This window comes from Equus quagga, chromosome 8 (genome assembly GCF_021613505.1).
Source record: "Equus quagga isolate Etosha38 chromosome 8, UCLA_HA_Equagga_1.0, whole genome shotgun sequence".
Classification (NCBI taxonomy): Eukaryota; Metazoa; Chordata; class Mammalia; order Perissodactyla; family Equidae; genus Equus; species Equus quagga.
The window spans coordinates 94974086-95118264 of record NC_060274.1 but is presented as its reverse complement, the minus strand read 5'-3'; the positions used below and the strand labels follow the sequence as shown (position 1 = coordinate 95118264).

General features: G+C 40.8%; 2 protein-coding genes across 4 annotated transcripts; both read right to left on the bottom strand.

The window, feature by feature from the left end:
• Positions 1-38611: 38611 nt before the first annotated feature.
• Positions 38612-50326, bottom strand: LSMEM1 (leucine rich single-pass membrane protein 1). 2 transcript variants are annotated; one of them, XM_046668901.1, is made up of 4 exons: positions 46357-46792; positions 44699-44830; positions 42877-43005; positions 38612-39253 (listed from the first exon to the last, which is right to left on the bottom strand). In XM_046668901.1, the coding sequence occupies exons 2-4, from the start codon at positions 44823-44825 to the stop codon at positions 39123-39125; spliced, it is 387 nt and encodes a 128-aa protein (XP_046524857.1). In that variant the 5' UTR covers positions 44826-44830; positions 46357-46792; the 3' UTR covers positions 38612-39122. The 2 variants fall into 2 exon arrangements, with proteins under 2 accessions (XP_046524857.1, XP_046524856.1); XM_046668900.1 differs by lacking the exon at positions 46357-46792 and adding an exon at positions 48545-50326 and having other exon boundaries at positions 38614-39253.
• Positions 50327-52943: 2617 nt separating this feature from the next.
• IFRD1 (interferon related developmental regulator 1) lies at positions 52944-98966 on the bottom strand. 2 transcript variants are annotated; one of them, XM_046669589.1, is made up of 12 exons: positions 98902-98966; positions 70597-70701; positions 70368-70452; positions 69438-69562; positions 67194-67351; positions 64235-64285; positions 63970-64148; positions 63779-63887; positions 58307-58441; positions 56068-56196; positions 55565-55660; positions 52944-53721 (listed from the first exon to the last, which is right to left on the bottom strand). In XM_046669589.1, the coding sequence occupies exons 2-12, from the start codon at positions 70643-70645 to the stop codon at positions 53632-53634; spliced, it is 1206 nt and encodes a 401-aa protein (XP_046525545.1). In that variant the 5' UTR covers positions 70646-70701; positions 98902-98966; the 3' UTR covers positions 52944-53631. The 2 variants fall into 2 exon arrangements, with proteins under 2 accessions (XP_046525545.1, XP_046525544.1); XM_046669588.1 differs by lacking the exon at positions 98902-98966 and adding an exon at positions 74840-75139.
• Between the last annotated feature and the right edge of the window lie 45213 nt (positions 98967-144179).

Sequence of the window (144179 nt, the reverse complement as noted above, 5' to 3'; positions counted from 1 at the left end):
TCAGATATATTATTTGCAAATATTTTTTCCCAGTTGGTGGGTTGTGTTTTTGTTTCAATCCTGTTTTCCCTCGCCTTGTAAAAGCTCTTCAGTCTGATGAAGTCCCATTTGTTTATTCTTTCTATTGTTTCCCTTGTCTGAGAAGACATGGTGTCCAAAAAGATCCTTTTAAGACTGATGTCAAAGAGTGTACTACCTATATTTTCTACTAGGAGTCTTATGGTTTCAGGTCTTAGCTTTAAGTCAGACACTGTTTTTGAAAGTAACCAAGAACAATTCAGGACACTCCAAAAGGAAGGGGGCAAAAAGAGGAGCCCACAGAGTAGCCACTTCTGGGTTTTATGGTGTGATGCAAATAAAATGGAGAGAAGTAGGGATCTCATTTATATGTAACACACAGATACTTGCATATACACACAGACATGAGCATTTACGTCAATGTGGGGGCAGGATGCACAGTAAGCAAGAGGTTGGGTACACCCCAGGAAGAAAACAAGCAAGTCCAGTGGGCTTAGACTTCCCACAGTCCTGACTGTTTGAGGAACGAGAAGCCACTTTTAAAAAGTCTTCCTTAAAAGAAAGGAGGGTAAAGTTGTACAAACTTAGTCCAAGAACACTAAATCAGTATGGAAAGGGAAAAGAGATTTAGGGGCAGTTGTTTGCCTGAGTCCCAGAAAAAGAGGCTGAAATACAAGAAATGAAAAATAAAAGATCTATTAGGTAGATGCAGAACATAAAAACCAGCAGTCCTATAGCCTGTATAACAGAATACAGAGGAGTTCATTGTCCCTTCATATCCCATTTCAGAAGGATGTGGAGCTCATCAGAGAAGTGGGATACAGCAGCCTGGGCATGAAGCTGGACTCAACTCTTTCTGGAGTAGAGGAGAAGTAGGAAACAATAATATCATCTGAGCTCCTCTCTGAGTGACAGGCGACATCACCACAGCAGAGGGAGGAAGAGCGGGCAACCTGGCACAGAGGACTAACTCCTGAGCACGTGCCAAACATCTCAGGAGCTTCCTGAACCAGCTGGAAAGATCTGAAAGCCGTCTGAGTTTCCACAATGATAGATGGGAGCAGAGGTGGAGAAATACCTTTTTTCTCTCTTACATTATGACCCCATTGAAACCTCTAAGATAGCACGGCCCAAGGAAATAGGAGTTATCTTATTCAAAAAAAAAAAAGTGGCAATATGATCAAAGAAGGTGCATGTCTTGAATAGCATGAGGCATTATAGATGGATAAAAGTAGACGTATTATTTATATTTATGAGTATGCACATACGTACACACATATGTATTATGGTGACATTCACGTGTATGTAAGTGTGTACTCTTACATTCTTACACACATCTTTTTTGGCAGAAGTCACAGATTTTGCTGATGGGTTTCATGACAATCCAGGTAGTGGACGGTGATGACATTTATTGAGAAGGAGAAACTAGGAGAGAAGTCAGATTGGGTCAAAGGGAGGTATAAACAAGAGTTCAGTTCAGGGCACATTCTATTTGAGATGAAAATGCCAGGTAGGCAGTGGATACCCTATGCAGAGTTCAGAGGAGGGTTTGGCTGGAGATGTCAAATTGGGTGTCATCAGCATTTAAAGTCGTGGCCCTAGATGAGCTCTCCTACGAGGAGAGGTTAGATGGAAAAGAAAAGTCATCTCAGAATTAAGCCTGGAGACTCCAATTTTGTGGCTGGATAGAGGAAGTGGAAGAATGAGAGACTAAGATTTGTGTTTAACTCAGTGGAATTTCATAAAGTAGTGACTCTCCAATTCTAGATCTTAGGAGATTCTGTGGGCAAAGGGTTTTATGATCAAACCAGTGTGGGATGTGACACACACATAGTTCCCCCTGGGAGCTCCAGAGTACCAGTGTGATATTGCAGATGAAAGATTCGGAGAGGTCTTACAAGGAAAAGCTTGGTTTAATTTTTTTTAAGAGAGCATTTCCTAAGTCAGGGGTTCTCAGAATGTGGTCCCCAGACTGGCAGCATGAGCATCACCTGAGAACTTGTTAGAAATCTAAATTCTCAGCCCCACCCAGACCTATAGAATCAGAAGCGCTGGAGGTGGGACCCTGCAGTCTGTTATCACAAGCCTGCCGAGGTGACTCTGATGTGTGGTTTCAGGACCACAGTCCAAAACGTTGACCCTTTTTCTTTTTTTTGGCAAATAACAGCGTTTTCCAAAGTGGTTTACTCAGGAAATAGTTATTGCAAACTCTAGCTTTTAGATTCTTGGTTTAACAGACCCTAATATGAGGAATCACTATTGAGAATTAAATCCAATATCTCACCATTCACTTGTTTGTTGCTAAATCAACATGCCATGAATATTTTTATCAATAAAAAAGGCTTTATTTGCCAAGAAGCAACACTCGAGTGTATGCTAGGCTATGATACATTTAAAAATATGTTTTCACATTTAAAAAAAGTGATCCCTTTTGCCTTCCTAAACAGGTCAAATTACCTAGGCCTGCGCTATCCTGTAAATTAGCCATTAGCCACATGTGGCTATTTACATTTAAATTGATTAACACTAAATAAGTTAAAAATTCGGTTCCTCAGTCACATTAGCCACATTTCAAGTGTGTGATAGCCATATGTAGCTAGTGGACAGGCAGATAGAGAACTTTTGTTGAACCACACTGATTTAGACAATGAATAATTCCTCCCTTTTCTTTGTTATCAATGAACACCTCACAGTCAACAGTTTAGAGAGGAGAGCAATTGTGATGCATAAGCATGATCCTCATCTGTCCAGACAACATCAGTCTTGCCAGGGAAGACTAGAGAGGGGACAGTGAAGAGCACAGGTAAGAAAGTCAGTGGTCTAGAACTTTAAGCTTAAACGTCTCCCCCATTTTTCTGCACGGTCTTCGGAGTCTCTCACTCCAAATCTATGAAAGTTCACTTCCTGCTGCCTGGGAAAAACCTCACCACGCCAGCCCTTCACGACCTTGTTCATCCACCACACCTTCACCACCTCCACTGCTGCTGGTGTAAATTCTGGCCGCCATTGCAAGATGCTCTGGCCCTTCAACACCTTGGAAATCCCTTTCTGTGCTTGGGTACCCCCACTTTGTGAACCCATGCTTTCTCAAAGGAGGTGCCTTCCCCTTGCCAGCCTCCCTGGGCATGTGACCTAGGCTCTACCAATCAGGTGCCTCCATGGGAGATTTCGATTTGGAAGAGAGGAACACACATAGAAGGCAACACCCAGGCACTACCTGACAACATCCTGGCGAGGATGGAGGAGAGTGGCAAGAGAGACACTCAGCTTTCAGTGGCAGCAGTGGCAATAGTCTGGAGGCAGTGCCCTGTGCTCAGCATCAGCAAGGTATATCCCTGTCTTGGCCCAGCTGGGCAGAAGGGCCTCCTCCAGAACAACCCACTGGCCTCTTGTTCCTAGCTATAAAACATCCAAGTCCCATTCTCTGGCTTCTTGGGAGTCCTGTGAGCTACCTCATATCCTTTAATAAATTCCTTTTCAGCTCAAATTAGCAAGAGTGGACTCTGTTACTTGTAAATAGCATCCACAGCAGAAATTCCTACCCAAGTTGGGAAGAATTCTCTCTATGGCATTTACCCACACACGTTGATGGTGTGGCTTGTGTCAGGCTCAATGCCAGAGCCTGGAGATGAAAACATTTACAAGACTCATTCCCAAAGGCCTTAAAATTCAAGGAAATAGAGTGATCAGCAGACCAATATGAACTTTAAAATACAGTAGGTGGCCATAACAGATAAACAAATGTGGCATCAGAGCGAACCAAGGACAGGGAGGAGACAAGAAAGTTGAGAAAGTCTTCAAGGGAAAAATGACCCTTGAGCTGAGTTGTAAAAGATGAGCAGGCAAGAGGACACTTTGCAAAGACAAAGGCATGAGCAAGGGCAAGGAGGCTGCGAGAGTCTTTCCAGTTCTGGGAGGACAGCCGAAGCTGGGTTTGGGTGGGGAGAGATAGGAATGTTGGCAGCAAGAAAAAAGGCTAGAGAAACCTAACAATCCCAGCTTACATTACCGAGTGCTTACTGCGTGCCCTGTTCTAAATAGCTTACCCTGCATTAACTCATTCACTCCTCACCACAACCCCAGGAGGTAGATGACTCTAGCACCTTTATTTTACAGACAAAAGTCCTGAGGCAGAGAGGTGAGTGACAAGGCCGAGGTTACACCCACCTAGAGAGCAGCAGGGAGGGAGTTTACCCTCTGATGGAGCTCCAGAGTCCACTCTTCACCACGCCACAGTCAGGTGGGTGCCAGCTCAGAGGGGACTTTACATCCCGCTTGAAGGAGCTTGGACTTGACTCTCTAGCAGTGCTGAGAGATTTTCAGCAGATGAGTGGAGTGATCAGACTCGTGGTTTAGGACAAACGCAAAGGGTTTACAGAGTGGAGGGCAGAATGAGGTAGGTAACTAAGAGGGAAGACCTGACTCCATTCCCCACACCCAGACCCACACACTCATACACGCACGCACCTCCTCCTGGGCCTGCCACGTGAGCCAGGATAACCAAAAGGGAAGCTTTTGGGGACATGAATCAAAACCAGGGAAGAAACAGCAACTTTTAGCAGAATAGCTAGAAACAGACCTGTGTTGGATCCACAGCTCCCAGCTTAACAGCTTTTTCACCCTGGGCAAATTAACCTCTTGAAGCTTCAGTTTTTCTATAGAAGTAGAGAAACAGAATGAAAATCCCTATTCCAAAACTCGGAGTGGAGTCGGATGTGTTTTCAGAATTCAGATTTTCTGGATTGTAGGACAGTAGCATGTTGCCTGTGCCATATGTTATCTACCACGCCCAGCGAGGTCTGACGCAGTCCCCTGAATCAAATCGACTAATATTTCTGCAGCAAAACATACGAATATTCACACTAAGTGGGAGAAATCAAAACTACAAATAGGCTCACAGAAGTTCAAGTTATGTTTTCCTGTCAAAAGATTTCAGGCCAGTCAGTTTTACATTCGAATGAGTTATGAAAAACCTCAGGTTTCAAAGCTTTGGAGGTTTCAGAATTGCAGATAAAGGATTGCGCCCCTCTTATAACATTATTTGCTTCAGAGTTGTTGTGAGACTTAAATGAGGTGACGCATATAAAGCACTTCGAATCTGATATTCCTCCCAAGTGACAACATATGCGACCCAATAGCCCAGTTATAGAGCCCAAGTGCCTCTACTCTGCTGTGTCATAGGTTCCCCAAAGCTGGAGATGGCTTCAGTTCCACTTTTGATCGTGAATTCTAATCCTTACGGTCTATGAGTCCTACCACCAATCATAATGCCCACTTCACCATTTTTCTGGGGAATCCCAGCAAGTCTTCACGCAAAAAATCCCCAAGTTCCTAAGTTGGATGCCATAGAGCAGACCAGTCATCCCCATCTCCATGCAGAGACCCATCTGCAGGGCCACTGTGGGAGGCGTGAAGCTGGGGTGAGTCACACCGTGGGGGACCTTCCCCTGCATCCACAATATTTTTGAAGACAAAATACTGTTAAAATCAGCAAAAGTGATCGCAAAGTGTTAACGATAGGAAAGAAATACCAGGAGAACCACATAAAACCTCAGTGAGGCAACGGTCAGCAAGGAAACATTTATTGACTCTGTCCCATGGGCCAGGCAGGGTGCTGCTGGGCCACCTGCCCCACTCTGAAGACAGCACAGTGTCTGCCTCCTCTGCTCCAACCCTCCATTCTGCCCCCTTGCCTTCATCAGAGTTTTGCTAAGTCATCATCGCCATCAACCTCATCATCCTTCCATGATATGGTGCTTTAAAATTTACTTAGGACTCTTACATACGTCACCTTGTTTCGGCCTCACAGCCACATGGGGTTGTTATTATTAAATCTATTTTACAGGTGAGGAAATTGAAGCCCTGGGAAGTCTGGTAGTCGGTACCGATGTCTTTATCCTTCTCTTCTGCCAGGTTCTACCTCCTCAGCTAGCCAGCCTTCTCACAGCAGATAATTTCCATAAAATGCTGGTTGTTCTGGGCAGTGGAGGCCCTGGAGGCAACAACATCAAGCAATGCAGATCAAGACCCATCACACCTACAGACCCAGCCACTAGTGCCGTTTTGTGTGTTTGCCTGGGCCAACTCGGGAGGCCTCCCTGGACTGGTGATCAGGCCTGACAAGCAGAATGATGGCAGGCTGCCTGTCAGCAAAGAAAAGGACGGATGCTGCGTATTGGCATTTCCATCATCCTTACCAAGAAAAGCAGTTCCCAAACCTTGACTGAGCATCAGACTCACCTTAGGAGATTTTTAAAATACAGATTTCCAGGCCCCAACCCCAGAGATTCTGAGACCATAGATGTGAGGGGAAGGCTAGGAATCTATACTTTATTACGCTCTTCAGATGATTCTGATACAAAGGCAGTCTTGGGAACCATTGGCCTAGAAAATCAGGAACCACAAATTACAGAAAAATCACTTCAAACGCATCAAATTCTAATTTCTGACCATACTAGAGATAGAAAGGAAATGACCTTGGAATAGCAAAACAAGTAGCTATAATAACAATTCACTTTGGATAACTTTATATAAATGACATGGAGACTTTGCAAGGGAAGCACAAAATTGTAAAACGTGAAGCCTAAAATGAGGTGGAGTGACAAATGAATATCGGGTATCTAGAAGACGCTTTCAGGCAGCTCTGTACGAAGGCTTGTTGCTGGTTCTTCACCTCGCTCTCTCCTCTAGCTCCCCACTGCCCGCCCCCCCCCACCACCACACTCCCCAGGTGGGAACTGCCTTCAGTTGCAGGATGACACTTCAGAAATCAAATGGAAACCGAAAAATTACTTCTCTGGTTAGCATCTGTGTGGCAATATGTTTACTGCCTCTATTCGGCCCTGAGCAACTGCCAGGAAAGCCAAAAAGAGGGCAAGAGCTCTATTCATCTAATTACTTCAGCAGAAGAAAAATGTGTTAATTAACTGACCTTAATAATTCATATATATCTGAACCAAGGGATCATTAGACTTGCGCGCAAGGCCTGCCGTCTGAATAAAGGATCATTGCAATGATCTCAGGGACAGCCTCATTTTGGAGAGGTGATCTATTTTTGTTTTCTCAAGAACAAATTTACCACCTCCAAAATGATTGAAGAACCTTTCTGCAAATTACAGGTTGGCTATAATACCTTGATTCCTCCAATTTCCTCAGCCCCTCTGGGGGATGTGAAATATTTTTAGAATCACAACAGCCTAACACATTAATTGGATTTCATTATGCTGGCTGCTGATTGGAACATTATACAGTAAAGGGGAATGTGGCTGTGTGTGTCCTCTACAGACTTCCAAATCAGAGAGAGGAGGGGCAGCAAGGCTTGCTTTTCTGGGGAGTTAAGAGAATCATTCAAATCACAGTTCCCTATCAAATATGCTGCTGCAGAAACCACCCAAGAAACTAGTTCAACAGGCCTAAGCTTTTGAAGTCAGTCTAAGAAAGAGAAAGGATGCTGGTAATTTCAATCTCAAAGACAGGGGACCCCCAAGCAGGCATACTGTTTACATTTGCCTTGCTGGGGTCTTAGCAGGGGGAGGTAGAGATCCATTTTAAGTCCACAGAGAGGAAGGGGAAATGAATCATGGTGTATTTGTGATTGGGACAAAGTCATTTTTCAAAAGCATTTATTAAACAACGATACAGGCATCATCAACAGAGAGGCATACAGATGGAGGCCGGGAGTCTCTGTCACGGAGGACAAAAAGGAATGGTGAACAAAGGATGGCAGGAGTTTATCCAGCAGGTCAGCAAGACATGGTGGTGATGACAAAGATGCAGCTGGCTGTGGTGGCAGGGGAAGAACACCTGCCCCTGGCAGTGACTCCAGTCCATCAGGCCAAGGCCATCACTGCAGTGTGCATGCCACAGCTGAGCCCCAAAGCCAGCAGAAGAGCCAAAGGGACATTTGCCTCACCAGCAAAAGGGACCTTGGCAGAAGCCCAGTTGGAGGTGGGAATAAGCTGAGAGGACTGCGCACACTCAGGACCCTGTCTATAGGTTCCTGGCTGTGATGGTTCAGTTGTGTCCCCCAAAAACTCTTATGTTGATGTCCTAACTCCCAATGCCTCAAAATGTGACCTTATTTGGAAATACAGTTGTTGCAGACATAATTAGTTAAGATGAGGTCATACTGGAGTCAGGAGGGCCCCTAATCCAATATGACTGGTGTCTTTATAAAAAGAACACCATGTGAAGAGACAGACACACACCAGAAGAAAACCATGTGAAGATTGGAGTTACACTGCTATAAGCCAAGGAACTACCAGAAGCTAAGACAAAGATCTGAAAGAGATGTTTCCCCAGCACCTTCAGAGGGAGCATGGCCCTGCTGACACCTTGATGTCAGACTTCTGGCTCCAGAACTGTGAAATAATCAATTTCTGTTGTTTTAAGCACCCCAGTTTGTGGCACTTTGTTACGGCTGCCCTAGGAAACTAGAACCCTGGGCCAAGGAAGCAGGTTTAAGTAGGTGGGAGGGGACTCAATTCCCCACACTGGAATCCAGCTGCCGTGCTCCAAAGCCCAGTTCTGTGACTTTAGACAACTAGCTAGATCTTCAAGCCTACTCCTCCATCCATAAAATGGTGTTGCTTAGGTAGTGCCTGTCTGTAGGGTTGTTATGAGGATTAAATGAGATGACGCTGGTCACGCAGTAAGCATTCAAAAAATGCGAGTTCACTCCTGTTCAGGGCATGTGGAATCAAAGTAGCAAAGTGTGGGTAACAGTGGACATCCATCTGTAATCTTTTCCCTCCTAGATTTCATTTTGTATACCCCATGAATTGTGATACACATTTTCTACCATGACAGCTAAAATTATTTATCTGAATGGCTGATTCACAAACATCACAACTCTTCTCAAATCCTTCTTACCATATCGCTGCTTCACTAAATCACTCCCAGCTTGCATATCCTCCTTCGGCCCCTCTCTCTGCACCTTTAGCCCTCCGTGCATCTCCATCCATCTCCACCCACAACCTTTCTTCCCGGGAAGATGGCTTTTGCTCCTTGCCCTTTACATTGGCTTCGCCCACCTCCAGTTATGAATCTTCCTTGCTCTCTAGCTGCTTTGCCTGGAACAATCTCCCACTGTGGGCCCTTAAAGAAATAAGCCCCCTCTCATCCTACCATCTCCTCAAAAACCCATCTACATCCAATTATAGTGAATTGAAAGAGGAGGCTGGTTCCCACTCACACCTAAACATCATCAACTACCTTCTAACCTCAACCCACCCACAGCAGATAAAAATCAGCCTTTAAAAAACAGAATGAGTCAGATTAATCCAACCTCTCCTCATTGCACCAGGAGGAGCTTTGTCTTCATGCCTTGCACAGAAACACAGCATGTGCAAGACAGGGAGTTCTGTGTGGGTGAGAGTTCATGAGAGAAAGCTGCTGGGAGGTGGCCAGGGGCCCCCTTACCTTCCCTGCCCTGCACCAGAGTCTACTAGACACTCCTAGGGATAAGGCAGAGGCAGGGCACTCACTAATTCATCTGTAAACCCACAGAAGGAAAGCCACGTCACAGAGGCAGTCTCTTCCTCCCTCCACCACTCTAATCACCAGGAGTCAACCTTTTGGGATGTGCCCCCACCTATTTTAGAAGCAGCATCCAAGATATGGTTTGAATCAAGTGCAGCACTGCACAAGTTTGTGGTGAGAGAAGCTCTTCTGCTCTTTACCCACTACCTTGCTCTCAATCAACAAGTAGATAGTAAATGGTTCTTGTTTTTGCCTGGTAGCACCTCTCTATTTCTTTGGGAGAACTATTCCTTTCCTGTTCCTTATAAGTCTCATGATGCCATCAAGCAAAACCACATATGCACACAGAGTAACAAAGTTGATCCCACACCCTTGGCAATAGCGATTGGTCTAGGAATAGGCACATGACCTAATGTGGACCAATCAGAGTCCTGCCCTATATTGACATACGCATGAGTGAGAGAAGTGCCTTTTCCCCTGGGATTGCTAAACAGGATGAATGTTTCCATGGGAATCTCATTAGCTATGTTTCTCCACCTTGAGAGCCTGTCTGCAGGAGGAGGCCAACAACAGAGGGAAGGTAGAGGTAAACGATTGACAGAAGCACACGCAAAACCCTAGCAGCATCATTTGAGCCCTTGGGTCCAGCCAAGCTTAAGCCATATCCACTCTCACCCCACTCCTTGGCTTCCCAGTTGCAGGAGCCTATTTTTATTTAACCCAGTTGGAGTTGGAGTCCTAGCACTTGCAACCAGAACTGATATTTTGCTAATTTGCACCTGTATGGCAGTGTCTATGGTCTATGGTCAACATCTGTCCTGATCATGTTACTAGTTATTCAATATTTTGATTATCCCCACTGCTTTCAGCAAAAAAAGTCCCGACCCAGTGGAGTGGGTGGTTAGCAGTGCTCTCAGGCTGCCCCAACTTCAGTTGACAAACAGTGTCCTATTAATACTTAAAGTCTAATTTTTGTTGACTCTATGGCATCATCCCGATCAAGCAGGAATCCCATCCCATGAAGAGCCTCTACAACTCCTCAGGAGGAGTCTGCAAAAGCTATCTCACAATTTCTCACACATCAGTCGGAGCTGTCCCTAGACACCCAGAGCTGTCCCTAGACACCAGCCTCTGCCACTCCACCTTCCCTGTGGCCTCTGCATAGTCTTGCCACCATCCTGCTGACCTCACTCCTCCAGCTGCTTCAGCAGTGCAGAGGCTATCTCCATCAAGAATACGGGACAAGAATGGCCTCTCTCTGGGTAACATTCGGTTGCTGAGCTTCACAAGCCCCCAAGTGTTAAAGGCCTTGGGATTTGGGCCACTTAGAACTCACTCAAAACCCTGAATTTTTCCTAACACAACATCCTGAATCTTAGGAAGAAGAGATAGGTGTCTACCCTATGGCATTTTATGCAAATCAGCCTATCCTCTCCCCAGATTTTATACTCCAAAGGAGAGGCTGCCTCTTCCAAGTTAGACCAAAGTTTCCCTCACCGCTTTACCCAGAGCAGGGGCCAGCTTGTGCTAAATTAACAAACTAGGAGGACCCACTCCACTGACTCTTCAATTAAACATCCTGCCCCATGTATTTCCACTAAGAATACAGCTGTCAGTTTCTCTCAAAACAAACAAAGAAATGGTTCAGGGAAAGCACCCACTGGGGCACCTTTTATTATACAAGTGGAGGCAAATAGATGCCTGAGGGGGAGGATTGTCGCTCCATCTGCCAGATAGAGCTGCACCTCTGTTCTAGCACAGGCTTTGTGACACAGACACACAGTTACAACCTGGTCTGGGCTATGTTGAGTCCTAGTGATTAAATTTCCATTCCAATAACTCTGGGAGCAGAGGGGAGGGGAGGTGGGGAGGTGGTGGCACTTGGCAGATCACAGTGAGGATGTTAACAGTGATCAGTCACCTGGGGAGTGCGTGAAAGAGACTGGCTTTCGGGGACCCCTCCTCAATAGGCTTTTCCCCCAACTTGAGACTCTGCAAGGGTCTGGGAAGTTCTGAGAAAGACATCTAGGGGCTGCATCTCCTTTCCACACTCTGAGAGGTACTTAGCCAGCCCATCTCTGCAAGGAAGCAAGACAGTCAACAACAGTGGGGATTTGCAATCTTTCAGGAGAAAGAAAGATCCAATGCATTGTTTCTTCTGGGCCCAGCAAGGAAACAGGAGAAGCTCCTCTATCTCGTGCCTCAGCCCATCCTGTTGCCTCCCTGAGAGCTTGTGTGTGTTTGTTTTCCAGGGCTCCAGGAACATCTGCTTGGGGCTTTGCAGAGTCCCATTTATATCCCTGGCTTTGGTTCTTCCTTAATTTACGGTTTTGCTGCCATCATCAGGAAGGCTCTGGGCAAAAGCAATGACAATTCAGTGACAATGTAAATGAGAGGAGTCTTGGGATATTTTGCTTTGTAGGAGGAAACACAGAAAGCAGAAGCATATCCAGGGGAGATATTTTAGCTCTGTTAATCCCCAAAGCATCTTTACAAAGAAAAACTAAAGGCAATTTAGACTAGCGTTAAGTAAGGGATATTACAAATGGAAAGTGTTATAGGTCTGCTAGAAAAATGAACACTGGAACTTAGCAAGAGAAAACAGTCTGAGATCTGTATACTGTGTGCTCTGGATAAAGACAGAATTATCTGGCAGATATCTCTGGGATTGAAGAAATTATAAATTGAAATAGGGGCAAAAATACCCTAAGAGAAATAAACCTCAAAGTTGTTTTTTTTTTAAGGTATGCTTTTTTTTCTTTTGGTGAGGAAGATTGGCCCTGAGTTAACATCTGTTGCCAATCTTCCTCTTTTTATTTTTCTCCCCAAAGCCCTAGTACATAGTTGTATATTCTAATTGTAAGTCCTTCTAGTTCTTCTGTGTGGAACACCGCTACAGCATGGCCTGATGAGCAGTGCTGGGTCCATGCCTGGGATCCAAACTGGTGAAGCCTGGGCCGGGGAAGCAGAGCGTGCAAACTTAACCACTCAGCCACAGGGTTGGCCCCTCAAAGATGTTTTTGATTTTATTATCAGAAAATAATTCACATCCATGTGGTAGACAAAACTTTCTCACAGTGTGACGGAATGGCCCAGAGTGAAGGTTTGTTTTTGGACGCATTTATAAAGAGTGAGTCCCCAAACATGCCTGGTAGTGGGAGGAGTGCTGTGCAGAGGTCACTTCCTAGTCTGACACTTGCCTGGCAGGGTACATGGTGGTTCCTGGGGCCATGGAAACTCCAATCATTCTGTCTCTCTCCTTCCACCTTTGCCACTGCCCCCACCTCCCTTGCTGCTGATGCAGGGTTGCCACCTCTGCCACCACTGCCATTCTGAAGTCAGTAAACATTCTTGGATATTGGGCCATCTCAAATGCAAAAACTGAATTAATAGACATGCCCCATTCTTCCTGTCCTCCTGAACTCCCAACCAGGTCTACTTCTTGGCTTTGTTTCTGATAATAGCACCTCTGTTCTCTCAGTCACCAGACTGAAACCATCAAGTTACTTGCTACTTTCCCTCCGCTCACCCTACCCCTGATCCTGCTGTGTAGTAAAGAATTAACCTTACCCGAAGAGAGGTCTGGCCTTTGCTGTGGGCTCATGGGAAGTGATCTCTAGGCCCTTGAAATATTTGCAATAATAAGAGTGTCTTTGTTGCGCTGGGGGCCTTGTGCCACACCAGATAATCTAACAGTGTGATTTATGGGACACTAGGTAGGAACTCGGTTAGGAAGTCTTTTCCAAAGATGGTCACAATAATCTTTTATCCCACATGCTCTTTGGGGACCTGAGCTGACCATATAAGAGCTCCAACTATTCTGAGAAAGCCCAGGTCACATGGAGAGGCCACATGGAGGTGCTCCAGCTGATAGCCTGTGCCCAGGTGACAGACACATGAGTAAAGACACTGCCGATGACTTCAGCCCCCAGCCATCGAGTGACCTCCAGCCACTTGAGTCTTCTTGGCTGAGGTCCCAGACATTGTGGACCAGAAAAGAACTACCGTGCCCTTCCCAAATTACTGACCCACAAATTCTGTGAGCATAATAAAATGGTGATATTATGCCACTAAGTTTTTGGCCAATTTTTTACCCAGCACTGCTAACTGATATACCTTCCTGGTCACCCAGGTCTGGATTCAGCTCCCAGTTCTCTGGACTTTCATGGCATCTTGTACCTTTCCCATCCTAACTTTCCATGCTGAATTATCATTGTCAGCTCACTCGTCTCTACCCCACACTAGATATCGAGTTTGTGAAGTCATAGACCACATTTACCTTATGTATCTATATCTCCTCAGCACTCTGCACAGTGCCTGGCAAAAAATAGGCAATCAATAATAATTGTCCAGCAAATCTCCAATAAAGGAGCACCACAAAAGCACCTGAAGATTTGCCAAAAGCATCACGCAACAGGAAAAAACACACACCCGGTGAATGGGATGTATCATTTTCTGGTATGAAGGGAAGTACCTCAGGTCAGTGTGAAAGCTAACAAGAGCCTAAGCCCAATTCTACTACAAAGCCAGCTTTTAATTTGTGAATTTTTTTTCTTAGATTGACACCTGAGCTAACATCTGTTGCCAATCTCCTTTATTTTTTTTTCTTCTTCTCCCCAAAGACCTCCAGTACATAGTTGTATATTCTAGTTGTATGTCCCTCTGGCTGTGCTCTGTGGGATGCTGCCTCAGCGCGTCCTGACGAGTGATGCCATGTCCACGCGCGGGATCTGAACCAGCAAAACCCTGGGCTCCCGCAGCACAACACACAAACTTAATCTCTCGGCCACGGGGCCGGCCCCCAATTTGTGAACTTTTCATGAAAGGAAAGCAAGCTCGGCCCTGGAAAAAAGACCCAGATAACAGAAAGGCTAAAATGTTAGGGCTATGGCTCTGGATGGCAAATTATACTGTGAGTTTTGACCACAAAGGGACTCAGAGAGAGAAACAAGGTCTAGCCGACCTTTTTCTAAGCCCTGAAATTAATTATTGACCATAGAGCCTAACCCAAATCTATGGAGGTGAGAGCTAACTCCTGTTTTCAACAGAGGCCTTTGTGGTGCTCAAAAGCTCAAGGGACAAGGGCTAGGGTGTCACACCTGGGAATGATGAAAAGATCAGGAAGATTCACTTACTGGATAAGGAAAAATTAAAAGAGTTTAGCAAAGGAGACAAGGTTTCATTCAGAGAAACTAGTAAATACTTTAAAAAGCAGGGAATCTTATCTTATTTCCTAATTCAGAACAAGGAATAATGGATTACAAGTGTGTTTTTTGATATATAAAATAATTATTACTGTCAACAACATTCATAAAATCAGATAAAGGAAGTTGAGTATTAGAATGATTTCCTTAGAAACTAGAAATTCAGTAAAAAACTATTTTGACAGTAAAGAATTACATCTTTTGAGATTTTCCTCTCTTCAGTTCTCTGGGTTTTCTTTCTCAAAAGCACCAGTATTAAAAAGAAGTTGTTAATAAAATAACCAATTCTGACAAATGCTGGAGTGACATACTTGCTAAAACACATTATAATCAGAGGACTGGGGTCTCACAGAGGTTCAGGATGGTTCTTTAAAGAGTGAAGAAAGTCAAGACTGTACTGATTTTTGGAATATGTAAAACTCACACATGATATCAAATTCAACAAGCATAAAAGGGTAAAAACTACAAAACTAAGTCTCCTTTTAAGAATGGTATTTAAATGCTCAATTTTATTCTAAAACCGAAAATGTTTGAATTGCTTTATTTTGGGCCTACTTCAAGGATAGCATTAGGAGGAATTTTCTGTGTTTGTACCAAGAAAAACAATCTATTTGATCCATGTGTAGTGTTATTACACTTTTTATCTTAATTCAACTCCTCTGAATTAACTTACTTTCCCTCCTCCCAACATTTTGAGACTTACGACCATGGCAAAATCCTACCACCTAGTGGGAAAGCTCTCCATTCTTTGCTCTAAATCCTCTTTAGCAGTTAGAATATATTAGCTCTTAGCCATTAGATGCATGTGTTGGCCACTTTTAAAACTTTGCTTTAAGGAATGAGCTGTTAAAACACCTTTAATCAAAGAAAGATTGTGCAAAGTTTGGCCTCAGAGACTTCAGCAATGTTACCACTTCTTAGAGAGACAGTAGCTACTGGGACCTGCAGAGATCTACTTCCATTGTGAGCACTTTTTTCCATTTTTGTGTCCATTTAGTGTTAATAACATCAAGATATAGGCACAAATGGGTGACTTCAAGTATAGTTTTACTCTCTTGCACATGTTAAGCATGATAAATTCACATCCACATCTATCTAGGGGAGTCATTCCAACTGAGAATCGAGGGCCATGTCTTTTCTCTTCCCTCAAGTCTGTGAAGTAGGGTCCCATTCTTACAGATTTTGAGGTTGCGTTTTACAATGAATAGACAACAATCCTATGTTCATGCATAGACATGGATTTTCCAATGCTTTATTTAGTTGGACTACCCCATCACAGGAAATAGTTTTGAAAGCACAGAACTTGCTGCAGAAATTATGGACTAAGGATCCACCTAAGGCAATAGGGAGGAGAAGAGGAGAAGAGTGGCGGGAATGACTAATTTTCCTAGGAGACCTCAGTCTATTCCAGCACTAAATCAACATGAGTTGATGTTAAAAGAAAAATAAGATCTTCGCACTTGTCCACATTTCCCTCCTTCTTCTAGATGGAATCTTGGTTTTTCAGGTTATTCCTGAAAATCCATCACTGGCCCCAGCCCACATTGACCCCAGACAGGATAGGAAAAAAAATCTGCCATTAGGGACACAGGAATAATATTTCCAGAAGTCCCAGGTCTTGCTTTGCTTATGTTATACTTTGTCTGCTTATCTGTTTAAATATCTAGGTGCTTGCACATCTCTCTTAGCATTCACCTTAGGATTCCTGCACCATGAAATAGAATGTCGTATTTCCCCAGATCATCTTCTATCTTCACATTTCACACTCTACCTCAATCATCTACCTCAACTTTCTACCCAATATACGAATGCCCTGTGTCTTAAACATATGTCTTCCCTTTTCTGCCTATGTCCTCAGTCAAGGAAAACATTGGCTGTCTCCTCTCAAAGACTCCCTCTCTGCCTTTTTACATGGAACCTTAATCTTTTCTGGATTGTTTTGTCTTAATGAGGAGACGAGTTCACAAATATCCTCTTCTCTCTTCAATTTGCATCTTCTGAAGTCCATGTCGTACTACGCTGACTCACCAACATCAATATTCACCCACATTCAGAATTTATGTCCTTGCTTCTCTGGCAAGTCTGAGTCCAAACTAATGTTCTCTCTCCCTTCTCACTTTCTCCCATAAAATTTCCATTGAAAACCCATGTTGATGACTCCTTGGTATTCCCATTTCTCAATAGATTTTTAGGATTAATCCAGATTGAGATGTTACCAGAATGAGTTCAATGGATTGATGGGGCCAGTGATGGATTAGTTTAAGTTTAAGGCTTGATTCGTTACCTTTTAGGGTGTATGCCCAGCTCATAATAAAACCCTTTCTCTGAGAACTACCCCTCAAAAGCCATGTTTGTACAATATGGCTCCACACCCCAATTCAGGCACATGTGAATGGGCCAGAAATAATCAGTAACTTGGTATGAACTGAGCCTCAGATTCTCCTAGAAATTTGGAATGGGGTTCAAAGAGAGCCACACTATGTTTAGAAATGAGGGTATATAAATTCAGAAGCTGTCAAGAAGTTATTCCACAGTAAAGCATAGGTTGGTCTGTAGAGAAAGAAGAACAAAGTAGAGACAGAAAACCGCATAGTCCCAGGGAAACAGTGAGGAAATGCCTGAGTGCCATCAGGCTTCCTTGTCCCTAGTCTTCTCACTTCCTTCTGGTAAAGTACTTCCTTTAACATTTTTTGTAGTGTGGATCTGTTAGGGATGAATTCTTTCCGTTTTTGTAAGTCTGAAAATGTCTTTATTTCTATTTTGTTTTTAAAAGTTATTTTTGCTGGGTACAGAATCCTGGGTTGATAGACTTAAAAAAAAATTCTAGTACATTAAAGATGCTGTTTCACAGTCTTTTCACTTATATTCTTTCCAATGAGAAATCTACTGTCACCCTATCTTTGTTTCTCTGTATGTAACGTGTCTTTTTCTTTGGCTACCCTTAAGATTTTCTGTTTGTTACTGGTTTTGAAGATTTTGATTATGATGTGTTTTATTCATGTTTCTTGTGTTTAGGTTTCATTGAGCTTCTTGGACCTGTGGATTTTTAGTTTCCATCAAGTTTGGAAAAATTTTGGCCTTTATTTCTTCAAAAAATTCATTCTCCTCTCCTTTGAGGACTACAATTACACTAAATTAGACTGCTGGAGTTGTCCTACAACTCACTAATGTTCTGTTTATTTTTGTTGGTTCCGTTTTCTCTGTGTTTCATTTTAAGTAGTTTCTTTTGCTATGTCTTCAAATACACCAATAATTTCTTCTGCAATGTCTAATCTGTTGTTTACACCATCTAGTGCATTTTTCATTTTACATATTGTAACTTTCATCTCTAGATGCTTTAATTTGGGTCTTTTTTTCTTAAAGATTTTATTTTTCCTTTTTCTCCCCAAAGCCCCCCAGTACATAGTTGTATACATATTTTAGTTGTGGGTCCTTCTAGTTGTGGAACATGGGATGCCACCTCAGCATGGCCTGATGAGCGGTGCCACATCCACACCTGGGATTTGAACTGGTGAAACCCTGGGCCGCCAAAGCGGAGTGCTTGAACTTAGCCACTTGGCTGCAGGCCTGCCCCAATTTGGGTCTTTTTATATCTTTCTTCTCTCTAGCTCTTTAAACATATGGAATAGAGTTCAAGGAAGTAAACTGAGGTAATTGTAAGGTTTACCATGTTTGTTTCCAATCTCCAGAGATAACAGTCCTTCTACGCCTGACACCCATTGTCTTGAAACCACAGCGGCATATATTTTGTCTGTGTTTTGATTGTTGAGGAGGATGGTAAATCCAGTCCCAGTGATTCTGTGCCAAGCAGAAGCAGAAGTCCCTTCTCCCATTTCCTAAAGCCTTGTTGTTCAACTTTTCCTTGGATTTTATCATATTAACCAATGTCCTTCAAAGAAATTCTCTTTTTTGCCTAAGCAAATGTATCTGATACATTGAACAAGTAGAACTGATGGGGTTTATAATTCAATAGATAGTTTATCTATCAATAGATAGATAGATAGATAGATAGATAAAATAGATAGACAGATAGATAGATATAGTCTCCTCTACCTGTAAATCTCTTCGCTGGGAAGTAAACCTTCTTCTCCTGATCTTAGAAGAAAACTCAGGCTGGATAGTCTGCATAGAGCTACTCATTATTAGCACCTTTCCGCATATACCTCCCTTCCTGAAAAGGGACAAAGAGAACTGATTGCAGGGGATATTTTATATCTCTGATATAGGTCATAGTTTGTCAGGGGAAGTCAGTGAGTCAAAAATCAAAATAAAATAGGATATATAAATAAGTAGCTACAAAGAAGAACTTAAGTAACATCATAGGCTATAGATCCATAATGTGTTTTTAATTTCTAATGAGTCAGGTGGGCTATGGAGAGTCACCATATTTGCCCACAAAATATCCTTGAGTGTCAGAGGCAGGATCAGCTAACTAAATCTCTGATCTGACTCAATATGGGTGGCCTTTCTTATCTCAGGACAATAATTAAGACCAAAGGATAAATTCATATGGAGCCAAAGAACATCAAGAAATAGACACAAAATCAATCAAGATTCAACTAAAGGTGAGTGCTAAATAAAATAATTGGAAGTAAAACTCTACCTAGGAAACTGATACTGAATGGATGTGGGGAAAGCTTGAAAAAGAGGAAATGCCAAGTATATTGTGTGAGAGGAACCAATTATGAAAAAAGAATGTGACTATAATTTGAACCATAAGAACGGTTGGGGGTTGGCGAGCCATCTGCTGATAAGCTGGGTCTCCTACGATAAGGCAACCTAGTGCTGCCTACACATCCACGGCTCCTAGAACACCACACTCCTTTTTAAGCACCTTATTTGCTAAGAAACAAATGAAAATTGGAAGGAATTGAAAGAAAACTAAAAGTGACTACAGAAGTGCAGATTTTTTAGGACAAGCTAAATGAATCAAGATGAAAAATCTGGCCAAAAGACAGCAAAGGCGAATATGGAAGGAGGCATGGATGAAATTTAGTCATAAAAACAGTTCACAGGGGCCAGCCTGGTGGTGTGGTGGTTGGGTTTGTGTGCTCCACTTCGGCAGCCCAGGTTTTGTGGGTTTGGATCCCAGCGTGGACCTACACACTGCTTGTTGGGCCGTGCTGTGGGGTGGAGGCCCACGTGCAAAATAGAGGAAGATTGGCACAGATGTTAGCTCAGGGACAATCTTCCTCAAGCAAAAAGAGGAAGATTGGTGATTGATGTTAGATCAGGACCGATCATCCCCACCAAAAAAAAAAAAAAAAAGTGCACAAATTCCTATTAGAAATGATTAGAGCAGGACAAGAGCAGGAGGACAAAACAGTTAAACCTGGAGAAACCATAATGCAAGAACTTTCAGGGTTTGGGGCAAACAAACAAATGGGTTTGAATTAGGGAACCCAGCCCAGCTTTACGAAGGAGAGAGGACTTGCTGGCTGGGTATTTCTTTTTCTAAACTTCACGTGTCAGGAAGTGAGCTGAACACAACAGAAAGCACCAGGAACATACAGACTTTCTTGTCTGCCAACATGGTTACAGTCTCTACACCAGGGCAGTTTCATGAGCAGTCAACCTGTGCAATTGCACAGGACCCTGTGCTTGGTTTGCACAGGACCTTCTGCTGTTGTCATCTTGAAATTCTTAACTTATAAACAAAGGGCCTGCAATTTCACTTTGCACTGGATCCCACAAATTATATAGCTGATGCTGCAATAAACTCAGACTGCAAAGAATTTCACCAGTACTGGCAAAACGTCTTTTTCCCCCCACATCTAAAATAACGGACAAATCTGGAGAGACAGTAAAGTAAGAACAAGGACAATCCACTCGCCTCTTTTCTCTGCAGCACCCCCTTTATGTCTTACCCACCCACTGAGCTTCCCCCAGCCATCCTGCCAAGGACAGCAGCCACACCGTTAAGGAGGGTGCGCTTTGACAGCACAAGCTGTGTCCTCAGAGTCCACTAAGCAATGGATTCCTCCACAGAGGTCACTGCATGTTAATAAAGTCTTTCTTTGGTCAACTGACATCTCTAATCTTTCCAGATTAAATCACCTTTTTCTTGCAGAATCCATTATCCACCTTTGATGAGTAAAGAGCTACATAATCAAATAGGAAAGCAGGCCTTCAAGGCCTAGGAGAATAATAGATTTCTTGTCCCAAAACAATATGAATAAACAGGAAATTGTAGGAAATATATATGTACACAAACACATTCCTAAGAGCTACAATTTCTTTATTTCTTTATTCAAAAAGTCCCTCTCTGCTCCACACACTGTCAGGCACTGAGAATACAGGGATGAATAAGATAGACATGGTTTCTACTCTCACGGCAGTTATAGTCCTGGGGAAAGCTGACTATGAGCCAGGAGCTCATATGCTAAGTCCTTCACAAACATATTATCTTCTTTCAAACATGCCATGAAGTCGATGATTATTATCCTCATTTTCAGAGAGAAGAGAACTAAGATGGAGAGAGGTTAAGTTTCCTTCCTAAGGTCAGACAACTATCAAGAAGTAGAGCTAAGATTCTAATCCAGTTCATCTGACTCCAAAGTCTTTCTGGTGCCTGAAAGTATTAAGGTCTCCTTGAGGTAATGAACCCAAAAACGTGTTAGATGCTATGTCTGAGAAGCTGGATATCTGAAGAAGAGGTGTTGAGAGGGAGGGATGAGAAAAGGTCTCCCAAACAGAAAGGACACTATGAACAAAGGCATGGCAGTGGAAACAGCATACTGTGAGTAAGGACCTATAAAGCAGGATTTAGGAACTATTAAACGTTTTTCACCTGGGAAGATATGGGTTTACGTTTTTAGAAAGATTATTCTAATGACCTTGTGGAATGAGAACTTGAAAGAGACAAACCTGGAATCTGAGAGACCAGTTAAAAGGCTGTTCTGATCATTCAGACAAAAGGCAAAGATGATGTTAAGTAGGGCACAGGAGGTAGGACTAGGGAGGAAGGGATGGATTAGAGAAATGATTTAGAAGGTAAAAGCAAAAGCCCTTGATGAATAATTGGATATGGTAAGTAAGGGAAAGGGGTAAGTCAAAGGTGATGCCCAGTTTTCTGGGTTGGGTAGTTAGGGAGATGGTGCTGCCAGGAGATACAAGAGGAGTAAGTTTAGGGAGGAAAGATGGTTCATTTTATATTGGATATGTTGAGTTTAAGTCCAGATATTGAGCAACAATTAGTTCTATACTGAAGTACAGTAGGAAGATCTGGATTGAAGAAACAGATGTGAAAGTCATCTATATATAAATGACATTTGAAACCATAAAATGAACTTAACCCAGAAACAGTGTGTAGAGACAGAGGGGCAGGAACAGCAACAGTGAAGTGGCAGGCAGAGGAAGAGGGGCCCTGGAAGAAAACAGAATAGAAACCCTAGGAATACAGAAGGAACTCAAAAGAGTGTTAACCCAGAGGTCAAAGGAGTGATGAGTTTCATGAAGGAATGATCAACAATGTCAAATGCAACAAAAAGATGCAATAAGAAAAAGTTTGAGAGATAGTCATTGGATCTAGCAATGAATCATTGGTTAAAACCTTAACAGTTTCAATGGACAGATGGGGTAGATGTCAGATTGCAGCAGGCTTTGAGGAATGATGGGAGGTTAAACAATAAGAGACAGTGAGTGTAGCCTACAATTTGAGAAGTCTAGGCAGGAAAGAGAGTAAGAAAAAAGGTCGTGGCTAAAGGGGGTAACTGGAGAAGGATCTGTAAGGATAGGAGAGACTTACATGTATCAACAGGAAAAGAGGGAGCTAGTAGAGAGGAACAGATTGACTAGACAGAACTTGGTCCGAGGAAGACAGATTGGGATCAACGATAAAAGGCATTTCACCTTGATCTGAATCTTGAGAAAAAGTCACAGCTGGGGTGAGGTTGTACATGGGTCTGAGAGAGAGAAGGTGGGCATCCAGAGAAAGCCCCCCAGCAGTTTCACTATTCTCTCTGAAGCTAGAGTGACCAACCTTCTCAGTTTGTCAGGGACTGAGAGATTTCCCAGGACAGTTGGTCAGCCTATTGTGTGCTCAGGGAGATGCCTTCCCTCCCTTAAACCTTTCCAGCTCTTATTCTCTGAGCCACAAAATTGGACACCCAACTATGCCTTATTTCTTGTTTTGCCATTGTGTAGTAACCTTGTCTCTCCCCTTAAGGGTAAGCTCCATGGGGGAAGCATGTCCGGATGGTGAAAAGACACTGGAGCTTCATAAATTCCTACTACTTCATGGGAAGACACTTCCCAACAGAAGCCTGACTAAAGGTTACCTTGTGCAGACCTTCCTAAAGTGGGATCAGAGAGGCCCCTTCCAGGGAATTTCCCAAAATCTGAAAGAACTGTCAGCCCCTCACTTAGAGCCAACAGAAAACTTGTCCTTGGCTTCAAACCCTGCTCTCACTTTCTTACTGTGAATAATAAAAATAATAGCCACTCTCATTAATCAAGTGCTTACCAAGGGCTAGGCATCATTTTGTTCAGTATTCACAGCAACCCTGTGAGGTACGTATTATTCCCATGCTATGGATGTGATAACCAAGACTCAGGAAAGATAAGTAACTTAGCCAAGGTCACACAGCTTGTGAGCAGCAGAACCAGATTCAAAGGTTGTTCCTTCAACTCTAAAGCCTACAGTCTTCACCACCATCTAGGTGGCCTGCTAGCCTGGCAGGCACTTCCTCCAAATGTAACCTCCAGCTGTCCTGTGGCTGATGCAACGTTGTTCACTCTCCCTCAGTATCACACACAATATTTTAACTCTTGCCTTCTTTCTTCCTTTCAAATTGACATCCTTCCCTTGAAATAACCAACTGCCACCAGGTGTCCCTCCTCTCCTATTAATGAGCACCACTTTGCTCTAATTGCAAATCGGAGGCAATGCAGGCAGCCTGGAAACTCTTCCTAGTTTAATTCGATTACACAAATTCATATTATTGAGCAATGTGCTATACCCCAAGGATGCCCAACTGAGAAAGTCATACAAAGGGTACAACTCAAGTACACAATTAAAAGGCAAAATCTGAGAGATTCCAATGAAATTCTAGGCTCAGAGGAGGAAATGGATTACATCCAGTCAATGGGGGAAACAATTATGAAAGATCTCTTTGTGACAGCTACAATTAATATGGAAAGAACCTGGGTTTTCTATCATCTGTACCGAATAAAGCTTTAAAATAAGTCCTAGGTTGTAGCTCAAAGGCTACCTAAAGTGTTTTCCATTGTCGGTTTTTTCTGAGTCTATAAGAAACTATTTTTGAGCTCCTAAACGGATTTACAGTGATTCAGAAGTTGACCCCAACTCATCAATATTAAAGAAGTTGGCTAGGTTCAGGGAGGGGAAGGATGCAGAGTCGAATTCTAGTTTAGTCTATTTGTGGCAATATTTAAAATCATTTTAGGGAATGGGAAATTAGACATCCTTAGCATTTGTGGAGCCATAATTAAATTATTAACTGGTTTTTCCATTGTTTGTCCTGCTCCATTTATTCATCAGACAATAATTGCTCTGTGGCAGCAGCACTCCACATTGAGGAAGAATATTCCTGATGGAACAAACTTGTTACAATCCACTTCTTTGAGGATTCGTGTGTGAATAATAAATCATGTTTCAAAACTTAAAAAGAGACACAAGAGTCAGAGGAGGCCAGGAAACAACAAAAAATTAGGATTGTGACTTCCTTTCCCATAACCCTTTCGTTCTTCACCTACTGGGGAGGACATGGAATGTCTCACGTCTTCCTCCCTCCAGGAAGACTTCAAATGCTGCAGCCTCATGGGTGGGCTCTATGTTTTAACCTTGGCAGCTTTCTCTGCCCTTATTCGCCTTCACATCCTACTCCCCACCTTCCTGGCCTAAAAGCAAATGTCTACAGAAAAATCTCTAAGTATTTTATTGGCAAAACCAACTTTGAAGGAAAAAAAAGAAGAAATGAAACAAAAGTAAGAGCTTCCTCTGACCAATTGTGTGACTTCCTATGGGTCCAGTTTGATTTTTCTTAGGTGGCGAGGGAAACTCAGGGGGAAAAGATTTTGTCCAAGTTAACCCTTGCAAAGACAGAAAACTCAACTAAATTTAAGACAGGTTTTAATCTCTTTGTGGTTTTAAGAGTTGCACCACACTGTTGAGAACCAAGTCACTGCCCATTTCAACTGTTTTGTTCCTTGGGTGCTGAAGATTGAATTAATCATTTGCCTCGCTTCATGGTCCATGACTATGATTGGTTTCAGTTGATCATTGAATACTTTGGTATTGATTGATTTCATTTTTTTATTCCACCAATTCTGAAGAGTAGAGTTGTTTCTAAATCGCTTTATTTAGAAACCATTATTTCAAAAAGGAGAGATATCTGACCATTCCTAGACATTATTCTCAATCCCCAGGGACTATCAACATTCTCCCAAAGGACCTAAAATTGTCTTCCAATGAAAATATTCAAGACAGGAGATTCCCACTCAAAACAAAAAGGAGGTGGATTCTGATGTAACTGGTATGGGTAGAGCTAGAGCAGAGGTGACTCTAACTTGCAGCCAGGCCGTTTGCTCAGGCAAGGCCCCGAGCAGCACTACTTTTCTCAAAAAAAAAAGTTTGCAGTCTGAATCATTTGTGTCTTGAGATCAAGATCAAGGACTCAACTTTTTCAACGCATGTGAAAAGACAAACTGCTGGTCAGTCTACCAGCCTGGCCAGGTCTGCATGTCTCGCATTTCCAGGAAGCCCCCATACTGTGATGTCACAAAGCTTCTGTTAAAGAATAATTCTTCTCTGCTCTCCAGAAGGCTCTCCTGGGGCAGAAAGTGGAACAGAGCCCTTGTCTGTCTTCTCAGGTTCCTCATCATTCAGGGTTCCCAAGTTCTCACTCACACCTTCTGTTATCAGGATAGCCCTCAACCACCTTTCAGAAAAGCTGAATAGCCTCTTAAACTGGAGCCTAAGCAAAGCACAGTTAAGAAGGTCCTACTTGGTGGGGGGTGTGGAGGGAATGAAGAGAAAAGTAAGGGGTGAGAGAGGAAGTGGAGTGTTCTTCCGAACACATTTATGGGTCCTTTGCCAAGAGATTATTAGTGTTCCCTGGGGATCAAATACCCACAAACGATCAAGTGATCCCCCTAATTAATATACATTAGTGACTTATAAACTACCCAAAGCCTGAAACAGTTTCTATCAACCTCCCTGTTCTCACCAGCAGCAACACCCTACCATTTTATGGAGGAAAATCCTGAAAGGGAGGCAAAGGAAGTTGTCAACAGAGGTCAAGGCCACACTGTTACTCAGGATAGAACAAAAATCCAAAGCCAAGTTTACTCCAAATCCATTATCTGTTCAGCCTCTCAACCAAACTGAGCATCAGACTCTTCACAGCAGCTTTTTAAAAACAGGAATTCCTGGGGACAGCCTGGTGGTGCACAGTTAAGTTCACACGTTCTGCTTAGGCAGCCTGGGTTTTGCCAGTTCCAGTTCCAGGTGCAGACCTACACACCACTTATGAAGCCACACTGTGGCAGGCATCCCACATACAAAATAGAGGAAGATGGGCATGGATGTTAGCTCAGGGCCAATCTTCCTCAGCAAAAAGAGGAGGATTGGTGGCAGATGTTACCTCAGGGCTAATCTTTCTCAAAAAAATAGAAATAAAAATAGCAATTCCCAACCTCACCCGTTGCCCGACAAATCAGAATCTTGGAGGGTAGGGTCTAAGAATCTTGGTATTTTTAAGCCTCTCAGATGATCCTGCCCTGGGCACACTGGGGAAGCACTGTCTCCTTTTCATGGTTACTGGTCCTTACTGGTTTCTTACACATGTCTTATTTGCATAATCATTCCTTTTTTTTTTTTTTTCCTGTTTCCAGTGATTACAATTTATTTCTTCTGTAGAAGCAAATAGAAAACAACAAGAAAACATTTAAAGATATTTTTTTCGGGCTGAAGACATAATCTAATCTGTTTTTAAGAAATTCAACATGTTCTCTACTTGTGATTAAAAAAATTACATAAAGAAACTAGCAGAGAGCCAGGCATTTAGCAATTCAACATATTAGATCCTTCTGTCTGTTTTCTCTGGCTACTCGAAATTTAAAAGCAAGGAATATGGGGCTTTTAACCAAATCTTTTGGTTCAAGGAAAAAATTTCTTAACAATTTTCAAATGTCAAGGCCTGCCAGAGTAAGACATTAGGACAGCATATTATCATCAGGTGCTAGAAGTATTACTGTTATAAGCAATTGATTTGTATTTACTTGGACAGTTGTTCTCATAAATCTACACATTAATGAAAATCCCCTCCATTCCCAGCAAAGGTAATGTCCCATATAGCTGCTCCAGGCTGGAAAATAATCCGTTGCTAACATAAATATGACATAGACCAGAAGCCCGTTTGGAGAAGGGACCACATAACAGCTCCTCTTAGATCCTCTGTAGTGTCAGCACAGAGCAGCCCCTCACAGCCCATGCTGCTGGGCACAGCACAGCATATATGCTCCATGCCCACTTGTTACATGGAAACAAGTTTGTTCTGAATTGCTCTTCCATCACTTTTTTAAAAATGCTTTTCATCATAAAAAGTAGAATTATATTTCAGTGATATTTTCACTATAAAAAAATCTGCTGGGAGAGACAGTGTCAAGATGGCAGCATAGGCAGACTCTGAACTCACCTTCTCCCATGGACACAACAAATTTACAACTACTCTTACAATTACCCCTGAGAGAGAACTGAAAACTAGATAAAAAGAACTCCAACAACAAGGGACAATACTGACTGAGGTGGAAGCAACAGAAATTCCCTTCTGGAGAGAAAAAAGCCACCTTTGAGCCACAATGCTTCACGGCCAGCTGGGAGCAACCTTAAAGTACAAAGCCTTCCCAGGAGGAGTAGGGGATCTGAGCAGGGGAGCATCACCACAATAAGCAGCATTTGGACTCAGCAAAACTGAGACAAGTGCCATATCTGACTCTGCTGGCTATTAACTACAACAAGGAGCACCCCCAGAAAAGCTATCAGACATAAAGGAAAAAAACCCTTGCTCTTAAAGGGCCCACACAAATTCACCAGTTTTGGAAAGCAACCTAAAATCACCAGAAAGAAATGTACACAATCCTTTGGTGAAAAAACACTCACCTCATAGGCTCTGGGTGCATCTCAGTGAGAGGTAACACCACTCCAGGGACTGAGACACTGGCAGCAGCCATTATTGTGACCTAGTGCAGGTGTGCTGACACAGATGTTGGCAGCTGCCATTGGAGTTCTTCCCCTGGCCTGTTAGCACAGGGGTCTGCCCTACCCACTAGAGCACTGATTTAATCCAGCTTAGCCAGGGCAGGCAGCCCACACTAGGCACTGGCCTCACCCAACCGCAAGCCCTTGGGCAACTTATGGGCCTGCATAGCCAGGGTGCCTGGAACCTGTGAAACCAGGTGAGTGGGTCCACTGAGGCAGGGCAGGGTGTGCACGAAGGGCAGCCATTGGTGGCATGAGTTGGGCTTCTGCAGTGGAGGGACTGGGTCCACTTCAGGGGATTGGGGTACATGCACAGGCAGGACTGTGTTGATGGTGTGTGTGGCCCTGTAGGTGGTGGGGCTTGTCAGATGCATCAGACTTGTATTTCTCAAACAGCCACATAAGGGATCAGCCACACCTTCCAAAGCCTAAAACAACTGGGTGTTCCCATGCCTGGGGATGGCCCCACTCAGCTGCAACCATGAGAGAGCTGACAACAGCCTCGCAGGCCAGAGGCCTAAAGCAATAGTAAGCCCCTGAGCCTAGCAACCAGCCACACTCGGGGCCTACTCACCTAACAGAAAAATTGTAACAGGAAAGTGCTATTAGACAATGCAGCCAACTGTGTTGGGGTCCTCCACACCCAATAAAGTCACTGAAAGGACCATAACGCCACACACAGCTGAACACTACAACCAGCCAGCGAGGGGGACAGCCTAAACTCCCAGGGCACCTGCAGCAAGAGCAACCCTGCCATAAAAGAAGGACACATGTAGCCCACAGAGAGGACACTCCTGGAACATCTGGAACTGGTGACGAGAAGGAAGCACACTGCTGGACTTCATAATGCATCTCTTACATAAGGCCACCTCTCCAAGATCAGGAGACATAGCTGACCTACCTAATACACAGATATAAGCACAGAGAAAGAGGCAAAATGAGGAGACAAAGGAATACGTTCCAAGTGAGGGAACAGGACAAAACCCCAGAAAAAGAACTAAATGAGGGGCTAGGCTGGTGGCACAGCAGTTGGGTTCACACATTCCGCTTTGGCGGCCCAGGGTTTGCTGGTTCAGATCCTGGGTGTGAGCATAGTACCACTTGGCAAAACCCATGCTATGGTAGGCATTCCGTATATAAAAGTAGAGGAAGATGGGCATGGATATTAGCTCAGGGCCAGTCTTCCTCAGCAAAAAGAGGAGGATTGGCAGCAGTTAGCTCAAGGCTAATCTTCCTTAAAAAAAAAAAAAAAGAACTAAATGAAACAGAAATAAACCATCTACCTGACAAAGAGTTCAAACAAATAGTCATAAATAGCTCCTTGATCTTGGGAGAAGAATGGATGAATTCAGTGAGAACTTGAACAAAAAATTGGAAAATATAAAAAAGAACCAATCATAAATGAAGAATGCAATACTGGAAATCAAAAACTCACTAGAGGGACTCAATAGCAGAGTAGGTGATTCAGAAGAACAGATCAGTGAGCTGGATGAAAGACTAAAGGAAATCACCCAAGCTGAACAGATAAAAGAAAAAAGAATTAAAAAGAATGAGGACAGTCTAAGGAACCTCTGGGACAACATCAAGCACACTAACATCTGTATTATAGGTGCCCCAGAAGGAGAAGAGAGAGACACGGGGCAGAGAATCTATTTGAAGAAATAATAGATGAAAACTTTCCTAACCTAATGAAGGAAACAGACATCCAGGTACAGGAAACACAGAGAGCACCAAACAAGATAAAACCAAAGAGGCCTACACTGAGACATAGTATAATTAAAATGTCAAGAATTAAACATAAAGAGAGAATCCTAAAAGCTGCAAGAGAAAGGCAACAAGTTACATACAAAGGAAACCCCATGTAGCTATCAGCCAACTTCTCAGCAGAAACCTTACAGGCTAGAAGGGAGTGGCACAATATATTTAAAGTGCTGAAAGGGGACCAGCCTGGTGGTGTAGTGGTTAAGTTCGCGTGCTCTGCTTCAGTGGCCTAGGGTTTGAAGTTTCGGATCCTGGGTACAGACTCAGCACCATTCGTTAAGCCATGCTGTGGCAGCATCCCACATAAAAAAGAGGAAGATTGGCACAGATGTTAGTTCAGTGACAATCTTTCTCGAGCAAAAAGAGGAAGACTGGCAACAGATGTTAGTCCAGGGCCAATCTTCCTCACAATAATTAAATAAATAAACAAACAAATAAAGTACTGAAAGGAAAAAACCTACAGTCAAGAATACTCTACCTGGCAATGTTATCATTCAGAATGGAAGGAGAGATAAAGAGTTTCCCAGACAAGCAAAAATTAAAGGAGTTTATCACCAAGAAACCAGCTTTACAAGAAATGCTAAAGGGACTTATTTAAGTGGAAAAGAGAAGACTACAAATAGGAATAAGAAATCATCAAGTGAAAAATGCAATAAAATCACTGGTAAAGGCAAAAATACAATAAAGATAGCAGATCAACCACCTATGAAGCTAATATGAAGGTCAAAAGACAGAAATAGCAAAATTATCTATTCCCATGATAAGAGGGTAATGGATAACATGCACAAAAAAAGAGGTTAGGTATGATATTAAAAGCATAAAATGTAAGAGGTGAGGAGTAAAAGAGTAGAGCTTTCAGCAAGAGGTCAAACTAAAGAGACCATCAACTTAATATAGATTGCTATAAATGTAGGTTATTATATATGAACCTCATGCTAATCACAAACCATAAATATAAATATAATAAATATAGAAATCTGTAATAAATATAGAAAATATTAAAAGAACCCCAAAAAAATACTAAAGAAAGCCATCTAACCACAAGGGCAGGGAGCAAGAGAAGAAGAAAGGAACAGAGAAGAACTACTAAAACACCCAGAAAAAAGTAACAAAATGGCAATAAACCAATAACCATCAAAAAAACCACAGAATGCACATTCTTTTCAAATGCACATGGAAAATTCTCCAGGATAGATCACATATTAGGCCACAAAACAAGTCTCAATAAATTTAAGAAGATTGAGATAATATCAAGCATCTTTTCTGACAACAACAGTATGAAACTGGAAATGACCTACGGGAAGAAAAGCGGAAAAGCCACAAAATGCTACTGAACAATTATTGGGCCAACGAAGAAATCAAAGGAGAAATTTAGAAAATACCTGGAGATCGCTAAAAATGAAAATTTTGGGGATACAGCAAAAGTCGTTCTAAGAGGGAAGTTTATAGCAATACAGGCCTACCTCAACAAACCAGAAAAATCTAACAATGAACCTAAAGGAACTGGAAAAAAGGAGAAGAAACAAAGCCCAAAATCAGTAGAAGGAAGGAGGTAATAAAAATCAGAGCAGAAATAAATGAAATAGAGACTAAAAATCAATGAAACAAAGACTGGTTCTTTGAAAAGATAAACAAAATTGAGGAGCCATGTATGACAAACACATAACTAATATCATTCTCAATGGAGGAAAACTGAAAGCCACTCTTCTAAGAACAGGAAGAAGACAAGCATGCCCACTTTCGCCACTCTTATTTAACATAGTATTAGACATCTTAGTGAGAGCAATCAGGTAAGAAAAAGAAATAAAAGACATCCAATTTGGAAAGGAAGAAGCAAAACTGTCATTATTTGCAGATGATGTGACTTTATACTTTATATATAGAAAATCCTAAAGAATCTGCCAAAAAACTTTTAGAAATAATAAATGAATACTGTAAAGTTGTAGGACACAAAATCAACATATGAAAATCAGTTGCATTTCTATACACTAACAACGAAGTAGCAGAAAGTGAAATTAAGAATACAATCCCACTTACAATTGCAACAAAAAGAATAAAATATCTAGGAATAAACTTAAAAAAAGAGGTGAAAGATCTGTACACTGAAAATTATAAAACATTTTCAAAAGACATAGAAGAAGATACAAAGAAATGGAAAGATATTCTGTCCTCTTAGATTGGAAGAATTAGTATAGTTAAAATGTCCATACTCCCTAAAGCAATCTACAGAGTCATGCAATCTCTATCAAAGTTCCAACAACATTTTTCACAGAAATAGAACAAAGAATCCCAAAATTTATATGGAACAACAAAAGACCCCAAATAGCAAAAGCAATTCTGAGAAACAAGAACAAAGCTGGAGGCATCACACTCTCTGGTTTCAAAATGTACTACAAAGCCATAGTAACCAAAACAGCGTGGTACCGGTACAAAAACAGACACGCAAGTCAATGGAACGGAATCAATCCCAGAAATAAACCTACACATCCATGGACAGCTAATTTTCGACAAGGGAGCCAAGAACATGCAATGGAGAAAGGAAAGTCTCTTCAACAAATTGTGTTGGGAAAACTGGACAGCCACATGCAAAAGAATGACAGTATAGCATTATCTTACACCATACACAAAAATTAACTCAAGATGGATTAAAAACTTGAATGGAAGACCTGAAACCATGAAACTTCTAGAAGAAAACACAGGCAGTGTGCTCTTCGACATCAGTTTTAGCAGCATATTTTCAAGTCCCATGTCTGACCGGGCAAGGGAAACAATAGAAAAAATGAACAAATGGGACTACATCAAACTAAAATTCTTCTGCACAGCAAAGGAAACCATTGACAAAACGAAAAGACAGTCTAACAATTGGGAGAATATATTTGCAAACCATATATCTGATAAAGGGTTAATACCCAAAATATGTAAAGAACTCATACATCTCAACAACGAAAAAACTAACAACCCAATAAAAAAATGGGCAAAAGATCTGAATAGATATTTCTCCAAAGAAGATATACAGATGGTCAACAGACACATGAAAAGATGTTCAGCATCACTAATTATCAGGGAAATGCAAATCAAAACTACAGTGAGATATCATCTCACACCCATCAGAATGGCTATGATTAACCAGACAGGACATAATAAGTGTTGGAGAGGATGTGGAGAGAAGGGAACCGTCATACATAGCTGGTGGGAGTGCAAACTGGTGCAGCCACTATGGAAAACAGTATGGAGATTCCTCAAAAAATTAAGAGTAGATCTACCCTTTGATCCAGCTATTCCACTGCTGGGTATTTATCCAAATAAGTCGAAGACACAAGTGCATAAAGATACCTGCATCCCTATGTTCACTGCAGCATTATTCACAATAGCCAAGACTTGGAAGCTACCTAGGTGCCCATCAAGGGATGAGTGGATAAAGAAGATGTGGTATTTACACAATGGAATACTACTCAGCCATAAGAAAGGATGAAATCTGGCCATTTGTGAAAACGTGGATAGAACTTGAGGGTATTTTGCTAAGTGAAATAAGTCAGAGGGAGAAAATCAAATACTGTATGATCTCACTCATAAGTAGAAGATAAAAACAACAAACGAACACATAAGAGACAGAGATTGGTTTGGTGGTTACCAGAGAGGAAGGGGGAGGGAGGAGGGTGAAAGGGGTCACTAAGCACACGTGTGGTTAATGGATCGTAATTAGTCTTTGGGTGGTGAACATGATGTAGTCTACACAGCAATGGAAATATAATGATGTATACCTTAAATTTACATAATGTTATAAACCAATGTTACCACAATAAAAAAACAAAATAAAACAAACAAACAAAATTTGTTGGGAAGCTTTTATCGTCACTAAATAAGAATAAGTGGACATATGGGTTTCAATAAATATTTTCATTTTTCCTTTTTTTAAAAAAATACACTTCCTGATTCCTGACTCGGTGGAAAGATAGCTCATGGTCTTAACACTCTGTCTCCTTTTCTTAGCTTCTCTTGGGCAAACATTCAGAGGAGATAGATTACCAGCTTTTTCTGATGATCTATTTCTTTTGTTCATCTTCTACTGAATTTAAATAATGAATTAAAATAATGGGATCATTATTTTAAGCTGGAATAAAATAATTTTATACACCCTGCCTCAGAGAAATCTTGTTTCCATTAAAATTATCTTTCTAAGCAATAAAAATGGGTTATAACACAATGGTTTGAGCAGTATTTCCCAAGACACCTTAGTTAGTCCAAATGACATGCACACCAAAATTCTTCTATTTTCCACAGACTGTTAGCAAAACAATCAAACAAAAAAGCAATTTTTCTGTGTTATTTTTAACTCTGCTGGTTTGCTTTGTTCTTATCCAAGAGGCTGCTTTCAAGACTGGTGTCCACTGGCAGAGTCCTAGCCGGATGACCCTGGTGTTTTCCTGAGGAGTAAGTATGCTATCTTCCCTAAATGGCAGCTCAGCGGCCACACTGGGAAGCTGGGGCCTCCTGGTTTTAGGTTGCTCCACAGCCTAAAAGCCTCCAGATGTCAACAGCAGAGTGTGGCGGGCAGGGCTGGTCCAGGCTCACCTGCAGGTGGTTGCCAAGGCAGAACAATTTGAGGGGTTGTAGGAAGACTCTTCCAGGGTCCACAAAACGGAATGGAAAGTACATGGCATTGGACCTGGGGTCAGAGATGTGTGTGATCCTTCCAGCTTGACTGGCAACATCAGCAGGGGCATGCAGTTAGAGCTCATGTCAGAAAAAAGAAAACAAACGAACAAAAACATCTCTTAGCCTCTTGTGAACACATACAAATTCCAAAGTATGGTGCAAAACACTCCTTTCTTTTCCTATAGGGACGCATCTCAGTTCAGCCGTCCTTTCTACTTCTTTTCCTACTTCTCCGCCTCACATTAGTGTCCTGGCTCCCTCCTTTCACTGCACCTTGTGGTCATTAGTCCAAGACAGACAGGGTCCTGGCTCCAACTCAGGTAGGCAAATGCGGACCATTACATTCTTCAGACTAGATCATTTGGATAACAAACCCTCCCGCATATATTCATCACGTCTTGTAACATAGCATAAGTTATTTTGCTAAAAGGCTCACACCCCACCATCCTTGGCCAGATGAAATCAGGATGCTGTGGTCTTAACCAGTGCAGCAGAAAATTATTTTGGCCCTAAGTACCCACATGTAAGAAGTTTAAATATCGTGGGTTATTTCCAACATAGCACACTTACTACTTTTAACTTTAATAGTAATTACAACAACTAATATTTATTGTGTTTCTGACAGTTTTAATCCTTTATCACTTTTCTAAGCCTCTGAACATTACTTAGAAATAGATTTTAGGGGCCAGCCAGTGGCATAGTGCTTAAGTTCATGCACTCTGCTTCAGGGGCCCGGGGTTCCGGGCTTCGGATACTGGATGTGGAGCTACACACCACTCATCAAGTCATGCTCTGGCAGTGTCCCACATACAAAAAAGAGGAAGATGGGCACAGATGTTAGCTCAGGGTCAATTTTCCTTAAGCAGAAAGAGGAAGATTAGCACAGATGCTAGCTCAGGGCCAACTTCCTCACCAAAAAAAAGAGAAATAGATTTTATAAATAACCAATTGTACTGATAAAGAACCAAAGAGATTCATTTCTCCAAACTCACAGTAAATAGTGGCAACAGGATTTGAACCAGGAAGTTGGGTTCCTGAGCCTGTCTCAAGCGCCATATTTGACTGTCGTGAGACCTCATGTAGCCAAAGCGTACAAAGTTTCAGCTATGCAAGGTGAATGGGCTCTCAAGACCTAATGCACAGCATGGTGAGGACAGTTAACAATATTGTAAGTGTATACTTGAAATTTGTTAAGATGATAGATCTCAAATCTTCTACCCCCATTCCCCACACACATGAATGGTCACTATGTAGAGGTGATGGATATGTTGTTTAGCTTAATTGTGGTGCTCATCTAACAACGTATGCGTACATCAAAACATCAAGTTGTACATGTTAAATATATACAATTTTTTTATGTCAATGATATCTCAGTAAAGCTGTTTTTAAAAAAGGACAAAAATGGGTGGTTCTATTAAAAAAAATTCTCCAAATGTTAACATTTACCATAGTTGCTTTATACAGACACACACATTTTTTTTCCGAATCACTTTGAAATTGAAGACATGATGTCCCTTTACCCTTAAATGCTTCCTTGTGTGTTTCCTAAAAATAAGGACAGTCTTTTATATAACCATGATACAATTATTAAAATCGGGAAATGAACATTGATATAATATTACCGTCTAGTCTACAGACCTTATTCAGGTTGTTCTATTTGTTCCAATAATAGCCTTTACAGTGAATTAAAATCCCTGTGTTGCAAAAAAAAAAAAAAAAAACTACGATATGTAGACATGCAGCCAGCCAATATTTAAAATAGGGTCAATGGAAGTTGTTAACCTGTGAATCCAAATACCAGGAGCCATGGTGATGGGAGTTCTCCAGGCTATGAGTGACCACGGCTCCATTTAGACCACACAGGCAGGACAGTGCAGATCCAAAAAAGATGGATGAAATGACTTATCCACTTATCTGACACTTCTTCATGTTGTGAAAATTGATGAGGATTTTTAAGCTGGTTAATTTTAAAACTACAGATGAGAAGGAAACATTTACATTTGTAAGGGAAACCTCTATCTGTAAAGATGCCTCCCTCTCTGTGCCAGGAAGAAGGGGGATGGCCTTATCTCTAGAAACTCTTAATCAATGCCAGAGGCAAGGACTTAAGTTGTTTACTGTCTGGCAACTTCATGTAACTGACTCCCCCCTCAAATCCTCCTTTGTCTTTAGCTGAGGATAATATTCAAGCGGTGACTTCTGCTATTTACTGAATCCTGTTTGATTCTTGTCTAAAAGTTGTGGGACCGCCAAATGGCCTGACCCTACAGGCACTGATACCATTTTAACTTTTTTACATATTCTTTCCTTTGTCTTGTAAAGAGATAACTCACATACCTATGCCTTAAATTTAGCCTTACTCTCCACCCAACTTTGTAGCAGAAGCAGCAGCAGCAACATGCCGGCAGCAGCAACATGCCGGCAGCAGCTCTGCCTGCCCATGGGTCCTGTCCCCATGCTATTCTATTCTCTAAATAAAAGAGCACTACTGCCAGATCTTAAGAGTCTAAGAAATCTTTCTTTCGACTCCTTGGCTCACCGACCCCACATCATAAATCACAAATTTCTTGGAATAAAGATCATTTATTATTGAGCGTGAAATACATCCACTGCGTAAGCAGAAAGAAAAAAGACATGAGCAAACCAATTCACAGAAAGAAATGAGTATTTTTTTTAAAGATTTTATTTTTTTTCCTTTTTCTCCCCAAAACCCCCCAGTACATAGTTGTATATTCTTCGTTGTGGGTCCTTCTAGTTGTGGCATGTGGGATGCTGCCTCAGTGTGGTTTGATGAGCAGCGCCATGTCCACGCCCAGGATTCGAACCAACGAAACAATGGGCCTCCTGCAGCAGAGCGCGCAGACTTAACCACTCGGCCACGGGGCCAGCCCTAAAATGAGTATTTTTAAGAAGAGTTGTTGCCTCAGCTTCTCTGTGGCTTCTGAAATGATGTTACAACACATCCTGATAAATTATTTTGCCACACCCCATCAACAGGTTAATAAGAATTTTTCAGTAAACAAAAACTTCAGCTTCATTAAATATTCTGCACAATACCTATCAATTTTAAGAAAATAAGTATGCAGAACAAACGTTTTTGAGTGCAAAATGAATAAAACATCTTGCATTTATTTCATTAACTATTTAGTGTTATGAAATGTGTGGTGTGTTTAATTTTAGTGAAAACCCAAATGTTTTTGACCAACCCAAAATGACAGAATTGCAATACATTCTTCAATAGACTTGCACGATATATTTATATTAAATAAAAGATTTTCTAAGACTCATACGCTTTTTAAGCTCATTTTTACCACACCATATCTTATAAACTGTGTGCCTTACCTCTTTTGCTAAAACAAGGCAGGTTCTAAATATCGCAAATATACAATTTTATGCTATAGTTTAGTAAAGGCCACAAACCAATCAGATTTCTTCAAAGTTAATCAGCGAGATACTGAAGGATTTTATTTTTTTCATGAGAAACAGAGCCAACAAAGCTTGTATAATTATATATAACACTGCATCTCATTTGCTCCCCCACTTGAATGTAAGCTCCTCTAGGGTAGGATGGTTTGCACAAAGAGCTCAAAAAACATTAGTTGAATAAATTGGGCTCTCTCTTTTGACCCCCACCCCACCATACACCTGTAGGGGAGGAAGACATTTCCTCTTCCCAAATGGGGGTTCATCTGGCCGGAGAATGAATTAAATTCACATGAGACAGAATAGCAAGAGAAAATTAAACAAAGCTTTATGAGGAACCATGGCCCGGGGCCTTTCTTCCCGAAGGAAGAAAGGGCACCGAAGAAGTGGGGTGCACAGAGTGGTTATATACCCCCAAACAGGGTGTTTCACATGTGATTGAACTGTCCCTCCCACAATAGTCACAAGATTGCCCTGTCGGCACAGTGGGGGAGGGAAGTCAGTTACAGGAGGTTACCAGAGAAGCACAATAAAATGCAGATTTAAGTCCTTGCCTTTGGTATTGACTAAGAGTTTCTAGAGAGAAGGTCATCGCCTTTCTTCTTCCTGGTACAGAGAGGGAGGCACCTTTACAGATAGAGATTTACCTTACAAATGTAAATGTGTCCTAACAAAGGGCACGTTTGATTCCTCAGAGCCTCCTTCCCTGTCCCAGTTTATCAGAAGCAATCAGCCTCAAATAATCCTGATGCCAAAGAGACATATCTTGGGATGGCCAATTCCAGGTCCCCAAACACCCATGACTACCACTAACAAATACCAGAAGGCAACTATCCTGAAGGCCCCCATTTCTTGTCCCTGGGGAAATAAGAGTCAAAGGACAATCACCTGGACAGAATCTTTTTTATTGAAGAGTTATCACCTGGTTCCCTTGAACACAAATAATTCAATGCATTCCTTAGGCTTTCGTGGAAGTTTGTAAAGGTGCCTGAGGCGCCATGAACCTCACTGGCACAGTGAACTTATTCCAAGGACAAAGCTCCTTTTGTAAGGGAAGTTGTATGTACAGAACCGAATTCTCTTGCTTATTGTTGGTTCTCCTCCATGTTGGCCACCCTTAACCTCCATTGAAGCTGAAGGACCTTACCATAAAATGAGCCCCTTTCTGCTGCTATCCCCACTCCGCCTTCTCTTGGAGTTACTCCCATCCCTGTAGCAGAAAGTTGGCCCCAGGGCTGGGTTCACTATCTAGATAATCTGTTGCCTGCAGAAATGCACTTGTTCAGTTCTTAACTCTGTACACGCCCAGTCAGGTGAGAAGCTCAGGTGTTAGCCGTTGCTCTTGCAAGATCATTTGTTTAGTTCTGTTCAGAGTCCAGTTGGTTGAGTCGCTTTACAATCATGCTGTTGATTTTCTTAAGATCATCTATGTCCTTTCCTTCAGCTATCAGTCTTCTTGACACATCGTCCATCTTGTTTCCAGTTTGAACTTCAAAATAGAAAACAGACTGTGTTACATAGGTTTCCAGCATATTCCATCAAGACTCGTCAGAGCCCTGTGTTAGTGTTCAGATGGGCTCAGATTTGCCTCTTGGCAAATCCCTTGCTCCAGTATCCCACGCAGCCCAGAAGCCCTGGGGAGAAATTGCTGAAGACTGAAGTTACCTACCAAGTGAATTATTTTTACAACCTCTTGGTGCCAGACTAGACTACCTTTGGCAGCTCTGCACAGATTTTGGCTGAGAAAGACATCACTGTGAGCAACCAAAGGAAACCACTGGTGTGTCTGATTATTCCCCCCGAGAAATGATTGTTAACATTGTCAGTTTTGAAATCCATTCTCAGAAAAGCTTTTCCCTCCTCATTTGGGAAATGAGAATTTTTGGGTTCTAGCCTATTTTGACACAGCTCTCTGGTTTTGAATTTCCAGCGCATAATGAATGTGTGATAATTCCCCTCAGACCACCCTGAAGGCAGAGAGACAATATTTTCAAAATAAACAGAACTCCTGGTAATAGAGTAAGCTAGGGAATGGAACATCCTGAGGTCTGTTTATCAGAGTCAAAATTTCCAAGAAATGCAGCACAAAATCAGTACTTAATAGTTGAGCTTCTTATCATTTCCATTTCCGACAAGTTTTTTCCAAGGTATCTTTCAGGAACTAATAATGTTGGTAATGTGCTATTGGGTTTAGCCAACAAACAAGCGTGAGAAGGTAAGCTAGATCTTAGAGCTTCACCTCCCAGCCTTGGGACAAATTATTGCCCAGAGCTGCTTCTCCCCCATATCTGAAAAATTATGTTGGATGAATTATGGTTCAAGACATGAGAGAAGAGTCTTAATTGAGCCTTGCTGCAGAGCGAGGCAGAGACACCACTTCCTTCTGAGGAAAAGTGTGAAAATGAAGTAAATCCATAACATGTGATGTCCTTTCCCTTCTTGGGAACCTCCTACATTAATCAAACACCGAAGGAAGTAGCAGCCATGTTGGCCTGAGTCCGTTCCACAATACACTGGTTGCAAATTAAATTCCAAAAACACAAAAAGGGTTCCATATGCAAAAAGGTTAGAGAAAAATTATATACTAATACGCCTCTTGGAAATTCACAAGAAGAAAAATAACACCTTGAGCATTACCTAACCCAGCAATTCTCCAACTCATTTGAGCAGAGAACCCTTTTTTTCCTTAAGGCAATACTTAATAACATCCCACACACCTAGTATTGTCTGGAATACACTGCTGAGCCGCTGGAAACTGCTACCCGGGCCAGACAGGCATCCACAGTTCTTGCTGTGCATTATTCCTCTTTAGGACTGAGATTGTGACAAAAACATAAGACCCAATGGTTTAATAAGAATGTAATCAGTCTAAAATAGTCTTATTTCTCTTGCATAAAAATGCCAGAGTTATAAAGAATACACAAGTTTTTGCACTTCAGTTAAAAGAATGCAAATTTGCACTGAATCCCACTGAGAGCAAAAAGGTTTCCTCGTTAAAGATGAGCACAGGTCAAGTTCATTTGCAGATGCTTGTGCCAGGTTGTCTGAAAACCACAGGAAGCCTTTATTATTACTTCAACATAGGCAGTGGGGTGCAGGGGCGCTCTGGAGGCAGACAGGCCAGGGTGTGAATCCCCATTCTGCCTCTGATTAGCTGGGTAAACATGGAGAGGGAACCTCTCTGGGCCTGAGTCTTTCATCAGTACAATAGAAATATTAGATGCTACCTTGAGGGGTAGAGTAAGGATTTCAGATAATGAATGTAATGTGTCTGGTGCAGAGTAATTGTCCAATAAAAAGACATTCTTCTTTATTCATGTCCTCTTTCTGTTTCTTACTTCATATAACTTTGCCCTCAATATAAAACACTAGAAGCTAATATAAAATAAATTCTATTTATACCAGAGAGTTATAAAAATGGTGATAAAGTGCATGGTCTTTGATGTCAGACAGGAGTGTCTTTGAGCCCTGATTCCGCACTCATTAGCTGTGTGACCTTGATCATGTTATTTATCTCTCTAAGCTTCAGTTTCAGCATCGGGAAAACCCGAATCATAATAGATCCTACACTATAGAGTTGTTACGAGGTTGTGCACAAGCAGACCTCAAGTGCCTAGCACAGTGCCTGGGACAGAGTGAGCACCCAATATATAGCATCTTTTTAGCATCATTACCTTTAATCTTTCTACTTATCATTCCATAGAAGAGAGAAGTTCCTTGGGTTGCTCCTAGGACAGTAGGCAATTCCTAAAATTTCCCAATAACTCAGTCATGACCCCAGATGGGTGTGGCATGACGATATTTGGAACATCAATTTATGTTGGGATAACATTTCAGAAGGGCAATCTATGTGCTCTTTCCGGCCCTGCAGGTTGAGGGCCAACTCTCCTGCCATTCATAGTCAGATACAAGGGCACCATTATTGTAAAGATAGTTCCCACTGTAGCTTCTAAGTGCAAAAGGGCATCTGCTGGGTGAGAGAGAAGCAATTAAACTCGGCACTGGAAGTTCCTCGCTGGCCCCAACCCCAGGCCAGATAAAGACCTTTAAGATGGAAGGAGGAAGGAGTTGGGGGGAAAAAAAAGATTAGGAACTGGAAAAGAGTCATGCCCTCTGCCCACCTCTCTCCTCCCATCACCACCACTGCTACCTCCTCTAATCCTGAATAAACTTAAATTAGTGGCATTCCAAAGATGTGGGCTCTACTTCTCCTTGAGGATTTTTGAAGGCTACAAAGCCTGCAAAGCATGAAAAGGCAGAAGAAACGATAGTGTGGTAGATCCAGGAAAAAGAGTGTCAGAGACGACTCCCTCCTCCCAGGCTCCTTCCACTTTTGAGGCGGGCGTGGGAGGGAATTGAAATAATTCCTGATGATGGTACATGGGGTTAGCGGAGAGAGAATACAGGTGGGAGGAGGCAATGTGCAGAAGGAGCGGACAGCATCACAAGTGGACAGCATCACAAGTGGACAGCACCCCACCCCCATCCAAGGCAGAGAAGAGAGTGGCACTGGGACCTCGGGGATCTCTTGGCTGAGGAGCTGTGTAGGAAAGCCTGGGTCACCACTCAAGGACCCGACATGCAGGCGCAGGCAGGGCAGTTTGTATCAGAAGCAGGATGCCAGCCCAGGTGAGGCCAAACAGGAAAGAAGCCAGCCTCCTCACATCCCCAGGACTGCCTCTGGTGCTTCTAATTGATTTCTGGCAAAAGAGAAAACCTGGAAAGGACTTTGAAACCTGAATGCGACCATATGTTATAGACTTGAATTAATGGAAAGATCAATGCATTGGATTAAAAAACTTAGAATTAACTGGAATAAGCTGCCTACCATTTGACAGCTAGGGTCCCCAAGTGAGAAATTGAAGTGTTCTAGAAATATTTAATGTATGCGTTTGTGAATTTCCAGCTCTGTGGGCTTAGGCAGTGGGCGTATGCCCCAGTGACCCCGCCGCCAGTGAACAGCAGTGTTTGCTCTAGGCGCTCCTTCACCCTCTGTCTCTCAGTATAAACACTGATTGCCAGAAAGCATGGACTTGCTACAGGAGCAAAGTGAAACAACCAGCTACGAAGTCAGTGCATATAAGTAACAAAAAACCTGTCGGTGGTACTTACCTATTAGAAATATCACAAAGGAAACCAGTGCCAAGCTAACAATCAGCACGATTATCAACCCCACAAAAAACAGACTGTGGCTTTCATTTCCTGAGTTAGTGCCAACGTCCGGCATTTTCTCCTCTAGAGCTAAGAGGAAACAAAGAACAACAAAAACTCCTGAGCATACAGCATGCCAGCAGAACAGAACAGTCCCCGGCTAGTGGAGATGTGAGTAGGGGATATGCCCATCTTCCCTCTGATCACTCTAGAAAGTGACTTACGTTTTGGGAGTGTCTAGGTGGGATGCTCTTTGTGAATTTTTTACCTTCTTCTGTATGGTATTCAAAAAAAAAGCAGAGTCAAGCTACCTCCTTACCCCTGTTTGGGGCAGGGGAGGAGGGTTGGATAAAGAAAGTAAGGGTTAAGAGTGATGGAGGCTCTATTTCCCTTTACCCAAAGTGACCGAGGAGTAAAACACAGCTGGCTGTGGGACACCTCCTCTGGGTGGAAGGCTGAACACTATGGGATATCTCCCAGGAAACTCCTTTTACCATAGGAATAGTCAGTTTATGCCTACACCCATTTAAACAAAAAATGGCCCTGATGTATTTCGGTTTCTTGAAGTTGTTTTCAGGATGGACATGTTCTGGAAGCAAGGTTCTTTTAAACGTTTTGCTGTTGAACTGAGAAAGCAGCCATGCTTATAAAACAGCCTGGTTAACCCAGTTCACCATGAATTGTCTGCACTGGATTATCACTTGATAAGGCCTATTTGCCTAGTAACACTCTAATTAAATTGAATAAGAATTATAGGAACTTGGGGAAATGGAGACCCTTGAATTGCTTTCTATATTCTCTCCTACTTTGCCTCAGTTCCACACACTGTGCTACTTGATTACAGATAGATGGGTGGCTCATGTCCTATGCTTTATAAGTACATCCTATGTCAACCCCACAATAGCTTTTGCTTCCTAATCAAAGCAACAGCATCAGCTGGAACCCAAACACCTACTTTTATTGAGACTGATTGCAATGAAAACAGGTGAAAATCTGAACACATTAAGATGAAGAAAAAAGCAAGAACTCAGAAAGAATTTAGAAGGGGAATAACAGATATAAAATTGGGACAATAAGAGTTTAGAATGCACATGAAACAAATGGCAAGTGGACAATTAACACCTGTGTTTGAATGTCAGCGTTTAAGCTAGAAAAATGGGGCTCAGAATGACCTAATAGAACTCGTTTACAATATTTAGGGGGCAAGACACACATTTAGTACTTAGCGGATTTTTTTGCTCCTCCCTCCCCCTTTTTCTAGGCCTTTAATTAGGACAATTCGTAATTTGTAAATAGAAAATGAAGTTGACTTTTTGTCCAACAAAATTTTAATGAGAATTTAAAAATAGGATGAGTGTGTGGAGAATTTTCTCAGCAATCACTATGAAGTAAGATCCCTCTAGGAAAGCAGGCACCATCCATGACGTGGCTGTGGTCACTAGAAGGCACAGCAGCAGCCAAAAGAGATGAGCAAGCCTCTAGGAGACAGGCTCTGCAGCCTCCACCCCTTTCCAGGGAGAGAAACTCCACAGGGACTTCTCAGAACTTTCAAAGACAAGCATTCAGTTCTCGCTGTGGAGCCAAGAAAGCCCGGAAGTCTAAGTATTCAGAGAACAAAAGCAAAAATTGCCTAATAATAAATAGCATTTTCATTACCAGGCTGTTCTTAATGGCCACCCTGCACCCACCCACCCCCAACACCCACACATTGAGATTAGCATTTGCTATTTTTAGGTGGCCTAGAAGCCAGGAAAGGCCGCCAAGCCTTGGAGGGCACACATACGGAACAGATGCTGTGATCCGGTGGAACAGAGGTTTAGTTTGTTTAGGTCATTTATGGAATCCACAACATAAAGCTTTCTATCTTCATGAATGCCGCGAGAGCCAGTGTCCTGGGAAGAACGATTCATTGTACCTGGAAGAAAACACTGACATTAAACAAGAGGCTGGTCTGGGGAGCTCAGCTTCACAGGAATCACAGCCCACAGGAAGCCGGACAGGCACGTAAAGAACCACCCACAAATATTATTTCCAGCTGAAGGTCTAGAAAAGTTTTGCTTGTCCAGAAGAAAATATTTCCTTTTGGGGACAACTTTGTAACTATGCTTTTTGCTTTGCTCGCCAGCAAGTTCGGAGTCCAGCGTGAGGCCCAATTTTAGGAATTGTATAGTGCTTTATACCCTGCTTTTCTGCTTATGCTCTTTCCTTCTCCTCAGATTTCTCAATTCTGCCTACATTTTTTCTGGGCCTGCTTTTTATTTTGTAACTGATTGTTAAATTTTTCTTTTTTACTACATTGTTCATATTCTGGGGAAATGCCTCAAATCCTTTATGCAAGAAAACTATATATAAATATATAGAAAGATAAAATTAAGCTAGTCAACCCGTGGCAGTAAAGATTTGGAGAGAATGTTACTTTGACCCATCCTAATTGCATGAGGCTTTAATACAAAGCTGTAATTTTAATTTTCTCCCTCAATATGGTATGTGAGTCTCTACCTTAAAATGCATCCTTTAGCCATGAGATGCTGGCTATGAATCCTCAAGACAAAATCTTAGCAAGCTTAGACGCCACAAAGAGGAATCCTGCAGTGGTTGAAGGCTACACTCCAGGACCTCTCAGATCTGTTCCCCTGAGTTTCCTCAGATTGAGGTCACTTAAGTAATAAATAATTTTAAAATTGAGGTTTACATTTAAGGTAATAGTCTAACGACAGCACAACTTCAAGCAACACTGAAAAGCCTGAATGGATTAAAAAGCTCTGTTTTAAGGTATCTCTCTATCACAACAGAGAACTTGTAGCCTTTTAATTACATGAGAAGAAGGTTCTAGGAGAACACATTCCAATGAGTATAAACACTTTCTCTTTCAGAGTTACGTCTCTTCATAAAATGAGTCTAATAGTGATATAGGATATTTTGATCTGGAAAGGATTTTAGACATGCTCTCATCTGGCCCCCATCCTTTCCACAAATGAGGAAATCAAAGCTCAGAGGGTAAATACATTTCCCTAGTTGTGGAGCTGGAAGCGGCCTCTTGCTTCAGAGTTCACGACATCTTCCCTTGTGCTTCTCTCCTGCTCCGCACTCCGCCCTAACCCTTTTTCAGGACTCAGCTCAAACCTCGCCTCCTCTAAGAATCAACCTGTCTTTCCTTTGTGCCTTTGCTGGCTGCAGTACATTCTTCTATCAGAACATCTATGATAGTTTATCCCACTTATTTGTTTATTGCTTTGACTGCCTCAATTAACTGAAAACTCCTTAGGGTCAACACCAATCATATTCTTCAAATGCCCAGTGATAAGTTTAGAAGACAGTGACTGAAGTTGGAACACCTAAAATATTTTATTTGGGATTTAAATCTCACTGTTTTCAAAAGAATTTGAGACAGCTAATAATAAGGACATTAACAGAAATAAAACCGAGGGTAAAAATACTCACGTGACACCTTTCCAGACTTTTAGTAAAGTCAAGGCAATAAACTTCATGCCTGCCTAGATGTGGCAACACACTGTTTACTTCCTGTTAACATTTTTAAAATTTCCTTTAATCCCCAGCCACAGAATGAAGGGAAATATAATTAGAGTTAGGAAAAAATAAATTCAGAGGAAAAAAGATAACAGCTAATAAAGATCTGAAAAAAAAGTATCAGCCTTTTACCAAATAGCTTAAACTGCACTCTAAAATATTAAAAACTAGCAATTTCCAAGTAATACCTAAAACCTACTAATACTTGTGAAAAATGTGCTCCCAGAACCTTAGCTAAGAAAAACAGTGAACCGGAAAAGTCATGGAATAATTACATTTGTTTCAATCAAAGTTAAAAACTAGGGGCAAGCCCAGTAGCATAGTGGTTAAGTTTGCCTGCTCCACTTCACTTTGCAGGTTCAGATCCTGGCACGGACCTACACACTGCTCATCAAGCCATGCTGTGGCGGCATCCCACATACAAAATAGAGGAAGATTGGCACAGATGTTAGCTCAGGGACAATCTTCCTCAAGCAAAAAGAGGAAGATTGGCAACAGATGTTAGCTCAGGGACAATCTTCCTCACCAAAAAAAAAAAGGTGGGGGGAGTTGTTTCAGTTATCCTGAAATTTTAATGAACAAGAACACATAATTCCCTGAGTATTTTAGATAAGGTACTACTGAAGCACTTTATATATTGATGTTATTGAACTCCAAATTTACTTCATGGATCATTCCTAAGGGAATGACTTTAAGTGGCAAAAAAAAAAGCAGCAGCAACAGCCTATGGAGTAGAGGGGCCTTAGACATCAACCAAATCTTATCCTTTCATAGATAAAACCAAACATGTTGACAAATGTGTGGTCACGGATTCCTAAACTATTCTTCTAGAAATGTTTTATATTTTATCATCTTTTATAGTTTATCCTAAATACTAATATTTGATGAGAAATAAAAGTTGTACGTGTCACATCACAGGATCATCATTCCAAACACAACTTCTATTTTAGCCTTGGTGACTGACGCATGGTTCATTTTTGGATCTCTGACTTACTATCCTTGAGCCTTAGCTTCCCCTTTAGGAATGTAATTACTATTGCTTAACTCTCATACTGACGCTTAAGCAACGTTTACAAAGTGGAGGACCAGCTAGAAAATCATAGCCACAAAAACTGACTGAGGAGCAGTGCAGCTAATAAAATCTCCAAATGATTGGCCTTGCTACCCACTCAAAAGGTGACTCAATGCAACATCAAATCCAAAAGCACTAAGACAACTTAAAGTGAAGTATGAAGCGCTCGGAAAAAAATTTCTTCTTTAGGGTAAAGTCACAAAGTTAATAGAAGCTATTTCAATGTGTTTTTAAATTAAGTGCAACATGCAAATGAGAAAAAAGAACTAGTAGAGAAAACTGAGTTAGGTGTGGTTATGGCCACCAAGAGCCTGCAAAGGACTCTGTGAGTAAACGGATACAAGATCACGTGGCCCTAAAACCAGGACCCACAGCTGTTTGACACCCAGTTGTTGCTATCTTCGGCATCTCCATATGAGGGCACCTGGGAACAACCAGCAGGGCTGGAAAAGCCAGAGGGTTACTAAATTCTGCATTGCACTAACTCAACCCTCCTTCCTGGACCCTGGTGTGCAAATTTGCTCATTAAGTAAGATTGACCAAAGCAATGGAACCCTTTCTAATACCTTGAGCTGAAACATGTAAGTAATTTCATTTTCCTCTGGTTTAGATCAATGCTAACAGCTGACTCTTTTTGTCATTTAAGAATTCTTTGACTACCTACAAATAAATATTCTAACAAATATAGTCGTCTATGAAAAATTGCTTCACTCTTTATTTTTTCTCATAGGTGCTCGGTATCAAACCACAGAAATAACTCAGACCAGTATTGCTTGCCACAAAATCAGAATTGTTATAATAGGGCTTAATTCAAAGTTAATAGGAAGCTTTATTGAGTGAGTCATAGTAATTGGTTCTTTAATCTCATTTCAGAGTCAGTGCCTCTTCACATTCAGGAAGTAATTTTTAAAATCAAGTCTAAATCATTTCTATCAAAAGTTAAAAGTACAGAGCACATGCAACAACAAACATCCCAGCCTCAGAATCATAATTCAGTCTCAGTAGAGAAATAGCATGCAAATTACTTACAAAAATTTGAGCTTTGACTGCTAGGTTACTAGAAAAAAAGAAAACTAATTATTCAGAAGCAACTACAACAAAATGTTCTACAAATTCTGTATTTCCTTCTTTGCCTTCCTTCAGTGCACGGGTGCTCCCATAAGGCCCATAAACCCCAGCATGAAACTGTTGGTCTATATTTAGTGTTAATTTAGCCAAGCAGTGTAAGATTCCAAATACTGACTTTTTTCACGATGTCTGAGATTTTTAGTAAATGTATTACTGAAACTATGCTTTAAAAAGAAAAAGCCACCATGCCTTGATGCAATTGGTAACTGATGAGGTTCTTATGGGATTGCAGTTAATGTCCTTATTTGGCCAACGCAACTGTGTAAGCTGACTCATTTCCAGCACTTCTGCCACGGTGTGCTCCTGTATATAAATATCCGGTAGCAGGATGGAGCTGCCACTCTGACAACTAACTTGCACAGGACTACCAGACCAACCAGATGACAACAATAAAGAGGGACAGAATAAGGTTGTGACATCGTAACTAGGATAATAGCCGGTCAGAGGACTCCTAGGGCTTCCAGTAGCAATGAAAAAAGATTGTGAGTGAGAGAGTGTACGGCTATAGACCCACTGTAGGTAATGGGAGCACTTTGTCTCCTCAATGTCCTGTCCTTTTCGGAGGCTTTGTTCGGTGAGTTTTATGCATCCTCCTTTCTCAGGAACGTCAGCCTTTCTCTTGTGTGGTTCTCTCACACACATGCCAAGGAGCTTCTGCCCCCTAGTGTACAGAAAGGAAGCTACAGTGAGGAGGACACCTACAATCCCATAAACCCAGACCCCAGACCACAGGGACTAACTATCCTGGCAGGATACTAAGGGTTAGGTGGTAAACTGATAACGTAATCCCTCATAATCCCACCTTCCATTGCCATGACTAGATGGACCTTACTCATCCTCGAAACATACTGCATGTCAATTGGAAAATGTTTGCTCCACAAAATTTCCTTCACATCTATAGTATTCAGCATAGATCTCACTCTACTTTTGGGGAAAAGGAACCATATTTTCTTAAGCTTCATCTATACCTGAGGACCGATTCATGAAGTAAGACAATATAATCAGCAACTGTTTTCAGAAGCACATTATCCATTAAAAAGCTATGCCAAATTTCTTGAAAAACTAAAATGTTTATGTTAGCTAATATTTTAATTATCATGCTTGGTTTTAAAAATAATCTCCCAACTGCCTGATCTTAAACTATCTATCCTTTGAAGAAATACTAGAATAGCCACATTTTGAGCATTTACCGTGTGTTTTTCTCTCTCCTGTAACTTTACAATCCTGTGAAGTATTAATCCCCCCTCAGGGATGAGGAAGATGGAGACTAAGCAATTCCACACACTGCAGTCTGAATTCTATGTTTCACCATGTTTCACACAAGTGAGGGAAATGAGATTTTTAATGGCTTGTGACCAGTTAGACTTCTGGAGAACCACTTAAGAGCACAGCAAGATAACCAACCTCATTTATCTATTACGGACCTGAACCGCCACATCAATAAGAGTTTTGGGTCACAAGAAGAAAATAGGTATTCTCCCCTGAACTCTTTAATCTAGGGACATTGTCAAGTATTTCTTGCTTTTCCTTTCAAATAGTATATCTCACTGTATCTAGATTCAACTCCCAGGAAATTCAGTAATGCCCTCAAAGACTTGAGTCACAGGGGCCCGCTCCCTGGCCGAGTGGTTAAAGCTCTGTGCACTCTGCTTCGGCGGCCTGGGTTCGCGGGTTCGGATCCTGGATGCAGACCTACTCCACTCATCAGCCATGCTGTAGAGGCGTCCCACATACAAAGTAGAGGAAGACTGGCACATCTTAGCTCAGGGCTAATTTTCCTCAAGCAAAAAAAAGAAGGATTGGCAATGGATGTTAGTTCAGGATGAATCTTCCGCACATACACACAAAAAAGGTGAGTCACAGATGCTGATTGCTTCAAATTTTATGCTTGAGCCTCAAAATAAAGAACTTATTAGGCAGGGACCATTTTAAATTCCTTTAAACCAGCAAGATTAACCAAGAATCAAGGAATAAACTGGTCTATCGTACACCATTTTACTAGTTTCAAGAAAACTCAAGCATTCTTACACATTGAATCCCTAGTAAATCTGTCCAGCAACTACCCATAAATTTCATGAGTAAAAAAGCACCTATCTGTAAACAATACACAGATTAACATTTATCCTTCTTCCTCCTAAAATCCCAGTAAAAAGGCAGAATAGGTAAAACTTACAAAACCACAAGAACAAAAGTACAAGAGAGCAATACTGAACAAGATTTCAGCAAATGTATTGAAAGGAGAGTGGTTGGGTAATTCAGAGAGAGCCTCCTTAATTCAGGCAGGCTCAGGAGCTGGAGGCACCAGTGAAGTATGGAGCTAAATACAGGCAGGTGATTTCATATTAGCCAAAAATAAAATGCAATAGAGGGTCAGCCCTGTGGCATAGTGGTTAAGCTCAGCACCTCGGCTTAGGCGGCCTGGGTTCATGGGTTCGGATCCCAGGTGCAGACCTACATCACTCATCAGCCATGCTGTGGCAGCAACCCAAGTATAAAGTAGAGGAAGACTGGCACTGGCTCAGGGCTAATCTTCCTCAGCAAAAAAAAATAAATTGAATAAAATGCAATCGAAGGTTGGAAAACCGTGTTACGTAAACCTCTCAAGAAAGAAAAAGAAATGAGTAAGAAAGAAAGAAGGCCAGCAGCTCAATCCAGCAACTCTAGTACTTTACGGAGTTTCAGAAGAAAGAAAATGTGTATGGGGAAAAGGGAGCGAGAGCATGGCCAAGAACTTAAAAACACTTTCCAGATTACCAGAGTCCTTAAAACGCTAGAGACAAAGTGATTCTAAAAGCAAAAGAAATCAGAAATAAAAATTGTATCAGATATTGCAACACATGACAACTAGAAGACAATAGAGCAATGCCTTCAAAATTTCACATTTGATTTTCTACCTGGAATTTCATATACCAAGCCAAACTATGTTTCAAAGTTTCAAAATAACCAACCTCCCATGTAGCCAGTCCCAGAAGTTACTGAAGGAAGTGTTCCACTTTAACAAGAAAATAATCTAATATTGAAGACATGGGGTCCTGGAAATGTGACATCCAACCCTAAAGAGAAGACAACAAATCCCAGGATGCCAAAGTTTCGGGAAACAGATGTATACTAGGATGACAGAGAAATTAGTCCAGACGGAAACAAGAAACAAGCGTTCTGCTGGACTTTGAGCATGTGGAAAACAGATTCAAGAAGAGTTTTATACATTAATTTGGGACTGATCTGGAAGATTTAGTGATGTGTATGTAAAACTAAGATAAAATCTTCTGAGAATAGAAATGTACGCACAGTAACTATCTAGCTCAGTAATGAACATGGAAATATGCTATGATGCAAACAATGATGCACTGGGAGAATGAGGAAAAGTAAAAAGGCAGAAATTTTCACCTATCAAATAGGAAATTGTCAGATGTCTAAAAGTAACTACGTGTAGAAGCATATTAGAAACCAGAAACCAAAGTACTAGGAAAAAACCTAAAGGCTGAAATGCTTCCTGGGATGGGCCTGAGAAATGGGAAAGAATGGAGCAGGGAGCTCTTTTCCTTATAAGCCTTGAAGTACTATTAAAGTATGTATACATATCACTTCAATAAAAACTCATTTTTATTTAAAAATATGTAGGCATATATGAAATTTAAAATCTAGAAAAAAAACACCATGCAATCTCTTTCCTGTGAGTTCTAACCTACTTGGATATGACTAAGTGACAACTGGGGAACCCAAGTTCTAGATTCCCAATGAATTTTCCACTGCACTGCATCTGAGGATAGAACTCACACTCCCAGCAGGGACTCTATAGCCAGCCAATGATTTTCAACTAGAGGGCACATCAGACCTTCCAGCTGCTGTTGGGGAAGTGGGAGAGGAAGAACGCTAGTTTGGAAAAAAACACCTCTGGTGATTTTGGTACTTCTCTACAGTGTACAAGCTTCTCCAACCCTCATGCCTCTTTATCACTGTTTTCTGCACTAACGTCAAAGAAATAAGTCTATGAATTCTAAACTGCAGATGTTGCCTGTGCAATGTCATTTTCATATAGTTTAACAATAAAATCCGAATACATTTTCAAAATGCATTTCATAAAGTGAAAAATCACCTCACATGGGTATCCAAGCAGCAGTAGTCTTAAAAGTCATTAGCTGGAATCCCAATGATACATTGCTTCATTTTTTTCATCTATTTTCATGTTTCCAAATATACAAAGTACGTTTTGTCTCACTCTCTCCCTACCTGGCTTGGTCATTTTGAGCTCTGTACCTCAAACCTATAAATACTGTTTATTCTATTAGAAAAGAAGCACTTTTAGTGTGAAAAGATTTTTATTTCAAAATAAAGAGTACAAGGTCTTACACAGCAGATAAAACTAGTGTTACTGCCCTCAGAGGTCAAGGTTAGCACCCTTTCTGGCATATGCTAACTCATCATGAACTCCCAATAGCTGGACTGCACTTAAGCGCAGCTGTAAGGTCTCACGGTATGATTCCCTTTGTTGATCCCAGTGACAAAATTAAAATTATTAGGTTTCATTTGAAATTAAAAATATAGCAGCATTTCCAGAAGAACCATCTCCCAAAATTGTATCCAAAACTCATTTGTCTAAGATTTTAAGTTAAATACCTTGTATATCTATATTATTACAATCAATATTTCTGACAACCACAGCATAAGAAATTTTAACCTTGGCCAAGAGTTTTTTCTCTTCCTGAAATCATGTGAAATCTCCAATTTCTGCTCTCTTCATAACAGAAAATGACCAAACACTACAAATACTTTATTCATGTTTACAGATTATATTCAGAGACTATTCAATAATCAGAATTCACCATTTGCAACACTGTACATTAAATTATAAGTAATATAACCTCTGCTACAAAACCTATGTTGACCCAAGATAAAAACTGCCTCTAGAGTTTAAATACATTGAAAGTTACAAAAAAAAAAAAGGGAAAAAATTAGAAATTAGAAAGTAGTCTTCAAGTGCTGAAAATCTAGAAGAATTCTCCAACATCTGCTCTCTTATCTCGACATTTGCTTCGAGCTTTTGTTCGAGCTTTGAAGGCTGCAGAATTATATAAGTGCTAAAACAAAAGGAAAATATATGTGAGTCACCAAGGCTTAAGACATTCTCATAAAATTATAAAAAATTATAAATACAAATCACAAAGGAAAGAAATGAACTAATTCAGCCCTATAAATATTTTAAATGTTTATAAAACTCACACACAAAATGAACAAGTGGGAAAATTAACACATATAATAGTTAATGGCTAGCTATATTAAGAAAAGTACTAACCAAATACGTAAAATACCAAGAAAATACCAGTGAAAAAAATATATGAACATTTAATCTGATCAAGGAGAAGGCAAATCATGGACTAATGTGAATAAAATGTCCAACCATACTGTAAACTAAAATAAGGAAAAATACAATGAGGTTCCATTTTAATACCAATTAAATTAACAAATTTTTAAAATTATAAAACTCAATGCTGTCAAATATGTGTGTATTAGCTACATGCTTTCACTCATTGCTGGAAACAATTAAAAATGATAGAACACCTCTAGAAGGTAATTTGGCAATACATATCCAAAAGTCATAATCCAGCCCCATACTCCCATGCAAGGATTTCTTCCAAAAAATAATTCAAAAGAGAAAGGTATGTAAGAATATTAATATTTACTAAAAACCCGACAATCAATTATGTGGCCATAAAAATGATTAAATTTAAAGATCCTATAAACATCTAATTAAGCACTTCATGCCCACTAAGATGGCTATAATTTAAAATAAAAAAAAAAAACAGAGAATAATAAGTGTTGGTAAGGATGTAGAAATTGGAACCCTCATACACCGCTGGTGGGAATATAAAAGGGTGCAGATGCTGTAGAAAAGAGTTTGATAGTTCCTTAAAAAGTTAAACATAAAATTACCGTATGACCTAGCAATTCCAATTCCTAAGTATACACCTAAAAAAAGTGAAAACAGGTACTCTAACAAACACTTGTACACAAATGTTCGTAGTAGAACCATTCACAAGGGGGCAAAAAGTGGAAACAACCTAAATGTCCATCAATTGATGAACGGATAAACATGTGGTCTATCCGTAAAAGGGAATCTTAGCCACAAAAATGACTGCAGTACTGACACCTGCTACAATATGCAAGAACCTCAGCAACATTATGCTAGGTGAAGAAAGCCAGACACAAGAGGCCACATGTTAGATGATTCTATTTCTATGAAATACCCAGCACAGGTACATCCAGAGACAGAAAGCACATTAGTGGTTGCTAGCAGCCAGGGGGAGGAGGGAGATGGGGAGAGACTGCTTAATGGCTATAAATTTCCTTCTGACGTGATGAAATGTTTTGGAACTAGTTAAGAGGTGATGGTTGTACAACACTGTGAACATACTAAACATCACTGAATTGTACACTTTAAAATAGTTTATATTCTGTGAATTTTACTTCACTAAACAAATAAAAATGCAATTAAGGAATTTTGGAATGTTAAGTGAAAATAACATTATTTACTATTTAATGAGGCAAACTCTCTGAGCACTTCAGTTTCCTCATTTGTAAAATGAGTCTGGTACTCACTAAGCAGATTGTTATCTGGTACCAAAGAAGCACGGTGTAAATTTTTATTCCTAATTATAAAACTTCATAGAATAAAATAAAACAAAAGGTGAAAATAGTTTCTATGTTAAGATAACAGAATTATGTGTAAAAAGTTTTCATTAAACTCCCCCACTAGAAGGGCAGTAAAGCTTCTACACTTGCAGTACAGCTATTCTATGATGGAATCATGAAGAAGTAAAACCCCACAGACGCTGCTGACTACTGGTCACCTGACGGAATCAAAGCTCTGGCTCTGCTTTTCCTTGGTGCATTCAGTTCTGCTGAAAACAAAATAAAACCTACCCTTTCAAAACGAGAAATCTTCATTGTTTTAAGCATTGCAGCATCAAGCATCACCGGGGGTCCAAGTTCAAATACATTGCGAAGAAATTCATTTGACTTAGGTAAAGGAAAAGATAACAGGCTCAGTATTAAGTATCAGCTCTTTTTTATTACATAAAGTAAAATCTGATTAGAAGTTATGTGGAGCTTATAAATATGAACTTAGGTCACTTATTTTCTGTTTCTCACAAGACCAAATTGTATTCCAATACCTTGAATCCAAGAAAGCTATGTCAAACGATTTGCTTTCATACAAAGATATCAATAGTGCTCCACTAGACATTCAATACAAAAAAAAGTTTCATATTTATTCAATTTTAATTTCAAAAATGAACTTACTGTTTTGTATCATCTGGAGAGCATTCTGTATATTTAACTAACTTCAAAAGCCAATTAAGTGAGCTACATTCAAAACCGTTCCCTAATTTAAAAGCAAACATATAGAAAGGAGGTCACCCACTCACCTGCAAGTGGTACTGCATCCCCGATCCAAGAACCTCCTTAAAGGTGTCATAGGTATGTTTTTTGACCCAACAATCAATATACATGCGTTCAGGACCAAATTTAACAGTTTCTGTTGGAAAATCCCGTTCCTAACCAACAGAAGAAACAAAATTATAAGAGGACCTAAAATGGCCTAAAGAGATCCTACATAAATACAGTTTCTAAATAGACATATACATGTGAAGATAAGTGGACAATATGGTTTAAATGGATACCTCCATCTCTGAATGTGAACAGAGTAAAAAGTACTAACCTATATAGAGTTGTGGTAGACTTTAAGGCACAACTTGGACTGGGGAAATATTAATGGCAAAACCATAGTGCTGTGAATGTTTTTAAATTTTGATAGCACTCAACAAACTTGAGAAAAGTCAGCTATGTGTACTGGTCTAGGACTGAGGGGTGGGATGAGGAGACAGAGAAGGTTGCAGGACAAGTCAGAAAGACAAAATGCCACGGCCAGCCCAGTGGCAGAGCAGTTAAGTTCGCACGTTCTGCTTCTCAGCAGCCCGGGGTTCACTGGTTCAGATCCTGGGTGTGGACATGGCATGGCTTAGCAAAAGCCATGCTGTGGTAGGCGTCTCATGTATAAAGTAGAGGAAGATGGGCATGGATGTTAGCTCAGGGCCAGTTTTCCTCAGCAAAAAGAGGAGGATTGGCCTTAGTTAGCCCAGGGCTAATCTTCCTCAAAAAAAAAAAAAAAAGAAAAAAAGAGAGAAATACAAAATGCCCCCAACAAGCCAGTGGTGGACCTGAGGGCCAGTAGGGATCTAGGAAAGGAAGAGAACACAAATGGGTTAACAGACCAACCAAAAAGCAGAGGGCCAACAAGCAGAGGGCTCTGAGGGTCTAAGAACAGGCTTATGAAGAAAACGAGAGGTAATATCTCAGTTTAAGATTTCAGAGATGAAACAATTTTGCCAGAAGACAATTTCTAAAGCATAACTATGGGAGGTAGGCCCCAGTGAAATGGAAGTAAAGGCCACTGACACAAACATAGCATAGGATTTTCCAAATGGACAGAGAAGTCATCCAGAATGGTGACAGAATTTGAGATGAAAAAAAAATGGCTGTTCCATTCTTTGACGAATCATGAATATGGAAGACTAACAAGGAAGGGAACAGCCGATAGCAACAAAGACAGGAGAAAGAAGGGGACGGAGCTTGATGGGCGTAGGGACCACTCCAATCGCCTTCCCCACATCTACCGAGCCCCCTTTTCTTTCAGCAGACATAGCATACAATGTAGTAGTAAAGAATGAGAACTCTAGACTTACATGGGTGTGTTACTCACTGGCTTGTGACTTTGGCAAGTAATTTAACCTCTTTGGATCTGTCCCCTTGTCTATAAAATGTGGCTAATCTATACCTATATCACATAGGGTTATTAGAGGTGTAAGATAGAGCATGCGTGAAAAGCATATCCATTGCCTGATCTGTTACAGCAGCTCAAAAAAAAAGAGTAAGATTCTATAATTTAAGCCTTATTTCAGGAAACACTGAGACAGCAGGAAAGAACTCTCTATAGACTCATTTGCATCCTTACCTATTCCTGTCTCCTAAATCAGATAGACAGACTCTCCTCCCCAGTTCAAGGCTAATCATTATTCTTTAACCACATCATACTCCCAATCTTTCACTTCTATTCCAAATGCTCCTTTCTTCATTGGTTCCTTCTCGCATAAACTATCTTGAGCTTCTAAAACAAAACAAAATAACAAACTCTGCCACAATCTAAAGATCAACTCTCTTCCTCTTCCCATTACAGTACATTTTTTAAAAGAATAGTCAAGACACACTATCTCCACTTCTTCACTTCCTATTCTTTCCCGGGGAGATCACAAAGGTCTTTGCTTAAAGGTACTGAGGAGTAAGCAATAATTTACTATTCACAAAAAACACTATACTAAGTACATATGTGCTAAGCAAGCACCATTGCTTAAGCGATGGCAAATACACCAAGGTGAAATACATTTCCGTCATTATGACTCTTTCTGATTTTTTTAACTCAAAAATTATACATTAGAATTAAATTTTCCCTTGTTTAAAAAAAAAGTCTTCATTTATGTTGGTAAAAATCCACTGAGTCTTAAAATTAGGAAATTGTAAGATCAATCAACAAAACGAGCCAGTTGTCAAGTACAGCATGAAACAATCCAATTTCAAAATGAGTAGCCAATACAGCATCAAGAGGCCTACCTCCACCGCCCTCAGGATGTCTCTGAACACCGATCGCTGCTTTCTCTTGTCCACTTTGGCCCGGTGCTTATTTCCATCTGTAGCCAAAGCCCTAAGTATCTGAGTCAAAGATTCCATGTCTTCGTAAAAAAAGTCCTGCTCAGGAAAAAACAATTTGGTTTACATTTTTATTTTTTTTTTCCCCCAACCGCTTCTAGAGCTAACAAAGAACAGTCCACCTTGGAAACTATCCAGCAGCACTGCACAGAGCAGGATAAATCTTTGAGCTGTTTAGAGACCTTGGCACACACGCATACATAATCACATTTATATTATCATGCAAAAATTTAATCCAGAAATGCTGACTATAAGATGATATACTTTCACCAAACAATTAAATTCCCCTTCCAAGTATATGCAGATGCATTCAACAAATGCTTATTGTGCTCCTACTGTATTCAAGACATTGCTGAAATTTCAAAGAAGTTCAGTGCAAGTCAGATACGCATACATCAATATATCTTCTATTATTTGGCTCCCCAAAGCACACATTCCCAGAATTCCAAACATTCTAATTCCAAAAGTACAAGCTATTAGTAATGCTTTTTAAAGTAACTAATTTCTAATTTACTGGCCATATTTCAAATAAGCAATAAAGCATTTACATCAGGCGCACAAATTGGGTGATTAAATTATTTAAGGTAGGGAGATTTTTAAATCCCTTTTGGAGGAAAGCCACAAAATACATTACTGTTTGCTATTACCTTGAGTTGACTATGGGCTTCTTGTAACAGTTTAAGTGGCTATATTTTCATGAAGTTTCTTTATTTTGGGTACTTTTATTCCCTAACTACATTTGACAACCATATTAAAAACTAAAAGTGATTCAAAGTTATTTAGCTGACCAAAACTAAAGTAGACACTTATAGAAGCCAGAAGGTTGAACAACTTCCAATTCTAGGTATTAGTGCCTGTTTAACATTTTTTGCACTAGTGGTAATAATCATCTAACTTATTCTATTAAAATAAGCAGCTCTTATTCTGGGCATTCTTCAAATTTTATATATAACTGTTTAATCTCAAAAAATATAAATGTATTTCTTTTAATGTCTAAAATAAAAAAGATTATTATACTTGTGGAAAATAAGCTTGAAATTAACACAACAGATATTCTAACTTCAAATACACAAATATTTCCTTACTGTCAATATTTTACATTGTTTATTATTAATTGTCCTAATGAATGTTTTCTTTAAATGTTCCAATTCAACCTCCTATGTCTGAGTTAGCTGGAGACAACCCTCTTTAAGATTTGCATCTAGAATAGCAATTATCAAAGCTGATAAGGTACGTAAAACAGATCAAAGTTATGTTGATCTCTATGTTTAAATTCCAATCAATCTGATTCCATCATAACAGGATGGGAAGAGTTGTACTTGTAGAAACAAGTACATTCAAGCACTGGCAGTTTCCTACTCGTTTCATTGGCTACTTGTTCTTTGACAAAAAAAAAAAGTATGGAAGATTTAAAAATACATGTGGACAAATAAACCAAAAATTAAGAAAACTCTACACATTACCTTAATTTGCTCTAAGAACTGGGAACCACTGCCAATGGTTCTCAACAATCTTACCTCCCAGGGAACATTTGGCTATGTCTGGAGACAGTTTTTGGTTGTCACATCCAGGGTAGAAGTTGCTACTGGCATCTAGTGGGTACGTGGCCAGGGATGCTGCTAAACACCCTAAAATGCACAAGACAGCGCCCCTTTCCAACAACAAAAAATTATCCAGACCAGTATATCAACAGTCCTGAGGCTGAGAAATCTGCTCTAAGTGAGCTCAGCAATCAATAAAACTCAATGTAGTTTTATAGTCTGAATCACTGAATTCAACACAGCACCAACTTGGAAAAATGTTAATATCTTAGAGAAATGTCTCCATAAAATGAGCAGTGCATTAAAAAGAAAGAAAATGTAAATATAACAAAAATAGTCCATAAATAGCATCCAAAAGCAATTTATTGGAGTCTAGGATAACCTATAGTTGGGTGCTGCAAAACGACACTTTGGTCAAGCACAGGCCACACGTATGACGGTGGTCCCATAGGTTAATACCGTACAGCACAGGCTATACCATCTAGGCTTGCGTAAGTACACTTTATGATGTTCACACAACAATGACACTGCCTGATAACACATTTCTCAGAACGCATCCCCCTAGCTAAGCAATGTATGACTGTACCACTGTACTCAGAAGACCTGCACACTCAGGGACAAATAGAGAAGGGCCCCTGGAGGTACAAACACACCTTAACTCTTATCAAAAATAAAAAGAAAATAAGCATTATCACACAAGATGCATGTTTGTTTGTCTGTCTGTGTGTGTCTCTCTCTCTCCTACAGCACTTCCCCTGTCAGGTTAGGTGGGAGATGGAATAGGGAGAATTAGAGAAGGTCAGACTGTACTGTATTTTGGTCTATCTTCCTGAGTAAACACATCATGTGGCCCCGAGATCTGTAATTCTGCCTACTAGATAGGCTTTGTCTTATTTTAATTCACCCGAGAGAGCTCCTAAAAAGCTACTACTAGAATACTGCCAAAGAGGGGGAGGTAATACTCAATTCAATTAACAATTAGTCATGCACTGCCTTAACAACATTTTGGTCAATGACAGACCACATATACGATGGTAGTCCCCTGAGATAATAGCACACAGCTTAGGTGTGTAGTAAGCTATACCATCTAGGTTTGTAGGGGAGGAAGAAATTTTCTTCTACCCTTCTAGGTTCTTCTGACTGATCTAAGAATTAAATTGACACGTGATAGATTAACAGGAGAAAAACAACAGTTTAATGTATACATGGGAGAAACCCAAGAAAATCGAGTTAACTCTCCAAAATAGCCAAAGCCCTCACTTTAAATACCATTCTCAGCTAACGACAAAAAGAAAATGTCGGGGGTGAGGAGAGTCGGGGACTTCAAGAGGAGGGAAGGCAATTCACAGGCAAGCAAAAAGGAGCAGATGTTTGGCCACTCAGAAACAGAACACAGAGGGGAGCCAAACAAACAGGCTCTGCTAGGTTCTTCCCTGCCTACCACCTAGTTTATGTTATGGTAAGGTGATATGTCACTTCCTAAGACAGGTTTTTTATCTGAATTCTTTCAGGCAGTTCAGGGGGAGGTAACAAGAAAAACTTTGAGTCTTTTGTTCCTTAAAAATAATCAGCCTAGGCCCTGTGGCCAAGTGGTTAAGTTTGCAGGCTTTGCTTCAGCGGCCCAGGGTTTCACAGATTCGAATCCTGGGCACGGACATGGCACTGCTCATCATGCTATGCTGAGGCAGCATCCCCCGTACCACACCTAGAAGGACCCACAACTAAAATATATGCAACTATGTACTAGGGGGCTTTGGGGAGAAAAAGGAAAAATAAAATCTTTAAAAAAAATAAATAAATAAAAACAATCAGCCTAGGGGCCAGCCCAGTGGCGTAGTAGTTAAGTTCGTGTGCTCCACTTCAGCAGCCAAGGTTCACAGGTTTGGATCCTGGGCGTGGACTTACACACCACTTATCAAACCATGTTGTGGCAGTGTCCCATATACAAAATAGAGAACTGGCACAGATGCTAGCTCAGGGACAATCTTCCTCATGCAAAAAGAGGAAGATTGGCAAAAGACATTAGCTCAGGGGCAATCTTCCTCATGAAAAAGGAAATAAATAAATAAAAATAATCAGCCTAAAATAATCCTCACGTTAAAGAGACACATTGTGAGGGGGCAAATTTTGATCCCTTCAGTACATTCTATGATGTTTGCATGACGAAATCCCCTAAGCACACATTTCTCAGAACATATCCCCATTGTTAAGCAACACATGACTGTACAGTAACAGCTACTATTTATACTGTACCCGCCATGCATTCTCAACAACCCTACGAGGTAGTTACTATTACTTTCTCCATTTTAAAGCTAAGGATACTAAGGAATAAGAAGTCACCCAACATCACCCAACTAGTAAGGGCAGAAGAGAGATCTGAACTTAGGCAGTGCGGCTACAGAGTGTACTCTTATCTACTTGGTTATATGGCAAACACGCCTAGTAAACTAAGAGAGCTCTCAAGGATTACTAATTCCTCGGGTCAACTTTGAACAAATAGCTTTTACTAATATTTCACCAACTCATTCCTAAAAACTCAACCTAAAAGTCAGCTCTTCAGAAGTTTTTTTCTAAGTCTCCCAGGCAGAATTCATCATACTGCTAGATTTCCAGGTTAATAACATCACAAAATAATTATGTTAGCAAAAGGCTCCAAATAATTCAATGCCACGTTTGCTACAAACTCTAATTTTAATCAACCTATGTATTCATCAACACCTGATTTAATCGCCACCACCACCACCACACACTCACTCCTTTCAAAAAGTTTATTTACTCAACAAAAACAGCAAACAAAACACTAGGTTCCGTTTTTATAACCAGGTTCATTTTTATCCTTGTCAAGAACTTAGGTCAAATTTAACACGTTTGGATGAGTTCTCCTGACTATCTCATGTAATTTATTAAGCCAGAGAACATAAGATATGTGGGTGGTAACATATTTATGTTTACACAAATTTAAACAAGCAAATTCAACATGCATAATTTAAACTGCATTTAAACACAGGCCTAGAATGGAATGTGATGGACTAAAGCAACCCACAACATGCATTAATCCTATCTGAAATTATTCACTGTCAAATAACTTCTTTAATAGCACAAAAAGTTTCATTCTGGAAATACAATCTTTCTCCTTAAATTAAAAAGCACCTAGTAAATAACCCAAGGTTCACAATAGAGGTCACAAACCAGGGTAACCAAATGCCTGAGAGGTCTCCTAGAACACAGGACTTTCAGTCCTAAACCTGGAACACTAGCAGGACAGCAGGTTACCTATCACAAACTCAAAAAGCCAAATGGTGGTAATGAATATCCAGGAGCACTGAACACAATGAACAACTGCTAAGCACATCTCATCTAAAGGGCCATATTTACTTCCGTCTTTGACCTAGAGAAATTAAACGATGACTAAATTCATCTGATCCCAAATCCATGCCGACTTAATAATTCATCCATTTGTCTGACATTTATTATAAAGCATCCATGCCTGAATTACCTTCATGTGTCCCTTGGCTGAGAAAACCAAGTACCTTCACAGAAACTATACTAGACACAACTCTCTCCATGGGTAGTAGAGTGCATCCCTAAACTTTAGTTTTATACAGAGCAACAATTAAGTGTAATGAACTTCACTCAAATGTTGCTCTAACCAGCCCTTATTGGTTTATGTTCTAAAAAGTATTACAACACCACTGCCAAGAAGCAGGGCAATTAATCACTTGGTTCTCAAGCTGGCCATGCTCCAAAGTTATCACCCAACTCCTAACTGTGAAGGTAATGAAAGAACAATGGTACTTGTGACACAAGCTTTTTCCTCTACTCATCAGATACTTACACTATCCATTCCTCTGGCCAATTCAAAGAGAAGTGCCAAAGATTCACCAGCAGCTATTCTCATGTTTACATCATCAGAAGAGAGGAGGCTTGGAAGTTTATGGAAATGCCTAGAAAATAGTTAGTCATTACTATGTGAACACAACGATGTCAAGAAATGTTTTTATAAAATGTGAAACTAAACATACATACATCTCAAGCTTTTTCTTCACTTCATTAATTGGGCATATGGTCAGTAATAATGTCCATGCGAGAAGTGAGCTAATATGAAGCACTGTATTAGGGGTGCTGCAAACAACATTAGTATTTTTCTCTTTGAGATAGGACTTGGTGAAGATATTTTCCAAACATTCCAGAGTTGAATACAGCTCCTAATATATGAATAAGATAAGGATATGAAATTACCCTCTTAAATTAGAAATGTGCAAATAACTAGAGTCAAAGGTCTTCTACTTACAGTAATGTCATCTGTGGCAATAAAAGAGCAAACACCAAAGCAAGTTGCGCACTAAAAAAAAAAGCAAATTCAGATATTAATGTTTGTCATTTTCTTATTAATTTATATCTTGCTGCTTCTACAGTTCAATGTGAAAATTTTCTCAACTACATAACTACATTAGGTCCCAAGCATAGTATAAAAAGAGAGAGGGAACATAGGATCAAGACTCAAGGGAAGTGGGTCTTAGCACACACTCTGCTACCAAAATCAGAGTACAACTTTAGGAAAGTTATTCCATTTCTCTCGGGTCTTCCTTCATTAACCTAGCAGATCATTTCAAACTTCAACTCCAACTCAAAGTCAGAAATTAAGTTTGGACATTTGTGATGAAGAAACCTATTCTATTAAAAGTCTTTAAAACACATTAAGTTTGCCATAGTTTTTTAAGCTTTTAAAACCACTTACAGTTTATGCATTGCTTAACGACAGGGATATGTTCTGAGAAATGTGTCACTGGTGCTTTCGTCACTGTGCGATCATCATAGAGCATCCTTACACAAACCTAGATGGTATAGCCTACTGCACACCTAGGCTATATGGTACTACCCTAATGGGACAACTACCATATATGTAGCCCATCATCAACCAAAACGCCATTATGCAGCGCATGACTGTATATTCATTTGCTTACACGTAAACTCTACTATGACAATTCCCCAAAAAAATTAGCTTCCAAAAAATGAGCAAACAGGAGGAGAAATCTCATAAAATTTAAATAACTGTTCTCAAACTTTCCACCTAAAGAAGGATCTCATTAACTCAGATTTTACTTATTTTGGAATATGTTGAAAAGAAGTCAGGAATCCTTTTGTTGGGGGGAAAAAAGCTAAACAAGTGGGTACACTACAAGTTTATCAAGGTAAAGCTTACCTAATGAAATCGACTCAAGACAATATTTATACGCAAATAATCTGCTTGCAATATAAACAGAAAAACATCGATTTTCAGAACACTACTCTTAACAAATTAATCATATAAAAATTTGTGACATTTTATTATTCTCCATTTCCCTTTTCTCTATATGTTGTCACTAAAAATTCCTTCATGGTGTTCCAAGTACCCCTAAAGCTTAAGTCTTTAAAGTCACCATTCACATGCCCAAGTTTCAGCTCGTCCTGTTCCGGTACTGTGAGGACACCTGCGATATTAATCTGCTTGGTGTCACTATTTTATGTTATTTCATCCTGGTAAAAATCAGACATTGTTAAAATTAAAAAGCAGTCTAAGCATTATTCTCAGTAAAGGAAAATTTCAATCTGTATCTCTTCTTTCTCCTAAGTAAGCAGCAGAAGCAAGACCACATTTCTCCTTTTGATTATTCTAAGAGAAACGGTAGATTAAAAATTACAACTGCCTACATTTAATAAAGATTCTTCTGCTAATATGCAGAAGGCCGCTAAGTTTTTTAAAAAAAATTCATAGCAAGAGTAAGTACGAAGAAAAAGGCTTTGAAGAACATGCCTTTAAATGACCACAACAAATTCACACACAACCAAAATTAAATGATCGCTCCAAATATCTAACAGTGTTTTCTGTCGAACATTTTAAATACCCCTAAAGTTGCATGAAACTACCCAAAAAGGGGGGGGAAAGAAAGGTAAATAGCAAAATCTTAATTAGATACTTTAGGATTACTAACTACTGGAGGGCAGAGATTCCTATGAAGTCACCAAACTCCTACTTCTTTGCCTCCAGGGGAAACAGCCAGACAGGGGAAGCTGTATTCCATGCAGGCGGTAAGACCAAGAAACTCGCTGCAGAAGAGATGTGCCTCTGTCCTCTTGCCTTCCCACCTAGCTACCACAGCTGCCATTTGGAGAGGGCGTAGAAGTAGGGCAGAGCTGCAGGACGGATGCCTAGGGACCCTGCCAACTTGTTGTAATGGAAAGTGATACGAACGAGAAATAAACTTTTATCAAGGATTCAGGGTTTATCTGATATAAAGATTAACATCATTTGCCTTAAGTAATACTAATGAGGAAGCTAATTTGAATAATCAGTATTAAAAAGTTTCAAACTTGAACTGGTTCTCTTGTTAGGAAAACAGCTTTGAGATTCAAAACCACTAGGATTAAATTCTTAAGATCCATTAAGACTCTTAAGATTCGTAAGCTCCATTAAGATTCACGCGCATGTGATCATTTAAACCACTTATTAGCACACCAAAGACAAACAACAAAAAAAGCCCAAAACCTACAATCTAAAGTCAAATGTTCTAAGGGGTAAATATGAATTAGAGAATGAAAGCTTTTCCAAACCCCAAAACCAGATGAACATTTCACACATCAGAGTTTCCTACATCTACCAAATCCACCCATGTAAATTACAGCATTCAGCTTTTCATAAGGACTTGTAGGCCACAGCTGCCAAAAGTTTCTAAAACACCCAATAAAAAGTAACCAAACAATAAATGTTGTCTAGACCATATCTTTAAGTTCCAATCAAAATTATCCTTCAGTCATCCTAAATAACTCAACACAATATTGTATTTCCTATCAGTACAGTCATGCACCATGTAACAGATGTTTCGGTCAACAACAGGCAGCATATGCAATAGTATAGCCTAGATGTGTAGACAGCTATACTATCTAGGTTTGTGTAAGTACACTCTATGATAATGTCCACACAACAAAACTGCCTAATGATGCATTTCTCAGAACATATCCCTGTCATTAAGCAACACATGACTGTATATGATCTTCAATTTCAAAGATGTAGACATTTGCTCCATCTGGGATGCTCTATGTAAGAAAACAATTGTCATATTGAGTCTGCTTGCTAAAACTAAAAGAGAAATGAGAGTAAAATGTTAATAAAAAGTCACTATTTAAAAAAATGCTGCTTTCCTAGATTATTCATCAGACTGTCTGGGTGTCATGCCTAGATAGATCTACAAATTTAAAAATCTTATACTTACAGTTTGCCTCGCCTGGATACTAGCTGTTCCATCACAAATTATTTTCTTCAAGATCGGTCCAAGAGTTTTTAAAACCTCTTCACTTTCAATTCCAGGGCCCAACTGAATACAAAGGACAGACGCTAACGCCGCAGCTGCACGCTGCTCATCACTTTTACCTATAAAAGAAGCCAAGATGCAACTATGACAAATTGTTTTCAGTAGACTTATTAAGGCAGCAATTTCCCAAAATTTGTTTTGTTTAAAAATGGCATCTCCAACTTATGAAACCCATACTATGCTCCAGGCTTTCACATGAGCTATAAACCTAGTGAGGTTAACTCTGGAAACAGACCCTACTCAAATCCTAGATCCACCACTTTTTAACCAAATGATCTTCAATTATTCTTATTCTCAAACCAATTTCCTCATCTGTAAAATGGAGATTACACCTATCTTAAGAGATACTGTAACAGTTCAGCAAAATAATGTGTTTCAAGCCTTGTGTGACCTTCCAAATGCTTCATGTACTCGTAGAATAGTGCTCAAGTAGCCCTTGAATTAACCTCCCAAGCATTTCAGATGTACACAGCCCATGAGGTAAACTAAACCTTCAGGGTTCCCCCACAAAAATTTTTTTAAATAAATAAAGGATTGGGCCTGGGCTGGTGGCATAGTGGGTTAAGTTTGCATGCTCCACTTCAGTGGCCCAGGTTCGCAGGTTCAGATCCCAGGCGCAGACGTAGCACCGCTCGTTAAGCCATGCTATGGCGGCATCCCATGTGAAACAGAGGAATATTGGCACAGACGTTTGCTCAGTGAGAATCTTCCTCAAGCAAAAAGAGGAAGACTGGCAACAGATGTTAGCTCAGGGCCAATCACCCTCACAATCAATCCATCAATCAACAAGAGATTAAAAACAAGGGCCTCTTGGGGCCGCCCTGTGGCCTAGTTGGGTGTGCTCCACTTTGGTGGCCCATGTTCACAGGTTCGGATCCTGGGCATGGACCTACACACTGCTCATCAAACCATGCTGTGGTGGCGTCCCACATACAAAATAGAGGAAGACTGGCACAGATGTTAGCTCAGGACGAATCTTCCTCAGCAAAACATAAATGAATAAAAATAAGGGATTCTTTAAAACTATAAAAACTACATTACTATAAAGGTAAATATAAATTAACTCTTTTGAGAATCATATATACCAAAGGGTCTGAATAAATTTTGAACTTCAGTTATTACCTGATAAATTAAAAATTTATAAAATATGCAGGTTGGAATGAATTTTTAAAGGTCATCTGGTCCAACTACCTTACAGGAAACAGGTTCAATGTAAACACCTTTAACAAAGCCATTCTAATATTTCAAAAAAGTTGGCTCTGCTGTCAATTATACTAACAAGTTATTTAACCTTAGACCAGTCTCATGTTTCCTAGGCCTTTCTTTACTCTGTACAATGAGAGAGGTAGACTAGATGAAAGATTTCAAAACAATCATTCCTGACAAAGCTTTCACCTCAGGCAAAAGGAGAAAAACAAGGACATAAAGCTAAGCTCGTTCAATTTAAAGGAGCATGTGTGCTTCCTACATTTTTAGTGTTAGAAATATTTTGTTAATAAAGTGATAATGATAGAACGTAATTATTGTCATAACGTTCTTACTTGGCAAATAATTAAGCTGATAGCCCAAAATCTTTTTAATTTTGGTGGTTCCTAAAACTAAAAAGTCTGGTAATACTAGACAATCTTTAAGGTTTCTTTTTTTTTTAGAAGTTCTATAATTATTAACAATATGAATTCCAGAATCTCTATTACAAGTTCTAGAATTCAAATATTCCAAGGATATCCTGAAAATGATGTCATCCACAGCTATGACTGATGTTTTAAATAAGTATAAGGGAAAATGAGGCAGATAATTATGATACTTTTCCAATTTTAGAAAAATAAAGTAGGATACTTTTTGTTGACATCTGACATACACTTTCAAGTCTTTCTTATATACAAAGAATGGCAATCACCTCTTCTGATACACCAAAGGATGACAATCTACTCCAATCCTTGCTAGTTTCAGGCTGTTTATTACCTAAACAAAAACAAAGCTTCCAACCAGTCTGATTTTGAGTCTTAATAAGCATGCTATATTCCTTGACAATTATAAAGTTTTAAGAGTGAGCCAGTCTTCTAGTGCCATTAACAAATGTTACTGCAAAGGAGCTAGCAAATTCCTTTTAGTTCTGTGCCTGTGACTCAAAAATAAGGACATTACCTTTTTTCAGGCAGCGTTCAATGCTATCAGTTAAAGTCATTCTTCTTTCCAGAACAAATTCATAAAGCATTTTTGAAGCCAGTGCATTTTTAATACCTTCAAGAGCTGCCTGTCTTATCTTCGCACTATTTAAAACAAAACGTAAGAAAAAGAGAATCCAGTTGAAGTGTACCACACGTCAATAACTTTTAAAAACTTAACCTATTTTCCTTTCAATTTTTTCTATTTAAAGATTTTTTTAATCTAACTGTCATCAAGCTCTAAACATTTTCCAATAATAATTTAATTTTCCTCTACAACTCACTTTATTACACAAAAGATTTTTAAGCTGCTATATACCACAGCATTTTTCTGCTTATTAGTTTAATAACCACAACTTTAAATGACCACATAGTATTTTATAGTTTCAATGTACAAGACATGTTCTCCTACATTACATATTTAAGTGAACTCACATTTGTTTTTAACACTACAAAAGTCTAGAGTTCATTGTTTGCATCTTCTGGACTTTTAAATTCCATATGTTTTAAGTCAGTTCTAGAGCTACTGTGAAGTAAGAAAATAATCTAGCTTTGATATTTTTCAGGCCTGTAACAAAATTAGAAGACAGAAGGCTTAATGCCAAGTTTAGTTGTCCTTCCTAGTTGAAGATTAAGTTTTAATTCAACAAACCCATTTCAATTATAATCAAATACAGTTATGTGCTATTATGCTAGAACAATGACTAATCTGAGTCAATTAATTTAATTCTAGTGGTATGTTCCTAACCACATTACAAGTCCAAAGAAACAAGAAACATTAAAACATCCAAAGTAAACAAATCAAGCTTTTGAAAAACATACTGTTAACTTAGAGAACTGCACACATTTTATATATATGTAAGGCGGCTGATGGAATCACCCAGAACGAAGTGTTTCCAGTATTTCCTACCTCTTATCCAGCGTCAGGTCAATAAATCCCTTCAATTTGTACTCTAAGTCTTCTTGAGTTCCTTCCTCATCAAGGACTTCTGGTCCTAAGGAATAATTTAAACCAACCACCGTAATTTAAGTAGAAAAAAAGCAGATAAGGAACAGTATAGTATACCTCAGCTACAAGAATTCCTCCAACTGAACATCCTTTTTATCTAAAGCTGCAAATTAAAACTTAAAACTCATACCATCTTCAGCAAAACTGGAAGGATCACTGTAACCACTGCAATGGCTCATTGTTTCAATCGATGCATCCTCATCGCTAAAAGGTTGAACATTTCGATGCTGGCCACCTGTTAGGCAAAAGAAGGTGGAGGTGGATGATTTTGTTGCCATATATATAAATATTTAACTTAGGAATTTTTAAATTTACTTAAGAGAAATTCAGTAATAGAAACCCAAACTTATTTAAGAAAAAAGATCATATTACAAAAGAACACATTTAAATAGTCCTAAAATAAGTCAATTCACCTAACATGTATTTTAGAGCCCCAACTATTTACAATATACATCAAGTTCAGAAATATATCAATCATTTAACCTAAGGCACCAGTTTTTGATGATATAAAAACTAGTATTAGATGAAAAAACTACTTCCAAATCAAGATTTCAAATCACAAAGAAAATTAAAATAGATCCAAAAATAGAGTATGTCATAGAACACCATAAGACAAATATATTTTCCAACAAGAATGACTGGAAACTAGTAAACTTTACCTAGTGAATGGGTTAGTTCCTAGGTTATATATGTCTTATGTGAAGAGGAATTTTAAGAGATGGTAGTTTTAAAGATAACTTGAACTGAGAGAAAAAAAGGCTTAAAAGTGAAGCTTTGGCATTTGATATAGCATAAAAGCCAGTTAGATAAATTACCTTTAAAAAAAAGGTTCTGACATTTCCAACAGTTTAAAAAAATGTGTTACTGTTGTATCACTAATGTTGTGTTACCGTTGTTAGTAAAAGTGCTGTCACTAAAAAAAATACTCTCTTTTTTTTTTTTTGGAGGAAGATTAGTCCTGAGCTAACATCCGCCACCAATCCTCTTTTTGCTGAGGAAGATGGGCCCTGAGCTAACATCTGTGCCCATCTTCCTCTACTTTATACGTGGGACACCTGCCACACAGTATGGCTTGACAAGCAGTGCATAGGTCCTCGCCCGGGATCCAAACCAGCGAACCCCAGGCTGCCAAAGAACGTGAACTTAACTACTGTGCCAACAGGCTGAGCGCCTCCTTTTTTTTAAATTAGAATCTTTCTTTCAACTTCACGTAACCTAAGGAATAAATCCATATTCCTAGTCACTGTCATTTCTGGCCAGTTTTTTTTTTTAATAGGAATTTCATATTAATAAAAAGATTGCCTAGTTATGAATTACACTGAGCACTGAGTTTAAAATAAGTCCCAAATTCTACTCCCAAAGTGACCTTGAGTTACCTCTGAGCCCACTGCCTTATCAGTAAAATCTAAGACTGCACCAAATATCACTAGGCCCCTATGTTCAAGAAATTCGTGACATTTACTATCTTAAAATAAGTTTTTTCTAAATCCTCTAAGTTTAAGCCTGTTGCTCTTGGTTTTTTTTTAAACACAGGTTGTCTTTTTATTTTAATCAAAACAGAAGAGAATTTAGCAGATTTTTAAATCAACACAGGAAGCAAGTGGGCTAACCAATTTGCTTGCTATCCTAAAGGGAATAAATGGTGCCAATCAAAGCAGTAAAGCATAAACAATAAGCAATGAAGCCAAGATCCCAAAACTTCTTAATCAGAGTGCTTAGGACAGAAATAAACAAAGATCTATGACATCATAGTCTATTTCTGGATCTATCTTCATTTGTTTTCATGACTTGAAGCCATGGCAATAGCTGAGAATCATTTCAGTAACTTTTACTAACATTTATTCACGAATCGATTTAAGGTTTTTATTTTTCATATTCAGCCTACTTCTAATCGGTCAAGAAGAGTATGTCCTATGCAAGTCTTACTCAGCTCCCTTCTTTAAGTTTCAATGACTTTCCAAGACTCAAGAGAAAGAGAGATTTAAAAAAAAAAAATCAAGGAAAAGAACCCTGTATAAACACCTGATATCTAGGTCAAACTCATCCACCTTGTGATCTCCAGTACCATTAATGAGGTGGCACTCTAGACACACAAAGTCTTTATTTTTTAGAGGGATGGCTTACTGACAAGGTTTTGTTCTTTCCTAAAAATGCTCTCTTCAAATTAAGAGCTATGACAAGTATGCACACCTGTATAAGAGGTCAATTTGGTTAGCTTCCTAGAACCCTCCCCCAACTTAAAAAAATAAAGAATTTAAATAGAAAACTCATTAAAGAGACAGAGAGAAGTTAGTTATCTTTTGGTTGTGCACGTGAAGGTCTCATTTGAATCCCATTTCTTCTAGATGTCATTTAAAAATACCAATAAGGGAAGTGCAAGTTTGTCACAATTTTCTATCTCTTATACTCAACAACCATTTATTCATTTATTTAGTGAATAAGTAATACGTTCACATGGAACCAAATTAAGGTTTTAAAAAAGTAAATCTCACCCACATACTCCACTTACCAGAGACAAGCAGTTAAGTTCTAGTGTAAATGTCAAAAGATATTCAAAGCATGTATAATTTTATAAACTAATCAAAGAATTCTTTTTCATTTGCTTACATATGCTAAAATTCATATATATACTTTACATAACCTTTTCTACTGAGAAAGAAAAGACAGCAGCAATAAGGCTGCGAATGAGCCTTAATGTAAAACTTGAAAGGCAATCCACCACTGCCTTCTGAGGTTATTCTCTAAGTACCAGAAAGGAATGAGGCTAGACTGGAAGCTTCAGAAGGGAATAGAGGTTTGTGATTCAAGGAGGTGATTAGTAACATTGTTACCATTTTCAAAACGACTTTAGCTACTGCTTCTCCATTATTTGCTTCATCAACAAAAGGTAAACTTAAAGAAGAATAAAATTAATAAGGTCCTTCTAGACAGAATACATGTTTACTTCAGATGAGGAAAAGCTGACGCAAAGGAAAGAGGTATCCTCAATTCACACAGAGCAACTAGATGCCACAACACACTAATTATGTACTTAACATCTCGATCAAGAATGAATTTCATGCATATGGAGAGCATTTGATCAAAATAAAGAGCGATATAAAGAAAACGAAAAAACCACCACTTATAACAATTCATTCCTATTGTCAATTATTAAATACTTAATACATGATTACAAGTTTTCGCGCTGCTATAAATATAGGAAAGCTTTTTAAAATGCCAGTTTCCAATTATCTTTAACAAGAAAACTGGCCTGTTGACTTTCTAATGTACAAAAGAATATCATTCTGGGGGGTACACTGGCAATGGTGTTGACAAATACCTAATGGCTACTAGTAGTTCCGACGTGATAATGTCTCAGGATATTCCAATATTTAACTTCAAAACTTCAACAAAACAATTACTAAATGAGATGATTTTACCTAGTTTACTGTAACACTCGATTAGAGTTTAGTGTGGGGTCTCGTAGAACTTTCCGCTTCAAGTCCTTTGTTCATAACCATATAGTTAGTAGCAGAGAATCATTAATTCAGTTCAGCACCTACCCATCCAGGAAAAGGTGCAACCTTGCAGTGAGGACACAAAAAACCTAACTTTTGGCCAACTGCAGCCTGAGCTCCTCACCACCCCCGCCTATCCCGGGCTCATGGCAGAGACTCTATAGAATGCAGCACAAAGGACAACGCGGTTTCTGCCCGGGGGAGTCGCCTCAACGGGTCACAGTGGAGCTGGGGGCTCAGGATTTCCGCAGGTGCCAGCCAGGAGTGGCAGCAGAGGCCAGGCTGAGACAGTGGCTCACAGTTTCCGATGCCTCCGCCCGGCCAGGTGGACACGCAGGATGGGCAAGGCGGCAGCTGAAGGGGATGCCACACCTGCGCCTTTGCGTCACCCCGGCCCTACCTCGCAAGGCCGAGGCCGCGTGACGCTAGAGCCGGTCCAAACCCACCGGACGTTTGGCATTCCCAAGAACTCCATGTTGGAGCCGGGAGGTCAAAGGCGACCAGTGACAGCACAGACACAACTCCGAGCTCTGCCCCACCCTCCGTCCGGGAGAGCTCTGGAGAGCAAGCACCGGCCTCTAACAAAAGTTCCTCTCAGGCCCCGCTCCCCGGCACCCCGACCGCGACTCCCTCTCAAGGCCAAGAACCCATTCGTCCCCATGGCCGGCGCCCAAGTCCGGCTCGCATGCCAGATCCACATCGCGCGAGGCACGGCCCCCAGCGCATGCTGGGAATTGTAGTTTACCAGGAAAGCCAGGATGCTCGCAGACGCAAACGTCTGGGGGGAAAAAACTACAATTCCCGCGGTGCTCAAGACCAAAAGACTCGCTAGCCCGGCCGGCAACCGGGATGCCGGCGGCGAGGATACTCCCTTACCCGCTGTCGCCGCCGTCGCTGCAGCTGCCCCTGAGCCGCCTCCACCATTGCCACCGCGGTGGGGAGTGTTCCGTTTCTTATTCTTCGGCATCGTGGGACGCCCGGTGCCGCCTAAATTCGGAGCTTAGTGAGGATCAGCCGATGGAGCTGCACTTTTTACTCGTGCGTCTGTGCGGCAGGCGGCTGAAAGGCGAGTCTTCGGCTAACAAGAGAGGCGAGAAGCGGCGGGGGTAAGAGTGGGCGGTGGCGGCAGCAGAAATCCCCGTGAAGAGCTGTAATCGGAAACGATACATGTTTCTCTCTAGCGCGGGAGCTAAGGCGGGGCGGTCGAGGCCACGACGCCTTAAGTAGCAAGACTGTCGCCTGTCGTCACCATCTGTGGGCGTGGCTCGAACTCTCACTAGCCAATCCGCAGAGGTCTCCCCACCCGAGTCCCACTTCGCGTGGCCCATGGATGCCGACTACCAATCCCATGCCGCAAGTCTTCCAGTCCCGCGCAGGGAGCGAATCTTCGGTGCCGCACTGAATTCTGGGAAATGTAGTAGGCCGCGGGGCGGGGGGAGTCGTCTCCCAGCTCCTCCCAACAGGCCTTTCAGCGCGCTTCCTTCCTGCCTCCTAACCCCCTCCCCTGCCTCGGGGCGGCCCCGCCTTGGAATTGCCTGGGGTGGTCCCTGGTGATGAGCAACCCAGCGGGTATGCCCAATGACGACATCCAACTTCCAACTGGGAGCTACGCAATCGGCTTTGCTCATCTATCGGCGGAGGCTCGCGTTCTTCTCTTTAATCTTTCTCCTAGTTCCCTGCGGCCTCTGCCCTGGCCCAGCCATACCCCTCCTTGGGAACTTTTCCCTGGTTTTAGTTGTTGAATTAGTTTAGCGATCCTCTATAATATCTATAATTGAAGTGTGGTTCAGAGCTATGTGCCTCCCACCTCCAAAAAAAGTGTGCTTTAATCTACTTAGTCGTGCAGTTCGTGGATTTCTCCTATTCTAAACTAGAAATATCTGGCGATTCAGTGTCACAGTTTTCTATACAAGAATGTGTCCTTTGACAATTCTACCTGACAATTAGGAGGTCAATCTGGGATAAGGTGGTTTTCTGAGAACTTAACAGCTGGTAAAACAAACATGAGCTATAAATACCAATCATCGCGGCGTTTTTTATTTTCCAAGGTCCTCCTAGATCTGTCGTCCTTGTTATATTTGTCGTGTACTTAGGACCTGTTGTTAGGTTCATATATTATGCTTATGACAGATCAAACTCACTTATTCACCTCAATGTAGGTGACGCATGCCCCTCTCCACCTCACTCCTGAGCTCCTTGTCGTATTTTCAACTGTCTGTAGCACGTTTCCACCTAAATATTCCACCTGCACCTCAATCCAATATCTCTAAAACAAATGCCATGTTTCCCTCTTCCTGTCTTCCCTTGTGTTCACAGTAGTCCTGTCCTCCCATATGTCCAAATTTAAAACCTCAACTTTATACATGGTTCTTCTCTCTCTCTTTAGTGCCCCCCATACAATGTTTTACAGTAAAACTCTTAAATTTGTGTCCTATTCTCCAATCACACATGGCCTCAGTTCCTGCCTGGGCACTTTAAGGGATCTCCCAGCCTTTTCACCAATGTCTCATGCATGATAATGCTGCCACATTTATTTGTGTATCCCCTATTTTATTAATTCACCTGCTTTAATATTTGCTCAAAAACATTCCTTGGTTCCATTACCAATACATTAAATGCCAACCCTCTTAGCCTGTCCTGGACTCCCTTTCCAGTCCCATCCCTCACTGCTTCCCCATACACGCCCTGTTTTTAGCCAGTCTGAACTGATCCTCATTTCCAGTACACAGTTCTGCTCTTCTGCTCCCCTACCTCCGTTTTATCCCTCACATTGTTCCCTGTTCTTGAAATGCTCCTCCTCCCATCTTCACCTTACAGAAGTTTATCCATCTTTCAAGATCTAGCTCAAATGCCACCTCCTTCACGAAGCCTCTAACCAGAATTGTTCTTCCTGCTCCCAACTCTTAGCACTCTGTAATGCTCTAATGTCACTTAGTGTATCCCCACAGGCCACACAGCCTATTCAAAGGGCAACATTTCAGGGTTGCTTTTACTTTATTTAATCCTAAAGCAACAAGTAAACTGCACAGAGCACATAAACCAGATAAGGATGCAGGTTGGTGGACACAGCTCCCACTGATTCCCTTGTATCATCCCTTCAGATGGTGGCACTTCTGAAGTCCAGTGGCCCTGGCCCACATTGAGTGAGTTGACCCCAGGTTGGAGTAGCATAGAACTCCATAGCTTTTATAACCCCAGCTCTTCATCATCCAGAAACAGCTTAATCTGTACGTAAGGCAATAATTTTGCTACTCTGTGAGCCATATCACCAGGCTTAATGTCCAGGTTCCAGGGCCTAAAACGTGTGCTTTGCCTGCATTTGAGAGACACTCCTTTTGTCTGCAACCATTCATGTCCACTTAGAGGCTTTTCTTGGGCGGGCCTAGCATGGCCTACCACATCATAAACATACTTGTTTTACATTTATTTGTAAACACATGTCATCTCATGAAATTGTCAGCTCCTGAAGAACAAGAACCTTGTTTTCTTTATCTCTATCCCTCATCGCACATAAGGAATTGTTGTCTTTGTAATTATAGATAGTCAGTATATGTTAAATGAATGTTTAAGAAATAATTGTTGACTAGATTTTTCTGGGTCAAGAAAAGGGAGAAACATTCTTTTTTTTTTAAGACTTTTTTTTATTTTTTCCTTTTTCTCCCCAAAGCCCCCTGGTATATAGTTGCATATTTTTGGTTGTGGGTCCTTCTAGTTGTGGCACATGGGACACCACCTCAAGCATGGCTTGGTGAGCAGTGCCATGTCCTCGCCCAGGATCCGAACAGGGGAAACCCTGGGCTGCCAAAGCAGAGCGTGCAAACTTAACCACTCGGCCACAGGGCTGGCCCCGGGAGAAACATTCTATGCATGGAGTATTTCTTTCAATTCAATGAACTCTGAGAGGTATTTTTGATAAAATCATCTTACTGTATCTTTATGTCTACAGTTTAACTCCAGATCAGTACAAGTACTAGAAGATTTAGCTGTTGTCCTCATACAACAGTAGTCCTCAACTCAACATATTGGTTTTGCAACATATTTAAAGAAGTTAGAAGACTCAAAACAACATTAAGTGAGTGACCAAACAACTACAAATACCAGGAGGAAAGGGGAACAGGACAAAAGGGCTTTCTCTTTGCAAGGCTTTGCCTTTTTATTCAGGAAAGAACACCTTCCCCAGAAACTTCTGCCTCATCTCATTGGCCGGACTTTTGTCACATGATGGTCTCTAGCCAAAAGGGAGTGTAGAAGGCAAGTATTTTTGGTTGGGCTCATAGACCATCAAATTTGGGATTCTGTGGTTAAAAATAAAGGGGAGATCATGGATATAAGGTAGGTGGCCAGCAGTGTCTGTTTCATATACTATGAGGCAAAGTTCGCCCATGCTCTAATAAATTAATATCACATATTCGTTACCAACTTGACATTATGTGCTGCCTCTTCCCTCTTACTAGTAAGACATATCCTCCTATAAAACATGACCGACTCAATTTAACATTCCATCTAACAGATATCACCATCATGGTAAGTATACTCAGATGGTGCCAAAATAAATTTTACATTAATCTAAATTTATGGGCATACCTGAGAAGAATTCTAATCTCCTGGGGTCTGTTTTTCAAAGACTTCCGTTCCAGAGCAATTAACGCAAATAAGACCTAGCATTCAAACCTCCCTTGAAGGCATAAACATGAAAGGTTTTCTTTGAATAACCTTAATCATGGCTTCCTTGGGATTCTTTGCATAAATTAGCAGAAGTAAATGTCTCTCAGATCCTCCGTCTAAGACTTGTCATTATCTAGTTCCTGCCTATCTCTCCCAGCTCACCTCTCATCACCTAACAACACTGTCCCTTCCCTTCTGCCATCTGGAACTCCTCGCAAGCCTCTGAGCTCACCATGCTCAAGCTTCTGGGCCTCACACAGGTTTGGTACCTGCCTACCTCTGCATCTCATCTTCTGCCCCTCTTCTTACCCACCACAGTTCAGGCACACCAGTCTTCTTTGCCAACTCAAAATACAAAGTTCATGCCCTCCTTAGGACTTTGGTAACAGCTCTTCCCTCTACCTGATATCATCATTCCCTGAGCTTCCGATAGTTGCTATTCAGATTTCGGCTTAAATGACACCTCCCTGAAGAGGCCTCCCCACTCTCCATTCTAAGGTAATCCCCTTACCCCACCACCACCCACCTGTATTATTCTTCTAAAGCACCAGTCTCACTACCTAATATTATTGTCTCTCTGCCCTACTAGAATGTTAGAATTATGAGAAAGGAGATTTTGTTTTACTCTCTACTGTACCTTCAGTACTGGAACTTAGTAGATATTCAATTCATGTTTACTGAATGAAGAAATGGATAGGTAATTGATTGTCACTCTTCTGCCTGGACCATTCTTCTCCACGATCTCCTCGTCCTTTAAGTCACAGATCTTGGACTCCCCCACTCCATCTGATTTAAATGTCTCTCTTCTGTTCTCTTACAGTACCTTCTCTATAATAACATTAATTATATGTATTGTAATTCTTGATTACTCGTCCATTTCCCCAGCAGACACAAAGTGGGCAAAGTCCAAGTTCGTCATCTCTGAATCAGACACAGGGCTTTTACAAGCATATGTAGCTCTTTTGTGCAGGGCACCCAGCTCGATGAGTAATAATGGGCTGAAATTCAGCCCCCTCTCTCCCTTGAGCAGGGAACAACCTGTACACCTGTACATAGAGGCCCTGGTAGACAGTAATTGTTTAAGTCAATGAGGGAGTGAATTTCCTCTATATCTGAGCAGTTTTCTTAAAGGCAAAGAAACCATCATGGGGAAAAGAGTGAGACTAACAATTATCAAAAGTGCACTCTGTTGGGGCTCACCCAGTGGCATAGCAGTTAAGTTTGCGTGCTCTGCTTCGGTGGCCAAGGGTTTGCCGGTTTGGATCCCAGGTGTGGACCTACACACCGCTCATCAAGCCACACTGTGGTAGGCGTCCCACATATAAAATAGAGGAAGATGAGCACACATGTTAGCTCAGGGCCAGTCTTCCTCAAAAAAAAAGTCCACTCTGTCACTGGCACTGTTCTTTTTTTTTTAAATCACTTTATTGAGGTATGATTGACATACAAAAACCTGTACATCTTTAATGGATAGAACTTGATGAGTTTGGAGATAAGTGTACACTCCTGAAACCATCACTACAATCAGTGCCATAAACATTACCCATCACCTCCAAAAGTTTCCTCCCATCCTCTTTGTGTGTGTGTGATAAGAACACTTAATTCTAGGTTCTTTTCACACATCTCATATACTTCTTACAACACCTGTATACAGGAAAAATTAGTTTTAACATTTTGTGGATGAAGAAATGTGCTCAGAGAGGTTTCCTAACTTCCCCAAGGTTGTACCATTAGTAAACAATGAGTCTGTGATTACCCAGGCCCATCTGATTCCAAAGTTATCCCTGGCTGGCCTTGGCCACACAGAAACCCGACTGCTGCTTCCCGGGAGCCATGGGTTTTGTGTGCAGTCCTGCTAGGACAGGCTGGTGTGGGCAAAGTCTTGCCAGGTTCCCCTTTTTTTAGTGTCCCTTGACCCCAAGTGTTGTTGACTGATGATAACTGTTTGGCAGAGTTAGATCTTTCTGATATTTCTAAGGCTGTAGCAGAATTATATTATCAAATAGCAATGTATGTTATTCAATCAAATAGTTTTTTAAAAGTAGATTATCACTTATGTTCTAGGTTATGTTGCTTTCTTAATGTGTTTGAAGTTTTATTGCCGGGAATGGTGATAATGCAACATGCTAAATTTGAGGTCCCTGTTTGTTTCTTTTAAGAAAGGATACAGTGGCAAGTTTAGGTAGAACTCTTAACCCTTGAAATATATTTTGTTTGCCTTTTTTCTTTTTGTTATATAGGAGACATTTCTTTGTGGTTTTCAGTTTTGAAATTGCTTACACTTTCTCTAATGAAATTTCTGACAAATTAAAGACAGTAAGTTCAATTGTCTTCTAAAAAGAGAATATTGCTTATCTCACAAAGTTGCAGTATTATCAATAACACAGTATGAGGCTCTGTTAGAAGAGTATGTGAACCCTAAGTACCATCATACGCACAGCTAGACAATGATGTTTATAACATATTGTATTGGAAGACCTTTTCATGGCAATGGCACACATGTGAATTATCTTTTCTTTGAAGATAGAGTATCACTGGACTTTTTCATTTGGCTATCCTCTGACCCTTTATGCCAAACATAATCAAAATCAACTTGTTCTCTACTGACCTCTCTACCCTATATCTACCAACCAGTTCTCCTTCCCTGCTTTCTGTGTATGATAGCACCAATCTTCTTGACAAATAACCAGAGAATCTTAAAGTTGAAAAAGACTTGAGAGGTGATCCACTTCAAAATCCTGTCTCATCCAGGAAACCCTTTGGCAACATAACTAAGATCCAGATCTCTAACTCAGTCTTCCAGGGTTCAAATCCTGGCCATACTACTTGCAGCGGTTTGTTGAGCAAGTCACTTCACCTCTCTGTACCTGTTTCAAAGAGGATAACAATAGAACCTACTTCATGGTTGGAATGAGGAATACGTGAAATAATATATGTGGAGCACTTAGCCCAGTGCCCAGTACTAGTAAACACTCATTAAATGTTAGCCTTTAATATTAGCAAGCAGATATTTATCCATCTTTCTCAGGCTCTGCCAATGCTAGGAATCACACCACTTTTCAAGGCAGATCATTCCAATATTGGATAGTTATCAGTTTCAGAAAAGTCTTATATTCCTTCAACAGATATTCATGAGGTGTCTGCTATGTACCATATATTGTTCTAGAACCTGAGAACAAAGAGATGAGTGAGAACAGGGTATCTGGCCTCATGAAGTCCCCATTCTAACAAGAGAACTCACCACCAGGTGGCCTGTGACTGTCCTGCCCTCTCAGCCCACTTGGAGGCAATACTCTTACATCCCCCAGGGACATGACCAACGAAGTCCTTCATTTACCGGTAAGCAGCTAATCCACACGCTCCCCAGGCAGTTCAGTCCTCTTTTCTAGAGCAAGTTGCCTCGTCCCTGTGAACCTCCATTTCCTTATTTGTGAATAGGAGTAAATAATTCCTACCTATTAAGTCCCTGGGCTGTCCTAAAAAAAAATGAGATCATTATGTGGTCTTTGTAACCTTCAGGTACTCTATAATGACAAATACTCCTTGTATTAAGCCAAAGAAAGAAAGACTCTTCTAATGATGGAATTTTAGACATCAGTCAGCAAGGGAGGATCTTTTGGCTAGGAGTAGATAGAGGGGGGTGAGAGGAGTAACCTAACCAAGCCCCCAAGTCAGGCTTACCTACAAGGACCAGATTGGACTGAGTCAACAAGGGATCCAGCATTGCTTCCCAAAATCTCATTGGTGGCCACATATGTTGCGCGAAGGTCACCACGTTTTAGATCTAGACAGACCTAGAGTCAAAATGCCTTTTCTACCACTTACTGGTTGGGTGACCTTGTGCAAGATACTTAATCTAAGCCATGGTTTCCTCATTTGTAACTCAGATTCTCTCTCCTGGGATTTCAGAATTAGAACTAAGACATTCAGTGTCTGTACTAGTCTTTTGAGTGGAGGAGATATAATGTCAAGGAATAAAAAGTGTCTATCATCTGCTTACCACAGACATGAAAAAACAAGAAAGCCAGTTTGCTGAGAGAAAGGAATGAAACAGGACTGTAGAGAGAAGCAGAGGTGAGAGATGGAGCTGACCAGCTCCAGATGGCCTCCGCTTCCAGGTAGCAGAATTTCCCAAGACTCAACTGAATTCCCGCCTTCGAGTTCCAGGAGACACTCCTGAACTTCTAAAATAAACTTTTTCTTTGTGCTTAAGTTAGGTCTAGTCAGTTTCTATTTCTGGCAAGGCAGAGTAACTGATAGTTTCTTCTTGGCACTTCCCTGTGTTCTTGAGTCTGGTATCTCTTGGAGACCCAGGAAACTGTCCAGGCAGTTGCAAATGGGACTTGCAAAGCCTGTCTTTTACTCTCAGATGAAAGGCAGTAGGAAGGAGGAACAGATTCTCCAACACTTTGGAGGCATGTTAGCATTTTTCTAAATTATGGAGAATGAGTGAACTGCCAAATTTCATTCATCATCAGCGGTATTTTACTGTGAACCAATTCAGCCAAAGAATTCTGAAAAGACACTTTAAAAACCTAAGCCAAACTGAACTGACCATACCAAGTTTATCACACTAAAGTATTTATATTAAATAGTTCTAAAATTATAATTATTTTATTAAAAATAAGAGAAAATTGGTCTTATGGCTAAAAGACTGAAAATTTTATTAATAAGATACATTTAGTAAATATTTTTTCATTCCATTCAAGAAAGGCTTTTGCAATTAATTTGATTGCCTACCTAAAATCTATCTGACCCTCCTTCCTCATTCACAGAACCTCAATTTTATCCAGATTTCCAACCTTCTTTGCGTGAACATATGCTTCAGGGAAGGCTGGACCTAGCCTCAACTCGGGTTGGGTCATGATTGATTTCTCTTACAAATGGTTGGTTTAGTCTTGGACACACAACATAATTCTAGCCAATAAGGTGTAAGAGTTGAGGGGTTTTTCTGAAAGATTTCTCCTTCCCAAGAAAAATACAAATGAAGAGAAGGTCTTTCTCTGGATGTTGTCATTTGTGACGGCGAGGGCAAACAAAGCTAACATACCAGGAATGACGAAAGAGGATTAAAGAAGCTGGATGAGATTTTTGAGTCACTCAATTACCAATTGGTGCCACCCACCATCTCTAGATGCTCATTAAGTGAGATAATAAAGACCCTAAGTATTTAAGTCAATTTTAACTGGAGATTTCTGTGACTTGGGGCTGAAAACATCCCAACTGACAACTGTTTTATCTAACAATCCCTTTAAAATGATGATAGCATTTGGCGATTTCTAACATTCTTATATATGTTCAAAAGTGAGTTAAATAAAAATAATCCCCCAACTATTCCCCTACAACCCTTAAAAGTGCCATATGTTCCAAGAAAGAAAAAGTCTTTGAAATCCTCACTCCTGTCATCTGCTGTTTTGTACATAGAATCTACCAACATAGTGCCACTGCCCACTTCACGCCGCCTCCACAGAATTCTGTCCAAGGACACCCTGTGAAAAACGCTTTATTTGGAGAATTTCTTTTCCTCCGCTCCCACTATTATTGTGTTTGAGTGTTTTGTGGACTTTTTTCCCAAGTCTCCTTTTCTTTCTCCATCTTTGGCATTGCTAATTAAAAGTTGTATTTCCCTTAATGGTCCTTAATAGCGTCAGTTGTTGTTGTTGTTAACTGGCATCAGAATTTTTGTGATTGAAACATCTTTCAAGGGGAGGAATCCATTTTCAGCCAATGATATCCCAGGGGGCTAACTTTCCTTAAGCTATGGTTGATAATTCATGAATGGTAGTTTTCCTTCTAAACAAGGACTGCCATGATGGGTGAGCAATGGTGCGTTCTCTATGTTCCAAAGACTGAGGGAGTAAAATGTACTCTACTCACATAGTAACAGGGTTAATTTGATTCTCTCTCTAGGTCATGACTGTTATTTCTTTGAAGGTTGTTTATTTGTTGGCTTGATTTTCGCAGCCTAGTCTTTTTTGTGTAGGAGACATTTCCTAGTCACAAATTGTTTCCATTCATGCATCCGTTGAGACAAATTTGCCTTTGTCTCCTGGTTCTCTTTCTTAGGATGGATTTTAAGAAGCCCCAGGCTGATCAAGGAACTCTCAAAATAGGAAGTGAACCAACAACTTTTATACTTTTCTGCTCTTCATATGTTTCAGGGAATATTCAAGAATGTTCTTTCCCTACTCTTATTCTCCCAAGTTCTACCTCTTCTATATTAACCCACTCTCTCCATATCCCCAATATTTCTTCCTACAAGTGTACACAGTACCACAGCACCATTTTCACTGCCCCGTGAGCTAGAATATCTGCCTATATGTTTTCTTTAAAGTGAGGTAGTACATTTTGCCAGCCTCACTATTTGCTTTCTTGTGGTGTTATCCATTTGTTATATTTGACTCAGTTTTTTTGGATGGATTCAATAGTTATGATTCGACATTTAGAGAGATACAATCAATTAAGTAATGTATTGGCTTTTAAATCTTCAAAGATGAGACATAATGCAATCTCTGGCTTTGATAGTTCTCCTAGACTCCAGAGCCCTATATCTAATCACTGACTTTTACTGACATTTACTGTCTCACAGACTCCTCAAATTAAACAAATTAAAAATGTACCTACTCTACCCCACCCAACTCCTGCTTGTTTCAACTTTGGCATTATGAATCATGGTTAATAGCTCTGCTATCTACCTTGATATCCAAGTCAGAAACCTAACCTCACCCAGCACACTAAACCATTTCTTACACCTGAAATACCTCTGGACTCTATTCTCTTCTCTTATACCCACTGATACTACCAACTATTACTTAACCTCCTCACTCACCTTCCCACTTCTAGTCTTGCCAAACTCCAGGGTGTCAGAATGATCTTCCTGAAGGCAAATCCCATCACTGTCTCCATGAAGACTTTCCAAACCCCACCTCTGACCCTGCTGAATGGATTGTCCTCTCCAGTGTGGTTTCTAGTGCTCTGGAGAGGTTTCTGTCATGGGAAGCAGCATCACCCTTAATGGTAAAGAGTGCATTTTCTAGAATAAGACCATTAGGATTTGAACCCTGGCTCCACCATTTACCAGAGGCAAGTCATCAAATCTCTGTGCTTCAGTTTCCTCTTCTATAAAACAGCACTAATCAATAGTGCTTCTTAGGGTTATTGGGAGAATTAAATAAGACAATGCATGTTAGTGCTTAGCACATGCTTGGCACGTAGTAAATACTCAATAAATCTAATAATAATATTATTGTTATTACAGAAAATCTGTGACTTCCATTGCACTAACTTGTTTATATTTTTCTTTACTAGGCTTTTTTTTTTCTAATTCATCTTTGTAGCTCAGCACCTAGCACTGAAAAGTTAGTAGACACCATGAACACTTTTTGGTTGAATGACCGCATTACTGCCTGGCTCATAACCCTTCATTGGCTCCTGATTGCCTATCGTGTAAAATGCATCCTTTTTATCATGCTTTACAAAACCTCTGAAATCTGACTCCTACTCATCCATTCCACTTCATCTCCTACACTCCAGCTAAGCAAGGTCACGTGCAGTTTTCCAAACAGACATTCTCTTCAACTGGGAATGTCTTTCCAGGCCCTTTCCCCAAACCTGGTAAACTTCTTTTGATAGTCAAGACCCAAGTCAAGTATCTTTTCCTTTAAAGTCTTTCCTGACCTTCTTACAGGTGGCCACCAAGTCTAGAAACACAGGCAAATACATAATGAATGGTTTGTTGGAATTATATTAAAATACGGATGAAATAATATATCTACATTCCCAGATTTCATGGCCACCGTAGCTAGAACTGATGCTTCCCTCCTTCGTGCTCCCAGAGTACCCTTTGCCCCTTTCGTGAAGCATTGATTACCCAGGATGCAGCACACAGAGGCTCTGCTTGATTCATCTTTGTATCCCAACCACCCAACTCCTTGATCGACACAGATGAGGCACTCAGCACATATTTGTTGAATGAATAAAATGTCAACAAATATTTATGGATCATCTGTGTCTTAGGCAAGGAAAGCTGCTACCCACTGGATCACTGATAGTGGATATCCCTGACATACAAATCCCCCTGCGCCCTGCTGCTCTGGGTGGTGGAGCAAAAGGCTTGCCGTGCACACTGGGGATTTCACACTGCACCGCTTACATTCAGCTTTCGTTCATGGTTAAAGCGTCTTCTTTGAACAACTATTCCCATTTTTTAAAAAGGAAAAATGTAATGAACTATGGACTACTTTAATCAGTTGCCATTATTTGCTACCTTCAAGAAGAAAAGGGGCCAGCCCGGTGGCGCAGCGGTTAAGTGTACACGTTCTGCTTCGGCGGCCTGGGGTTCACCGGTTCGGATCCCGGTTCGGATCCTGGGTACAGACATGGCCCCACTCATCAAGCCATGCTGTGGCAGGCGTCCTACATATAAAGTAGAGGAAGATGGGTACATATGTTAGCTCAGGGCTAGTCTTCCTCAGCAAAAAGAGGAGGATTAGCAGATATTAGCTCAGGGCTGATCTTCCTCTAAAAAAAAAAAGAAAAAAAACATTTATAGAGAATAAAAAGAATAAAACATTTCAAAATTCATGATACATTGAAGTATAAATGTTCATATTAATGAGTCAATTAACACTTTATAGAAAGCTATTATCTAAACTTACCAGATAAATATATTGCTGTGAAGGTGCACTTTAATTTATACTGGCTGATGGAACTCGTGTATATGGTTGCAGTCAGATCATGTGGCATTTTCAACTAGTGAACTAGTGGTCCCCACCCCCTCCACCTGCAATAGATTTCCTCTGGCTCAGGGTAAAAATCTCAAACCAGTCTCCTCGCAGCAAACTCTCCAGGGAAATAATATTTCTTAAAAATGACATTTGGCCAGAAAAAAAAAACACTTAACATGACAGTTTCATGACACAGTCTGTGAAGTGGAAGACAGCCTCTGGCTAATGACCATCATCACATTGTCGGGTGCATGTTTTACAGCCGCACACTGGCTGGTCTAATGAATGAACCATTTAGAGGGTCTCTCTGCTTTAATAATGACTCATTGTCCTGGGAAACTTCACTTTCTATGGGAATGAGCCTGGGCGTTGCTCATAATTTCATGGTCACTATGACAACTCTGAACTTTTCAGAGATGCTCTGGATCTGGGGGGAAGTTATATTTGGATCTGATTTTGAGGGAGTGTTGCAGTAGGGAGGTATTGCCACCATCGCTCATTGAAATCTAAAGTCAAATGATTGTCATCTGATAAAGGATTACTCTGTTCATCATTAATCCAACCTATAAAAGGCACCTTGCAAAGCGAGCCATCATAAATACGTATTCATGGTGCAAGAGCACCCAAAACTAGGAGTGCGAAATTGGCATTTGAAACTTCTCGAAGGAAGCTATTAAATGATAGAGGGTAAATCAAAAGGAATCGAGCACTTCCAAGATGGACTACGCAGTAACCAAGTAATCCACGATCGTGTATGTGCCAAACTGTGGTGACCTTTTAAGTGACTAGCCATAGGGAAAGTATTAGGTTTTGACCACATGTTTATATTTAAATATTCAATTCTTTTTGAATCATTCTGTACAATATTATGGGTGTACTAATCTGAGGCCCAAAAATGGGATTTAGATGGTCTGTGAAATCCCTGAAATTATGTGAAAATATTATATAGTTGAGAGTTAAAGTTATTTAATTTTATCCCATATTACAATTTGTCTTTATGTAGTAACATGGAATCGGTAAAATTTTTCATTAACAGATTTTACAATGACATTAGTAGTTACTTAATTATTGAGTTAATCTTAAATTTAATTTAGGATTTAATAAACTCCTACAGTGTTTTAAGGTCTATAGTAGGCATATAAAAAAACATGTTGTCAGGGCTGGCCTGCTAGCGTAGCAGTTAAGTTCACGTACTTTGCTTCGGTGGCCCAGGATTTGCTGGTTCGGATACTAGGCATGGACCTATGCACCGCTTATCAAGCCATGCTGAGGCAGGTGTCCCACATATAAAGTAGAGGAAGATGGGGAAGGGTGTTATCTCAGGGCCAATCTTCCTCAGCAAAAAAGGAGGATTGGTGATTGATGCTGGCTCAGGGCTAGTCTTCCTCAAAAAAAAAAAACCACGTTGTCATAGTAAGTACATCTCTACCCTGACTGCTGCAGCACCATTATCATTGTTCTTGCTGTGGGACCCAGGGTCACTACTAGCCCACTGAGAATCTTTTCTAACTTCTACAAAATTTTAAAAGGTACCAAGATGCCCTTCCTCTTGGTGGAAGGGAGGCAGTCCTGCAATAGGGAGCATTGTTTGGCATGGGAACCGTGACTGGATTTCAACCCTATCTCACCCCCTGATCTGGGTACTTTTGTGTAGTACACAAATTCTACAACTGTACACAGCAGTCCCACTAGGACCCCAGTGGAAGTGAAAATATACTATGACTCTTCAGTACTTTCTCTACTTAAAATATCTTGAACAGAGACCAAGATATACTCTTATTTTGTAAAAAAAAAAAGGAACTGTATTTCATTGATTCTAAGATCCAAATGAATGTGTCTTACAGTGCTATACTGTTCAGCCACTCAATAAATTTTATATACTGATACACTTTTTAAGCAAAAAAAAAAATTAAGGAAGTGAAATAATTCTAACTTTATTTATTACATTTTCACTCAGAATACTAGGTCATTTCCTACTTGAAAGATGATACCCTGGAGATCTATCAAATAGAGCCCTTTCCCTTGTCCTCTGTTTTCAAGGACTCCTTAGACTAAAATAATCCCCCTGCCAACCCCAGAGCACTTTGTTTCTACTCTTCTTGTGGCCTTATTCTGCTCTGCTTTGTTCTGTCATTTATCCTGCTCCTCTTGTCTGTAAGCTCCTACAGGGCAGGGCCTGTGGACTTCTCTGCTCTTCTCTGCTCTGCGGGGCAGCAGTGTGGTCAAGTGGAAGCAGCAGGGGCTCTGGAGCCAAGCCGACCTGCATCCAGATCTTGGCCCTGCCTTCTACTAGCTCTGTCATCATGAGCAAGTTATTTAACCACTCAGAGTCCCATTTCCTCGCTTATAAAATGGAGATCACAACACTTAACACATGGGATTGGTCTGAAGGTTTAAAAATGAGTGAAGTTGTCAAGGATTGGCACTTAGCAGATTCTTTGTAACAGACTCACTGTTTTTCAGAGGCAGCCTGAGTTTTGGAATCAGATATATTCAAATCTTGGCTTGGTCACTTAGTGTGTCCCCTAACTACAAGTTACTTCTGTTAAGTCTCAGCTTCTAAACACTGTGAGGGCTGGATTTTGTCTGTCTCGTTCACTGTTGTGTCATTAGCATCTAACACAGAGCCTGGTAGTTGCTTAATGGACCAATGAATGAATAAAAAATGAAGATAATTGCTTATAACACTATTGTAAGAATTCCAGAGAATGTATATATAAAGTGCCAGTCACAGTTACAGTGCCTAGTACATAGTAGGCCACACTAACTGATTTTTGGTTGTCAAAACAAATGGATGCAGGGCCAGCCCAGTGGTCTAGTGGTTAAATTCACGAGCTCCACTTTGGCAGCCCAGGGTCTTCGGATCTTAGGCATGGACCTACACACCGCTCAAGCCATGCTGTGGCGGCATCCCACATACAAAATAGAAGAAGATTGGCATGGATGTTAGCTCAGGGACAATCTTCCTCAAGCAAAAAGGGGAGAGTTGGCAGTGGATGTTAGCTCAGGGCCAATCTTCTTCACCAAAAAAAAACCCCAATTGATACAGAAAAATAGGATGTAAAAAATGCTATGGGCATTCCAAGAGTCCCATGCACCCCTATGTTCATCGCAGCATTATTTACAATAGCCAAGACATGGAACCAACCTAAGTGCCCAGCAACTGATGATTGGATAAAGAAGATATGGTATATATACACAATGGAATACTACTCAGCCATAAAAAAGAACAAAATCGTCCCATTCACAACAACATGGATGGACCTTGAGGGTATTATGTTAAGCGAAATAAGCCAGACAGAGAAAGAGGAACTCTGTATGACTTCACTCATAGGTGGAAGTTAACATATAGACAAGGAGAACTGATTGGTGGTTATCAGGGGAGGGAGGGCTGGGGGGAGGGCACAAAGGGTGAAGTGGTGTACCCACAACATGACTAATAATAATGTACAACTGAAATTTCACAAGGTTGTAAACTATCATAATCTTAATTTAAAAAAAGGAAATAAACAAACAAAAAGAAATGCTATGGGCATTCCTGCCTAGTATTTATCATGTGATACAGGAGTAGGCAATCAGAAGACATGGCTAAATGGCTGGCCTGGTGACTAATACCTTCTACTATTAAATTGTACTCATACCTCCAACATAACACTATTATAGGCAGCAAGGATCATTTGTTTAGTAAATATTTATTGAGCGCTTAGGATGTAGAGAACACAAAAATGGATAAAATATTTAGTAACAAGTACATCTATCAGGGATACAGCATGGAGGTACTTGCATTCCAAGAATCTGAAGCCTCAGATATCTGGAATTTCCATGTAAAGCAGATTCAAAAAAGATCATAATGAACAGACAAGTTACTTGGTAGCCCTTTTTCTCTCTATTTCAACTACTACTTTCATAACTGTGACCTTTCTGCTCCCACCCATTTAGGCAGAGGGAGATAGCCCCTACGACCTTTGTCACAAATAGAGACAGTATAGAAACAGATTATGGAGATCAAAACAAGGAGTTTCCTGCTGCCCTGGATACTACCCTCCCATTATTACAACAACGGGGAGGAGGACTACCCAGTTCTGAGGAATGGATGCAGGGAGGGTAAACCACGCCGTGAGTCTAAAGATAAATGATTACACCTCATCTTTAACCTGGCTTCTAGGTGATCTCACCTAAAACATTCCAAACTGATGCATGTCATTCTTGTCCTCCAGGATAAGCAGGAAAGTGGAATTCTATAAGCTGTACTATTGATCAAAGAGAAGGATAAAGTCCAGGGCTGTTAAGCTGAATTATCAATTGGAATTTTGTTGTCACACATCTATGTATTGAGATTCTTAATTCAAAATATATAATGGGACATATAGTTAAAAGCTTTATATGTCTTCATATAATCATTTCTACGCAAAAAGTTCTAACTAGTAACCTCAAGGCCCAGCCTTAAGCTTGCTCAGCTCCCTTTGTGCCCCCTAAGCCTTTAAGGATGGAAGCAGATTCCTGGCCACAACAGGCAACACAGGACACTGGGAGTAGCCACAACACTGCTTGAAAAATAATGAGGAGAAAATTTCCTAGGACCAAGGATGCAAGAAGGAAAGAAGGGAGGGTAGAGAGAAGGTGGGAGGGAAGGGAGAAGGATGAGAGAAGAAAGAGAGAGAAAGAAAAGAAATAGCAAAATAACCTACAATTTCCATCCATCTTAAGGATTAATTATATGAAACGTTGAGCTGAAAGAGCTCTCAGGAAGGGCCCTTCCACCCTCAGTGGCCTTTGGGGAACATAGGCTGACCTATATGAAACAGGATGTGGGAAGAATCCTCTGTTTCAGACACCAGGCTACATGAGGGCCCAGATCCGCTTTTGGGTGTACCAAGCTGCAAACAGATGATGTGGGTCTTTGACATCCTCCTTGCTCCCTTTATATAAAATACCTTCTAGTCTTCCTCTCCCACTTGGACAACCCCAAATGGGAGAGACAGCAGTGGCAGGAAAGGCAGCTAGGAGTGAGTGTGTGTGGATGGGAGATGGGAGTTAGCCCCGTTCCTGGATCTGGGCTCATCCGTGTTCATTCTGGGTAGGCCAGATGTTAAAGACCTCTCTAGACTTCCAAGGACAACAAGGATCAGAGCTCATGTGTGACAAAAATGTTTATCTTTTCCCAGGTTCCCCTTCCAGGTTGCTCTGAGAAACCTCAAGGACTATTTGCCTGCTCCGCACATCTGCACTGGCCGCTGCCTGTCCCCAGCGAGCAGCATGGAGCCAGGCTGCTGCTCAGCTCTCAGCAGTCGCCTCTCGCTGTCTCATGACCACTTTCCCCAGGCTACTGCCAGGCTTCCCTGTCTCCCTTACTCCAAGCACCAACACATGCCTGTCCCTGAATTCCCCAAAGCACCACAAAGATCAGAAGAGAATTACAATATAGTAAACAGAATTTTCCCGAAAAAGAATTGGACTCCGAAATCCTCCACCTGCCCAAGGTTGTATCTATTCTATGTTACTTAGGATTATAAGTTTTTGCTTTCCCTGGCTCATACCTCCCTCTGTGGAATTGTGGTGGGTTGACCCGGAACCCTTTCTCCAAGAGAAGTCCTTGGGGCTCTGCAGATGCTGTCAACCTCATTGCCCCTCTGACTCGTATCTGCCAACATATAGTAGAGAGATGGAGAGACTGGAAGAACTACAAAGAAGCTGAGAAGAAGGGAGATGAGAAAGAGAGTATGAAACATCAGTGCTCTATCGCTCAGAATTGTCTTCTAATAGTAACATTCTGTCTTTATTTTATTTATATAACAACCTCTCACCATAATAAGTTATCCTCTTACAAGAAAAACTGAAGGATTGTCAGTGGAAAATTTAACCAATCTGCAATTTTTGTAACATGATGCCATACAGTATGTTCTTTTATCGAAAGATGCTAGGCCTGCCTTATGTCTAAAGAAAAAGGAACATGGTGAGACTGCCTTGTTTACTGAGATTGCTAAGATAATAAATTGATACGATGAGTCCCATTTTACTGTGTCTGAGTGAGTCTGTTGAAGCAGAAGGGACGTGATGCGAACAAAGCTTTGGAAGTGAAATTAGATTTTTCATACACAGAGTAGCAGCTGCTCAGATAGCAGAAAGATCCTAAGAAGTAATTTTTCAGGCGGCAAATGCAGCGAACAACAATGAAGACAACTCTTCTTTCAGATGAAAGAATGGTCCAGAACAGCTCTGTGACTGCGGAAGACAACATGTTATATTCTAGATGCTGGAGCTATTGGATAACTAATGTTCAAAGGTTTATAGCTCAGAATGAACATTCTAGAGTACAAGTTGCCTTTGACTCAACATTATCAAAACCAGAATTTTGAAGTGTAATCACGTGCTGGATGTCCCCCAGGGCCACAGTAAAAAGTGATGTTTGCTTATGCCAGAGGCTTTCTGTAGGTATGAGACATTCCAAGCACCAGTCACCACTGAATGAGATTAGACAAGTGTTTAAGGTAGAAACGCCACAATTGGTATAAAAACAAAGCAAGAAGATTGGTAGTAAATAAGAAAGTTCAGCAGAGTAATTGTAATGAAAGCAGCTCGACTAGTAAACAGGTCTTAAAGGACCAAAGACTTTGAACATTTGTAAATGACGTCCCTGCTCTTTGGCAGACAGGTCAAAAGTTATTTTTCTGAAATTATAAACATCTGTTAGGAGGTGATTTTAGAGAGAGGAGGTAAAAGGCAATCCCAAGGTAAAATTTTCATGTGGGTAAAAGGTCGCTAACAGGATGACAATAGCTTTCGAGGAGAGGATTGACATGATGTCAATGGTTTTCTTGGGAAGATTAATCTAGTAGTAATCAGAATGAATTGAAAGCGCATGGACAGGGGTGGATTCAGGTTTTGTGTGTCTGAAGCTAATACCAGCTCAAAGAGGATGTGGGCCCTCTTTAAGAAAAAGAATATAGATTTAAGAATACAAAATTGGTAGGGCCACTCGCAGAGCCTTTGATGGGTCCATGCATGGAAGGGAGCCTGAAGGTTAAGCTTCCTTACCTTCACGATAAGCCACCTCATGAGTAAGTGATAGCTAAAGCCACTAAGACTGTCATCCCCATCTTCCCAGCCACCCAAGTGAGAAACTCAGGAGTCGTCTTTGATCCTTCCTCGTATTTCTTCTTCAGTCACCAAGTCATTCACATTTTATTTCCTAAATCTTTGTTAATCCATTTCTTTCTTCATCCCTTTTTTCTTTTTTAAAGATTTTATTTTTCCTTTCTCTCCCTAAAGCACCCCCAGTACATAGTTGTATATTTTCAGTTGTGGGTCCTTCTAGTTGTGGCATGTGGGATGCCGCCTCAGCGTGGCTTAATGAGTGGTGCCAGGTCTGGGCCCAGGATCAGAACCGGCAAAACCCTGGGCTGCCAAAGCAAAGCGTGCAAATTTAACCACTGGGCCACAGGGCCGGCCCCTCATTCTTCCTTCTTAATGCCAATACCTTGGATCTAGCTGTCACTACCTCTTACCTACCCCACTGCAAATAGCCTCATAACTGGTCCTCTGTTTCCACTCTTGTTTACCTCCCAGAAATCTGTCTTTCACTCAGCCACCCAGAATTCTATCTAAAAGGTAAATCTACAGTTTCACACTTCTGTTGCATATCCCTCATCAAAGCCTTAACAGGAGGAAGCTGCAAGCCTCCTTAGCATGACAAGCAAAGCCTCCAAGACATCACCCTTTGTACCTCTCCACCCTTAGCTCTCAACAACTTATTGTATCACTGGCAGTATCAACACCATATTGCCTGTATGCCTGTAGTTCCTTGCAAACACCTGGAAAATTTTCACATCCAGGCTTTTGGTTCCTGGTTGACCTCTTAGCTTGGAATCTCCTCATCCCTCCTCCTTGCCTCATCACTTTCCCAGGCTCACCTTCTCCTGGAGGCCTTCATCAACACCCACCCCTCCACCTGCAACAAGCTAGTTAGGTGCCCTCTTCTGTAGTCCCACATGCAGAGCTCTGTCAAGGTACTCACCACACTATGTTAAAAGGACTTGTTTATGTCTGCTTTTCCCTCTCCTCTCCAGACTGTGATCTCCTTAGGGGTAGGAGCCATGTCTGATTAATTTTTAGCAGAATGTAGGTCCCCAGCACTTAGTAGAATGTAGGTTCTCGCTAGATATTTTTGAATGAATGAACAAATTAATGATTAAATCAATCACTATATGAATCATTCTCTGAGATAGTAGAGAGACAAGAGAGCAGAGAACTTAGTTCTGGGCTGTGCCCAAGACTGTAGGTGGGAGAGAGAAAAGAAGGCAATTAAGCACAGACTACTGAGAATAATCAATCAGAAAAGTAGGAGGTTCAACAGGAATTGTGTCATCTTTTATGTATCATTAAGTTATGGAGTTTCTACAGTGAATGCATATTACTTTTTAAATAAGAAATAAAGGATTTTATTAGGATACATGATAAGCTGCTGTAACAAAGAGACCCCAAGACAGAAAGATTAAAATACAGTATAAGCTTATTTCTCTCTTACATAAAGATCCAGAAATGATATAGTCCAGGGCTGGTAGAAAGGCACTGCTGTGCAGAACATGCCAGCCCTGCCCACTTGACCACCAATTTCCCAGGCTGCTTCTAGTCAACAGTGAGAACAAAAGAGGAAGGACAAGACAGTTAATTTGGGGGAAGCAGGAAGTTGCCCCCAGCTCCTGGCTAAATGTCCATGCCCCACCACAAGGGAGGATGGGAAACGTAGTCTCTAGGTGGGCATCCATATGCCCAGATAAAATTCGGGAAAGTTTTATTCATAAAAGGAAGAAAGGGAAAGGATTTTCAGGGACAACTAGTAGTCTGATGTAAAGTGTTTCGTTCTGTTTGATTTCTACAAAAGACAGAAAGAGAACGTTTTAGTAAAGCAGCAGCAGGAGAAGCCAGATTTCAAGGAATTAAGAGTAAGTGGGTAGTAGAAAAATGAAGATAAAATGTGCGACCATTTTTTCAAGTGTAACAGTAAATGGAAGAGAAATAGGGTGATTGATGTGGATTAAGGCTGCCCCAGCTAGAGAAGCCCAAGGTGACCTGGGCTACATGCCAAACTATATGACCCAGTGGACTTTTTTTATGGTATGAATTAGGACTGCCCCAGGGAGAGAAGCCCAGGGCATCCTCACCTGCATGCCGATCTATATGGCCAGATTCGTATCTAAAGTTATATGACCGCACAATAACCAGACCCCATCTGCACTGAAATCATTTAATGACTTTTTACATCATCTTTTCTTTTCTCCAGTAAAAATAAGTCACGTACCCATGCCTTATAAAATTAGCCCTAACCCTCAACTCAGGGCAGCAGCAGGAGCTCTGACTGCCTGTGGGTCTTGTCCCCACACACCAGCTCTGCCTGCCCATGGGACCTGTCCCCATGCCAGCGGGGGCAGCAGCAGGAGCTCTGACTGCCCATGGGTCCTGTCCCCATGCCAGCAGGGGCAGCAGCAGGAGCTCTGCCTGCCCATGGGCCCTGTCCCCATGCCAGCAGGGGCAGCAGCAGGAGCTCTGACTGCCCGTGGGTCCTGTCCCCACGCACCAGCTCTGCCTGCCCATGGGTCCTGTCCCCATGCCAGTGGGGGCAGCAGCAGCTGCTCTGCCTGCCCATGGGCCCTGTCCCCATGCCAGCGGGTGCAGCAGAAGCGGCAGCAGCAGGAGCTCTGCCTGCCCATGGGTCCTGTCCCCATGCTATTCCACACTATTCTCTAAATAAAAGAGCACTACTGCCAGATCTTGAGAGTCTAAGAAATCTTTCTTTCGACTCCTCGGCTCACTGACCCCGCATCAGTGATGACCAGAAAAAACTGCACAGTCAAACCAGGTTTTGTTTTTATTTGTTTTGTTTTTCTTGAAGGAGGAACAACTGTGCTTATTTGAAGCCATCATTGGGGAGAAAGAGCAAAAATGCCAGAGAAGGGCTAAAACTAGAGATTTTAGCCTTTTTAAGTCAGAAGGACACCTCTCCTTCTAAAGTTGAGGGAAGCATGTGAAGACAGTATACAGACATTGACACTGAAGTGGAGAGGGAGTTAGACTGGGAAGTTTACACTCCCCACCAGTTCTCCAGGGGCTCCCACTATAGAGCCCCAAGCTCCAAACTTCCCCATCCCTAATCCTACCCAATCACATCCCCAAAAAATATTACCTGTGACCTATTCCTCCCCATTCTCTGCTTTGCAAAGTCAATGAATCAGCTAGACAAGAGTGTCAACAAAGGCTTCACAGGATACTATGCCTCCTGTTCATCTGTTTAATTCATTTATTTATAAATTCTTAATTCAATACATAAAGGTCACCTTCTATGTTCCCATAGCTAGGGATATGGAAACGTGAACCACAAGACAAAATCTTTGCCTTCGTGGAGTTTGCCTTTGAGGATGTAGGGGAGGAAGACAGTTCCTCTACCCACTGTGGGTTCTTCTGGCCAGAGAACAAATTAAATTCACATGAGACAGAATAACAGGAGAAAATTAAACAAAGCTTTATAACATGTATACATGGGAGAGGGTCAGGCAAGCTGAGCAACTCGCCAAAATGGCTGAAGCCACCACCTTAAATATCATATCCAGCGAAAGACAAAGGAGGATGTTGGGGGTGGGGGAAGTCAGTTACAGGAGGTTACCAGACAAGTACAATAAACAGGAATAAGATTATTATGCAGATTTAAGTCCTTGCATTCTGTATTGATAGGAGTTTCTAGAGATAAGGTCATCCCCCTTCTTCCTGGTACAGAGAGGGAGACAACTTTACAGATGGAGATTTCCCTTACAAATGTAAATGTTTCTTAACAAATGGTAAGTAAATTCTACTTCTCAGAGCTCCTTTCCTGTCTGCAGGTCATTAAAAGTAATCAGCCCCAAATAATCCTCATGCCAAAGAGACATATCTTCGGGTGGCCAATGCCAGTCCCCCACAAGGACAATGTGTGCATTTCAGTGATAACCTCTGAAGACAATGCCCCAGCCTTTACTGCCTTACCCAGTTACTGTAACAGTGAAAATTTTAGTGAGGGTTGGAGATGGGGCAACAGTATGACAGGTGCCTCTCCAGTCTCACTGAATACACACCTGTCCCCTGATGGCTGGAAGAATACAGATCTAAAAAAATCCATGGAATGCATACATGGAAAACAAAGATAACAAGACGAGTCCATCTTGAAGAGATGTTAATCAGGTAAAGGAGCCTCTAGGGAGGAGCTTTTCTGGCCAGAAAGGGCCAGTGGTTTGAGCCACGTTGGATTTTCTCCCAGCAGCAGGTGCTTCCCCCATTCTAACCTTCCCTTCCCATCACATTCTTGGCTCACTTTAATTTTCTCCTGCATATGATCACCTTCTGATTTTTGTTTAATCTCAATAAACCATTTCTAATCTCTGCCAGGCAGTAGAGGGTACAGGATAAGAGCAGGGACTCTTAAGTGAAAAGGCTTGAGTTAGATTCTCAATCCTTGAGCAATTTAATTAACATCTCTAAGCCTCAGTTTTCTCATCTGCAAATGGAGATGATAATACCTACCTTGTGGCCTGCTTCTGAGAATTAAAAGGGATGTCCGGGAAAGTTCTTCCACACAATGTCAGCACCTAGCGATCACCAATAAAGATTACTTATTATTATGTGACAATGTGGCCAGATAAAGCAGCTGGTGTCAGCCCAAAGCCTGACCAGCTCAGGCTGTTGGCCCAAATTAAAAAAGTAATAAAAGAGTATTAAATACAAGGATGGATTATACATCCCTTCTGGAACAGCCTTTTACTACACAGACCTAGAATGAACCAGGAACCAGAAGGAGAACAGTCCAGTTTTAACAGCAGTCAGCCTTGCCAGGGCCTCTGGGGTTGGCCTTAATAATAATAATAGGAAATGCCGAGTCATCCTGCCCCTGGGGGGAGGATGGGGGCGGGGTGGGGGACTGAAGTCCTCCTGGCAGGCCTCCCAGCAGAGCATTCCAGGGCCTACTCGGTCCACTCTGATCTCCTGACCCACTTGCAGCTGACCTTCTCTTTGTCTCAGCACTATTTATGCTCTCATCTCTCGCCCACTGATCCAACTGGTTATTTTCCTTCTCTGGGCACAAGTCTGACCTCAGTTCTCCAGCCGCAGCCAAATGGGCAGGTGCTGTTACTGACACCTGGGAATTTCCACCTGCGAATCACGGGGGTGCTTTGAGCAGAAAAGGTGCTAACTTTCAGCCTGGGAATGTTGCTCAGGTTCTTCTTTTACAAGAGTTAAATGAGAGTGAGGAGAAAGCAAATACAAGAACTGCTCATAGTGGAAATGCGTGGAAGTGAAGCATAGGAAAACAATTTGATGTGTTTTCCAAAAGACAGATGAGCGCAACTATTTATTAATTTCTTTATTAATTTCTTCATCTTATCTGTGCAATCTGAGGGCATTGCCAGAGTTATAAAGATGGCTTGCCATCTATTCTCTGTTATAAATTCTCCCCATAATAAATATCAATTTTGGTAACTAATTGACCCTTGCTCTATGTTGTAAGACTGAGATGAATGGCTTGTTCTGATTTTCAGGCCGCAGAGCTCTGCGACAGTGCAGATGTCCTGAGTTATACAGCTGGTCAACACTCTATAAAAGAAGCCACAGAGGAAATGCATTTCAGCATCTTTGCTTACTAGAGAACTTGTACTGGCACAAATATTTGCCCTTTGAAGTCCTGAGTAAACCACTGCCAGCCCCATGTTCCCTTCTAAGTCCACACTTCCTATGTCGTCAGTTGTGAAATTCGGAGGGGTTAAAAGTCTCAGGCACATGTACTGAGTGGTTGCAAGTGCCTCCTCTGTCCCCACTGCTCCTCTTGCAACCCTGACCACAGCCCCTGCAAGTGACAGGAGGAGAGAGTAGCCGGCCGGTCCAAAGAACAGCAACCACAAACTCTGCCACTTCCTTCCCTCTTGGCTTCCAATCTCTGATAACTGCCCTGGCTCCTCCCCTCACCAGATGATGCAAACGTAACCATCCCTTTGTGGGGGTATGCACAACCTGGCTGTGACATCTCTCTCCACACTAATCACCAAGGGTGGCTGTAGCACAGATGTGTGCTTCTTGCCTCACTGCTCCGTGCATGACTCTTCAGAAATACCCTTGAAGAGGTTGCCTTCCCAGCAGAGAGAGGGTACTTCTTTTTATAGGAGGCACCCCCACTCTGCTCTCTCTGGTTCACAGGGGGCACTCTCTTGAGCCTGTAGGGCAGCAGAATTTGCTACCCTAAAATGTGTGTCTCTTTGGCTTGATTATTTTTAAGAACAAAGACTCAGGAAAAAACTTTGACCTCCTCAAAACTGCATAAAAAGTTTTAAGATAGAAGACCTGTTCCAGAAAGGAGCTATCATCATAAATAACTATAGTATAATATGAACTAGGTGCAGTAGACAGGGAGGAACCTAGCAAGGCACATTTGATCAAAGGCCTCTCTATATCTCATTGTCTTTGCAAGGCATGGCACACATTTGTCTACCAAACATTTGCTTTTCCATCTCCATGTAAACCACCTTCCTCCCCTTTGAAGTTCCAAACCACTACCCCCAACATCCTCCTTTGTCTTTAGCTGAAGATGGGATTTAAGGGGGTGGCTTGAGCCATTTTGGTGAGTTACTCCGTTTTCCTGGTGTCTCCCACGTATACATGTAATTAAATTTGTTTGATTTTCTCCTGTTATTCTGTCTCATGACAACTTCATTCTTAGACCAGCCAGAAGAACCTAGAAGGGGAAAGGAATATTTCTTCCTCCCCTACAAGCCACTCCCTGATCTCAAGATTATTCTTCTTTGCCACCACTTTAAAAGACTTGCCATCTGGTCACCAGGTCCTAAAAGTTCTAACTTCAATATTTGTTCTAAAGATCAAGTCCTCACTTTTCTTTCTTGTTCATATTTGTTTGCAGATTGAATTCTTTTCTCAGGCCCTGGGTCTATATGCTCATACTAATTCTCCTGATTCTTAATGAAATGAACAAATACAACTTCTTTTATTTAGTTTGATTTTTGTTGTGAGTTATATTGAAAAACCAGACAGAATCACAGAAGGAGAACTGAGAATTTTTTAACTATTAAAGGTTATATAAATTATTATTTTTATTAAATTTTCTGATTATAAAACTACTGTATAATTATTTTACAGGATATGAAAAGCCCAGGAAAGTTTAAATCACCAGAATAAAAAGCACAATAATCTCACCACCACCTGGCAATGATTGTCCACATTTTGATATATGTCCTTCCAATCTCTTTTTTCTATTTTTAGTAGGAATAATGAAACCGGCTTAACACAAGCTTGACATAAGTGAAGCCATATTGTAGAAAAGAGACCATGTCTTAACTTTGAATGACCTCTGACTAACTAACCCAGCTGGATTTGCACCCTCCAGGAGATCCACCTGTTCTGTAGATTTTATAACCCCTGCTAGTGCATGTACCTTCCAGCTGCGCTAAGACAATAACTTCGTTCTTTTGAGTTCCTTAGGAATGTGATGACCCCCCAAACAGAGAGTCTATGCTGATAGCCACCATCAATGAAAACTGAAAGATCTGGTGTGGCACCTCCCAGTCTGTAACACCAGAGGGTCAACATTCCTAACCCTCTCCCCTATAACCCACTGGCCTATATAACTGCTTCAAGATTCTGTGCCCCCTTAAGATGGTTCTTTTGGACATTAGTCGACCATCTTCCCTCTTGCTAGTAAGCTATAATAAAGTGCCCTTTGTCTCCCACCATCTTGCCTCTTGGTGATTGGCTTTTGTCTCGCGGGAAGCAGATCTTGCCCTTTGTGCAGCAACAATAGGAAACCTATTTTTATTAACAGCACCCTTCAGCGGAGAACTGGTGCTGTGCTAGAGGTGTGACATACATATTTGCTAGTAGTTCCAACAACTTGGAAAGATAAATATTGCTGAAATTATGGAAACTGAGTCCCAGGAAGGTGGGTTAGTAACTTCTCTGAGCGAGGATTCAAATCTACACATCTTGCTCTCAGGGAAAACTTTTTAAGAAGTGGACTCCCAACTGAAGCCCTTTAATGGATTTTACAGAGAGAATGAAGTGCTAAGAGAGGAATGTCAGAAGTTTGATGCTATTCTTACTGATGGTAGATCTACCTAGCTTATGATTAAATCAGACCCACTGAAAGAAATTTCATCTGTATATAGCCATTTTTAAAGAGAGATTTATTTCTCCATGAATCCAAAGTATCACTGCTTGTCATTGTCAGCCGACTAGAAAGGAACAGAGAGATACCTCTGAAACATCTACAGAGCAGCTCAGCTGGAAGCACACTAAAGGAGAAAGAGTAAATCTTTGCCAGTTTGGGCCACATTCAACACAGCATGAGCCTGGGCAATGTCTTGGCTGCCAGGGACCGCCAGCTGCAGATAAAGTCATGGCAGAAGGGGCCAGGGCTATTGGCCAGATGTGGATAAATGACAGAAATGTAGTTGGAGTTCTGCTAAAAATATCTGGGTTCAGATAAAAATATATATTAAGCAATTCCTGTGCTAGCCTTGTACTAGCTTTAAGGCATCAAAATAAGTACATTTACTAAATGGCTTCCTTGCCCCCAAAGAGTTTCATTCATTCAACAAACATTCATCGAGCACCAACTATGTGCCAGACCCTGTGTAGGCTGTTGGGCTGCATCAGTAAACAAAACAAATGAAGACCCCTGCCCTGTAGAACTGGCTGTTCAGTGGGAAAAGATAGACCATAGACAAAATGAACATAATCGAGGCAAGTGGTACAAATTCCACAGCTTCCCATGGTTTGGGTATGAAGAGCAGGCTTTACTGGGAAGCTCACAAGTGGAGGGCCAACAAGAAAAGGCACGTGATCTCTCCATCTGATGTTCATTTAAATTAATTTGTTTCCAATGTTAGGGTTTACTTTTATTTTCCTTTTTCATTTTACTTTATTATCTTTTTGAAATTTGTAAAATGTTTACATTGTTCAATATATTTAGAGAAGTGTTGCTTCCATCTCTATCTCCTCTGCCCCTTTTTCCTTCCGCTTCTACGATACCATTTTTACTAATTGTTGACTCATTCTTCCAAGGTTTTGGTTTTTGCAAAAATAATCAAACATTCTTTTTTTATTATTTTTTTTTTTTTAGGAGGATTAGTCCTGAGCTAACATCTGCTGCCAATCCTCCTCTTTTTGCTGAGGAAGACTGGCCCTGAGCTAACATCCATGTCCATCTTCCTCTACTTTATCTGTGGGACACCTACCACAGCATGGCTTGCCAAGCGGTGCCCTGTCCGCACCTGGGATGGGAACCGGCGAACCCAGGGCCACCAAGAAACACAACATGCTCACTTAACCAATGCACCACCGGACTGGCCCCTAAATGTTCTTATTTCTACTGCTTTCTCACACAAAAGATACTACTCTACACACATCTTTTATCTATCCAATCTTTTGTTCTGAATCTTGTTTTTAGAGGGCTGTTTCTTTTTTCTTTTAACAGCCTGCTCTGTTTTGTATTTTATTTTATTTAAAAGCCCCCTATTGATGGATATTTGGATTGTTTATAATCTTTTGTTATTATAAATAATGTCATAATGAATACCTCCCTGCACATATTGTTTTGAACTTACAGAGATTCTTAAACATAGAATTGCTAAGTCAGCAGGTGAATGCAAATATAGCTTTATTAGGCAACTGCGAATTATTCTCCATAGAGGCTACATCATTTTCCACCCCCAACAATTACGACAGCACCTGTTTCTCCACAATCTCACCAACAGAGGGTATTAGCAAACTTCTTGAGTTTTGCCAATCAGATAGGTTAGCAGTAATATTCTTAAATACTTTTTTTTTTAAAGATTTTTTTATTTTTCTCCTTTTTCTCCCCAAAGCCCCCCGGTACATAGTTGTATATTTCGTTGTGGGTCCTTCTAGTTGTGGCATGTGGGACGCTGCCTCAGCGTGGTCTGATGAGCAGTGCCATGTCCGCGCCCAGGATTCGAACCAACGAAACACTGGGCCACCTGCAGCGGAGCGCGCGAACTTAACCACTCGGCCACGGGGCCAGCCCCTTAAATACTTTTTAATTCACTTTTAATATAAGCAAGACTAAATAGCTTTTCAGATATTTAAGGGCCATTTTCTTTTTTGAAAATGTTTTCTTCTTTGAATGTGATCACAATAAACGTATATATTAACTTGAGGAGAATTGGCATCTCCCTGTTGCTGTGTTGTCTAATCCAAGAGCATGGCATGTCTTGCTATTTGTTCAGTCTGCTTTTGTGTTTCACAAGAGTGCTTTAAAGTTCTCCTCCTCTGTTTTGCACATTTCTTTGTACTCATTTGGTAAACCACAACAGGAAGCAGCTGAACATGGCTGGAGAAAAGCCCGTGATCATGCTGACTGGTCTTACTTTAAATTTATTACCACAGACCTCACGTGGTGTCTTCATGCCCTTAGGCAGTCACACTGCCCCGTCCTTCAGTCTCCAGCTCCTCCAGGCAGCTATTCACACCTCTCCCCTCTCCACCCCCATCCTCAGTCAGCTAATTGTCTTGTTTTCTACCTCGCTGAGAAAACAACGCAAAACAAACACTCCGAAGAAATCAGAAGAGAATTTCTGCAGTTTTCCCATAGGATGATAATGCCAGCCACCCAAATTCAAATCTCTCCACACACCCTTCCTTTGGGGGAGGAGGGGGGAAGTATAGATTAATAAAGAAACAGAGAGAAAAGCTAAAGCTCGTACCTGCAGAATAACTAGGAGACAGAGAATAATACAGATTACAATTTAGATGTAAATAGAAAGTAGAAATCCAAGAGCAGCAGTCACTCTGGAGCCTCCCTCAGAACCCCAGACTCGTGAGAATTACAGGGAAGAGAGGAGAGCAGCGGGGTCTCAGTGGTAGCAGAACCTAAATAACATCAGCGCGCGTTCACCACCAGCAGGAGAGTGGGGGAATACAGCTGGAAGACCGTGAACCGGCTTGCTCTCCTCCACCAGGCCCCCCACGGAAGGGCTGGCCTCACCCGAGTGTGTGTGCTTCATTTTGACCACTGCAGGTGGGCTGGAGGATGCCTGGGACTGCCAGGGTCACAGCAAGAAATAGGGCCCCCTCATCAACCCATGAAGGTTTAAGGGGTGTGTGAGGGCTTAGTTTCCATAGCTCAGGCCTCTTTTGAATCCAGTTGATGAGGTTGAAGGCCTAGAGAACTGACAGTCACGCTGGGAAAACAAGACAAACACCAAGCAATTAATAACCAAAACAGAATGATACAGCTTATATTTACGCACTGATATATCTATTAAATTATGCAGTAGAGACAATTTGGGAATAGTACAGTATATAATAAAGTGCTAGTCATAGGATGCAAGGGGTAAATACAAAAGGTGCTTGAGAATGGACAGATCTCGTGAGCTGGAGCCATCAGGTCATGGATATCTTGATGAGAAGCGAGCGTCTAAAGGTAGATTTTTATCTTTGGCATACAGATTGTTAAAGAGGTTTTTACCACAGGGACCTAAAAATGCGCAGGACACTCAGCCATAAAAAAAGATGAAATCTTGCCATTTGTGACAACATGGATGGATCTTGAGGGTATTATGCTAAGTGAAATAAGTCTGACAGAGAAAGACAAATACCATATGATTTCACTCATACGTGGAATACAAAAACCAAAGCGAAACCAAACCAAACCAAACAAACAAAAGAAAAAAACCCCTCAAACTCATGGAAGCAAGCAACAGATTCCCAACCAGAGGGAAAGACGGTAGGGGGAACAAAATGGGTAATGGGGGTCAATTATACAGTGACGGATGGAAACTACACTTTGGGTGGTGAGCACACTGTAGTGTATGCAGATGTCAAATTATAATGTTGTATACCTGAAACCTACACAATGTTATAAACCAAGGTTACCTCAATTTAAAGGAAAAAAGGGCAGGACAGAGGATGGGCATTGGTGACCATCAGGTGTCTGATTGACATGCTTCTTAGGAAGGTCTCAATTTAGCCAGCAGAGGGCAAGAGAGCACAGAAACCATTCCTAGATTTATGGTCTTAGGAATGTTTGAAATAGAACTATACAGATGTCTCTGCAAAAATAAACAACCAAAACAATCACAAATGTGGATTTTTGAAAGAATATGTTTAAAAACTGTGTGTGTAAAGCAGAGACTGATTACTGTTGACACTGCAACAAATTCTTGCTTTTTTATGAAAACTCAGAATTTCTTTAAATGGTGCATGCATTTCTTTATAGATCCTTAAATGCTTGACAAAAATAAGGGAATATGTCTGAGTAATTTAACCTAACATTTTAAGAAACATTTTTATTTGGCGATCCCACAAAAAGAAAGTCTGAAACTTTAATAAATATACATAGCAGTGACTAATTTTATAAATCTCAGAAATAGATTTCTTTAAAGACTTGATCCTATAGTAAATATAGCAGGCAATAACATTTGTTAAATGGGCTAACAAATGTCAAAATGTTAAATGGGTTGTTGATTATAAACAAACGTGTTTAGTCTACAAGATAAGTAAGGATGGAGGTGGAAAGAGTGAGAGAAGGAACTGACCTTTCCGCTAGCTAGAGAGCAGAACCCTGAGGCCAGTGGCCATGTGTCTGCTCCCTCCAGCGTCCATCAGCTCCTCCTTTCATGCTGCTCACCCTGCCCCCCCCCAGTTGCAAAAGTATACTTACTATTCAAATGAAGCTTCAAGCCCACAGATTCCAGACCCAGACAGAGAAATTGCAACAAGACTCCTCCAGGCATTTAAAATGTGCTGTTCACACACTTTGGGGGTGGCAACAGAGTATAAAATCCTCTGGGCTGGAAGTCTGGAGACCAGGGACATTATCTGGGTAAAGCATTGAACCTCTCTAGTCCACAGTATTTTTCATCTACAAAATAAAGGTGTGAGGCTAGGTGATCTCAATGATCCCTACCAACTCATAGATCCTAAGATTCTGTTCATTTGTCCTCATCTTACAGTTCTCCATGTCAGTTAACATGTGAGAAGCAGAACGGGTGAACTTAACCGCTGCACCACCGGGTTGGCCCCCTTCAACTACTCTTTTGGGAGAGATTTTTGTAGAAAAGAGTCTTTTTGGGGGGCCGGCCCAGCGGTGCAGCAGCTAAGTTCGCCCATTCTGCTTTGGCAGCCCAGGGTTCACTGGTTCAGATCCCGTGTGCAGACCTACACACTGCTTGTCAAGCTATGCTGTGGCAGTTGTCCCACATATAAAGTAGAGGAAGGTGGACATGGATGTTAGCTCAGGGCCAGTCTTCCTCAGCAAAAAGAGGAAGATTGGCAGCAAATGTTAGCTCAGGGGTAATCTTACACACACACACACACACACACAAAAGACTTGAAAACTCTGAGACTGTCAATCTCTACCAATAGAATTTCAGACCTGAAAGCAGGGTATAAGGAAATTCACTTTATTTTATTTTATATGCGGGGTAGAAGATTTTGGTGCCACTGAAACCATACTTTTAGAGGCCAGCTTCAGGTTGGAAATATACGCTGCTTTTACAATCCCCAAGCCTTACTGAACCATAATCCTTAGGACTCTTAGTGCTGAGCCATGAAAGTAGCAACTAAGAGAATTAATAGGAGGCAGAATGGCCAGTTCTAATATTCCTCCAGGCAGAGGTGTGAAGTGTTAGCTCCTACCCAGACTTTAGACCATCTGTAGCAGCTGAAATGCAGTTAGCTCCACATAACAGAATATTCGACCCCAGAAGCTCAAACCATAAGGAACAAGATCAGAGCTAGGCTCTTCCAGGGGTGGTCAGCAGCTCAGTGGTTTCATCCACAGAATTAACACCTGATGGTGACAAGATGTCTGCCAGGTTCTAGGCAGCCCACCTCACGTAACAGCTTAATCAGCAGGGGGCATGAGTAGGCAAGTGTAACTTTCTTCTGCAACTTTTGCTCTCATCAGGGAGGAAAATCTTTCCCTCAGCCAACTTGCTCTTATATTTCATTGGCCAGAACTAGATCACGTTTATTTCTTACAGTTCTGGAGGCTGGGAAGTCCATGATCAAGGTGCCAGCCGAATGCAAAAGTCCTTGAGAAAATACTGGCAAACCAAATTCAACAGCGTAGTGAAAGGATCAGACACCATGATCCAGTGGGATTTATCACTGGGATCAGTGATGGTTCAACATACACAAATCAATAAGTGCAATACATCACATTAACAGAATTAAGGATAAAAACCATGTGATCATCTCAACAGATGCAGAAAAAGCGTTTCTTTTATAAGGGCACTAATCCCATTCATGAGGGCTGCACACTTATGACCTAATTATCTCCCAAGGACCCCACTCCAAGTGCCATCACATTGGGGTTTAGGGGTTCTTCAACACAGGAATTTGGGGGGACACAAACACTCAGGACCCACCAAAGGAGTTTTGACTTATTTTGTTTTCTCTTCTATTTCTGAGTTTATTGTGTTTCTCTTGGTCTTCTGTTGAAAAAGAGTCTCTCTGTTGAGTAAGCAGCCAAATTATTCCCAGGGAAGCAATTGGAGATGTTTCCTTGGGAAGATTTTTTTGGCAAACAAAATGCATGCTGTGTGTGTTTCCGCGGAAGCCCAACAGAGTGCAGCACTGCACTGCTCACTCCCTCCCAGGGACGGAGCTGTACCAGTTGTCAAATTAATTTCTTCTTTCTGAAATTCATAACACAGTTCATTCTGGGCTTCTATCTGTTCAAGAATTTAGAACCAGAACCTCAGACAAAGGGATTTTAATTACATGCTGATAAAATGCCAAAACTATCGTGCATAAAGTAGCTGTGCATTTTTTTAAAACAATGCCTCCAGGATTACAAGAGAGATTTGCCCCTGTGAGTGAAATCCGTTTTGTAACTCATCAGAAAACCTTCATCCTAGGCGTCAATTCTTATATTCTCCTCTGTAAGCTGTTAGACTGGGTCTTTCTACCTTTCGGATTGCACAGTAATACAATATGCTAAAATGAGTGGTCTGCAAATTTGGTTAACCTATTTTTAACTTTAAGCGGTGCGATTTTTACCTCCCTGTGAAAATCTTAATGATGAATAAGGGTCGTTATTTGGAAAAGTTGCTTATTTCACAGAACACAGCTGTTATGCCTCATGTTAAACCATGAAGATCTACATCAGAAGGTCACCTTCTCTAACAGTCTTTCTTGCTTTAAAAAAGAAACACCCAATGACAACAAGGATGTGGCTTGACTTTCAAGGTCATCCATTGAGATAAAAAGAGTTGCACTAGGCTAAGGCAAACAAAAGCTTGACACCACCATTGGTATCTGTAATAGTCAGCGTGGGCTACAGGGTTTACAGAACAATTGCTAAGACAATTGCTAATACCTAGAAATACAGAATTATCTCCTAAAAGGGAAGTTTTTGTTTCTTTCAGTGTTAGACATGTTCTCTGAGGGAGGGATTAATGAGAGGCAAGATACGAAAGGTCTAAGGTATTTGTCACTACGCCTAGTATTTGAGCAATAAGACAAAATGTAAATATGTATATATATATATTTCTATTTGAGGTGATGAAGCGCCTTTCAGCCATTTAGCTCGTTCTTCAGTTCAACTGACTCTTCTTGATTTCAACAAAAAAGTTCATATATGTCTCAGTTTTTAAAAACCTGTTCAACAAGTCTAAAGTTATAAAACAGAGAAACAAATTCCCTACTATTCTCATCATCAAATTACAAGTCCGTTAGCTGCCAAAGTTCTTTCACATGCAGCTTGCAGCTCTTGAATACCTCTAATTCCTCTATTAGACTCTCCAGGGTACGGAGATGTTGCCTCATTATATGGATTAATGGTGATTGCAAAGGAACCCCCAGGTCACATAAGTATGGCTGCCACTGCTTTAAAGGAACCCTGTGTTAGGTCCTTGCATGGGTAAAGACCTTGCATGCTCCCTACACACATGTGCATATTTCTAAACTTGTTAGAGGTTGTAGCTAAGCAACTCGAAGCTAAGATGATGTGTAACTGTCAATGCAAAATTAATTTGAAAATGTTTAAATAAATTTTTTTATCGAAGTTTAGCAGACACGCAGCAAACAACAAAAATATTAAAAGTACAGCTCAATGAAGAAATACTATCGAGGAGATTGATCAAAGAGGACTCTACTGAAGGAGCTGTCAGCTTACAATTAAACATTTTAGGGGGAGAGAGAGGTCAGTGAAGGGACTGCCATGAGACCAAAGTAAGACAGCTTGACACATGTCCCCCAGAGTCTGAAGAACATAGAAATTGGTACTTGATTCTCACCTGGAAGATTGTAAGAAGAGGGACTGGCTAGAGCTGCCGGTGCAAGAATAGAGAAGCACGGTGCAAGCAAGCAGCACGTCTCCCAAGGGTGGATGAGGGTGCTTGGTTGCCATGGGCCAAACTGACATTGCAGAGGGGCATCACACAGTCATAATCTTCATAGGATCACCAAAGGACACCTGTTGGGATGAAGACAGCCCGGGTGAGGACCCTGGAATAGCACATGAGAGGGAGTCATAAGAAATCAGACACAAAGTACAGTACCTGGGCCAGAAAATAGTGTACTTAGAAGGCCGTTGGTGGGATGGAGGGAAGCGTGTGTCCTTAGAAATGCTTCAGGAGACGAAGCCCAGCACTTGGACTTCTCCATAACAAAGGGCGTTTGCTATCCAGGTGAGAACTTCCAACGGCAGCAACTAAATTCAAGGGGAGGATGTCCTGATTCTGTAATCCTTGCCCACAACCGGATGCTGGAGGAGGAAGAGCCAGGGAGTAGGGAAGGGAAAGGTGACCCTCCACATGCTGGCCTGTGGGACTGCAGGTCAGGCCTGGGCTGAGCACAGAGGGTCAGGGAGGGGTTAGGAGGTAAAATTTTGCCTTAATTAGGACTGGAGTTTTTAATACCTGAAAATAAGACTGTTCCAATAACTGAAAGAGACCAGAAACAGATGGCATTTTCCCAAGATGTCCACAGGGCCAGAAAAGAAAATCCAACATGGTGCATTGGAGGGCAGCTCAATTCATAAATTGGTTACACAATTTGAATGTCTGTAGCCAGCAGGTGAGAAGAGTCTACTGGCTATCATAAGGTTGATAGGCAGGCTGCGGATGTTGGATTCTTAGGCAGGATTTGGGGGCAGATGGAGAAGCCTTTTAATTAAAGTCAGAGGATAAGAGCAGGGAGACATCAAGTTCTTCCTAGAACTTCAAAGTGGGAAAGATTAAAATGATGACTTGGACACTTCAGCCATCCTAAGAGTCAATAAAGTATTTATTGAGTATAGTCTAGGTTTTCTCCAGAAACTTCTTAAGTAGAAATAATCTGCTTCACTGGTCATCACTTACCCACCTGGACCTGTCACACCACACTTGGAGGGGTCAAATATTTCATTCTATGGGCCTTAGTTGCAGAGACAAGTGGCCCCCAAGTAATATAAGAATTGCAAACAGGAGAGGAAGGAGATTTGAAGCCCTGATAAATGAGCGAGTGGAAGGAACCTGAGATGTTGTGTCTGACAGAGGCAGAAGGGTTCCCTTTTGATAGCTGTGGTCTGCCTCAGGGTAGCAGTCATTATGTGTGCTTCCAGATGGTACACCAGCCATTGTGTGAGTGTTAGAGGGTGGCGAGTTTTGTCTTAGGAACCTTTGAGTCAAAATGACTCCTAGGTATCTTTGAGGAGAGACAGTTATCCTAAACCTAACACACTAGGTCATTCCCTTCTGGGGAGCTCCCTCTCCCTTTAAATGTCCAGTGTCAAGGAGAGAATATTCTGCAGACATAGAACTGGAACTCAAAGGTGGACTGAGAAGCAGGCAAGGATGGAATTGCTATCACAGGCCTTGTTCTCCTTAGGTCTGCATCTCAAGGAAGACAAATGTCCAGAATTGACTCCTGGGGGTGGGGGTGGGGAGGACATAGGAAGGATTCTGGCTTCTAAGGCATAATGAGGTTGGCCAGAATGGAAGAAAGAAATCTTAGCAAATCTAAAAGGCCAAATAGAATTTTATATAATTATTTCAACTTATTTTCAAGGCCTCTAAATTCCCATATTCCCTGTTGATATTACCAATTTGGAATTCCAAGGAGATATGAGGGTTTCTGGTCCCATGGCTCCTTGGCCTTTGGGGGTGAATGGTGGCTAGTAGCAGAGCAGAAGCCGTGGCATACCAGAGAGAACCATTCGCTTTTCTTATCAGCTCCTCAACCAACTTTAGGATGTCGTTATTGAGACCCTGTGGGACACAATTTTGAAATATAAGGAAACAAGACCAAAACTCCTTGGCAAGTAGTATCTTCAATCTCACATTCTTCCAAGAACTCTTGCCTTCCACTTCTTTTCCTCATTTTTCATGGTGTCTGTAGCATCTTTTAAGAGCAATCATGAAAAATAAACTCCTTGTATGCCCTTTAGAAGAATCATTTCGAAACCTACATGGTAGGTTTACAACAGTGATTTAAAATGGACTGTCCACTCTAATCTAATACTTGTCTTTCAGTGCAAGCTTGACCCACTGCCATTGTCACAGGATCCTTGAGCTGTTTTATTTTAATAATTTGTAGTGGTGATACCGGCGCTGATATCAGTTTCCCTACATTAAACCCAGCATAAATGGGGTTAAAACCAAAAGAGTTGGGGCCGGCCCAGTGGCACAGCGGTTAAGTGCGCACATTCCGCTTCGGGGGCCCAGGGTTTGCCAGTTCAGATCCTGGGTTTGGACATGGCACCGCTTGGCAAGCCATGCTGTAGTAGGCATCCCACGTATAAAGTAGAGGAAGATGGGCATGGATGTTAGCTCAGGGCCAGTCTCCCTCAGCAAAAAGAGGAGGATTGGCAGCAGTTAGCTCAGGGCTAATCTTCCTAAAAAAAAAAAAAACAAAAAAACACAAAACAGTCATTTCCTGCTTACACCTTGGCTTCCTGGCTCCAGAATCCACTATACACCATGGAGACAAATGGACAAGGACAACCACCTGGATTCATTATCTCCTCCCTGCAAGGAGCTACAGGCTGGTGTAAAAGCTCCCACCAACAAGGCCATATGCTCCCCCTCCCCTACCTAAAACCCCAAACAAAAAGCCTTCCTTTTAGCTTTTTGGGGAATTTGGGATTTCAGCATTAGCTGCCCTTTCTCCTTTCTCAGCACTGCGCAACAATAAAATTCCTACTTTCTTCCACTACACCCAGTGTCAGAGATTGACTTGCTATGCAACAGGTGAGATAACTCACTTCAGGTTCAATATCAGTGGCGATGAGTTTAATCCACTCAACACTCTCCTAATGAGCACATTTTGCAAGGCAGCTGGCTAAGCTTAGAGGGGAGCAAATACACAAGGATAGGGGCCAGCCCCATGGCCGAGTAGTTAAGTTCGGGCTCTCTGCTGCGGTGGCCCAGGGTTTCACTAGTTTGGATCCCAGGCACAGACATGGCACCACTCGTCAGGCCATGCTGAGACAGCATCCCACATAGCACAACCAGAGGCACTCACAACTAGAATATACAACTATGTACTGGGGGGCTTTGAGGGGAAGAAGAAGAAAAAAGGGAAAAAAAAGATTGGCAACATATGTTAACTCAGGTGCCAATCTTTAAAAAGAAAAAAATACACATAGATAAAGAGTCAATAATTATAAATAATATTTGAATGCTTGGAATATGCCAGGCCCTGTTCTAGTATTTTATTCACATGCATAATCTCATTTAATCCTCATAGTAGTCTAATGAGAGAAGAATTATCATTATCCCACCTTGCTATGGATGAGGAATGCAAAGCACAGAGAGGCTAACTGACTATTCCAAAGCCAAACAACTTGGAAGTGCTGCCACCTGGATGCTGCACAGCCAGGCCTGTTATTTTGTATTCATTCACACAATAACATAGTAATTCGGTGATCCTAATAACACCACTTTTGGACACAACTAATTTGCTCCAATATATGCAATTCTAAAATTTCCCCAAATACCTACACCACCTGCCAAGCATTTAGCCTTTTGAAAAGAGCACAAAGAGCCAGGTGAGTCTGATTTAATGAAAAGCTTGAGAATGAGTTCAAGGTTTCCAGTTAATATTTCTGAGCATACTCTGTTCTGTTCGACATCTTAACTTGACAGCTGAAACTGTCTTAAGAGTGGGTCAGTTATGTGAATTTTCTCTTTGAGGCAAATGAAAAACCAGGTATGTCAGTTATGGGCTGTAATTAAGTTCACTGTTTAATTTCCTCTGAAGATGAGATACTTTTCCTGCCTTCTAATGCCCACTCTTCATTGCTGGTTGCAATCTTGGCAACATTTACAGCAAATGTTGTACCAGTCTCCTTGCTCTGCCCCCATGAGACTTCATTCCTTCCACTTTACCCTTCTCTCTGTCTGCTTGACCCAGGGGACGGGGTTCTGCCACTGTTTTAAATCAACTGGGACAACTTACACTTGAGAATCAGATTTCTGAAACAAAGTGGGCATAAAAAGAGGTCATTAGGGTCAGATTGCTACACTTAGGGCAGAGAGGCCTAGATCTCAGAGAAATGGAAGCTCAGCAGATCTTGATGTTCATGGGTCCTAGGGTCAGAGTATAAATGAAAATTATTTTTTATTTTTGTGGATCAAAGACTTAAAGATATGTCCTGAAACTATACAACTCCTGGAAGATAATATCGGTAGTACACTCTTTGACATCAAACTAAAAAGGATCTTTTTAAATATTATGTCCTCTCAGACAAGGGAAACAAGAGAAAAAATAAGTGGGAGTTCATCAGACTAAAGAGCTTCTGCAAGGCAAAAGAAACTAGAATCAAAACAAAGAGACAACCCATCAATTGGGAGAAAATATTTGCAAATCATATATCTCACAAGGGGTTAATCTCCATAATGTAAAAGGAACTCACACACCGAACAATATTGCAATATTAAATATTAATTTCAATATTAGAATGAAAAGGGCCAGCCCCGGCGGCCCAGTAGTTAAGTTCGGTGCATTCTGCTTCAGCGGCCCACTCATCCATCAGTGGCCATGCTGTGGTGGTGGCTCACAGACAAAAAGAGGAAGATTGGCAGTGGATGTTAGCTTGGGGCAAATCTTCCTCAACAAAAAAAAAGAGAAAAGAAAAAAAAAGAACAGACAAAATACAAATTATAATGAATGATTTTCAAAACTTTTTTATTGCAGTAAAAAACACAGAACATAAAACTTACCATCCTAACCATTTTTAAGTGTCCAGTACAGCATTGTTAACTATATGCTCCTTGTTGTGGAACAGATCTCTAGGACACTTTCATCTTGCAAAACTGAAACTCTATGCCCATTGAACAGCTCCCCTCAGCCCCTGGCAACCACTGTTGTACTTTCCAAGAGACTGACTACTTTAGGTACTTAATATAAGTGTATTATTGAGTGTCATGCAGTATTTTTCTTTTTGTGACTGGCTTATTTCACTCAGCATAACATCCTCAAGTTTCATTCATGTTGCAGCATGATCATCAAAATTTTAAATCAAAATTATGTAAATAAGAGATGTTTTAATTTTTTTATTGAGTTCATAATGGTTTACATCAATGTGAGATTTCAGTTGTACATTGTCACTTGACTGTCACCACGTAGGTGCTCCCCTTCACCCCCATTGCCCACCTCCAACCCCCTTTCCCCTGGCAACCACTGAACTGTTTTCTTTGTCTGTGTATTTGTTTATATTCCACATATAAGTGAAATCATCTGGTGTTTGTCTTTCTCAGTCTGGCTTATTTCACTTAGCATAATTCCCCCCAGGTCCTTCCATGTTATTGAAAATGGAATGAACTTGTCTTTTTTATGGCTGAGTAGTATTCCATTGTATATACATATATATGTATATACGGAATCTTCTTTATCCAATCATCAGTCAATGGGCACTTGGATTGTTTCCATGTCTTAACTATTGTGAATAGTGCTGCAGCGAACATAGGGGTACATATGTTACTTTGGATTGTTGATTTCAAGTTGTTTGGGTAGATACCCAGTACTGGGATAGCTGGGTTTTATGGTAGTTCTATTTTTAGTTTTTTGAGGAATCTCCCTACTGTTCTCCATAGTGGCTGCACCAGTTTGCATTCCCACCAGCAGGGTATGAGGGTCCCTTTTCTCCACACCCTCTCTAACATTTGTTATTTTTTGTCTTAGTGATTATAGCTATTTTAACAGGTATGAGGTGGTGTCTTGGTGTAGGTTTGATTTGCATTTCTCTGATGATTAGTGATGTTGAACATCTTTTCGTGTGTTTACTGGTCATCTGTATACCTTCTTTGGAAAAACGTCTCTTCATATCCTCTGCCCATTTTTTGATCAGGCTGTTTGCTTTTTCATTGTTCAGTTATGTGAGTTCCTTATATATTATGGAGATTCACCCCTTGTCAGATGTATGATTTGCAAATATTTTCTCCCAATTGGTGGGTTGTCTCTTTGTTTTGATTCTAGTTTCTTTTGCCGTGCAGAAGCTCTTTAGTCTGATGAGCTCCTACTTGTGTATTTTTTCTCTTGTTTCCCTTGTCTGAGAAGACAAGTTATTTGAAAAGATCCTTTTTAGTTCGATGTCAAGGAGTTTACTACTGATATTATCTTCCAGGAGTTTTATAGTTTCAGGAAGTATCTTCAAGTCTTTCATCCATTTTGAGTTTATTTTTGTGTATGGTGTGAGACAGTAGTCTACCTTCATTCTTTTGCATGTGGCTGTCCAGTTTTCCCAACACCATTTATTGAAGAGACTATCTTTTCTCCATTGTATGTTCTTGGCACATTTGTCGAAGATTAGCCGTCTGTAGATGTGTGGTTTTATTTCTGGGCTTTCAGTTCTGTTCCATTGATCTGTGTGCCTGTTTTTATACCAGTACCATGCCGGTTTGATCACTATGGCTTTGTAGTACATTTTGAAGTTAGGGATTGTGATACCTCCAGCTTTGTTCTTTTTTCACACGATTGCCTTAGCAATTTGGGGTCTTTGGTTGTCCCATATGAATTTTAGGTTTTTTTGCTCTATTTCCATGAAGAATGTCATTGGGATTCTGATTGGGATTGCATTGAATCTGCAGATTGCTTTGGGTAGTGTGGACATTTTAACTATGTTTATTCCTCCAATCCATGAGCAAGGAATCTCTTTATGTCATTATCGATTTCTCTCAGTCATGTCTTATAATTTTCATTGTATAAGTCCTTTACCTCCTTGGTTAAATTTATTCCTATGTACTTTATTCTTTTAGTTGAGATTGCAAATGGAATTGTATTCTTGAGTTGTCTTTCTGTAAGTTTGTTGTTGGGATATAGACAAGCAACTGATTTTTGTAAGTTGATTCTGTACCCTGCAACTTTACTGTAGTGTTAATTATTTCTATTAGTTTTCCAATGGATTTTGGAGGGATTGTCTATGTATAAGATCATGTCATCTGCAAACAGCAAGCGTTTCGCTTCTTCACTCCCTATTTGGATTCCTTTTATTCCTTTCAACAACCAAAGCCCAAAGTCAGCAGAAGGAGTGAAATAGTAAAAATTGGAGCAGAAATAAATGAAATAGAAACCAAAAAACAGTAGACAGGATCAATGAAACTAAGAGCTAGTTCTTTGAGAAGATAAACAAAGCTGATAAGCCCTTAGCCAAACTCACTAAAAAAAAAGAGAGAAGGCTCAAATAAATAAAATTATAAAAGAAAGAGGAGAAATTACAGTGGATACCACAGAAATACAAAGGATTATAAAAGAATACTATGAAAAACTGTACGCCAAAAAACTGGACAATCTAGAAGAAATGGATAAATTCTGACTCATACAACCTCCCAAAACTGAATCAAGAAGAAATAGAGAATCTGAATAGACCAATCACAAGTAAAGAGATTAAAACAGTAATCAAAAACCTCCCCCAAAGTAAAAGTCCAGGACCAAACAGCTTCTCAGGAGAGTTCTACCAAACATGCAAAGATTGAGTACCTATCCTTCTCAAACTATTCCAAAAAATTGAAAAAGACAGAACACTTCCTAAAACATTCTATGAGGCCAACATCACCCTGATCCCAAAGCCAGACAAGGACAACACAAAGAAGGAAAAGTACAAGCCAATATCACTGACAAACACAGATGCAAAAAATCCTCAACAAAATATAGCAAACCAACACAGCAGTACATTAAAAGGATCATATAGTGTGATCAAGTGGGATTTATAACCAGTGATGCAGGGATGGTCCAACATCTACAAATCAATCATTGTGATACACCACATTAACAAAATGAAATAGAAACCTCATGATCATATCAATAAACGGAGAGAAAGCATTTGACAAGATCCAACATCCACTTATGATAAAAACTCTCAATAAAATGGGTATAGAAGGAAAGTACCTCAACATTATAAAGGCCATATATGACAAACCCACAGCCAACATCATACTCAATGGGGAAAAACTGAAAGCCATCCCTCTGAAAACAGAAACAAGGCAAGTGTGCCCACTCTCGCCACTCTTTTTTTTTTCCCATGTATTTATTTTTTTATTTTTTAAACATTTTTATTGAGATTATGATAGTTTACAACCTGTGAAATTTCTGCTGTACATTATTGTTTGTCAGTCATGTTGTAGGTGCGCCCCTTCATCCTTTGTGCCCACTCCCCACCCCTGCCTTTCCCCTGGAAGCCACTAATCTGTTCTCTTTGTCTACATGTTTAACTTCCACATGTGAGTGGAGTCATACAGAGATTGTCTTTCTCTATCTGGTTTATTTCACCTAACATAATACCCTCAACGTCCATCCATGTTGTTGAGAATGGGACAGTTTTATTCTTTTTTATGGCTGAATAGTATTCCATTGTATATATACACCACATCTTCTTTATCCAATCACCAGTTGGTGGACACTTAGGTTGGTTCCACATCTTGACTATTGTAAATAATGCTGCAATGAACATAGGAGTGCATGGGACTTTTGAAATTGCTGATTCGAAGTTCTTTGGATAGATACTCAGTAGTGGGATGGCTGGGTCATATGGTATTTCTATTTTTAAATTTTTTGAGAAGTCTCCATACTGTTTTACATAGTGGCTGCACCAGTTTGCATTCCCACAGCAGTGTATGAGGGTATTCCTTTTTCTCCACAACCTCTCCAACACTTGTCATTTTTTGTTTTGGTTATTTTTGCCATTCTAATGGGTGTAAGGTGATATCTTAGTGTAGTTTTGATTTGCATTTCCCTGATGGTCAGTGATGATTAGCATCTTTTCATGTGCCTCTTGGCCATCCATATATCTTCTTTGGAGAAATGTCTGTTCATGTCCCCTGCCCATTTTTTGATCAGGTTGTTCAATTTTTTGTTGTTGAGTTGTGTGAGTTCTTTATATATTATGGAGATTAACCCTTTGTCAGATATATGACTTGCTAATATTTTTTTCCCAATTAGTGGGTTGTGTTTTTGTTTCAATCCTGTTTTCCCTTGCCTTGAAGAAGCTCTTTAGTCTAATGAAGTGCCATTTGTTTATTCTTTCTATTATTTCCCTTGTCTGAGAAGACATGGTGTCCGAAAAGATCTTTTAATACTGATGTCAAAGAGTGTACTGCCTATATTTTCTTCTAGAAGCCTTATGGTTTCAGGTCTTACCTTTAGGTCTTTCATCCATTTTGAGTTTATTTTGGTGAATGGTGAAAAAGAATGGTCAATTTTCATTCTTTTACATGTGGCTTTCCAGTTTTCTCAGCACCATTTGTTGAAGAGACTTTCTTTTCTCCATTGTATGCCCTCAGCTCCTTTGTCAAAGATTAGCTGTCCGTAGATGTGTGGCTTTATTTCTGGGCTTTCAATTGTGTTCCATTGATCTGTGCACCTGTTTTTGTACCAGTACCATGCTGTTTTGATTATTGTAGCTTTGTAGTATGTTTTGAAGTCAGGGATTGTGATGCCTCCAGCTTTGTTCTTTTTTCTCAGGATTGCTTTAGCAATTCAGGGTCTTTTCTTGCCCCAAATGAATTTTAGGGTTCTTTGTTCTATTTCCATGAAGAATGTCCTTGAGATTCTGATTGGGATTGTGTTGAATCTGTAGATTGCTTTAGGTAGTATGGACATTTTAACTATGTTTATTCTTCCAATCCATGTGCATGGAATGTCTTTCCATCTCTATTTCATCATCAATTTCTTTCAGGAAAGTCTTGTAGTTTTCGTTGTATAGGTCTTTCACTTCCTTAGTTAAATTTACCCCAAGGTATTTTATTCTTTTTGTTGTGATTGTGAATGGTATTGTGTTATTGAGTTCTTTTTCTGTTAGTTCGTTGTAAGAGTATAGAAATGCTACAGATTTATGTAAGTTGATTTTATACCCTGCAACTTTGCTGTAGTTGTTGATTATTTCTAATAGTTTTCCAATGGTTTCTTTGGGGTTTTCTATGTATAAGATCATGTCATCTGCAAACAGCGGGAGTTTCACTTCTTCACTCCCTATTTGGATTGCTTTTATTCCTTTCTCTTGTCTAATTGCTCTGGCCAAAACTTCCAGTACTACGTTGAATAAGAGTGGTGATAGAGGGCATCCTTGTCTCATTCCTGTTCTCAGGGGGATGGTGCTCAGTTTTTGCCCATTGAGTATGATGTTGGCTGTGGGTTTGTCGTATATGGCCTTTATTATGTTGAGGTAATTTCCTTCTATCCCCATTGTGTTCAGAGTTTTTATCATAAGTGCTGTTGGATCTTGTCAAATGCTTTCTCTGCATCTATTGAGATGATCATGTGGTTGTTATTCCTCAATTTGTTGATGTGGGGTATCACATTGATTGTTTTGCGGCTGTTGAACATCCCTGTGTTCCTGGTATGAATCCCCCTTGATCGTGATGTATGACCCTTTTGATGTATTGCTGAATTCGGGTTGCCAAAATTTGTTTAGAATTTTTGCATCTATGTTCCTCAGCAATAGTGGCCTGTAGTTCTCCTTTTTCATGCTGTCCTTGTCAGGCTTTGGTACCAGAGTGATGTTGGCCTCGTAGAATGTGTTAGGAAGTGTTCCATCCTCCCTAATTTTTTGGAATAGCTTCAAAAGTATAGGTGTTAAATCCTCTCTGAAAGTTTGGTAGAATTCCCCAGGAAAGCTGTCTGGTCCTGGGGTTTTATTCTTTGGGATGCTTTTGATTGCTGTTTCAATCTCTTTGCTTGTGATTGGTCTGTTCAGGTTGTCTGCTTCTTCTTGACTTATCATTGGGAGGTTGTAAGAGTCTAAGAATTTACCCATTTCCTCTAGGTTATCCATTTTGTTGGCATATAGTTTTTCATAGTATTCTCTTATAATCCGTTGTATTTCTGTGGAGTCTGTTGTTATTTCTCCTCTTTCATTTCTGATTTTGTTTATTTGAGCTTTCTCTCTTTTTTCCTTTGTAAGTTCTGGCTAGGGGTTTGTCAACTTTATTTATCTTCTCAAAGAACCAGCTCTTTGTTTCATTGATCCTTTCTACTGCCTTTTTCATTTCAATAGCATTTATTTCTGCTCTGATTTTCTTTTCCTTTTTCTCCCCAAAGCCCCCTGGTACATAGTTGTATATTTTCAGTTGTGGGTCCTTCTACTTGTGGCGTGTGGGACGCTGCCTCAACACAGCCTGATGAGTAGTGCCACATCCCTGCCCAGGATCTGAACTGATGAAACTCTGGGCCGCCAAAGCGGAGTGTGAACTTAACCACTCAGCCACAGGGAGGCCCCCTCTGCTCTGATTTTTATTATTTCTCTCCTTCTACTGACTTTGGGCTTTGTTTGTTCTTCTTTTTCTAATTCAGTTAGGTGTAATTTGAGATTGTTTATTTGAGATTTTTCTTGTTTGTTAAGGTGTGCCTGTATTGCGATGAATTTCCCTGTTAATACGGCTTTTGCTGCATCCCATATGAGTTGGTATGGTATCTTATCATTTTCATTTGTCTCCAGGCATTTTTTGATTTCCCCTTTAATTTTTTCAATGATCCATTGCTTGTTCAATAGCATGTTGTTTAGTCTCCACATCTTTGTCCCTTTCTCAGCTTTTTTCTTGTAATTAATTTCTAGCTGTATAGCATTATGATTATAAAAGATGCTTGTTATTATTTCAATTTTCTTAAATTTACTGAAGGTTGCCTTGTTTCCCAGCATATGGTCTATCCTTGAGACTGTTCTGTGTGCACTTGAGAAGAATGTGTATTCTGCTGTTTTTGGATGGAATGTTCTATATATGTCTATTAAGTCAACTGGTTTAGCTTTTCATTTAATTACACTGTTTCCTTGTTGATTTTCTGTCTGGACGACCTATGCATTGATGTGAGTGAAGTGTTGAGGTCCCCTACTATTAATGTGTTATTATTAATATCTTCTTTTAGGTTTGTTAGTAGTTGCTTTATGAACTTTGGTGCTCCTGTGTTGGGTGCATAGATATTTATAAGTGTTATTTCTTCTTGATGGAGTGTCCCTTTGATCATTATATTCTGCCTCTCTTTGTCTCTCTTTACCTGTCGTATCTTGAAGTCTACTTTGTTGGCTATAAGTATTGTGACACCTGCTTTCTTTTGTTTGCCATTAGCTTGGAGTATCAACTTCCACTCCTTCACTCTGAGCCTGTCTTTGTCATTGGAGCTGAGATGTGTTTCCTGGAGGCAACAAATTGTTGGGTCTTGTTCTTTAATCCATCTCGCCACTCTGTGTCTTTTTACTAGAGAATTCGATCCATTTATGTTTAGGGTGATTATTGATGTATGAGGGCTTAATGCTGTCATTTTATCATTCATTTTCTGGTTTTCCTGCATTTCCTTTGTTTATCATCCTGTGTGTGTTGGTCTACCCATTAAATTATGTAGTTTTTATGATGTGTTTCCTTGGTTTTTCCTTATTTATTTTTTGTGTCTCTGTTCTGCTTTTTTGTTTAGTGGTTACCCTGAGGTGTGTATTCAGAATCTCGTGTATAAGATAGTCCCTTTTCTGATGGCCTCTTATTTCCTTAGTCTAAACCGATTCAGTCCCTTTCCTCTTCCTTTCCTGAGTTGTTTTTCTCATATCTTATTCCAACTTGTGTTGTGAGTTTGTGGTTAAAGTGACAAGATTGTCTTTGTTTTTGGTGTTTTCCTTCCCTTTAGCCTAATGCTATAGTTGAATATTTGCTATCCTATTCTGATTCTGTCTACCTATTTATTTCTTTACTCTGTGTTTTGTGACCCCTTTCTCCCTTTTTGTCTTTTTTCAGGTATGAGGGCCTTCTTGAGGATATCTTGTAGGGGGGGATCTCATGGCTATGAAGTCCCTTAGCTTTTGTTTGTCTGGGAAAGATTTAATTTCTCCCTCATATCTGAAGGATATTTTTTCTGGATAGAGTATTCTTGCCTGAAGATTCCTGTCTTTTAAAGATTTGAATATGTCATTCCATTCTCTCCTAGCTTGTAAGATTTCTGCAGAGAAATCTGCTGAAAGCCTGATAGGGGTTCCTTTGTAGCTTATTTTCTTCTGCCTTGCTGCCCTGAGTATTCTTTCTTTGTCATTCATTTTTGCCAATTTTACTACTATATGCCTTGCAGTAGGTCTTTTTACATTGACAAATCTAGGAGATCAGGAAGCCTCTTCCACATGTATTTCCCTCTCTTTCCCTAGATTTGGGGAGTTCTCTGCTATTCTTTCTTTGAAAATGCTTTCTGCGCCATTTTCCTTCTCTTCATCCTCTTTAATACCTATAATTCTCATGTTGCATTTCCTCATTGAGTTGGATATTTCTCGGAGACTTACTTCATTTCTTTTTAGTCTTAGTTCTCTCTACTCCTCTGACTGGAGCATCTCAACATGTCTATCTTCGACTATGCTGATATGCTCATCTATGATGTCCACTTGAGCATTCAGGGACTCCGTATTTTGTTTTATCTCTTCCATTGTGTCTTTCATCTCTAATATTTCTGATTGATTCTTCTTTATAGTTTCAATCTCTTTTGTGAAGTAGCTCCTGAACTCACTGAAAAGTTTCTCTACATTCTTTTACCTTGTTGAGTTTTTTGATGATAGCTATTTTGAATTCATTGTCATTTAGCTTATATATTTCTGTGTCCTCAGGACTGAGTTCTGGGTGCTTGTTGTTTTCTCTCTGGTCTGGAGATTTGATATAGTGTCTGACGTTGGAATGTCGGGTCTTTCTCATTCTGATATTATTTGGTTGCAGTTACCTCCTATCACCACTGGGTGGGGGCCAAGAGCCACATATTCTGAGCCCTCCGCCTTCAGCTGAGATCCCAGGAGCTGGAGCAGCGTGGGGCAGGTGGGGGAGGGGCGTTTTCTCCTGCGGGCTCTCGGAGTTTTCTCGATCAGCTCTCAGTATGTGGTCTCCTTGGGTATTGGCTTGATGACATCACCCCCCATTGAAGCTTTTGCCCCATTAGAGAGCTTCCCTCTACCCTGCAAGGGCTCTAGGGAGTCCTTGGTCATCCCACGAATGAGCATCTCCTCCTCACTCCTTCCCTCACAGATCCTCCCACAGCCCTGATCGCAGTCTTTAGGGGAGGGAGCAAAGTTCTCTCTTACCCTGTTCCAGCTCTTCCAAGGGGGGCTCTAGCCTCTCTGCCCTCCATCATGTGGCTGTGTGCCTCTCCAAGGTTTTTGTATTATGTCAGGATGTCCTTTGTCAGAGTATGGATGTCACTTTTTGTTGTATGTTGGAAGGGAGAAAGTCCTGGGCAAGTTCACTATGCCATGATGCTGACGTCACTCCAATGTTTTAATTTTTTTGAAAATATTATTAAATCTCATTACATTTTTTTTTAGAGATTGGCACCTGTGCTAACATCTGTTGCCAATCTTTTTTTTTTTCCTTCTTCTTCTTTTCCCCAAAGCCCCCTGGCACTTAGTTGTATATTCTAGTTGTGAGTGCCTTAGGTTGTGCTATATGGGATGCTTCCTCAACATGGCCTGATGAGCAGTGCCGTGTCCGCGTCCAAGATCCAAACCAGCAAAACCCTGGGCCATTGAAGTGGAATGCGTGAACTTCATCACTCAGTCATGGGGCTGGCCCCTACATCTTTTTATAAAAATAAAATTATTCATAATTTTTGCCAGCCATGGAAGTGAGCCCCTCAGATCTCCCTTCAAAGAGAAAAATGGCCACAAATGGTGCAGTTATCTATGGCCTCCAGCCACAGTGCCTTCAAGTGTTTGCCTCAGTGTTCAAGCTGAGACTATGCTTTCCCCAGGACGCTCTCAGTTAGAGGCTACATGGCAGGGCGATGAAGGCTTAGCCATTTCTGCTCAATGCAGGACTCCTCTACTGGCAGTTTGTGCACCAGAGATCCCTACTGAGCTGGTGAAGACTTTCTCAGAGTTGTGTTGCCATCTGAGGCTCCTCCTACACAAGCATCCTTCCCTCTCTTCTTTCCCGAGTATCAGACCTGCATTGTCTCTGAAGGCTTTTCCTGCCCACTCTTGCTCCCTCTTCCCTTTATCTTTCACAGGCTTTTCCCCAAATAAATCTCTTTCACTCTTCTGACTCTGTCTTGACATCTGCTTTGGAAAGCCCAAACTGGCCCAATATTCTAGCACTCAGTATCCATTTAGTTGAGAATATAAAGAATCGGTATGGCATTTTACTCAGATTACATCTAGGCCTACATATATACAAATTTAAAAACAATATGAGTTAATATTGCAAACTGTTCCTTGGCTACCATATGCAATTGTCATGAAGACTATGCTCTGGAACCACAGATTGGAACATGAGAAGAAGCAAGAATATGGACATTTAACACTACTGAGAAATTGTATTTCATCATGCAAGAATCTATTGCATTCAACTTATCTGAGAGGAGGCAGTCAACAATTAACTAATTTGACTTCTCTTTACTAATCATTTCTGTTATTCAAATGCTCATGCCAAAGTGGTGTCCGTCTCCAATGTCTGCAGTGGCAGAACACATAGACCTTCAGGGCATTCAGATGCCATCACCTGTTGTTTAAAAGGACTTTGAGTGAAAGATATGGATAAGTGTTTCCCTGGGTCCTGAACAGTATTAGCCCCGAGAGTGTAACACCGCAAGTTGTACTACCCCAGAGCAGAACTCTGGATCCCGGTGACAGAGGACATTATGTGTTCTTTAATAAATTTATGTTTTCTGTGTTTGTGAAATACAGGTGTCTAAAGCACAGGGCTCAGGACAGGAAACTGTCTTGCTGGGATCTAATGATGGTGCTGGTAGTTTAAAATGGGCGTCCAAAGGATTAAAAGAGGGAGGCCATCACAGCAGCTCCTCAGCACAAGGGGAGCACCTGGTAGCCAAAAGTTTCCAGCTGCACTTGGCTACACCTGCTCCTTGGTTGGCTCTAGCCTGTGGGAAAGCCAGGATAATACTACTTGGCAAAAATGTTTTTTGAGGGAATACTTGCTGAATCAATGAACCCAGCTAACCCAACAAATCCCCTGACATGCTATCTTCTTCCATGCGCTCCTTAACATTTTTTCCACTCTCTTTCAAAAACCTCCCATAAAAACCCTCTTCCTTTGTGAACTCCTTTCTATTTAAGAAGTGGAAAACAACTGCATCCTAATTCCTAGCACTTGTTCTAAATCTGAGAAGTAGACTAGTCACTGTTTAATTAGACCTAAAATAAAGATTATGCTATATTCTAAAAGTTTCTTAAAAGTACAATTCTATATTTATTTTGGTTTCATCAAAAGAATTCCACTACCAGCCAAGATGGAGTAACAGGGACCATATTTATTCTCTCACCTTAAACAACTAGAAAAATGGACAAAATATATGAAACAACTATTTTCACACATTGGAGAACAGGCAGAGCAGGTTTGTGATCTCTGAGAGAAAGGAAATAAACAAGGTCAGCCCCACAATTGCACCAGTTTGTGGCCCAGAGGTAGTTTCCAGGCTTCAGTACAATTTGCGGGGAACCCAAACAGACCCCAGAAGTCTTGCTGAGCTGAAAAGCACATATTGGCCAAGGCAAGCAGAATTTTCAAGACTAATTGCCAGAAAGGAGGGAGACACTGAGGGAGGAAGAAAGAGAGGGTTCTGGAGATCTTCAGAGAAATACTCTGAAGTATTTGGCTGAGTACGACTCTTTGTATGTGTAAAAGGAAACTACCCAAAGCCAGTAAAGGAACCACTGGAAATGAGAAGGCCTAACAATTCCCAGAGCTCACACACGGCTGGGAATGGTTTGTGTTACACAAGCCTGAGTGGAAAGGCTTTGTAATATATGGGGCACTGTGTAGAATCCTTAAAAGTGTGCCACCTCGAAAGTGTGTTGTAGGGCTAAATTATCCCTTGACTGAAGCAGCTCTCAACTTGCCCTGACAAAGCTTAAAAACAAAGGTTGGAAGGATCCAACTGATTCCAAGTAACTTAACAGTGCCTGAACAAACTCCAATACTATTTAAAGGAATACGACAAAATCAAACATGAAAAAATGTAAAATTGACAAATCGTTCTTGATTGATTCACATCCAATCAAGAATCATCATGCATGCAAAGGAGTAGAAAATATTACCTATAACCAGGAGAAATTTGACTAAAAAAAACAACCACCCAGAACCAGAAATGAAAAACATGACGGAATTGGCAAAGATGTTGAAACAGTTATTATAAATATGGTCCATATTTAAGAAGGGAGAGGAAGCGGCTAAACCAGTGGTGCAGTGGTTAAGTACGGGTGTTGCGCTTTAGCAGCCCAGGGTTCACCAGTTGAGATCCTGGGTGCGGACATGGCACTGCTCATCAAGCCATGCTGTGGCAGGCATCCCACATATAAAGTGGAGGAAGATGGGCATGGATGTTAGCTCAGGGCCATTCTTCCTCAGCAAAAAGAGGAGGATTGGCAGCAGTTAGCTGAGGGCTAATCTTCCTCAAGAAAAAAAAAAAAGAAAGAAACCATGACCATTGTGAGGATAGAAATGGGAGATATTAAACATACCCAAATGGGACTTTTAGAGATTAAAAAACACAATATCTGGATGAAAAAATATACTAGATGGGATTAATAACAGATATGATGCTGCAGAAGAAAAGATCACTGAACTTGAAGAAATAGCAGTAAAAGTACCTGTGGTAGGCAGAATCTAAGATGTTCTCCCAAGATTTCCCGCCCCTAGTCTATATACCCCACATAATCCGCAGCGCTGTGAAGATGATGGGTGATTGTGTTGTGTTATATGACTCAGACAATATTAATAAATAGAGATTATCCAGGTGGGCCTAACCTAAGCACATGAGCCCTTTGAAAGCACAGTTTCTCTGGCTGATCACAGAGGAAGTCAGGAATCAAAAGCAAGAGAAATATTCAAAAAACTCTTGCTGGCTTGACAATGGAGGAGCCCATGTGGTTAGAAATATGAGCAGCCTTTATTTGCTGAGACCAGCTGCTAGCTGAGAGGCAGCAAAGAAATAGGGACCTCAATTCTATAGCCTCAAGAAGATGAATTTTGTCAATGACCAGTAAGCTTGGAAAAGAAGGCTGAGCCTCAGATGAAAACCTCATGTCCAGCCACTGGCTTGATTTCAGCCTGTGAGATCTTGAGGAGAGAATTCAGACATGCTGTGCCAGAATTCTGACCTACAGAACTGTGCGTTAATAAATGGGTGTTATTTTAAGCCTCAAAGCTTGTGATAATTTGTTACACAGCAATAGAAAACTATCCAAGCAACATGGAGAGAAAAAAGACTAAGACACACACAGAGCACCAGTGACACAAACAATATCAAAGATTCTAACATATGTGTAATAGGCATCCCAGAAGAAAGAAGGGGGAATATTTGAAGATATAATGGCCAAAATTTTTCCACATTTGATAAAAACTGTAAATCCACCAATCAAAGAATCTCAACAAACCCCAAGTAGAACATACAGGAAGAAAGCCATGCTGAGACAAATTATGGAGCATTGTGTACAGAGAACAAAGATAAGAATGACAGCAAACTCCGCATCAGAAACCACGCAGTCTAGAAGAGACTGCAGCAACATTTTTAAAGTGCTGACAGAGAAATCTGTCAAGCTAGAATGCTTTACTCAAAGAAATGATCAGATAAGCAAAAGCTGAGAAAATTCACTGACCGCAGACCTGCACTAAGAGAAATACTACATGAAGTTCTTCAGGCAAAAAAACAAAAAAAGGTACTAGTTGGTTTTATCATAGCATAGCTTCTGCTAATTGGTATAAACTCCCAGAGATTAAAGTCATGAACACACACACATATTTGTCTTATATTTAGGAAGCATGTATAACATTTAGCCCAATCATGCCAAATATACAGTAAACCAAATTCTCACCACGTAAAATTTACTTTCTGTCCATTAGTTTAAAAAAATGGAGGGGGGAGAAGTAGAAATTAGTTTACTATTTAATTTACTGAGAATTTACTAGATGAAATATATCGAACCTATAAAAAATAGTATGTAGGTTTTACAAGCATAGTACGTGCAAGTAGATCATAAAAATTGGCATAATATCAAGCACTTTCTAGAAAATTATCAGCTGATTCCTAACTTCACAGAGCCTCATTTCATTAACAAATATCCAATATTAGTTACTATGTAAAAACAAAATAATTTATCAAATCAAGCCCATCTACCAAAAAATGATTTCAAAAATATAAAACTCCAATGCCATTGTTATAGGAAGCTCCTATGATAATCATAACGATCCCCATTACCTGATATTCACACTCTTGTGTACTCCCTCCTAGTCCTGTGGACTGGACTTATAGGCTCACTTCTAATGAATAGAATATGGCAGAAATGACAGCATGTTAATTTTGAGATTAAATTATAGAAAGACTGGCTTCTGTTTGGGGTGTGTTTTCAATCTCCCTTTTTCTCTCTCCCTCTGGTCACTGGCCCCATGGAAAGTCAGTTACCATGTGATGAGGCGACCCTGTGGCAAAGCCCAAGTGGCAAATGACTGAGGCCCATCAACAACCACATAAGTGAGCCTCGTAGCGGACCCCACTATCACCAGTTGAGCCATTAGTTGAGACCACAACCTCAGCTGGTAGCTTCATTGCCACCTCCTGAGAGATCTTGAGCCAGAGGCACCCAACTAAGCTTTGCTCAGATTCCTCACCCACAGGAATTCTTTTAAGCCTCTAAGAGTTGGGTAATTTGTTACACAGGTGTGGATAACTAATACAGCTATTATTCAGCAGTTTAAATATCTTATTCATGAAGAAATTGTGAAGACCCTTTCTATGTAACTATAGGGGAAAATAATTCTACTGGCTATCTTGTGTACCATGGTGTTTTCACAGATCAGCAAAAAAGTCAACAAATGGCAAGCTATTTACATGGAGAATCATAATCTGTAATAACTTGGCCCAGTGATATATTCAACTATTGTCACCAATGAGCCATGTGGTTCAGAGGACAGAATTTATCAGGAGCCAAAGTAACACTTCCATTATCCAACCCTTGTTACCATTTTATAATCTTAGAGAATTATTAGGTTCTTTTGAAAGTGTTCCAGAGAGATCTCTTTAATTGCTGATGCTAGGTCCAAGTTAAAGAAATCTCTACCCACACAAATGGGGAGAATTACGTGATGACTCACCGATTCTCCCTCTGAACAGAGCTGCACACAGCCCTTTGGCCATCTGGCTAAGAAAGCACCTTTGGGACTAATAACCCAGGGCTCCCTGGGACCCAATAATTATGTCAGACTAATATGCATAACTCCTGCTGGCTAAATAATAGCATCTGGGCTGGAGCCACGAGACAAAGAAGGTGATGATTAAAATAACACCGGCAGAGCAGTTTAAAGTTTGTAATATTATTTGTCATTCACAGTTGCATTTGTTTCTCACCAAAAATCTTATCTGCTAGATATTAATTTCATTATAAAGTCCTTTCACCAAGCTCCATTCTTTGCCATGTTTCTAGGACAGGGTTTGATAACTCTAGAATTCAAAGACAATTTACCACAGAGTAGTTGTTGATCCCTTAAGCCATGAAATGCCTGCATAAAAAGTAAGTAGATCCACCATAATGAGAAAAATTGGTACTACCCTACCGCCTTCCCAGTCTACCCTGGGCTGGACTTCGAAATTGTTTCTATTCCACATTGCTTAAGAAATTTATTTTTGTTTGCCTTACTCTGGTTTAATGAGCCAAATTCTTTGAGCCAACGACGACCTTCCCTACCAGCCCCATAAACAAAATTGACTGTATTTGTTATGGGAAAAGGCCGTCCAATGACATGGTAATGAGTGCCTACCATGGGATTTTCTTCTCCTGCAGAAATTTATGGCCCCATTCACCCCAGCATCATATGCCTCCTAGAAAGAGAAGCAGTGAGTAGTTTATTCCTGTCTAGAAATTGATGTGTAGCCAGCGGTAACATGTGCACATTCACATCTGCCTGAAGCAGGGTGTAAAATGCGCCCATGAATCAAAGGTACTCTAGTATTTTTAAATCACCGGAAGTCAGAACTAGCTGCGGGAGGCAGGCTTTGTAGCTAGGCTGCACTTGGCTGAAATATGTGCCTTGATCTGTCACTGCTCCATTTCCTGGATAGGATGTCCTCTACAGGTTTGACTCTAACGTTATGAGATTTGTGGACCAGCTGAGTTGGTTTAAGGAATTCTCCTAAGCTGTGCCTGCCCTGCTGGATCCTGGATGTCATCTGATATTTTTCACGGGTGCTTTGGATTGGGACACATAGTGCACATGGAAGGACGTTACAGTATAGCTATGGCCAGCAAGGAGTCATCAAAACTAGTTGAAAAGAAGGAAATATTTGAATGGAAAAGGAAACGGGTTACAAAATCTCATGTTTGGGAAAGACCACTAGTGATGTCCCAATTCCCATTCTCCATATTTCCTTTATATCAGAACTCTTGGGTTTTAGGCAGGGCATAGCCATCTGAAACAAAGGTATTTCTCAGTAGCTCACCAGTAAATATGGCCATATGTCTAAGTTCTGGCCAATGAGAGATGAACATGAGGAATGCAGGCAAGACAACCGGAGCACAAGTAGCCATCCTGAACCATGAGGTAGAACTTGTATGCTGAGGATGGTGGAGCAACGTGATCGAGGACCTTGATCCCTGACATCATGAGTATTATCTAAACCAGCTCTGAACTATCCCCAAACTTCATTTATGTGACAGAGAAATAAACTGCTATCTTATTTACATCACTACCATTTTGGATTTCCTGTCACAGCAGAATTAATCTTACTGGCAAAGCAGGAATATTTGTATCCCATTTAAATAAAATCATGCAGGTGTATATACATACATTGTGTGTGCGTGTGTCTATGTGTTGGGTCCAGCAACTCAGCATCCATTCTCTCATTTTAATATCATTCTGATTTCCTTTTAATGAATTGCCTCTCTCACCCTATAATGTCATGGTGGGATGGTCAATACAGGTGTCTATTCTCTCTCTCTCTCTTTTCTTTTTCTTGGTAAGGAAGATTGGCCCTGAGCTAATATCTGCTGCCAATCTTCCTCTTCTTGCTTGAGGAAGATTGTTACTGAGCTAACATCTATGCCAATCCTCCTCCACTTTGTATGTGGGACACCACCACAGCATGGCTTGATGAGCAGTGTGTAGGTCTGTGCCCAGGATCCAAACCCACAAACCCTGGGCCGCTGAAGTAGAGTGCGTGAACTTAACCACCACGCCACCGGCCAGCCCTCTATTCTCTCTTTAGTGGATCCAAGGGGGTCCCCAGAGGCTCCCTTCGTCAGGGCCTTCTTCTCACTGCCCTGTTTTAGTGGGAGGCAAGATAGAGTTTCTTAAAGCTCAATCTTAAATACTCTCCATTTCTTGACTATACTCCCCCACAATGAAATTCATCATCCATGTCAGCTTCTGCTACATCTATAAACAGATGATTCACAAAATACATCTCTAGCCTGAACCTGTCTTTTAAATTCTGTATGCATATATCAGTGAGGACCCTGGCGGAAATGAATGATACACTCAGATTGGCACAATTTGAGTGGGTAGACAGGATATAGGGAAACTATTACAAGTAGTATAGTATTCTGGAACAAACGAGAGTACAGCCAGACCCTGGAGAGGGCTTGGTGGGGAGGGCTGTCTGACAGGAGCTCTGGCCTTTGGTTCAGGGATGCTGCCAGCCCACAGCAACTCTACAGGGGAGAAGCTGGGGAAATAAAGATCCACCTCATTCCTTTTCCTCTTCTGATCTCCTGCCAGGGCTTCTCACTGAACTAACCCAATCTGAACTGAAGCCCAAGGGAGTTCCCTGATGCAGGTCAGCCTCCCGGGGCTGCAAGCAGGCTGGAGAGCAGGTCTGGAGAGGCAGACAGAAAAGGTGCAGCACTACCCCCATCTCCAGTTGCCTACTTAACATCTCTTGAAGTCTCCAGCACCTCAAATTCAGCATGCCCCAAACCAACCCGTTCATCTACCCCCTCCCAAGATTGAGCCAAGCTGGTCCTCTTTTATTGTTCCTGACCTTAGGAAATGGCACCATTACCAATGTATTTATGCAAGCCAGAAACCGGGAAATTATTCCTGGCCCCTCTCTTTCCCCCTGTACTCATATGCCGCCTATCGCCAAGTCCAGCTAATTGTGTTTTTTTTCCAAGGAAGATTAGCTCTCAGCTAACATCTGCCAATCCTCCTCTTTTTCCTGAGGAAGACTGGCCCTGATCTAACATCCATGCCCATCTTCCTCAACTTCATATGTGGGACGCCTACCACAGCACGGCTTGCCACGCAGTGCCATGTCCACACCTGGGATCCGAACCGGAGAACCCCGGGCTGCTGAAGCAGAATGTGCACACTTAACCACTGTGCCACCTAGCCGGCCCCCCAGCTAATTTTATGTAACCTAAATTCAGCAAAATAAAGCAAAACAAAAACCGTTCTCTCCTGGTACTTTGATTCGTGAGAAGAGAGGGGCAAGCAAGGAAGGCAGGCCTGGGCAGGACCACCAGACCCCTGTCTATTCCAAGCCCTGTTCCTCAGCCTCTCTTCAATCTCATGAGACCCTTGAAGTCTTCTGGGGAAACCTCTTTTTACTTAATTCAGTGAGAGTTTGTTTCTGCTGCTTGAACAAGAGCCTTAATGAATAAAGTAAAATGTTTAATTAGGAAGCCAAGTGGAAAAGGACTTGCTCCTCAAACATGTCATCACTCTTCAGAACTTATAGGACATGTGAAACTCTCCTCTAGTTTTAAATATCTTCTCCAAAGAGAGGCAACAAAAGATAATTTTGCTAATTAAAAAATGTAGAGGACAGCCACATGTAATGCAATCACAGCATGTGCCCACATGTGAACAGTGGGCCTCTCGCGGAGAAGGGAACACAGGTGATTTGCATTTTCCTCTTTGGGTCTTTCGTCCTCAAGTTTTCTACCATGAGTACATATTACTTTTGTGATTGTATCTTACAAAGCAACTAAACATTATCTTAAAAATAAATTAAATAAATGATGACGTACTGATGCTGGATAATAGTAAGAAAGCCTTGATACTTCACACCAAGGCAAATAGGAAAAAAAGAACAGCTATTATAGAATTGGATTAAAAAACAAAACTAAGGTTTGGGTTTTGGATGGGTGTTCTCACCACACACACTCACTTATACTCACATACATTCACACACACAATCACTGAAGTCATTCATTCAATAAACATTTATTCATTTATTATCTGCTTATACTCTCCTGCTTATACTCCAAACACGTTAATTGTTTGACTAACAGATTGTACCTTCATTATATGTCTGTGTATAGCACATAGTCTATACAGGTCTTGGAGATACAAATGAAAGAAACGTGACTCTCATTCTTGAAACACGTAGTTCTATGTGGGCTTACACAAAATGTGGCCTGTGGAGCACCTGCTTCAGAGTCATCAGCAGCAACAGTTCAGTCAAGATGCCTAGATTCTTCTGCAGGAAGCAGGTAAAATAACACATCAAAGATGACATTAAAGCTTGATTTTTAATGATATAAGGAGTTAACTGGGCAAAGAAACAAGGAACTGGCCTTCTATTTAGTATAAGACAAAGAATATTCAAGAACATAATTCTAGAGCTTCTCAGTGTACTCGCTTATAATAATGTGTCAATAATAATATTATGGATTTATACTTTTGCCGTTATAAGAACGTACATGCTAGAGTTAAAAGCTGAAGCTGGCAGTGCCCATAGCCTGAAAGAATAATTAACGTATTTATTAATTATCTTCCTGCTTTTGCTTCGAACAGGTTAATTGTTTGACTAACAGATTGTCCCTTCATTATAAGTCAAGTGCAGCCAGTAATAAGCTGGGCATTTACAGCCATCTTTGCGTTAGAAGCGTCTTATGTTTCATACCTGGAGCCAAGTTCAACTGACTCTATACGAATACTGCTTTTGAGTCGTAAAACATCAAGGAAACTTACATGTATATTGTTTTCTAAAACCTTGCAATTGAAATAGTAACAAAAGGATTATTTTAAAATCTTAGCTCCCCGTGCTGCTTTCACCCTGTCTTAGTTGTAGTTAACTCATTCCTCCATTCATCTATCGATTAATTGATTTATTCAGTCATTCATTCAAACATTTATATACACAGTACACTGTAAACACGTGTGGGAAACTGGGGGATCAAAGGTAATGGAATTCCTTCCCTCATAAAAAAAGTTTACAGATAAGGTGTGTAAAAGAACAGATAAGAGAGAGAATGTATAATAAATGCCCCCAAATTAAAACATGCAAGGTAATAAGACCCCCTGGAGGCGAGAGAGCTGACTGGCATTTGGATTTAACAGGATTGTCATGCTGCTGAGGTCAGATCATGAGTAACCCTGACAGGCTCGGCAGCAACCTTGATATGGGGGTCAAAGCCTTGAGGAGATGCTTGGAGTCTGAGTAACGATAAATGGAAACCAAGAGGAGGAACAGCTTTTGAGAGGAGAAAGATGAGTTCTGTTTGGGGCTGACTCTGATACGCTGCTGGGATGTCTAAGAAGACATGAGAGCAGACAGTTGGGAAAGCTACTTTCTGGACCTGGAGAGGGCAAAGGGCTGAAGGTCACCAGGTCAGGGTCAGAGTTAAGGTTCACTGCCCGCTCAAAATGTGGCCTCAGTCGTGTTGTTAAGGCTCTGTGGTCTCCGCTTCCTCCTCTGCAAAGAGAAAATGCTGTGCTGAATCCAAGGTCTTCAAAGCGTGGTACCCTGTAGGGTTATAGGTTTCCATACAGAAACTTTCTTTTTTATTTTACCGTTTTGTATTTATTTTCATGTATTTTAGAAAAAAATATTGCACAACAAAATCTTGATTTCACTGTTATTGTTTCTTTGGCTAAGTGAAGAGGAAAATATGTTGATTTTTAAGAAATATTACATAAATTACACAGGCAGTACACTGATAAGGTAGAAATTGTGAAGATAGTTTGCAAACGATAAGTTTGGGAAACCAAATTTGTTGCTGTTATTGCTGTTATTCTTTTCTTTTCTTTTGTTCCTTTCTTTTTGACTTTAATAGATGAGGAGTTGCTTCTTTTTCTTTTTCTTTCTTTCTTTCTTTCTTTTTTTTTTTTTTTTTGCTGGGAAAGATTCGCTGTGAGCCAATATCTCTTGCTTTGTCTTCCCCCTTCTCTCTCTCTTTCTGTTTTTTCCTCCCCAAAGCTCCAGTACATACTTGTATACTCTAGTTGTAAGTCCTTTGAGTTCTTCTCCATGAGCTGCCACCATGGCATGGCTACTGACAGACAAGTGGTGTGGTTCCATGCCCGGGAACTGAACCTGGGCTGCCAAAGCATAACACACCAAACTTTAACTGCTAGGCCATCAGGGCTGGCTCGGAAAACCAAATTTTAGGTTGTCTAGAAGGTGTTTCGTGCTCAATAGTCCCAAATTATCTCTCAAATCGTAGATTTGATGGTATTTTCACAGGTGGAAGTAGAAGAGTAGATAAGATCATCAAGGAAGAGCTTGTGAGAAGAGAAAGGGGCTTGGGGCAGAGCCTTGAGGGTCCTAGAATGAAGAACTGAAGAAAGGAAGCAGGAATGGGACGGGGCAGTCCTGTCGGCAGCCTTGGATCGAGTTAGCAGTGCTGTAAGCAGAGGAGAAGGAGGCAAAGAAGAGTGGAAAGGAGCTGTGTCTCTGCTCTTTACTCTTGGAGGTGGCATGCAGGGAGCCTGTACTGTGCAGAAGGAGCAGAGGGTGGAGGGGGTGGGAAGTTACTTGAACTTCACTAATCCCTGAGGACCTCCGCGTGCCAAGTGGAAGTATTCCGATCCTATGATTCAGTAAGCTGAGAGAACGGGATGGGGACGTTCAGTGCACACAGTAGACCAAAGAACTCAATCACACTCTGAATCAATGTCCCACACTCTGTACCTGCACCTACTCTTTAAGTGCGGGCAGTTCATTCCAACTGACACTGAGCTGGTGTCTACCTGACACGCTTCAAGGTAGCAGGGATTTTGAAATGGATGAGATATAGTCACTGCCCTAAAGAGCCTACAGCATGGAAAGGAGGACAGAAATGTTTATAAATACATTAGAATTCATTGTGATGAGTCCAAATATAAAAGCAGGTGCAAGGAACAGCAGTAGCAGAGAAGAGAAAGTGAAAAACTGCTTGTACAAGAACTGGAGAAGAAAGGGGTGGTCAGGAAACACTACCCAGATACGGATGACCGCAAGTCGTAAAGGAAATTTTGCATTTTACATCATACACTCTGTTTAAGATCTAGTCATTCAAACAATATGCACTGAATGCCTCATATGTGTCATACACTATTCTAGACACTGGGGAGAAACAGTAAACAAAACTGACCAAAATCCCTGCTCTTCTGGAACTTACAAGCCAGTGAGGGAGACAGATAACAGGTTAACAAATAAGTAAATAGTATGCGAGATGGTGATTAAATGCAATGGGGAAAAATAATATAGGGAGGGAGGATGGGGAGGCCCTGAGGTAGACTGGGTTGTTATTTTTGAAGGGGTAATTGGGAAAGCTTCAGTAAAAACAGGATCTTTGAGCAAATCTCTGAAGGAGGAGAGGAAGCTGGCCATGTGGATTTAGAAGAACAGTATTCCAAGAAGAGGGAATAGCAAATGCAAAGAGTTTGAAGTGGAAGGAGCCTGGCATGTTGGGAAACAGCACAGAGCCAAGCGAGGGGGGGACAAGAAGAGCTATAGAAAATAAGTCAAAGAGTTAATGGAGAGGCCAATGTTCCAGAGTAAGCAAGAAAAAGAGAGCCGTAGAGAAGGAGGTAATGGGGGTCAGGTCGTGTAGGGTCTCAGGGGACCTTGGAAGGACATATGATCTGATAGTAAATAGTAAATTTAGTTCCTTTTTGGTATCATGGTGTTAAATATATCCATATTTGTATTGTTCTAAAAGAGCATCATGACTTTCAGCTATTCATCCACTTATTCATTAAACAGAATGTGCTAGATGTTGTGACAAGTGCTAAGGACACAAATGGTGAGCAAAACAGACATTGTTATCCTTGTCTTCAAGGATCTCAAAATCAGACAAGTAAGCAAGTATTTACAATACATAGAACACTGCAATGGTGGAGGTAGGTACAGTATGTTTGGGAGGGTGTAGAATGGGTCCCTAACACAAATGTCGGGAACCGAGAGAGGCCAGGGAAGACTTCCTATAGAAATGACATCTAAGCTAAGACTTGAAGAGAAGTAACTGGCTAGACAGAGGAGAAAACACTGTTCCGACCCCTCGACAAGTGGGAGAGCCACTATGCTTCCAAGCAATTTACATAGACCCGAGACAGGAAAAAATCCAGATATTTACATATGGGCTGCTGCCTTTTGAGGGACTATCCACACGTACTTTATGTGACCTTCACAACAATCCAGAATGTTGAGTTATCTCTGTTTCATATGTGACCAAGCTGAGGTACAGAGAGATTCAGTGACTCCCTGTCTTAGTCTGTTTGGGCTGCTATAACAAAATGCCATCAACTGGATGGTTTATAAACAACACAAATTTATCTCTTACAATTCCGGAGGCTGGGAAGTCCAAGATCAAGGCTCTGGCAGATTTGGTGCCTGGTGGTTCATAGACAGCCATCTATTTACTGTGTCCTCACATGGTGGAAGGGGCCAGGCATCTGTCCAGGGCCCCTTTTATAAGGGCACTAATCCCAGTCATGAAAGCCCCACCCTTGTAACTTAATCACCTCCCAAAGGCCCCCCTCCTAATATCTTCACATTGGGGGTTAGGTTTCAACATATGAATTCTAGGGGGACACAAACATTCAGTCTAAAGCACTCCCTGAGGTCATAAAACTGGTACTTACTGAAACCAGGGCCTGAATATGATTCATACATACTGAGCACTATGTGCCTGGCAATATTTTAAGCACTTTACATGCATTAACCTATTTAATCTTCACAAAAATCGTATGTCATCCTCATTTCACAGATGAGGAGACTAAGCCACTGAGAGGCTAAACCTTCTCCAAGGCCACACAGCTAGTAAGTAGTGGAACCAGGATTCAAAGTCACATGGTCTGCCGTAAAAGCAGTCATTCCTACCGTAGCGTATTGTCCATCGAAGAATTTCAGTCTTTGTTGAGACAAAAAGAGATGCATTTGTATAGGTGTTGTACATATATAGGGGTGGATCGGTGGGGGGAAGGGTTATCTTGCCTGATAGCCCTGGATCACACCACTATCTCTATTAGGATGGCCAAATGGCCTCTGTAAATGAAGTCTGTGTTAATTTTGTGTAATCTTGTTTAATTAGGAGAAACTTCCATTATCATGGAAGAGAGGGAGGTCTTTATTTCTGCGACTTGGGAACGGTCTTGATGGTTACTCTTTGTTGCCCCCATCCTTCAGCAGCTTTCCAGAGCCCACATGGCGTGCACAGGGAGGAGTCACACAGCAGACACAACAATGCAGGCATCTGACGGCTTGAGGAACACTCCCGCACTGAGACATCTAAATGAGAGCTGTTCCCTTCAAACCAGTTTCTTGAGAACTCTCATGCTGCTGTTGCTCAAAACAGTTTTGCAACTCCTCTTCCGCGCAGACTCTATGGCAGGTAGAAAGTGTTCAAACTTATAGCAAGGGATTTGGGGAATGTCTAAAGGACATTCACAGCCAAGTCAGTTGGTCAGTTTTTATTTTTAACAGCTTTATTGAAGTCTAATTTATGCACCACAAAATCACCCATTATAAATGTATAAGTCAATGATTTTTGGCAAATCTATAGAGTTCTGCAACCATCATCAAAACCCAGTTTTAGGATGCTTCCGTCATCCTGTAGTCCTCCTCAGAGCCCACTTACAGTTAATCCCTACTCCCACCCACTGCCTTAGGTAACTGCTGATCTTATTTCTATCCCTATAAATTTTCCTTTTCTGGATACTTCATATAAATGGGATCACATAATATATAGTTCTTTGTGACTAGCTTCTTTCACTTAGTGTTACATTTTTGAGGTTCATTCACATTGTAGCACGTATCAGTTCTTTATTTCAATATATTGCTGAATAGTAAGTATTTTATCCTATGGATACACCACATTTTATCTATCCATTCACCAGTTGATGGACGTTTGGGGTGTTTCTAGTTTGGCGTTATTATGAATAATGCTGCTATAAACATTCACGTGCATGTCTCTGTATGGATATGTTTTATTTCTGTTGAATAAGGGGTTTAGAGTGTCCAATTCAATGGTTTTTAGTACAGTCACAGAGTTGTGCAACCATTGCTACTCTCTAGTTCCGGAACATTGTCATCATCCCCAAAAGAAACTCTGTACCCATTAGCAGTCACTCCCTACTTCCCTTCCCTCCATCCCCTGGCAACCACGAATCTACTTTCTATCTCTATGGATTTACCTATTCCAGACATTTCATATAAAAGGAATCATACATAATGCTGCCAGGAATATTTGTGCACAAGTTTTTGCATGGCCATATGGTTTCAGTTCTCAATTCTCTTGGGCGCTATCTAGGACTTGCTAGGTCACATGGGAACTCTAAATTCAACTTTTCGAGAAACTGCTAAATTGTTTTTCAAAGCGACTGCACCATTTTACATTCCCATCAGCAATGTATGAGGGTTCCAATTTCCCCACATCCTCACCAGGACTTATTATCAGTATTTTTAAAAATAGCATTTTAGTGGGTGTTAAATAAGGTTTTGATAAAATTAAGTTTTGGTAAAATGAAGTAAAACTAATACCACCAACCAGGACAGAAAAGAATCCTAGGGTTGCTAACATAGTAAAGAAGAAATTCTTGTGTGAGGCATAATTTGACTATACACAGTTCCCAAGCAGTTGTTCTGTAAGACTCTGGAGAAGCAGTGGCATTGTTCATCTGAACATGGCTTTCAAGTGACTACCGAGAAGGACAACACTAATGTCCCCTCACATCTGTCTGAGGATGCAGGGGCTTTGGGATTCATATGCTGCAGATACAAAGACAAATTAGCATGACTCCTTTGGAGGGCAATTTAACTAGTAAGTTTCAGAAGCCTTAAACCCCAACATTTTAGCTCTCAGAATCTATCCTGAGAAAAGAATCAGACACACACAAAATTTATGCACAAAGACATTTATCACAGTATTATGTATAAAGACAATTACTGAAGGCTTTAAATCTTTAAATCTTTTTCGTTCTTGTCTATGTTTTCCAAATCTTTCATGGTCTCTTTACGTAATTAAAACAATTCAGAATAAATGTTATTTCTTAAAAACTCTTCTCAGTCTTCAGGGTCCAGTTCAAAGCTGCCTCTTTCTTGATGCCTTCCTGAATGTTCCACTGGTTCCTCCTTCCTTGGCATTCCATGTGCATGTAGGGCTGAGTCTGAGGCCAAAGACGACAAGAGATGTGTTGCTTGTAATGACAAAGATCTGTCACCAAAAGTGACTTTTTCACCGGATTTCTAACTGTTCAAGAAACTGATTATTACTCTGCATATTTAAGAGTTGTTTCTGAGATTATCAACAAATAAGGAAAAAAATTTTCTTTTCTCAAATTAGGCTGTGGAAATTCATTTTTAACCAGTCTGAAAGGGGTTAAGCACACTTGGGATGCGGCAACATCCCTGGACTGACCCTCTAGAGGGAACTGGTGGGTCACTTCTACGACTAAGGAGAGAAACCATCAAATGCAGACAGTGAACCAAGGCAAAATCCCAGTAGACGTCTCCTCTGTAGCGAGCTAATCAAATAATAACAACCTTGTAGTAATAGTCACACAACAACAGCCATGCAACTTTCCAGAAACTGCTTATTAAACCTCAGGGCGTTATGTGTATTCCATGCTTTCCCTACCCAAATGAACAGTTTCACTAACAGATTTTAATTGATAAGGTAGAATGTTTGCCTCGTACAGAGAAAATCTGTGAAAAGAAATTAAATGTGTGTGTTTGTGTGTGTGCATACATACACATATTACTATAGAATTTGGCATTGTTTTATCATTCACACTAAAAGGCCTAGGCAGACAGCCAAAAACCTCAGAATATGCTTTCTTTTGGCCCAAATAAATGATAATGGATAATTTTAAAAGAGTTCATTATATTGAACTATAATTAGCAATATCTAAGTATGAGATTATTATGTTATATATTCATGCACTGTTCAATCAACTGCTTTAATTGTAATTTTCGTTACGGTTTCTACAATAATGAAAGAAAAATATCTCACTTAACTAGTGGATTATATCAACAGGCATAATAATGTTAAGATGCAATGAACCCTTAAGTATGAATCCATAAAGAAAATTTACATATAACATAGTCTAAGAACACTTCAGAGAATATTGCATGAACACATATTTGAATGGACTCATAATAATAGGCAAACAAATACTAGTAAACAAACCAAACATTCCCCTATTTGATGAAAATAACAATACAATGTCAATTAGCAAACAACTTTGCAAGGGAGAGAGAGAGAAAATCAGAGAGAAAGAATTAGAGAGAATGGAAAGAATGCAAAAGATAAAATTCCAGGTATCAGGTCCTGGAATGAAATGATCTTAAAAATGTTCTCCTCCCCAGATATGCCTCGCAGCTCATATCTATACTAATGTACAGTAATCCATATTCCTATCTTCTTATTCATTTTCATTAGTAACTGGAATTATTAAACCTTTTTTCCTCCTGGTTGTAAGCGCAGATTGAGCACTGTCAGAGAAATGTTAGCAAACCCAACCCTGGAATACTATGGGTCAGGGAAACGGCCCAAGCTTGACAAGCGTAGGTCCACAGGGCTTGTGTCACGTGACTATATTTAGAAAGGACAAAGGTGTTCTGAAGGTCCTCTGACCAACAGTAGTAACCTTGTTTGTTGTGTACCAGAGGCCCTGGAGCAATGAAGATGAAGAAATACTGGGGGATTTGCTAAGCACACACACACAGAACAAAGATTTTCCAGAAATCAGATTTATTTGCTTTTTTAAAATAAACAGAGACGGGGCCCCCCTCTTTGAGTCCTTTACAATCATCCAGATACAAGGTTTAACCATTCCCAGAACATGTTCCTTTTCTGAAATCGAGAAATAGACCTGATAATAACAATGTCATGTATACCACATTGTGCCAGGACAGCGGAGGGGCCACTGTTACAGGGCTTCTAGGCTACTTGAGAAAGGCCAGGTCAGACCTGCCCCAGCTCTTCATGCCTTTCCCGCAACTGGGTCTAGGGACTGCTCTGCCTGGCCCCGCAGATGGGTGGGAAGAGCACCTGCCATACCATCTGCTATTTTTCAGATAACTCCCTCTCCCCCCAGACTGTGGAAGAGTCATCCAGGAAAAACACCCTCCCTTCAAGTCTGGGCATGAAGAAGGAGTGGACGGCTCTTCTAGGTCTTCCGGTTTGACTCACTACACCCCTAAAAGTGGGCTTCTCCTGTAAGGGATCAGGTGCTAAGAGGGCTCAA

Excerpts from the sequence above, each read along its gene's own strand:
- LSMEM1 (XM_046668900.1), bottom strand. The coding sequence starts at position 44,825 with ATGAATCGTTCTTCCCAGGACACTGGCTCTCGCGGCATTCATGAAGAT. Across the intron at positions 43,006-44,698 it reads CGGATCACAGCATCTGTTCC|CTCTAGAGGAGAAAATGCCG; the intron begins GTATGTGTGCCC and ends GTTTCCTCTTAG. Across the intron at positions 39,254-42,876 it reads CTTTGTGATATTTCTAATAG|TTCAAACTGGAAACAAGATG; the intron begins GTAAGTACCACC and ends TCTATTTTGAAG.
- IFRD1 (XM_046669588.1), bottom strand. The coding sequence starts at position 74,930 with ATGCCGAAGAATAAGAAACGGAACACTCCCCACCGCGGTGGCAATGGT. Across the intron at positions 70,453-70,596 it reads TTCCAGTTTTGCTGAAGATG|GACCAGAAGTCCTTGATGAG; the intron begins GTATGAGTTTTA and ends ATTATTCCTTAG. Across the intron at positions 64,149-64,234 it reads TTGCCACAGATGACATTACT|GAGCTGTATTCAACTCTGGA; the intron begins GTAAGTAGAAGA and ends TTCATATATTAG.